Source organism: Mercenaria mercenaria, chromosome 15 (genome assembly GCF_021730395.1).
Source record: "Mercenaria mercenaria strain notata chromosome 15, MADL_Memer_1, whole genome shotgun sequence".
Lineage (NCBI taxonomy): Eukaryota > Metazoa > Mollusca > Bivalvia > Venerida > Veneridae > Mercenaria > Mercenaria mercenaria.
In genome coordinates this window covers 62,504,055-62,648,233 of record NC_069375.1, presented here as the reverse complement: position 1 = coordinate 62,648,233, position 144,179 = coordinate 62,504,055, and the positions used below count along the sequence as shown (strand labels likewise).

General features: G+C 32.0%; 2 protein-coding genes across 6 annotated transcripts in view; one reads left to right on the top strand and one right to left on the bottom strand.

Moving 5' to 3' along the window:
• Positions 1-13,223, top strand: part of LOC128549123 (uncharacterized) — a 13,913-nt gene extending 690 nt beyond the window's left edge. The window contains exons 2-3 of the mRNA XM_053525430.1: positions 1,739-2,502; positions 6,896-13,223. Coding sequence (XP_053381405.1) covers positions 1,739-2,502; positions 6,896-11,874 — 5,743 coding nt within the window. The 3' untranslated portion in view covers positions 11,875-13,223. The remainder of the gene's footprint in view (positions 1-1,738; positions 2,503-6,895) is intronic.
• A 27,013-nt stretch (positions 13,224-40,236) lies between these two features.
• LOC128549122 (CCN family member 1-like) lies at positions 40,237-128,042 on the bottom strand. 5 transcript variants are annotated; one of them, XM_053525429.1, is made up of 6 exons: positions 127,678-128,042; positions 47,390-47,594; positions 46,405-46,564; positions 45,147-45,307; positions 44,331-44,521; positions 40,237-43,178 (listed from the first exon to the last, which is right to left on the bottom strand). In XM_053525429.1, exons 1-6 carry the CDS (start codon positions 127,750-127,752, stop codon positions 42,888-42,890), a joined length of 1,083 nt encoding a protein of 360 aa, XP_053381404.1. In that variant the 5' UTR covers positions 127,753-128,042; the 3' UTR covers positions 40,237-42,887. The 5 variants fall into 5 exon arrangements, with proteins under 5 accessions (XP_053381404.1, XP_053381403.1, XP_053381400.1 ...); XM_053525428.1 differs by lacking the exon at positions 127,678-128,042 and adding an exon at positions 98,821-99,231; XM_053525425.1 differs by lacking the exon at positions 127,678-128,042 and adding an exon at positions 92,392-92,589.
• Between the last annotated feature and the right edge of the window lie 16,137 nt (positions 128,043-144,179).

Here is a 144,179-nt window from a genome sequence, read left to right as displayed (position 1 = left end):
TCTTCTCTTCCATATCAATACACTTATTATTTTTCTTACACAAACTAGGTTAATTTGAATGATTTTCCTTAAACAATGGTTTACCCAATCAGCATGACTATATCGACCCGATATAGGTATAATGTCCGAATGTCGGCAAAATGTGCCGATGTAGAGCCGTCGTCGGGCCTTTATGAGTGAGTGAGTTAGGTTTTACGGCGAATCGACACAAAATGATCATATATCGTCGAGATCGGATCGTTGAACTGCCGCAAAATATTGAAATCGGCAGATGTCCGTTTCATTTCCTGTCTTTACAAGTTTCCCTTCAGCCATGTGGTACTTTTCGGCCTACCCATCTATAATTTTAATATACAACATATTTTCGAGCAGTAAGATTTATTTCATTTTAAGCGTTAATGGTTACATACAAAGTAAGATATTTAAATGCACGTTGAAATGCCTTTGCTTACGTTAGACGTAAAAACCTACAATTATAGTTCAAAGGAAGGGTCAACAATGATGAAAAACTGACCAGGAATACGCCTAGCAACAATTACACTTATAATAAATGGACGTTAAATGTCAGAAAATTGGAAATTATAAGTAATGAAGTTTAAAGATATAATGTCCGAATGTCGGCAAAATGTGCCGATGTAGAGCCGTCGTCGGGCCTTTATGAGTGAGTGAGTTAGGTTTTACGGCGAATCGACACAAAATGATCATATATCGTCGAGATCGGATCGTTGAACTGCCGCAAAATATTGAAATCGGCAGATGTCCGTTTCATTTCCTGTCTTTACAAGTTTCCCTTCAGCCATGTGGTACTTTTCGGCCTACCCATCTATAAGTTTTAATATACAACATATTTTCGAGCAGTAAGATTTATTTCATTTTAAGCGTTAATGGTTACATACAAAGTAAGATATTAAAATGCCCGTTGAAATGCCTTTGCTTACGTTAGACGTAAAAACCTACAATCATAGTTCAAAGGAAGGGTCAACAATGATGAAAAACTGACCAGGAATACGCCTAGCAACAATTACACTTATAATAAATGGACGTTAAATGTCAGAAAATTGGAAATTATAAGTAATGAAGTTTAAAGATTAAATAGGAAGTAGACAATAATGAAGTTTAGTGTTATGAACTTGGAAGTAATCAATAAAGTCTGAAATTAATAGAGGACGCTAGAAGTCCAACTTTCAGAACTTTTATATTTGGCAAAAATGTATCATTTTGAAATTGGTAAAATATGGAATTACATGAAACTAATGTCGTAATATCATACCATGTTTACATTTACACATTACACAGTGGGGAATCACGTGATCAAAATAATCTCTAAACCAAAGTAATATTTTGAAGAACATGAATAAATAACTAACTAAATAAATAAAATTAAAAAAAAATAAAGTTACAAAATTTAAACATAGCCTAACATATGGCTAATGAAAATTGTTAAAGTATTATGTAGTTGACACTAAGGAAAATAAAAAGTCTCAGTTTCTTTAAGTGTTGCAGATAATCAGGTGATTGTAATTGATATCTATGTAGTTTAAAGTACATCTTTGTTACCATGTGATAGGCTATATTTTAACTTTACAGCAAAAGTTGCCTCATATAAAATTATCCTATATAATTTATAGATTTATTTTGGTGTTAGAGATTATTTTGATCATGTGTTTCCCCACAGTGATTTAAGTAAAGCATTATTAAGGACAGACACATTTATACCTTTCATTTAATTATGTTAAAGGTGGTGCGGCACATGTACCAGCTGGCGTATTGAATTAGACGCTTATATGACACAGGGTGCGCGACAGAATAGAATACGTTGGACTGACATGAAATCTTGGACTTGGCCAGTAGATGAAAGAAATATCGCCGAAGTATTCATTCTTCCGGGATGGAACACAAACAATATCAATTTGAAAGATCTATCGACAACTTTAGCAGTATGGAAAAGGTGCTCCGTCTTTCAAAGACACGTTGTTCAAGCTGCCGAGCCCCTGAAAAAGAATCGCAATCAACTAGTACACGAATACAATGCATCAATGAAAATAACAAATGCAAAGAAAATTGAAATATTTCAAAACATAAGAAATCTCATCACACACCCAGACATTCAACCTCTTATACCAAACCATAATGATCTTATACGTATGATTGGTGAGCTTGAGCAAGGGGATTTATTCAAATACGAAGACGATATTATGAATGCCCTGAGGAATATTGGGATGCAGAATGAAGATATTCAAGCGAGGTTGGATAGGCATGCTCTTGGACTTCAGGAAGTTCATACAAAACTGGACCATCTTGGTCGTACAATTCAACACGTGTTCTTTAGACAAAACGTTTTAACTGTTGCGTTCCTGTTTTGTCTTACTGTGGTGATATTTTCCGGACTTTCCTATCATCTGAATTCTCAAAAGTGCGAATTGCTGGAAAACCTTGATATAAGAAGAAACGAACATAAATTTGGTTTCCCGGAAATTAACTATACATTGAAGTCAACAGAAGGTATTACATATTTCATTTTTGAAGTCATGTTAATACAACATGTTTTAACTGAAAAAAATAAGGGTTCGCCGCTTGGCTGGAACAAAAACATTATTTACACAATGAAAAATAATAGGAATAGTAAAACCCGTTACCAAATCGTTGAGAATGCATTTTTTTAACATTAATTTCAAAATCATATTTATGCTATATCCATTTCAAAAAATATTTTCTGTACTTTAGATGAATAAATTGCAAAATAAATATATGCCGGTAAATAAATACCAAATCTGGTTTACAATCAGCTGAAATGTTAAACACATTTATAAAAAGGTATTCATATTAAATTTTAACAAGGAGTATTGAACAAGCCTTTTCTTTCGAAACATTTTGTTATTTAACGATTTGCAGATGACTGAAACGCCAGTATTGAAATGTTGAATGCATTGGAAGAAATCAATATCATCAATCTGACTAAAGTACATCTCCTATTACGCTACGCATAGGATCTGAGAACGACCTATTCATAGCCTCGTTCTGACGACCCTTTCGCTAGTCAATCAGAGCTTAACTTACAAAATTTAGCAAATTACCTGTAGCCTTGTCTTTTGATATTTACAATTCTTATGTCGGAATATGTCAGATAGCCGGTTAGCTCAGTCGGTAGGCCACTTGCTTAGTAATCGAGGGGTCCCGAGTTCGAGCCCTGGAATAACTGCACATTTTTCTTACTCTTTGACATTCTAACAAGTCGTCTCATTGGTTAAAATAAAAATAGCAATGCTGGAAATCCAAAATATACAGAAGACGTATGTGAATGGGTCGTTCTCAGATCTTCGTTTAGAAGATCAAGTACTTCAGTCAGATTGTCAATATCATATAAATAATAAATCTCAAAACTCAAGTGTTCAGACACAAGCGCAGTTCCACTCTACCTTAAAATTATCTGCTCATCTACTAAGTGCAATCTATTGGTTTAAATTTCATATAGCCTGTTCTCAGTTCAAGTACGACATTTGCTGACTTTAATTCATTTAACGTTGATTATAAATAATCAGATGAAATTACGAGACTTACTAACGTCTGGTTAATTATTACACAGAATCTTTCTAAAGTTAAACCGGTTTCTCCTATCGAAAAACAAAACAGAACATTTCCTAAAGAGCAAGCCTTAACTAGGCTAATACCTCAGGTTTAGAAGCGTCATTTTTTTATGCCCCCGAAGGGAGGCATATAGTTTTTGAACCGTCTGTCAGTCTGTCAGTCCGCAATTTTCGTGTCCGGTCCATATCTTTGTCATCCATGGATGGATTTTCAAATAACTTTGCATGAATGTGTACCACAGTAAGACGACGTGTCGCGCGCAAGACCCAGGTCCGTAGCTCAAAGGTCAAGGTCACACTTAGACGTTAAAGGTCATATTTCATGATAGTGCATTCGTGTCCGGTCCATATCTTTGTCATCCATGGATGGATTTTCAAATAACTTTGCATGAATGTGTACCACAGTAAGTCGACGTGTCGCGCGCAAGACTCAGGTCCGTAGCTCAAAGGTCAAGGTCACACTTAGACGTTAAAGGTCATTTTTCATGATAGTGCATTCGTGTCCGGTCCATATCTTTGTCATCCATGGATGGATTTTCAAATAACTTGGCATGAATGTGTACCAAAGTCAGACGACGTGTCGCGCGCAAGACCCAGGTCCGTAGCTCAAAGGTCAAGGTCACACTTAGACGTTAAAGGTCATATTTCATGATAGTGCATTGATGGGCGTGTCCGGTCCATATCTTTGTCATTCATGCATGGATTTTAAAATTATTGGGCATGAATGTGTACCACAGTAAGACGACGTGTCGCGCGCAAGACCCAGGTCCGTAGGTCAAAGGTCCTAAACTCTAACATCGGCCATAACTATTCATTCAAAGTGCCATCGGGGGCATGTGTCATCCTATGGAGACAGCTCTTGTTTTACTTAAAATGATAATTTAGAAACAAAAATATATGATAAAAATATATGATAAAGCGGACGATTTTAAATCTGATAGGGTCAACTTCCCCTACCTTGATGGATATACCCCTCGAGCTATATCATATGGTGTCTATAATCACAACTTATTTATCTTGCAAGAGCTTTCTCAAAGTTTTAATGATAGAAATCTTTATATTACCAAAACGTCATTACAACAGGGTTTACAGATATAATAAACTACGGAAAGCTTTCACTAAATTTTGCTACAGATACTCCAAACTTTTAAAGAAATATAACCCAAACTTTAAAACACTTTAAAACATGATCTTGAACACCCGGAATAATATGGGAATATAGTTTATAAAATCCGGAAAATGAAACATAATGTTTATTTTTATCAATTATTGTATACTGTGTAAAAAGATTTATCAAAAGAGGGAACAATGCGAATACAATGCGAAAATTGTTTAACGCAGTGCATGTTTGGTAATTGACTTCTCTGCAGTTAGTCGCTACGCTTTCCTATTTGATGGTGGAGTAAAACTTCTTGATGCTTTTCTCCTAAATGCCACAAAGAACGGATGGAGTGGAATGCTGTCTTGCAGTTTGCTAAATCGTGCCCTAAAAGGTTAGGCTCTCTATGTTTGTCTTGTGTACGTGCCCGTCTGCGCTGCTGTGGTTTACTGTATGGGGAGGCTGTTTTGGAACGTTGCGTTTTCTCTTGAATATTCATCCTTACTTTTTCACTTTTCCCCAACACCCGACTCCTATTTATCTCACTCCTTCCAGCCCCCCCCCCCCCCCCCCCCCCCCCCCCCACGCACCCACACACAACGCTTCCCTTTTTTCTTTATTTGGCATATAATTAAAATGTACTTGTTGGATTTTTGAGTAACCCGTTACAGCTTCTGTTGATCTACTTTGCGATAGATGGCACTGTGGCTGTGTTTAGGGTGTTCTGTGCTTCCGGGAATTTTCTCCTTGCATCTTTTGTGATTACAACAGAGAATGTTTTACAAGAAGTATACAACGCAACGAAATGTGGACATGTGACGTAGTTTGTGCGAACACCTCCTTTGTATTAGACACAAATTGTATCAGATTTCCGACAGACTATTGATATTCCTAACTCACTGTGCGCGACTTGTTGCAGACATTGCTTTGTAAAAGAAGTGTATTGCCTGATACAAAGGCAGATGTCATCAATGTATATAAGGACGATATATTAAACATGGATAATTCGTACTTTGCTTCTATGTTTGCTGATGCTTCGGTAAAATATTTGTTTGTGTTTTGGGTTTAACGCCGTTTTTTAACAGTATTTCAGTCATATAACGGCGGGCAGTTAACCTAACCAGTGATCCTGGATTCTGTACCAGAACAAACCTGTTCTCCACAAGTAACTGCCAACTTCCTCACATGAATTATTATCAGGTGGTGGACGAATGATTTCAGACACAATGTTTTTTAATCTCCACGGAGAACATACGCTACGCCCGGGGATCGAACTCGCGCCCTTGCCATTCGTAGATCAACGCTGTCCCTACTGAGCTAAGCGGTTAAATAAGGCTAACAATGATGATACATTACTTCATTTTAAGATTCACATATTTCTTAATTATGGTAAAATACGTACATGAAAAGTCAATTTTCCACTCCTTGATGAAGATGCCACATTATGAGGTCTTTAGTTTACAGCTGATAACATTTACCTGAGCCTGTAGTCATGTTGCCGATTTCGGTAATAATTCAAATACTAGAAAGCTTTTTCGGCAGTGTAATCGCTATCGTTAGCTTAAACTTCTGAAATCGTTTGCTACATTTAATCACCGTTAGTCAGAATTATGACGAAATTCAAAGATTATTTACTGTTCTGCGACAAAGTTTTTTTTTACAAACTGATTTTTATGGAGATGTGATTTACAAATTTCGAAAAACTAATATTCGTCCAAAGTGGTAAGCTTTTAATTAATCTATTAGTGAAACTGATCCAAATATCATTAAGTTGGCTACATTCTTATCCCAGCCGATGGTATTGCTACTTGAAAATAATTGAAAGATTTTGGTCTTGCAAGATGCTTTGACTGACAGTCACAGTGACGTCTTAATACACATTGCATAATAAGTGTTCAACCATTTTACAGTTAGCCAATATGCTTTCGCTTGGTCTTGGTTTTTTAATATAAAGATACAGTAAATTATAGCTGTAATGTGATCTAATGACACTACGAAGCATTAACGAACACGAGTTTCTAGCAAGAGGTTGCTGATTTGTTTCTGGCAAGGTTGTTTTTATCCCTTTCTCCGAAACCTCGTACTTGAGTACTGGTTGAACTTTCTGTAGCAGTCAACAACCACAGCTTCAATTACTCTAAACTTAACCAATGATGTAGAATTTTTGGTTTTCTTTTAAATGTCTTATTAAAAGTTTCCTTGTTTATTTCAGGTTGTCTCGCTGAAAACTTTAGTTCTGTCGATCACGGGAGAGTTTATCTATTTGAATATATTTCACACCATAATAATTTTACTGGAAGAACATGGCTATTTAAGATAATTGAAGACGAGCTATTATTTAAGTCAGGTGAACATCATGGTCTGATCTTAGAAGCTGGCATGGGTTATGGTAAGTCTGCTGTTATGAAACAAATTATATGTTCATCAACGAACAATACAGCCAACAGAATAAGGAGTCGCCTTATGGCTTTTCACATTTGCCGTTTTGATGTTACTGTATCAAAACAATCATATATATTTATTTTTCGTTTAATGGCAATGTTTTCTGCTCAAATGCCAGATGTAGGTATGACTGTGAGGAAATGTCTGGAGGTATTTGATAGAGGACTATGTGAAATGGATCCAAATGGATGTCTTGATCAGTGTATAATAATCCCATTGAAAAACGAGACATATTCCAAATACAAACCGGTTATAATACTTATCGATGGACTGGATGAGTGTTACAATTTATACCGTGCCAAAAATGAAATATTCTTACTTTTAAAGAACAGGATTCATCGGTTTCCTGTTTGGGTACGATTTTTGATATCAAGCCGAAGAGGATCTGAGGTAAGACAGCTTGCTAGGTACTTGAGGGTCATTACCTTAGACGACGATGATTTTAATAATATACAGGACATCCAACTGTATTTGCAAAAGTCAAATATCAATACTTCTGATATAAAGTATACAGAATTAGCGAAATCTAATTTGTCAAATTTCTTAATAGCATCTAGTTTGAATAACAATTTTAACTTCGAAAATGGGAACATCATTCCACTAGTTCTTGATCAATATTACGACGAGCAATTTAGAAGACAGTTTGAAGCCACATCAGAAATGGGATTTGAAGATGCAAAAGTTTTACTAGAAGTTATATGTTCATCGTTTCAAACCTTAACAGAAGAAAGACTGTGGAACATAATATTTACCATAACGCACATCTCAAAAAAAGTATATCAGCAAACATTAAAACGACTAGAACCTTTCATGCATCATACTGAGAGTAAACTATATTTCAAACACTTTTCGCTACAACATTGGCTGCTGAATAATACCAACGAAGATTTTCATATTGATAGAGCTAATGGGCACATAATAAATGCATTATATATTTTCAAAGATATAGATAATGCAAATTATAATATAGATGTAGTTGACCTGGCAATCCATGTGAGCTATGCTAAAGATGAAAATTTAGTTCAAAGGTTTCTAAATCTTTCAGAAACACAGAGGGATGAATTACAGGAATATAATCCTGTGTATCCGTTGATACGTTTAGCTCGCAGGGTAGATGACTTCTTAAGCACAGATATGCTTGCATCTCATTTTAAGGACATTGAACGATTAGATCATAATAACTTCCCGGCTCTCTTTATAGCGGCATATATGGGTCATTTACATACGTTTGAAGCACTTGTTAAACGAGGCGCAAATATCACTTTTCGGACTAAATCATTTCATAGCATTATTGACTTTGAAAGCGCATTTTTAGTTTCATTTGAACATAAATTCTGGGGGTATGGCATTTTAGACATTGCAGCGCAAAACGGACACGCCCATTTGGTTAATTATATAATTAAACAAAATGGAAACATGTTTCAATACCCTGTGCAAAAAATGAATGCAGCAAATCTCTTACCGATTCATTTAGCTTGTAAGAGAGGACATATAAATGTTGTTAAACTTTTACATCAAAAATATCCCTACATGCTTGACTGGCTTTGCTTGTATTATGCGTCAGAAATCGGCAATAAAGAATTTGTAGAATTCATACTTAATAAAAATTTGACTGATCGATGTAGCAGATGTGAAAGTTCCATTCACTGGATTCCAGATAAAAAGTTACGCGTGCAAGGACAAATTGTTAGTCATGAAACCGACCCATATGAATATGTTTTATTCGACGACTGGAATAAAATAGCATGTGAATCGGCACTACATGTAGCTGTTCGTAAACACAGGTTAGACGTTGTAAAAATATTAATAAAGCAGCCCAAAAATGCCGTCAACTGTTTCGATAGAGGAGGTAGAACTCCCCTTATTGTCGCTATACAATATGGATACCGAGACTTCGTAGAATATTTTGCAAGTGTCGGACTTTTAAAAGGAAACGAGACGTGTGGAGATGTTCCTCTAATAAGCAATACATTTAACCTTCACGAAAATGAAGTAGAAAAGCTTAAAATTCATTCATGTGAACCCTTCATGCCAATATATCATGTTGCTGCAAAATTTAACCGGTTGTGGCTTGATGAAGTATTTAAACTACATAACATAAAAGCGGACTGGTACTCGCGAGACAATAATGGCTGTTATCCACTTCATACAGCTGCATGTCATGACAATACTGAATTTCTTTTATTTCTAGTGGAAAAATTAGAAAAAGATATTGCCAACTATAAATGTCATAATGGGTCCACATCGTTGCATTCAGCCGTTGCCTGTGCTTCTGTATCTGCTACTGAAATAGTGTTGTTGAAATATAGTAATTATGCAACAGAGCCAAGGGATGTCAAAATGTCATATCTAAAGCATGCTCTAGGACGAAACGCTAAATGTATGTTGGCTAAGGAAATAGAAACCCTTGAGAGAGATATTGCAATAATTGTATCAATGCTGTTGCTGGTGGAATCTGATTTATATATATCAGGCAATTTAAACAGGAATGTTTTACATTTTTCTATTTCTAATGGGCATTTCGGTACAGTTAATTATCTCTATTCAAGGTATTCAGATTCTGCAATGTCTCTGCTCCATGAAACGGATGAAAATGGAAGAGATCCTCTGACATATGCAATTGACAATGCCAAAGTTATATTAGACTTTCATTTACCATCTTCAATATTTGAAAACTATAATGTATTTGATGAGCCCTTAAGTCTTATGGGACCAGAAGAATATGCTATACTCTTGACATTAAACTTTCTCAAATCGGAAATTTCTTATCAAACATTTTTGGAAAGACTTGTACAGAAACAGTTTTTACATCTAGTCATATATTTCTTGAAACTATCGAAGCAACCTTTTGAAGATACTTCAACCTTATCAGCAATTCTAAAGAATGATCGGTCTGGAATTATAACTCTTGTTTATTATATGATATCTACGAACCAGTTTAGTACCTTAGCGATGTCGGGAACGAGATTGGATATTTCAAGAATGCCATTTGCATGTTCAACATGCGCAGAAATTTTAATCAGGTGCCACACGCATGAAATAGCACTTGAATACCTAAAGATTGCACATATATTATCGACTCTGAATTTTGACATAATCAATAGCATTATTCTGAATATTTTCTTTCACAAAAGTTCAGCAAAAATATTAAGCAACTGTTACGATGAATCTGGCTACAACGTGCTCGAACGTGCAATACAAGGTGGCAGTCCTCAATTAGTTTTACATCTGCTAGATTTTGGTGTCAGCAGCGAACTCCGAAAAGACGTTTTATTGCATATGACACTCAACACATTACAATACAAGAAAAGTGGATATGATTTTATCCATGTTTCGAAGACATTAGACGATTTTCTAAGAATATCTTTTGTAAAACATGAACACGTTTTAAAAGAATTCAATCTATTCAGCCGAAAGAGTCAATATTCTAACCGAACAATGTTCAATGATATATTCCTTTTGAAATACAAGGCTTCTGACTTTGAATTAATTACATACAGCAAGAATTTTACAGACTGGTTGTTGTCTATATTGATTCGTAAATATCATTCTAATGTAAGTATAAAACAGATCTGTTGCCCTAAGACAAAACGATTTTCTTTTATCCATAGACTTCTATTTGAGGGTTTACTCAAAAGCACTAAGCTCGCTGTGAAGTACTGGGGACCGCAAATCCTTGAATGTCGAAATGCTGATGACTTCACACCACTATACCTCTACAAAATTTTCCATAAAACAGAAGCGCATTTCATTCCAAAATATAAAATTACGATTATTCATCCAAAGAAGCAACCGGAGTTATACCTCTTATTTCATTTACAGTTTCGTTTTTTCTTTTCGAAACTTAAAGTAAAGCATTTTGACTGTCTGCTGAAAAATTATCACACCTTTCCAATACATATTTACAGTCTTAGCAAAACATATACTTGTATTAGAAAGATTAATCGTATGACAAAGAGTAAAACAGTTAAAATACTTACCAACAAAATCAAATGGACTTTGTCCTTTATAACCGAGATTGACACATGGGGAAAATCTGTAATGCTGTTTATGAAAATGCATGGACTATACGTTCATAATACCCGTTTGTGTGAATTAAGATGGATACTTGACGGAATTCCATTATATGAATCGTGGAAAAATGATCAAAATAAATATACAGATCCGAATTATGCACATTTTACGCGGAATATTGGTTTGGTGAATCGAATGTGCGGCTTCTTACGAAAATCCTACAAGAAGCTCATTTTATTTTTTAAGGAAAATGTTAAAGATGGCGGTGATGAGTATCAGAATTTTGCAGAAATTCTTAGAAACTTTGATAGATATGAATGGAATGTATATAATTGCACAGAAATACATATAGAATGGACTCGTTACATTAAACCCGACGTGAAGATTTTTGTCGATATAGCTTCAAGGCACACATTAATTTCGTTAAAGCATGAGCTAATAGGGATGGCCCTAAATCAGTCAATTTTTTTACCATTTGCCACGAAACGTTTAGAATTTAGAAAGATGCTTTTAAATATACATTTAAGGATGCATCTGTTCAAACATTACAGTTATATGGAGGAATTGTATAATTCACAAATCTTTAGAGAATCATATATGTACAAAAGTCAAAATCTGATTACATTTTCGAATCATGTTTCACATATATCGCAACGTATTAAGTTTTTACAATGGCAACAAAACGCAAAAGAAATATTTGACGAGTTCCTTGAAAGAAAAGACACTAATCCTTAAAAGTGATTTAGTTTAAACAATATTTATTTATTTAAAGCAACATACACATTACATGTACAACAATTTTTTACACGTCAAAAACATGGATTGGACAACAAGCTGAAGCTTATGTAAATTCCTTTCCAAAAGTGATTTAGACTTATTGATTATAAAGAAACATCTTTTTATTTCAATGAATTACAGTCATAAAATCAAAATACGGGTTTATAATTGCCTGATAACTGTTAGAGATCATTGTACTGTTTTAAAACATTTCTTTTATATTAGCCTCGAAAACTCGGCTGTATATTACACTACCGTATTCACATTAATATTGTGTGAAGTTATGATGTACATCCGGGGTAAATTATGCGATATAAAATTGATCGCGGATTTTTTATTAAATCACACAATAATTAAATACGTGGAATAAGACGCAAAAGTGTTCAATATTCAAAACGTTTGTTTCGAATGAACAATATACCTTGTAGTTTAACCCATGGCGCTGTCCTTCGTTACAACATTACGTATGACGCACACTGAATAAAATAAATTTTAAATTTTGAAATGCCATCAAATCAAACAGATGTCCTCTTATTATAACAAAGTAACAGTATGATTGTTTTGTAGAAGGTGTGGAAAATTTAGACCTCCCAATGATTTTTTTTTCACACCAACACTACAAAAGATGAAAACGAGAAATCATAATATGTACAATTTGCCACAAATTTAAATAGATAGCTTATACATATGACTGTAACGTCTCAGGGTTATATTCACATGATTCCTATAAACAACAAAAATCTTATCATGACTTTGTACGCTTTTGAAATGATATACTATTCTTAATTTGTAACAGTTGTACATGTTTCATAATATAGTACGTCTTACTGAAAGTTTAAGATTTGAAACAGATTTGTAAAATACAATATTTTATGCTTGAGTTATTGTTAAATATTTGTTTTTGTGTATCCATGTTGGTTTTAGGTAGAAAAAACGTAAAACACTCAGAAAGAAAACTCTCGAAAAGTTAAAAGTTGTCTGACTTTTAAACAAAATATCACTTTGTGCATTTGGCTTATTTTATACGATTTCGACTAAGAATAGACTAATTGTTGCAGTCTTAGTCTTGTATAAATGTGTTATTAAATGAAATTATATTTACATAAAAAATGTTGATCAAGCATTGAACAGGTTAAATGTTATTACTCTAATGAGTTTCAATTTGATTTTGTTATAGATAAATCCTTACACACATTTGTTTGATTATAAATATGTATGAGCTGAACCATTTTGTGTTTTTGTTGTTTTATTTCATCTTTGACAGTTCATAAATGTAGACCCGTTATCTAGATTAAACCACACCGCCAAAGATAGAATTATTTACTTTGTAATCCAGTAACCTAATGTGCGTTAATGTGTCTTTCACAGCGGCGGAAACAGGATTTGGTGTTAAAGGGGGCGTAAAATATTTGTAGTGTAGAGTGGTGCATTCTGGGCGTTCTGGGGTACTTTATTTGCTATTGACAAAGGACAGGTTTTGTGACAAAACCAACCCAAATAACATGCTAATTATAGTAACATTGTATGAATTGTCAGACATATTCTTGCGCAAGTGCCTCTGATTCTTAGCCCAATTTCTGAGTTGTTTTTTTTATTGGGAGGGTTAACCTAGGACTATTTAAAATAAAAATTGAAAAAAGCTTTATAGGAGGTGACGCAAACTTTGTCAGGTTTTAAATGTGCGAGAATAGCGAGCGAGAAAATAAAAAGCATTTTTTTTTCAACAGAAACAAAAGACAAATTACCTGTGCGATAGAGAAAAAAATGCACATTTTATATTTTCCGCTCAGAACAGAAGACAAATTACGTATTCGAGCGTAGCCTGCGAGACAAAAAATACATATTTTTCACCCAGAACAAAAGATAAATTATCAATGCGAGCGTAGCGAGCGAGAAATGTCCATATTTTATATTCTTCAGTCAGAACAAAAGAAAAATTATGTGTGTGCGAGCGTAGCGAGCGAGAACAAAGTATATTTTGCACTTATTTTACCCAAAACTTAAGACAAATTACCTATGGTCTGGCGATTTTAGAGGGGTGGGCGCCGGGTGCGCCCCGCCCCCCCCCCCCCTCTGAATCCGCCTATGTTTCAGTCAGTCGGTACGAATTATCTGTACACTTAAGTTTCCAAAAACTTTGAAGTAATTTAATGAAACTCCAGTCAAATGGTTCACCTCAATGCGGTGACACATAGGCATCATGTTGCTTTCACGTTCGTTAAACGTCAAATACACCTATCAGCGTCTATTGCCGACTACAAATGTATAAAACGTCAAATAATTACATCTGTTTTAACATCTGGGCCCAGTTGTTTGAAACCTTAACATGCTATTAAACTAACCGACTGTTACATTTTGATTCAAAAATGTAGTCTTGGTGGGAAACACTAGTGCGACATTATAGTTTTACTGTAAAGACATGTTAGTGTTAATAATCATTTACTCATTCATTTTTTTTTTTGCTCTACGTTTCCTAAAAGTTAATCGACCGTTAGATTAATCGCCTGTTAAAGTTTTGAACAACTGGCCCCAATTTCACGAAAAAACTTAAGTAATTACTTAGTTAAGTCTGTTATTTTAAAACAGTGCTATTGCTTAAGTTATTGTTATTTAATATTGATATTTTATATAATAATGTATTTATAACTAAGTTATACTATGGTTAGTAGTATTTATCAGCAGCTCTTATTTCTGTTACGCAAATATGATACTTCTATTTAAGCACGATATAACAAACTTAAGTATTTGCTTAAGTATATTTCTTATTATACCCCCACAAAACGAAGTTTGGGGGGTATATAGGAGTGAGCTTGTCGGTCGGTCGGTCTGTCGGTCCGTTGGTTTTTCATGGTTTCCGAACGATAACTCATGAATGGCTTGACCAATTTAAATAATTTTTGGTACACAGGTGTAACATCAGAAAATATAGGTCATGTTCGACTTTGGGGTCAGTAGATCAAAGGTCAAGGTCACAGAGACTCGGAACAGTCAAACGGTTTCCGGATGATAACTTGAGAACGCTTGGGTCTAGAATCATATTTTTTTTGTACACAGATGTAACATGATAAAATACAGGTCAAGTTCGACTTTAAAGTTAGTAGGTCAAAGGTCAAGGTCACAATGACACGAAATAATTAAACAGTTCCCCGATGATAACTTGAGAACGCTTGGGCCTAGGATCAGTAGGTCAAAGGCCAAGGTCTCAGTCACCCTGAACGTAAAACGGTTTCCGGATGATAACTTGAGAACGCTTGGACCTAGGATCATACTTTTTTGTACACAGGTGTAACATCATAAAATAAAGGTCATGTTCGACTTTGAGGTTAGTAGGTCAAAGGTCAATGTCACAGTGACTCGGAACAGTTATACGGTTTCTGGTTGAAAACTTGATAACTCTTTGGTCTAGGATCATAAATTTTTTGAACACTGGTGTAACATGATGAAAAACAAGTCAATTTCAACTTTAAAGTTTGTAGGTCATAGGTCTAGGTCACAATGACACGAGATAATTACAGTTCCCCGATGATCACTTGAAAACGCTTGGGCCTAGGATCATGAAAATTGATAGGGAGTTTGGTTGTGACCAGCAGATGACCCTTAGGATTTTGAGGTCAGTAGGTCACAGGTCAAGGTAACAGTGACCTGGAACATTTAAAATGGTTTTCGGACAATAACTTCAGAATACTTTGGACTAGAATCACAAAACTTCATAGTGAGATTGGTCATGACCAACAGATGACCCCTATTAATTTTGAATTCCAAAGGTCAGAGTGACCCAGAACATTTAAACCTTTTCTGGACAGTAACTTGAGAACGCTTGGGCCGAGGATCATGAAACTTTATAGGGAGGTTGACCATGACCAGCAGATGACCTGTATTGACAAGGCTCTATTGTCACTCCTGTGACAACTCTAGTTTCTTTACTTCGTGTCCTGTAAAATTCAGAATTGTTGTGTTTTGACCTATGAAATAGTCATACACGGTTCTGATATAGATGAAAAAGTCATCATTGAAGACGCAAAAAGTGCAAAAACAAGCAATTAAAATAACATACTTAGCTTAGTTTTTTCGTGAAATTTGGGCCTGGGTCCCGAAATCTTGTGTACATTTGCTCATGTTTAATCTCCCACATGCTCAGTCACACGCTGTACGGTTAATTTCGTTTAAAATGGCAAGTACCGATATTCAAATTTCAAATTCTTTCACATTTTTACTCAGTTTGTTATATCAGAAATCGCACCGTACACGCTTTTTCAAAACTCTTTTGAGCCTTAATTTGTGTCATTTTAGGCCCGTTTCAATGTAATATTTATAGTCCTAGGCTTTTCTTCATGACATGAGGCCGAAACATGAACCTTAGAATTTGTTATACTTTAACTCGCATCAAATATTACTCTCGCGTTATACACCTCTTTAAATGGGTCAATAGAGTTGTTGTTCTTATAAAATAGAAGGCCTGGTTTATAGGTTGGTCGGCTACGGATATGCGATACGCATTGTATTTTGTCACTTTTTGAGCATGGATCCCCTTCAATTTGGATCCGTCCATATTTACAAACAGGTTTGTCTATTTTATGAGGGGTATTTAATATCTGCAAAAATATTAAATATGTCCCATTGCAGAAGAGGTTTTTTAAAAGACTGAATATTCAGATTTTAAATTCAAATAAAACGGGCTGGATCCGGTTATTTATAAATGCTAATTGTTAAGCTATTAAGTCTGATAAAAATGTAAATGTGGATATCCAGGAAGACTATAGCACCCAAAACAGAGCCTTACAGCCATGCATTGCAAAGTAAGCCCACAACAAAAAAGAAGATGTAACGGAAATATATAGCAGATACAGCAGACGGGTTGCTTCAAAAATGCTATATTATGTACATTTTAATCATGTACACAATCCAAAAATTGTTAATGGATAGATTTAGGGGCGGGCTGTTTGGGGGAAGTAGAAAAAAACAAGGATGAATATTCAACAGGGAAAATCATGCTCCTAAAACGCAGTTTTGATCTACCACTAATTAAGCGTAATAATGATTGTAGCATTACGCCTCTTACTTAGATTTACCTCTTTCTGAGAAACTCGCGACACAAATTCGGATGAACGAACGGACAAGAGCATCTCTAAGTGCACCCCTTAAAATTGTAAAATGTACGCGCTGCTGACGGGAAAACTAAGGAATACATGAATATTGATAACGGACATCGAAGCGGCCAGGAGACCAGGTGAATAACTGGTCCTACAAAAATGACTGTTTTGTTTTTGTAATAGAAAGTGAGATATTAACATTGCTATTTTAGACAGTGTATAATCATTTTCTCGCTCTATTGAAATGTCGATATATTTCGTTTGTAGAAAAGTTTTTCCTTCAAAGTTGGTAGAATTTATAATCGAACGAAGATAATACGTCCCTTTTCCGTTTACATACTACCCTATCATTTCTTTCATTTCAATGCTTTATTTGCAACATACACAATAAACATTGTAGTCTTTTCATTCATGAAAGGGAGACGGAACTGTAGTCTTGCCAGACAAAGACTGGCAGATTTATCTTTTCCGTGTATTAATCGCTTTTTCTCTTTGGTACATTTATTCTCCTGATGCAATTATAGAGTATTTATTAATCTGTTTGGATCATTGTCGAAGTGATATTATTTTACATAACATTTTATTTATAATATCGTTAATATATTCGAATTGTCTCTAAAGTCTGTCACGTAATTTTAACCCTCGATAAATTTTGATATTGCGTATATAAAAATATCAATATTGCCTGAATATCAGTATCGTCAGATATTTTATATTTTTAAAACTACAAATAAAGTTAACATCAGTCATTTTCCCCATGGAGTTACGTAGTAGAATGACGTGACGTCAATCCCAAGAAAACGTATTTTGCGGGATTTGCTCACAGCTGGCAACGTTTCCTTTACTTAATAATAAACACAGAAGCATAAACCAAACTTAGAAAAAATATAGAAATTATTTCATTTTTCAACTTTTGCAAAAAAAATTATTATTCTTAATGGTAATAGAAACTTTTCTAGCAATGACTGAACGATTGTGTTGTCAAATAAATGAAGGTCAAGTGCGTATCATTGTCTGAGCCACAAAAAGAGGGTAGTAGTCTCAGAAGAAGTACAGGCACACGATTTTCATTAATTTTCTAATTCGTATCGGTTACCGTTGTTTACCGCTGACTTTTGAAGTTTTAGATGTTCAAAATTTGGTTTTAAGTGTTAACTCAGTGTTTGTTCTGTATTAATCTGGTACTGACTGGTGATATCTCTAAGTTCTTTGTACACCTTTTAAGCTCAGTCTTTGAAATCGTATGAATAAAAAAGTTAGACAATCTCTAAAGAATAGCGCTGTGATTGTGACGCGCACCGTCTGATATACAATAAAGTCATCTGAAAGTATTGTGAATATTGTCAATATATTTGACTTTTAGATCACAGTATTAGAATGAATGAGGATAAAAATGGCCGTTTACCAATGAATAATGGCAGGATTCTTTGCAAGATTAATCCTGCTCCAAATTGTACTTTTATATTTTCTCTTGACTTGTTTGTATGTCAAAATAGAAAAAGTGGAAACTCCGCAGGCCGCTTAACACCACAAAAATGAAAATGTTGCAAGCTAGGTTTGATCGTGTTCATGGACGGTAGTGGAGATGCATGCTACCGTCGACACCTTCTAGCCCCGGGTTAAGCAGAACTCAGCATTTACACATGCGACAAATAGCTATAAAAAAGGTAGTCCGTGAAACGTCTCAAAGGACTGCTTGTGCGTTTTCGAAACAAAGCACGTGGAATGTACCGTTAATCTTTAAACTGAGAATTTGTTGCAATAGCGACGAGACATAAACAACAGCGAGTTGCCACAGAGAAATAATATTCAACTGCCGCACAGGAACACGAGACAAGAGTTAAAAAAATGCTTGAAATTTCCGGGAGCACTTTTATATTTAGTTCACAAATATATATATTTTTCATGTTCTTTGATCCCTTTTCACCACCTCATTTCAGATCAATTTTTAGGTTGAAAGTGAGAAGGAAAAGACTATAGCTTATAAATATAATAATAACAATAAAATATTTAGTTCACTTCTGGGAAGGTATACAGAAAAAAGGGACATTATTGACATAATTATATAAACTCTGACCCAAATTATATATCATATACTATTTTGTATCTTTTCTACCATTACTGATATGCCACTTCAATTTGTATTATGACTTATCGCTGATATAACTCCCTGAATGATATGATTTACCTCCTTAACCCATTCAAAACTTTGTTTCTTTCTTTCAGTTATATTGTCTGTTATCATTGCAAATATGTCTTTGCACTGATCACTGTGCCAGACCTGTCACTTTTTTTAATTTTTCTTGAATGTCAAATGTTCACACAGCATCTGACTTACAACAACCTTAGTCGTGTGGAAAAGGCTTTCTGTAATAAGTTTTACAGACAGATAAAAGAAATAGAGAATAAGTCCAGACAGAGAGATCACTATTTTATTATATAATCATAACAAACTATTTGCACTACTAGTATTAAAGATAAACTGGTGTATGTGTATGTGCATGTATCTATGTACTGATTGAAGTAGACCGGTACACTACGACAGATACTGATTTAATCTTGCGTGGGTGTGTTCTGCGTTGCGGTGTAAATTATTGTCTACTTTAATATTGTTTAACGCGAATTGGGAATATAGATAATTTTTCCAATGTTTGATTGCTTGTCTGCATGAAAGACTTTCTGATATAAAAGCACAGAATCTCCAGATTACGGATTATATGTTCCCACTTCGGTTTCTCGGAGTTTATTTTTTGACAAATGGAAGATTGGTAAACTTCGAAAGGTTTTCTTTACTGCGATGCTTTGCTCTTCATTATGTATCAACCTACAAATTGAAATAAAAGTTGGAATATATAAGATTCTTTCACAGGTGGTATATGCAGATGGGAATATCTGGCTCGAGTGTAATTGTTTTGCCGATAACGAACATCAATAAAGCATCTTGAACGAAATATAAAGATATAAAGGAACGCAGCGTAGCACAAAGTTAAATAATAGTGCAAATAATAGCTGTCCCCGACAATTGGACACAAAATGGTAAAAATAGGCACGATATATAAACAACAGAGGTCGTGTAAAATACATAAAACAAGCCTAAAACTGATACATGCATGTACTCGTAGCCTTTGTAGAACATAACACCATCACGACTCCAACGAGATAAGACAAAGACGTCCAGTCCCAGCGGGTTTAAGAACTGGAGTCCACCACATGTCTCGTCGGACACAAAGACGAAAACGTAGATTTCAGCTGTAAATGGACTGAGCACCAAACATGCTGTACCACTCAAAACAGTCGGGTCGTAGCTTCGTTTAGTTGATCCATGTATTATTCTACTAAAACATAGTTTGAATAAAAATATTAGTAACGCAGAATCTTACGAAACATCGTTGCATGGTTATTTCAAAACATTCATAAGCAACATCCTGATTTCTTGAAATATTTTAGCAGTTCATCACGATCGTAATTAATTAAGACATAAGTGAACTCGTAATATAAATATTGTGTAGCACTTCGTACTGTTACAGTATCTAATAATTTCAAGATTAGAAACCTCTTTTATATACTTCAAAGGTTAGGCAACATCTGATTGATAAATTTAAATATAATCAAAGCATTTCCTCACCGACGCAAAAACCTAATTTCAATTATTCTTAATTATACAACAGATTGTTACGTTCATAAACTTCTACTATTTCAAATTTTGTAGGTTTATTAGAAAATAATCTTAAAATTGTTGAAATATTTGTAATATTAAGATGAAGTCTCAAACCACTTTACAACTGAAACGAGTTGACAGCTCCATAAAGACACATGAAAGAAGCAATTGTACTCAAAGCACTTACTTTTTATTTCATTTGTGATGTTCGCCTTCGGTATTTTTTATTTTTTTACTACATATCTTTCAACATCAAACACAATGTAGTATTAAAGAAATAAATAAGGTATAGAAAAATATCTAAACTCAGTTTAATTTAAGCAACATAAACGTTACGAGGAAATCTTCCCCATCTCCTCTGGAATATTGCCATCTAAATAATCGAAGTTTATATCAAAGATGTCTCTGGTTTCATTTCTTGAATTGACCTTTCTTTTTAAATACCTACTTATCTATGTTAATGATTTTATCATTTGGAAATTTAGAAGTAATCAAAAACTGAAACGGTTTCATTAGGGACGACTTTAATAAATGGAAATCCTGGGAGAGCTTAAAATTTGGCCAAGCAAAATAGCATACTCGGCATAATTTAGTCTGTTCATGAGCATGTTCTCTACCAGCGGCTTAAGTCTATTTTACATTTTTCATTAGTTTTCAGTAAAATGTGATATGCATATGTTTCTTTACAAACTAGATATGCTGTTGGTTACTTTTTATTTAGGAGATCGAAGAAACTGCTGTGCCATGTGAGAAAAGCCGATTCACAGTCACCACCGTTATTTTATGCAAGTCAGTTGGAAAGAATCCAAGACGATGAAAAGTAATGCAATACTCAAACAGCTGTCAAATAGAAAATAGATCGTAGACTCATATGCTTTATGAGATGTGCATAGGTATAAGTTTAAATCTAGTGCTGCCGGACACTCTTTTTAAGGAAAACACATACTTTCTACTCAAGAAAAAAACTTCCTGCGTAAACATCCAACAGTGTCTATTCCGTATGTAAAAGTCAACATGTATTTATAGAACGCTCATGCAGACTATTATGCAGCAACTGATGTCACTCCACAAAAATGACGTCGCATCGTGACTGTCGCTGTATATTATTATTACAAAATATCATTTTCAAAATTGTTGATTGAATTTCATGGATATTGATATCAAATTTCTAAACTCGCCATCTAATGAAGTTTTGATTTGTACATTATGAGACAAGCCTCTTTCAACCATTTCGGTATGAGCGAAATGCAGAAAATGATATCTGGGTAAATACACATATTTTTGTATATTTTAGTTAGAGTGTCAAAATACAAATATCAATATTGTGTAAAGAATTCAAACACTTGTAAACATATGGTAACACTCTTTAAGTACTGTTCAATGAGGTATTAAATAAATAAACACTTTAAGAGTTCTTTACTACGGCCAATATAATGTTTGAAATCTCTTTATACATCGTCTCACGTCTCACGCTAAATGTATTGTTTCTGTATCTGCAAAGATGAAGCAACAATAAGCGCATTTGTTATTTCATTTATTATTTAAAAAATAATATATCTCATCCAGTGATTTGTCTTTGAATAAAATCACTGTTTGTAGTTCAGATGTGAAAAAATTAGATCACGAGGGCACAGCCCGAGTGATGTAATTATACGCATCTTAACGACAAATAATGATTTTATTCAAGAGCTAATTACTAAATGAGATATATTATTTCGATTCCAATATGTCACCAGGGATTTTTAAGTACATCCTTCAACACGTCCGTCAAATATTTGCCCGTTTTTTTTTTTGTTTTTGTTTCTTTGTTTTTTTTTTTTTTTTTTTTTTTTTTTTTTTTTTTTTTTTGTTTTTTGCTTGTTTCTTTTTTTCCAACGCGCCGCTATGACGTTTGACGATATGATGTAATAATTGTGACGTCAGAACAGTGCATTGTTGTAAAATAACACTCAACATTCAGCCTTCTTTGTTTAATAGGAAAATAAATCAAGTCGTGTTAGAATTCTGTAAAAATACGGCATATATCAAATTATAAATGCGAAGTGTCATGCATTAAAATCCGTCAGGTAGAAGTCCCTGCTTCTTGTAAAATCTGTGCTTATAATACTTATATCAATATTGTCATTAATATTTACAAGTCAATAAAACAGTTCATTGTTTTAATGGAAATTATAGCTTCTTTCGGCTAGTTAGGCGGAGGAACACAATGAAAGTCATTACCTTAGAATCTTGTTCTGGGTTTTTGTTCATGGCTCAAGTTTATTTTAAACGTGGTTGAATCTCATTTAGAGTTTGCACTGTTTGACCGATCAACATCAACAAGAGTCGAACGCAACATTCTGCATTAAAGGACACTATTTTCAGTATCGTCGCAACAATATTAATCAACATTAAATGACATTTTATGTCTACTTGTTACACAATAATTACTAATTAGTCCCTATCTGATACTATTATTTATTACTTGCCTTTATCAATTTAACCAACTGAAAGCTTATCTTTCTGTCACGTGACGATACAAGAGAAACCAAACTTGTACTGATTGATTTAGATTATACTCGCGGTCTATTTAGGTATATGATTTAATGATTTAATGATAATCACAAAACCTTATAGTCCGAAAAGGTCATTTATTTCATATCGCACTGCAATTCAAATTTGTTCATATCGAAAGGGACAACTCTTCAATAATTTTAAATAAAGAGGGCCGTTCGGGTCATTTCCCTCCTTCTTTTGACACCAGAAAGATAACAAATGCACAGAACTAAAATCAAAATGAAAACTGCAATATGCTTTTATGTCTGAACGAGCACTCAGTCTCTTTCCGTTAGAACATTTCGGATACGTATCCGATGATCATGCTTTCGCTAAAAGAATGACTAAAATTCGTTTTCAAGGGTTTTGGTACCACAAGTAAAAACATGATAAAAACACAAACTTTACAGAAGAATTTCAACTTCTTATATTTGTGCAACAGTATTTTGAAATATTTCTAAAAGTCATTTAAAAAGTTTAAATGTTTGTTTCTTTTGTCAAATTTGATTATCGTGGTATGAAATAAATACATAATCAAACAGTTTTGACTAAAATACTTAATTCAGTGGGACTCTTACACTGCCACATACAAATATGGGTAATTAATGCTGCGTACTCGTCCAATAGAATATTGTTCTCAACACTGTTAAATAACCTCACAGTACAGTCAGTACAGTAAAACTTGTATTAAACGATCACCAAAGGGAAACGCTAAACTTGTCTTGTAACACAAATGGTCTTTTAATGTAAAATATTTTGTTCTTTAACAACATATTAGTAAAAATGAACCGAAAAAGTGGTATCTTAAAACAAGAGGTCTTTACAAAGACATGTTTTTCGAGCAATCTGACACTGCCATACATTTTTTCATGAGATGGTATTTGCATACATTTTTTTCATGTGATGGTATTTGCATTCTGTCATCCGCAGTTCCTGATTACAAATTCAGAATGCGTATTAAGTAAAATACATCGATATTACATGTGAAATGTCATTGACAAACTGGCAGCAGACTTAGGAATATTGTCTGTATTGATTTTACTTCCTTAGTTTCGTTTTGCGACATAGCCAGTTTGATATCATCATGAAACGCATGTCTCCGTGCGCTGTTATTTGCTTTGCATCAACGGTTTATGGTTATAAAGTGTGACAGCGTTCGCAGAATATTGTCATCGAAATTTCACTTGAAACTTCAATGATACTTTGTCAGAAATTTCTAAGGAAGAGGTATTTATTTGAGTAAATAAAAAAATATAATTCACATTTGCCATAAATTTATAAAATCATTTTCATTCCCGAAAGCCGAATTCATGCTTTATAATACGTTTTACGGATAAATGACGTTACGCCTTTATTTCTGATTTATTAAACGTGCAGAACTACCTTAAGCTGTTTAGCATTAATCTTCTGACCTCTTTTATCGTGTTCTAATATATATGTTTTGTATATTTTGGCATATTAAATATTTTTTGGTTATACATCATGTGCCTGATGTTTGAATTGCCTGGCTACAGATATTTTCCCTTGATTTAATAATATCTTTCCCTTACGTTGAAAATGTTATTTATATCGATAAAACATTGAAAACATTTAATATTTGTCAATATTTGCCATATCTTACAATCGGATATAGATAGAAACCCTTGTTAACTTTCTTGTCGTACATTATTAAAAGATACATTTACTTAGTTGTAAAGTTGTGTTTATTTGTTAAAATTATATTAAAAGCAAATAGAGAAGGAAATTATTAAATCATCTATAGTGTATTAGATTTTCTTAAGATAGACTTTTATAGACAGATAATGTGTCAGGTAGGCGTACTATGCCCAAGAAGAGAAATTTCTGTTTTTCATGGCTTTGAATTTTATATTTTGATAGACAGCTGCCATATTTGTATTGACAATTATTTGTGCTTTGTTGCTAGCAATACGTCTGAAAACAACGTTCTTGGGCCGCTATGTAAGCAAATACTTAAGTTCATAAAAGCATTGATTGTTCAATGACAAGCATTTACCCTTTCTTAATTTATACTTAAAGGCTGACCGACAAAACACCCTTAATAATATGTTCCCGCTTGTTTTTAAACACGCTACCAAACAATTGTGAGCTGTAGCTTTGAATGAAATTACAGCGTGGGAAAAGATCGAAGGGATTTACGTACAGTATTATATATAATGTATATTTCCTGTTGTAAATAAAATCATACGAATGCCCCTGCTGTGACAAACTGTCAATATTTTTACAAAGCGAGAATATTTGACAGTTATTAAAACAGTCAATTTCATATTGCATATCTGAAGAACAGTACTCCGATACCATTATTGTACAAGCATGCACAATTTAAAATTCCTACGTAAGAAAACAATCTTTCATTATGACATAATTATCAAACCAGTAGATGTGTAAGATCCTATTGAGCTATATTTGATGTATCAGAGTCTGTTACTACACAGCTATGCTAGAATTCTAATTAAAAACGGTTTCCATTTCTGATGACTGGTAAGAATAAACCTAGGGAATATTTAATAACAATAAGCATTTAACTGAAATTAACAATATAGCAAGCCAGACAAATCAACCGTATTATGTTTTGCAAGGACTATTACAGTATTGAAGTATTTCCTTACAAACCCCAGGAAAGTATCCATCATTCAAGCATGGAATGGGTAAGTGAATTCTATTAATAAAACGTAAATACATACATTATTTTTTGTATTTCAGACAAGATGTAAATTTTGGTATGGAATGTATAGATATAGTAACAAAACGTAATCAAATTAAAACCTGAATTCCGAATGGTATTGAGCATAAATCGCGAACGAAAAGAAGAAGATTGAGCATAAATAAGATGGAATAATTTATTGGCAACAGCATTAATATCATATGTAGTAAAACCGTTTGAAACAGTTGTTATTGATGAATAAAATATAGAGTTCAAAGAAAATAATTATGTATATCGGCTTTGATGAAAAAGAACAGATGTAAATGACCCTGTTACTGTTCGAATCGGTTCTTTAATATTACTATAGTTTCTATTCATGTTGCTGCAATATACGATGTTTCTTTTTTCATTCCAAACCTGTAAATATATTACTTTTTCATGTCTATGTAATATATTTAATCTATTGATAACGAAATTTAATATACGAACTAAACCACAGACCAATTACGGCAAATCGCCTAGCAGTACAAACGAGTGCGCTGCATATACATTCCACAGAAACCCGACTAACTCAATAAGATTAGATTGCCCTAAATCTAGAGTTTTTAGCTGAAATGAATGTGTTATCCTGAATATTCCTTAATATCATCTGTCTTAATGAAGGAAAAAGTAGATCTGTTTAGTTTTAGCTAAGATTATACGCTGATTGACAGGATCAATACATTTGAAAAAGAAGCCTTTTTCTTCTGTAAAACCAAAGGAAAAATTAATGGAATGTACGGTTAAAATAGTTCAAACGTAAATATGGAGTGCATGATTTTCAGATAGATAAAAAATATAGCGACATGCACTCGTCATAAATGGATAGTAAATAAGATGTATATGTAGGTCGTTTTAATTCAAAATAAATTTCACAAATGAAACACTTGTTTGAAATTCCCTGCTCATGAATTTATCAACTTTACGTACTAGTATTACAATGTTGTTTGCAGGTAAACCATGCGCGTACGCTTTGACACCCTATAGTCATAGATTCCTTACAAAGAATACATATTAAAACTAAGCGTAATGTACGTCCGTTAGATACTAATTCATTTGGCGTTGTTAAAAACATGGTATCGAATATAAACTGCTTTCATATTACTGCGACTAAAACCACCGGTAAAATAAATCAGAGGTAATCTTTCATGCATGTTAAATCTAAGAGAAAAATATTTCAGAATTTTCTATAAAAAAGAATTGAAAGGAGAAATATGTCGCAGTAAATTTGTTATATCACACTTTTCTTTATCAATTAGGAACTGACGACACATCATAATTGGAAATTATTACTAAATTTATATGAAATTTATGAACCATACTTGTAATTATGTAGATAGACTATTTACCCCTCAATAACAAATATTTGCCTTTTATCAAATCAGTCGACATTTAGACACGTTGGAATGAATGTTTTTGAATAATGAATAGATATGCATCGCAAAGAAAACAGAGGCAAAGTTTTGAAATTTCAAGTTAAGCATTAGCAATCTCTGGAGTTTCTAACCTAGGGCATTGTATGGTTATAAAGACAGTGATGTTCTGTGTGAACTGCACAACATACTTGATATTGTTCATAGTTTCTTGCTCATGGCACAGGAAAATGTTGGCTATCAAAAAGACTTAAACACGTGAAAAGCATTATCGACGGTCTTCAGTCTTTCTATAGTTATTTTTCTTTGAAATCTATAAAAGGTCTCTAATAGGCATTGTATGCAACAAACTAGGTAGAAGCAGATGCGATTTGATCGAGACTGTGGAATATGCAACACCCACTTACGCCTGTTTGACTCAGTGATAAAAATGACCAGACGATATCTCGAGTTCAACGAAACAAAAGATAACTGTATTTATTACCAAATATGACCTATGTTGACTTTTATACACCATCTTCTGCCTTTCGCTTTTCGCGTTATGACAATAAAAACCATTATAATGATTATATGACTCATAAGAAAAAAATAAAGCTATATAATCATCATAATAATTTTTTACTTGATAACATCTCTTGATGTTCGATTTTTTATAACATTGTACTGGATACGCTCATCTGCGTGTGACAGCATGGCATTGCATTCATTTAGATTTAATCACAACGAGGCCAACAATGAGGACTGCGTTCATTTTAAACTGAAACTAATACGGTAACTGATGATGAAATACAAATGTTCCAAAATTTGACCATGATAAAAAGATGTGGCGAGGACATGGTGGAACTGTTTTCTATTTCTAACCATTATTACATTTGGAAATGTCTTTAGGTTATAATACACTAAATAGTTGTTGTTCTTTATTCTATATAAAACTGACCTATTTCCAATGACCGCAGCACACATCAGGACCCATTTTAAATTTCTGTAACTTACATTTTCTTGAAGAATATTGTCAGTGTTAACTAAAAATCAAAAGAAAAGTGGGGGTCATATTTGATGCAAGAAAAATAATTTCAGTCAAACACAAACTGCAAAATCAGCTAAAATATGAGACCCCAAATTATACTGGTGGTGTATGGTCTAAGTTTCCATGAAAATATTTGTCATGTTGTTATTTCATTATGAAAATGCTACCAACATGTCAAGCATAGATCTGTCATGCGATTCTAGCCAAAAAATTGCAAAGAAAATAAGGAAAATAGCTCTACAGAGCAAAAAACTGAGGACTATTTGTGTCCGCCATTATGCGACTACCATTTTTTTTTCGCGCCATTTTTCTATTTAGTGTCTGTATGCCTTTAGATCCATTCTATTATAGTTATAATTGAATTGTCAATACAATAAATTAGCTATTATCTCTAGCTTGATCCAGGTTATAATATCCAACTTGAGGAACAACACAAGACTCAAAAGCAGCAAATTGTGAAAATGCGAGACTGGAATTTATTTCAAGTCAAAGAGGTGCTATATTGAGTGTCTTATGATACACAACCATTTCTTGTTTGTTTTCATTCCAGGAAAAATGACTAAAGGCTTTTTCAAAGCTCGTAAAAGTACTTAAGGTAGTTCTGCACGTTTGATAAACTAGTTGTGATTGCGTAACGCCATTTATCCGGAAAATACAGAATAAAGCTTGGATTCGGTGTACGGAAATGAAAATCATTTAATGAAATAATGGCAACCTGTGAGTAAATTTGTTAAAATGGAACTGTTGCTATCTTTCTTAAGTTGAAATATGATACTTAAATATCTGACACGTTAAATAATTCAAAATGATATCTTAAAATTAGCGTTGAAAGGATTGTTCACTTTTATCATGTTCAAATAACTCCAAAATAAGCACATGAACCTATACATTTTATTTCACCCCATAATAGATCATGTGTTTATTTACCACTGTGAGACGTTTCAATAAAATCTACATTGTAGAAAAATTTCTTTTCTCGGAAAATATTATGAAACTTATGATTTTTCCATAGATTCACATTATGAAACATTGCGTGAAGTTTCTAAGTATATTCTGAAAAAAAAAAGATAATAGTTAAGGGTAGATTTCTCGGAAGCTCAGAGCACCACAAACACAGCCTCAGGGGAAACGCATGCAAAGTAGGCCTACAAGAAAAAGAAGCTGTAACGGAAAAAATATAGACGGGTTGCTGAAGTTTTGAAAAATCCGAGTTTAATCAAATTCTACATTGTAGAAAAAGTTTTGATCCGAACGTGCAGAACTAAATTAAGACAAAATATCTATTTATACCTATGTAGCCTCGTAGTCATTTCTGGATAACAGTACATATTTCTAAAACGGAAGTTATATACATGAGTTATGATGATACCAGCTTTGTAGAAATAACAAGAGTTAATTAATTTAATGCTTCATTTTGACAAGTTCTACAAAACAGCAATGTGGAAGTGATAAATGCGTATATAACGCAAGACATTAAATAAAGAGTTTTTCCAAAGAATAAGTGAAGAAATGTTACAATGATATATGTGTTTACCGGATTTAACAGTATTTAAGAAGTGTTAGCATATGCTAAAACAAATTAATTTTAAGAGTTTCCTGAATTCCATACAGTAAGTGAGTATTTTCTTGCCAATGCTGCCAAAATTTTGATAATTGTGCCTAGTTCCTTTCAAAGCATTTATAAATAACGATTTGGATGTGTACTTTAAAGGGGTATGCTACCGGATGTACAAAAAACACCTACGTGTTTATGAAGCAACTTGCAAAGGATATCAAAGTGACATCTATAATGAATCTGTAAGTGATAAATGAAAATGATGTTATATGGAAGTCTCGTTATATTCTAAACAATGCCATTGTTTGTTTGTTTGTTTTTTTCAGTAGATAACTTCAGACTACTCGTATGAGTGTTTTCTATAAACATACTGCCTATAAATACCTTTGAGTTAGTATCTGTTTTATTTTTAGCATTAAAACAAAACCGAAATTTCGAAAGACTATTTTCAAACAATTGCTTCAGGCAACATGAGACTAAAGCGCCCAGGAAATATAAACATTTCAATTGGTTAAAGTGACATTTGCTTTAGAATAGCGTGACGTGATTGTTTAAATTTAGGTCAGACAAATCAAGCAATGTGTTCTTGTGTTTAATATTAACATACATGGTCATTTCCATGTGTAAACACATAATGTTTTGTTAGCACGAAATCCAGTAATTTAAAAATAGTTATGATAAACAAATTTGTAAAAACATAAGTCTACATTCAGTTTTGTGTATCTTATCAGGTCTGGTTAGAACGAGGCTAGCAAGCACCAAGTATGAGGATGCATCGGTAAATGCACAAGAGCTGAAAATGCCCCAGCTATAAGTATTGTTATAACCCATTCATTTTTAGCCTCCATCTGCGTGATAAAAGTTCTCTATTGTTTTCAAAACACATTTGTTAATACGGCAAGTTGCTGTACGCTCAAGTATCTATGCAGAACAATCAACCGTCCCAGCATACTTACATGTTGTTTCGTATTAACAATGACGGGGTACAAGCTTATTTTTCCAGTTAGCCGGAAAAGGAATAGCAGACATTCCTCAATAATTTTGTTTTCTATCAGTCTGTCTTAAAACAACTTAAATTGTCAACTAACTTATCTAACAGGAGTTTCATATGGCCAGTTTTTTATCGATTTGATGGAATATATATATCAGGTATTTGTCTAAATGATTATAATACAATTAATATGAATCATGTATACATTGATAACTTCCATTACAGTTTTATAACGAGTATTACAATGAGGGATCTACTTTTCAGATTATATTTACAATGATATGTTAGGGTCTGTGGGATACATCGACGTATGACTTTATAAATTTGAGATGTATTAATTAAAGACAAGATATTAGACAACATTTAGTTGTATCACTTACGTTGTTAGTGCTTAAAACTTGTCAGAGAACGATATAATGTACATATTTAACAGAAACGAAACGAAAACAAAATACAAGTGGAGCAAATATTGTAATAATTCTAATTATATAAAGGTAATAATTCAACAAAATATCTACACACGAAAACAAAAGAACAACAGTAGTTAATCAATTTGTTCTAGTTTATTGACAAATTGATAGGCACCTGAAAATAATATTCAGGAAGACACATCAATGACGTTCGTCCATTTAATCCAGTACGAACGAAATTTTCAATGTTTGTTGATGTTAAAATAGAACAGAGTGACATTTTATGTGGTCATTTATAGAACTATGTCAGGTCCTGCATATTAAATGGAAGTAGTCCGGCAGCATTTTTGTTTTGCCTGGTGATTTTAATTCTAAAATACAGCCGTATTTATACTTATATAGGTACGTAATTAATAATAATTCCCGCTGTTTGTTTGATATATGAATAGATTAAACAAGTTTTGGTTACGGATCGAGCCGTCTGACAGATTTTAGTTCGAAATTTCTTTGTCTGGTATTCGAAATATTCTCTTAGTTATTTTTTTTAATTTTGAGATGATGGTTTCTCAACATGACGATTTATTTGGAACTTTAGTGTTTATTGATCGTTGCCTCAATAATGAAACAAAATTGTGTTGCAGTTTCCAGCCTTTTTATTGTTTGTTTGTTTTGGGGTTACGCCGTTTTTCATCAGTATTTCAGTCATGTAACGGCGGGCAGTTAACCTAACAGGTGTTCCTGGATTCTGTACCAGTACAAACCTGTTCTCCGCAAGTAACTGCCAAATTCTCCACATGAATTATCAGAGGTAGAGGACGAATGATTTCAGACACAATGTCTAGCATCAAATCGTCACGTAGAACATACGCCAACATGGAGCGACCCCGCGATCCGTAGACTAACGCTCTCCCAAATGAGCTAAGCAGGCGGGTTTGTTTCTAGCCTTTACAAAATAAGTTAATTTCAATTTCATCATAACTTGTATCTTAGATAGTTTAATTGATCATAGAAGTAAAGTATCAGTTTTCTATTTGACCCGATAATGATTTTTTTATTGAAAACAAATATTTAGATTCAGTATGGATCAACGTGTAACCTGATCTCGTAATGATAAGTAAACACAATCGTGTGAAAATGATGTATCAGATGCTAAAGTAAAATATATAACATGAATATTCCAGTGGAGGATATGAACGATATATCTTAAAAGAAATTCAAATACCGTGAGTGTATAGAATGGTAAGAAGCTGTATTACGTAATTATGATTAATTCTCATTACATGTGTGCAGCATTGATGAAAGGTAACAGATGCAAAATTCAGTTTTATTTCAATTAGTTAATGAGTTGTTACTTGATGACTGAAGTATTCTCAAGAGGAATTTCTATTTTGAACGTGTTCTATTTGCAAAATTAGAAGAGCTACATCATATAAATGTAACGATTAAACTTACGTTCTTTTTAATTACAAGGGTCGTAACCATATCTTAATTATATAATAAATACTAGGAATCAACGCTAAAATAATGACGCTTCAGGATTCCTTTAGGATATTTCTTTACAATAACATCGAAGTTTCAGATCTTGCTTGTTTCTATTACATCACATCACATCGATAGAAAATGTTTACATATAGATGCGCTCACTCACAGACTCGCTTACTGACTCAAATGTGCTTCAAACAGATGTATATGCCTCTCCTTTTATATCGGCTTCCCTTAAGCTTTTCGTTTGAATCACAGCCTTTAGCTTGAGAAAGGATACAATAAAGTTTCAAGACGCAAAGTGACTATAATAAGTAAAAGTTCCGCGTATACATGTTAAACATGTCTTTTGGAGGTATTTTATACTCTGGTTTTACAACTGATAATAATTCTAAGGGAATGTCATATTTAGCAGGGTTGCTTACATAATGTTTACGATTTCACTGTCTTGCTGTAAAATTCGTCTAAATTCGAGTATCCCTTATCGTTATTTTCATTTCTAAACACCAAGTAAGTGATTCATCCTGGAGATATATATTACACAAAAGTCGTAAAAGTGACACTAATCAGAGACTAAGTATTGAACTGTGAATTGAAAACACTGATACTGACATTGCAAAGATACTACACAATTTTCTCAAATAATGTAACGTCATCTAATTTTATGGGCATACCGTTTCATGGACTTGCCCAAAATAAATAATTCGTGGGGATAATAATTTGTGGATTTCCGCTTTTAACAATGATTCAAGTAAAATAACTTGGAATTTACATGTTCGCGATCGTTTAGATTTAATCTTGTGGGTTAAAACTACAAAATCTAAGAATATTATTGGTAAATAGAACAGATTTCCTAGTATTAGGAAAAAAATTATTCCGCAAGAGATGAATAGAGTTATATAGACGCAACCAGAGCAACACTGCTCTAAGTAGGCTATCCACAAATTGATTTTCCACCAATGCAAGAGATGGTTAAAGAAAATTAAAACTATCTTCAGTGCAAAATATCCCCAGTCCTATAAAATCACGTAAAATATCTTCTTATCTCCCAATCATTTATTTTGTTTTGTTCTGACTCTGTAAGAAGTAGACACGATATAATGTGTCCATTAAAGGTGCATCCAATCTTCTATTTTTCTTTATTACACGTTTTACTTGTATCAAAGTCGGGCTCTTGAAATATTATGCGTGCATGGATATTTTTTTTTTCAATATTTTCATGGATGTTTTGAATGTACATATCTCTTTTAAAGTTTACAAAGGTCTTGTGAATATGCTAGAAATATAGATCTAAATATATTTTATTCCAAGTTGCGTGATGCAAAATTGAAAAAGTACAATAATAAGATACCTTGCTATAATGATTATTTCGCAAATAGTTGAAATCTTACGTTCGATTGACGTATACAACAACGTAACATTGGTAACGTTTTCAATGCTACTTCTGCTTCGTTTTAAAATGTTAAATACAAGTATTTAATATAATATAATATAATATAATATAATATAATATAATATAATATAATATAATATAATATAATATAATATAATGATTTGATAATAATTTCGACTTTGATACAGATTGTAGATCGGTAACTGTTCCAGCTACCGTTTATATTCTTGTATACAGATAATACAAATAAATTAACTCAGATATTGAAACGATCTCAGGATTTGTGATTTTGAATATGTCATAAACATAGGAATGATAGGAATGTGTATAATACATAATGTAATATATATATTATAATAATGTGTATTATATGTGTAATATATATTATAATAATGTGTATTAAATATTTTCGGCAAATGGAAAATATTTCAGATGCCAAAGGACATACCTTTAATTCATATTGTGTAAAAAGACTGTTGTTTACTTTAGTAGACAGTATGTTCAAGAAGGATTACTGATTATAAAAAGGTTACTTTTAGTAAAACAGAAATGTAACAAAAATTATATTTAAAGAATTTTCGTTGAAAGACGTTGAACATTTCATTACATTTTACGAACAAATTTGTGAATTACATGTATTTTGCTTTCGAGTTTGCGTTCTGAGCTTCCAAACGAAAATTATCTATATTTAGAACTTATTGCTTACCTTTGTGCAACATTTCTTTGGCATTATGTCTTTATCACTATAAGTGCCAAAAATACTCCGTAAATGAAACCATTTTCGTTAAATGTTTCTTGTCTCAACAATTATGATAACATTAAACTTAAAACAACACAAGAGCGAGGACTGGTAGTTAAGTGTCGGCCGTCCAACCCGGAGGTGGCGGACTAGAGTTCCACTACTCCTTCTCATATGATATAAACACTGTTTTGTTTCTAGGAAGTCGTCTCTCTCGAGAGAGAGGGAGTGATTCAATTAAGCTTTAAGCTGGCATCACAATCGTTAAATAAGTTAAACAATGCAGAACATGTTTTTTCATTACAATATCAGAAAAGTGTTTATTTGGACAGTCGTTCTTTCCCATTGCTGTTCCTGGTCATTTGGAATCATAAACTCCATTCAATATAGCTATTTAATGGGGTTCCACCTAAGCCTGTGCTACAAGTGAGGGGGATTTTGCATACTTCTTTACATCTCAAGAGCAGATTCAATCAACCGAGTCTGATTTCTTTTACTTTGCATTCAAAGGATACTCTTGTAGATTTCATTTCGATTTCAGTCAACTAATTATTTTGTTAGTTCTACATAATTGTTGCAATCATTTTTGTTATTAAGCAGAAAGTGTATCACAGTAAAAAGAGAAGCAAAAAAAGCAAGATTAATATATTATGTATCTAACCGCCCCTTTTTATACATTTTTGTATGTTTCGAAAGCTTTGTTGTTCTCATGTCAATCTGCAGGAAATAACTTCGAAAGAAATAAACCGTGTTAAGGGAAAATGTATAAACTGTATTTATTACCAATTCCATTTGTCAACTTCTAAAACGGAAGAATAGAACGTGTTCTTTTTTTCCAGCTACATCAAGCATACTAGCTGTATGACGAAGGCAATTATTAACAAACGAGAGGTTAATAATTTCTCTGAAGTGAATGAATGATATTCACGCGTCACAAATTTCGGAAATGAGCCTTCGGCATGATGCCTTTTTATCTTCCACAAACAAGGTCGACGTCAAGGCATCGATTTCCATTATCTTGAAGGTCATAAATATGAAAGTTCCGTTATTTTCTTAGATTTAATACGTATTGCTTACTTTTCTTTGCCTAATCTCAGTTGCGAGAATATTTTTTCAAATTCTTCCGTTGCAAACAAATTATGCTTACTGGAATAACATTTTCTTGTTGTGTTTAACTTCACGCCGACACAATTATAGGTCATATGGCGACTTTCTATTTAGCGTTTCATCGATCAGAAGGACCCCAGGTGCCCCTCCGGGCATTATTTCATCACAGTCGGGCACCTGGGTTAAACCTTTGACCTTCCGTAAGCCAGCTCGCTGGCTTCCTCACATGAAGACATCTACGAGTCAGGGCTGTTATATTTCGATCTTCTCATACCGTTCAGCACGACTTTTATGTCGTTTTACTGGTACTGTTTAGTTTCTCAGCATGAAAATTTCGGCCTGGGTGGTTCCAATACTCCCGCTTTCATACCTTTGGGTATTGTATAATCACCCCTTGGATATGGTGCCTGCTTGTTAATTTTGTCTTATGGCAGTTCCTGTGATATGCAGGCTCCATAACCTCAGATCCCCTTTCTAAATTCCAGTTAACGTAGTTCTGCCCATTGTTTTCTCGTTTAAGGCAAACCCATTATTTTAACTGGGGACCATACGCCGCCTTTAATGGAATTACACGCTAGTGCAACATTGAAGGTTGCATGTACACCGCCGTATGAACACACATGTACACCGCCGTATGAACACACATGTACACTACCGTATGAACACATCTGCGGATGTCTTTATTTGTTTTTTTTGTAAATTTAGCATGACTTTGTGTAACTGTTGAGTTCTGCTCAACTCGGGGCTAGAGGGCATGCACGGTAGCATGCATTTCTACTACCACCCATGAACAGGCTCAAACCAACCGAACTTGCAATATTTTCGTTTTTGTTGTGTTGAGCGACCTGTGGAGGTTCCACTTTTTTTTATTTCTTGCACAAGAGAATTTGTTATTCCAGGGAGAGGACCCCACAGAAATTCAATATAAGGCACTAGCAGGTAAGATACATAAGTAATCCTTACCATTTGACAACGTAGAAACGTTACTTTAAATTTGAGAAAAGATAAATAAATTACTTTATTACAAAGTGTTGCATTAATCAAATGGTTGAAACTTTTTCTTTAAATACACTTAAAAAACTAATAAGCAGTACGGTCAAATTTTTCGTTTACTTTCTACAAGCCCAAAAGTATAGCATGTTCACTTTACAACCATTCAAAAGCCTCTTTGAAATAAAGTGTGCTTATCAATTTGAATTCGTCTGTCATTGAATTACATTGATATCATTCCATTAAATACATAACTGCCTTCTATGACCTTTACAGTATCGAGTTCTGCTACTGAGAAACAACGTTATCTTTAATGTTATAAAACGTATTATTAGTGGAGAACATTCTTTCTCTTATCGGTTCAAAGATGTTATCAAAACAGAAATCGATATGAAAAGATGGTATTATTTTGAATCCTTCAAAATCAATGGAATGTAAATACAACTTGAAACTTGAAAACAGTTAATTTTCTCCATCAAAAGCATTAGATGAACATTTATCTTTCCATAATCACAAGTTAGTGTTTTTAAATTCCTTGGAAAGAAATTAAATACCCCTGTCTCTATATTGCTATCTTTGATATGATATGATACTTTAAGTTATATTATGGCTGTCACTCATTCACGAGAAATGAAATAGAAATGTAGTTCACTTAACCCATAACAACCTTGATTTTATTCCACAATATGTCAAATATATTTTATTTATTGGCCATTCTAAAGTTTCAAAAAAGTGGTAGTGGCTTTCCGGAAAGGGGTAGGCTTGCACCTGGGGTCGTCCTCCACAGCGAAAAGCTCGAAGGTCGCCATATGACCTTTGTATGATTGCGTAGTTGTAAGAAATCATCGAAGGTTGTGTGGGGAGAAAGTTAGTACGCTGAATTCATTTAAGCATAGTGTAGCGCCTATGATGATAATAAAGCATCTACATGGGTTTTACATGTATTCATAAAATCTGTTAAAAGATTATTTGGAAGCAGAGAATGCAATCAAGAAAAATAAATAGCAGACTCGGTTCGATTGGGTGTGTTCATGAGAGGTAATGAAATATGCAATACCTCTCACGTCCGCTAACACCGGCTTAAGTGGAATTTTATTACAGTATAACTGAGTGTACTCCATGTACTGTTTCGTACCAAGGTGATGATATAAGCACTACTTGTTTTCTTGATATATATTTAGCCTAGACGTTTTATGGTGACGTTGTTTCGATACAGTTTCATTCTAAATTACAAAATTTTCAGTGTAGATCTTTTTTATTGTCGTCTCAAATTTTAGAGAAATTTTCTCTGATTGAGAAGTAAAAAGGAACGTTATTTCAGGTTTTATCACTTTTCATGATTATTCATATTAAACTTTTGTTTAACAAATGGCCCGGTCTTGCGACAATGATCAAGCTGCAACAAACACACGTATTAGGTTAAGCGATATGAAATAAAAGATTTTCTCTTAAAGACTTCAAATGTAGAATATATTAATTAAATGTATTAATACTAATTAAATGTACTTTGTTTTATTGGATATATGAAATAATTGTGTATGTAGAGCTCAATTCATTATTTAATGTAACGCAGTAACAGTCGGTTGTTAAGAATGTATCAGTTGTTTCAGTGAAAGTACACATTTAAGCTGTGCTTGGATGTATATGTATTATATGCGTACTATTTTATTCTTAGTGCACGATACTGTTAGTACACATATTCAAGAATTTTTTTTTATGTCTACATAAAATGAAATTAGGTATTAAGTGTCTATTGAATTATGCAATTTGGATCTAGTATAATTATATTTAATTCTGATATAATTACGGTGGTAAGTTAATCGCAATGAATTACTCTTTAGCTATTAAGTACATAATACAAAAAATAATAGGCTTTAATCGCATTGTTTGGTTACCGACATTACCTACAAACAAGGATGCCAGACTGTCACAAAATTTATTTATTTATTTATTTGGGTTTTACGGCGCACCAACTCAGTATAGGTTATATGGCGCCAAACAGGACTACAAAGTTTGACTGTCACAAAAAAAAACGCCCGTCTAAATATTCAGTTATGTAAATTCAAGGGCCATAACTCAAGAGTGCCTTGGAAGATTTGGGGGTGATCGAACTTGGCCGATTTATTATGCCCTAAAACATTGTCACCAAGTTTGGTGAAGATCGGATGAAAACTGTTCGATTTAGAGGACAGACAAGGCTAAATTCACAGTTTTTCGAGTAATTCAAGGGCCATATTCCAAGAGTGTTTGAAACGATTTGAGTGGTTATCGAATCTGGCCGAGATATTATGCCCACAAACATTGTCAGCAAGTTTGGTGAAGATCGGATGAAAACTGTTTGACTTAGAGAGCGGACAATGCTAAATTGGCAGTTTTAGAGTTATTTAAGTATCACAATCCAAGAGTGCCTGGGGCGTATAATAATAAGAAGAAGCTATTCGCGCTTTTTTTAAATGTTTTATTCTGTTTGAATTTAGTATATATATTTGTGATGGATAATCACTCATTTCAAATATAACCTTTTCTAATTCATAGACTATATTTACAAACAACTCTGACAAATCAATAATATTTACACAATCGAAATCATAATTTGTAATAAAATTATAAAATGATAATAATAATGATAATTATAATTATTATTATTGTTATTACAATTATTATTATTATCATTATATTACTATTTTTTATAATAATTATTATTATCATAACAATAATGATAATAATAATAATAGTAGTAATAAAAGATATATTTTCTGAAAACTTAAAAAATTAATTGTTGTAATTATCATTATCATTATTCATAAAACCAATAACATTTGAACTACTTATAATATGTAAGTCAAGTTTTAACACAAAATGATAACTGCAGCATAAAAAATAAAATGTATTAGTTGTCAAAATTATGGTAGTAGAAGTAACAGATATGTAAATGAAAAACTAAACAATAAATAATTGATAAGAAATCAAAAAAGATAAGTTGATGCAGTGCAAAACAAGTGGCAACAAATGTACTTTTGAAAAAGTTCCCGTCACTAGGTTATTCTTTTGTGAACTAATATATAACATCTGAGTAAATGTTTGGTCCGTCCATGAACTATAAATGTACTGACCGAACACGAAATCGGGATGGACATTCAATAAAGAGAGGTAAAGATAAAAGTAAAATGAGTACATTACTGTCCTTGTACATTGCACTTTCTGTAAATGTCCTCTGCCATTGTATGCAGTATGCATACATTTCCTAAACTTATTTTAGAGTTATGCCCTGCAAAAGGACATACAATAAAAGGAGATAACATAAAAAGGTAGATGGGCATGGTTATGGTTCTTACAAATGACATATAATCGTGTCATGATTATCATTTGTGCGAAGTCCTGTTGAAATCTATATATACATAACAAAATTCTCTATAAACAATAAATAAATGAAATTAAAAACACAAATGCAGCGCAAAACAAGACAATACTTTTGAAAACGTGCACACCCACTATACTGATTCATTTGGCAACTGATATGTAATATCTGGGTAAATGTTTGGTCAAATTTATCCATGAACGACAAAGTTACAGACCGAACCGAAATTAGAATGGACTTTCATTGAAAATGAAAAGAGATAATTCAAAATGTAATATTGGTAGAATATGATCCATGTACATTTGAATTTTTGAAATGTTCTCTATTTTTGTATACAATTTTCATATATTCCTTAAGTAGTTTTAGAGTTATGCCCTTGGAAGGGGAGTATTAGATAAAGGGACATAACACAAAAAGGAGTAATGGTTCTTGCACATGTTATTTTCATCGTTGTTTTGTTATTTTAGGTATTTGCACTAGACACATTCTCATGTCATACTTAAGTATTGTGCCAGTACTCTATGAAATCCATCTTTCGATGACAAAGTTTAAGGTATAGACTGAACACGAAATCGGAATACGCTGCAATTTCACATATCCACTACTTGCAATGGACAAAAATCAGAAAAAAAGTTACAGAAGCTTGTTCCCGTTATATTTCCAGTGAAATTCTTTGTTAAAATAAAAAAAAATACAGTAAGTTACAGTTTCTTCACAAACATAAAACGAATATGTATTTTCTTTATTCTAAGTAAAACATTAAAATAGAATACACTTTAAACTACTTGATGCTTTTTCAAACCAACACTGCCAAATCAACTTTTCTGGTGTAAAACCAGACTGTTGCTACAGATTTATTTTCAGGTCTCCCTCAAAATTTAACTACATAGTGGTTTGCTTTAGCCATTGTATTCTATGGAATTAGGTGGTACTTCTTGTATAAGTGGCGATGTACCGACCCTAAATTTCTGTTTCAGACAAATTAAAGTTTACAACAGGAAGCATAAAATAACTCTTTTTGCATGTGACTGATGCAGACCTGATCCAAGCCAAGTACATCGATTTTAGCAATATATATCATCATGATCATAAAACGATAATTGTCGAGAAATATCTAATTTAATTTTTTGTTACGTCAATTATACCGTATAGCTTCTGAACATCCCTTATGAAATAGTCCGGCATATATAGTAGATGTCATAAAGTGGAAATACATTTTAAGCGCGAAACTCATTTTCTAATCAACATTTAATTATTTATGAAAACATGGATTATTTTTCTTTAAGATCAACAGTAGTTTTTTTTTTCTATCTAATTTGATCTATCCATTGATCAATGCAATTTATTATATAATATAAGGACTACATCAGTCGCCAGCAAATCGAGTTACATTATGATTCATGTCGTTTAACTTTTTATATTTCTCGGTTTGAGTTGAGGATCAATAAATTGTTTTGAATGTTGGTCATCTTTAAAGGATTCATCATTTTCACGTATCTAATCGACTTATACTTGTGTCGGTGCGATGTTAAACAAACAAAAAATGAGCCTGATTTAGTCGACATAGTGTATGACAAATAGCTATGTAGCTAACTTTTGAGATGAATCTGTACATCTTAGACATTGGGCTGTAAAATAACAAAATAGCTGGGGTTTTTTTCTCCAGTTCCAAAAGCATTATTACCAATAAAATGTATAACAATATTGCCTTAAAATTCAGCCTTTAGTTAAAGGTTAAATCACGTACATTTCGACGTAAGTGCCGCACTGTGTTCCATTGATATTCCGTTTGTGCACGTTGTCTGTATATTTCGCCATATCTGTGTCAGTGTGTGTTGCCATGTCTGTGTTTGCGATAAGTGTTTTACCATGTCTGTGTACTCTGCAGCGTAAGTGCCACACTGTGTTTCTTTGATATTTCGTTTGTCCACGTTGTCTTTGTGTATGCCATTTCTGTCATAGTGTGTGTTGATCCTATGCGCGTTCTTAAGTGCGATGCTGTGGATAACTGGTTAACAGTTTGAGGAATCTTCGTTCTTGAAACATGGCGTTTCTTGTTTTCATTTCATTACATATAAAGAACACTGACACAATCTTCATAATTTTGAGCTGATTAATTGCAGAATACATTATTTATGTATATGTAAACAAACTGTATGTGCTTGTTAATGGTGCATTTTATGAGGAGACGTTTTCTTTTGTGTTATCGACATTTGTGTCTTTTCGTCATAAAGAAAAGGTTTATTTCAACAGTTTCTAGTGAAATTCACATTTTACAAAGCTTGTGTATTGGAGATATTTGGATATAAGGGCATCGAAAGTGTAAGCAAACTACACGTATCATATCTATTTTAGAATGTGAAAAACGTATTTTATTGCCACGACTGTGTTCCATACACACAAAATGTTAACTAATACACCTTCCTTTCATATAACAAAAACAGTGCACATCACTGTTCATTTCGTTTGTGAAAACATTTCTGAGGTTATGATAAATAAATAATTATATGGAATATTTCAACAAAGGGTGCCCTTTGTATATACATGTTGCTTTTTTTTGTTTTACTTGATCCATTTAGGAACCTTACGTCTTCGAGGTCTGTGTGGGTCTTTTTTATAACATCTCTTATCACATCGACAGCTTTTTATCCACATAACGGAAAATGTCTCTCTTCGGCCGTCATTACACTGAAATTCAAGTTGTCGCGTTTTCTCTCGTCTAGGGTAGCAACATCGGCGTCGTTTACAATTTGTACAGAATTTTAGGTTCCATGCTTTTACACTGACACAATCTTCATATTTCAGACGCTGCTTTCCGGGCATTCTTGACGTCGGCGTACATTTTAAGTTCCTCTGTAAAAAAAAACAACATTCAGTTTATTAATTTCAAAGCAATGCAGTATTTTGCAATAGAAATTGTAATTGAACTATTCTGAACTATTACCTGCCTTCATTTTATGTCGTGTTTGCTTAACAAATTTGTAGTTTTCAAAACAATGCGATTAAGACAAATGCGTAATAATATCAATTTAAAAATTTAGGCATTTGTGTATATTGCATGTAACATTTTTGAATCTTATACCAAATACTTCCGGCAACAAATAATTCTTATTCAAGTAATTCTTATTAAAACGCTGTAGGTAAACACAAATTTCTGGTGTATGTAGATCCTCAAGCCCCTGTAAATTCCAATTACTACTAAGTCTTGTGCTACTGACTTTTTAGGTCATTCCATTGAGTATTAAGGTGCATTTACTTACAAAATATGTAAGTGAACGTCCCGGAACATAAAGCCATCATTAGACAATAATAATTTCATATGACAGCTAATTAGACCAGTTATAAAATCTTTTATTACATACACGTTTCTTTTCCCCGTTAAGTTACACTGGTACCGGAAACGTCAATATTTTTCCATACACTGACGCCTGAATTTCATATCGGGTGCGTGACGTAATTCTGTGTGTGTTGTTACACTATTTTTTCTATTTAGTTCAGTATTGTTAATTTTATTCAAGCTATTGAACTAATTTATGATATTTACATTATATTTATACGTGTAGATGCGTATGTAATAAACAGGTTATTATTTTTGCATCGGAAAATATGCACTCGTTCTTCAGCGGAACAATATTGCGCTCCTAAAGTCGCGCAATATTTCCGCTGAAGAACTCGTGCATATTTCCCGATACAAAGCTAATAACCTATAAATATTTTCACGTCTGGAGGACGCTTATTAAATATAATGCAACAATCACTTGTGAAAAGTTATATTTTACACGGGGTTAGTCGTATTAACAGTAAACACTTTTTTCTAAAATATTTTCAATCTTTCGTATTTGAGACTCAAAAAGTCTATGATTAGGACATGCGTGTATTTTCTACCATTTACTACCTTGGTATTGTTGCATATGTTTAGAAGTAACTAATGTGAACGGACAAATATCAAAAGCTGCGGTAACATTCTGACTTTGTATCTTAATAAAAACATAATGGATAACCAACCTTTTTTGGAATGATTGCATTACACTGTCTAAGGTAGCATAGTCGAGTCTCCACCGTCTCCTTACATTTTGTATCCGTCACAGTCCTTTTTGACACACCCACATCACACTGTTTAGAACATGGACTCCAATTGCTTGTATTTACATTACAAGACGGTTGTGTATACTGGTAATATTTCGAATAGTCGTTCTCTGTGAAACAAAATGTAGACATGTAACAATGTTTAGAATGCCGAGTCCACAAAGTAATAGCATTGATTTCTTGATAACATAATACGGAATATGAAGGTGGACTCCGTTCAGTTGTGGAAGTTTTTCCTGTATATTATCTTAAAAGGTAGAGGAAAGAAGGGGACTATTGATTATTACAAGCATCAACATTGAACTGTTTTACAATGCAAGAAGGCTGTGTATTTGGATGGAAGATCAATTATATATCACTGTCTGAAAATATTTTGCAAGAAGATTTTTAAAACTCACTTTGACTTTTAGAAAGAGTGTACACCCTATTTTAGCTAACACTCGCCACTGTTTTATTTTCAGATATTTTTTTCCGGTTTGTATTCTGCCATAATGGCATAGGCATGCCACCATTACTCTCATTTCTAAATTAGATACAATCTCCACTTAAGTAAAATGTAAGTAAAATAAACAGGAAATGTTTTGTATATAATCTGTGATACATATACATATGTAACTTTGCATCCTATAATTGGCAGCGGGGGCAATTCACTTCAAAATAATACTGGGCAGTTGGCCGATACCACAATATATTACTCTTCCATTCTTTCTACTGTCATTGTTTGTTTACACATACCCATCATTGTATATGCCCCTACTTCCAATGGTTGTCTGTTATCATTGCTGATATGTCTTGTACTAATTCCTTTGCCTGACCTTTCACGCATCGGTTCCTCTTGAATGTCACATGTCCACTGCTTGCAGCACTGACCGCTTACGGTCAATAGCCTTGGTCGTCTGAAAATAGTTCTCATTATGTATTTTATATGAGAGAAATAGATTGAGACCAAACTGGTAAGAATATTGACATTATTTTAGACTTTATGTAAATGAAAAATAGGTACTAAAATGCATCACAAATTAAAAACTGTTACTAAACAGATGTACACAAAAATTAGCAACCTTATCAAGTACGGGGTGTTTAAATATAATATATAAAAGAAAGACTTTGAAAATTGAAAATGATACCGTATAGTCTGCTTAAATCTATAAACTCAAAGGTTTGATGATTAATGTGATATATAATAATAAAAACTGTTGAAGGAAACGTATGATTGAACACTGTAATAGTTTATAAAATTTTGTACAATTGACCAAAATCCATGTAAAAACAATAAAAACATGCATATATAACGCATGTGATATTACATTTATCCAAATTTAAGAATATTTCAAACGAAAATGTCAAAGATTCTTCGTCTTTTTCAGTATCTGCTTTTGTCGTAATAGGGTGCAGCTTTTTATAAATTTTATACCTGTTTTCTCGCTTTTCATTTTTTTAAACACTGGTTGATATTTCCTAGCACAAGACGTTTGTATATTAACTATTCTTTATTATATGATATCTGTCACGCGTGTATTGATGTATGAAATATAAGTACAACAAACATTAAATAAGTCTTGCGTGAGCTGTCTCGGTCTGTGATGTAACTTATTGTTGACAACGCGTCTTGGGACTTCAGATAAATTTTCCTGTTTCCAGTTATTGGTCTGCTAGATAAAATTTCAAGATTATCTTTCCAATTTCTAATAGCTTGTCTGCTAGATAATGTATCCGATGTGAAATAAAAAAGAAAACGTTCTCATGACCGTTGCTGATATGTATAGAATTTTGTTCCTTGTAGACACTATCCTGAAAGCATTTCAAAGTTTTACCACGCTAAGAAAGATTATTATGAACACTCAATCGCCATGCAACAAATAATAATACATTTCACCTGTGTCTTAAAAGTCTTGACCTAATATCAAAGGATTCTTCTTTTTAATTCCAACAAAATTACTACGAATACAGTACATGCATCTGCAAGATATCTAAATTTCGTTTAGTATCTTACTTGCAATGTGTCTTGGAGGGAATTCTGTGTTCATCTGGGCACAAATCGACGCAACCATAGTTTCCATTCTGGCACGTGCACAGTCTGGAACATTCTGGTTTGAACTTCTCGCCGTCTTCATATCGCATACCATCCACAATACAAGGTTTGGATACATTAGCTGAAAGAAGAAATGGAAACGTCTCGAACAACTAGTCTTCAAGAAACAAGTCAGTAAAGCTGGGGCTTCATAGTCGTATCGACAGTGAATGCAGTATAATCACAAACATGTATATAAATTGCGTAGCCGTCACAACATAAACGATTTGACGAAAAACGTTGATATTCGGAACATTCACTGCACGACTGAAATACAAAAAGTGGCAATTCTACAGGTGGCACAACACGGCAAAAATGAAAATGTTGCAAAATCGGTTTGACTGACCCGGTTCCTGGACAGTACAGGAAATACATGTTATCACGGCTGAAATGCAAAACTGACAGTGCTTGAAGATTTATTACACGTTGCAATTAATGAAATAAGTAAAATTCCCTGACTGCTAATTTTTAACTGTATCATCTCCTGTACATCTCATTTTGTCTAAATGCAACAGTTGAAACAACAATTGCAGTTAAAGGAGGCTGATTAATATCTGTTTTAAATTAGAAAACACGACAAAAATCATATTGCAGTTAAGTACTTGTTTTATATATCGTAACTTTTGCAATGCAGATATGTAACGCATTAACGGTAACTTAACTTGATGCCGTATTATATTACCGTCCTCTTTTACCTGCAATGTTTAGACGCACCAGCGGATATAAAACATGGAATGAAAGAAAGTTTATTTTCAGAGTAACTCATCATCACTTCTTATCAAATAGCCACATTATCAATTACCAATGGAGACGTAAGTATTTCTGACTTCTGTTCATGTGTGCATTCTTAATATATGCGTAGACATTTCGAAATAATTACACAAGTTCTTATCAAATGTAGGTGAACCTTTGCAAATTCCAACTCCAGGTACGTTCCCAGCAGACATATCACAGAAAAGGTCCTGTTTTACATCACAAACGTCCTTAACATTGCAGAGATCGCCATGTTGTCTCGCGCACATGTAGCAACAACCACAACCATTTTTCACTATTGACACACCGACGTCACACTTAAGTTCATGTACAGGACACTGACATGGATACTGACATATCTGTAAATAAAAAAAGATGCTGGTTCTTTAAAAAGTTTATGACATGAACAATGGTATGGATATTGCTATATCCGTAAAAAAAATGAACACAGTTTTCACTATTGACACAACGACGTCGCACTATAGTTCATGTACTTGACATTGACAAGGGTACTGACATATCTGTAAATAAAAAATTGCAGGATCTTTAATAAGTTCATGTCATGAGCACTGGCATGGATATTGCCAAATCTGTAAATAGAACATTAAAAACAAATTTGTAACATAGGATCTTTAGAAAGTTCATGTCTCATGAACACTGCCATTGTAATGACATATGTATACATTTTAAATTGCATGTAAAGCTTTTAGTTACATTCATGTCTCGAACATTTTCATGAGAACTGACATATTTATGAAAAGAAAACTGCATGTAAGTGTTTTTTTTTATGTTACACTGGTTCTTTAGGTATGAACATTGGCATGAGTGCACATCAATTTTGTATTTAGACAAGTTTTCATGTACTGGACATAAGTGTGGTTTCAGACGTAATTAGATCAATACATGTAATCATCTATTTTACAGATTTTAGACCAAGTTCTTATACTATGAATTAGAAGTGGTACTAACTTATGACGTTAGAAAATAGCAAAGTAAAATTTTATTTCTAACATTTATGAGACAATACATACACTACATAGGCACTGACATGATGACTATTATATCCGGAGTTAAAAGTACAATAACTGGTTAAAGGTAAAGCTTGTAGTTTACATCAATTGCAATGTAATTTAAGTCCACAAAACGTTTCCTGTACTTCTGGTCAGTACTCTCACCTAAATTAGAAAGAAGCTCTTAAACTAACAGAAATTCAACTCGCACCAACAGAGTCAATGGTCAAATTCCACCGCGCCACACATTTAAGGACATCAGTGTTCACCATTACAGAAACTCGACTAATCTGGTTTGTATCGTATTTGACATTTTTAGGAATAATCATAAACATTTTAAAGTTACGAAATTCACGAGATACCGCATAAATATAAGTAGTGTCTACTAAGAAGAAAAGAATTGTTGTCAAATTAAAGCTTCGATATGAAACAGATATTATGGTAATAATCATTCATTCAGCGATAAATAATGCCATTTTACTGTGCTAAAGTCAACCTCGTCATGCAAATGAATAAAACATGAAAGGTTGTTACTTTTTATGAATGTTTAAGACCATATTTTCTACAATATGTTAAATGTTAATGACAAAATGTTGATACATCTACGAGACATGTGATTATTCTGAATTGAAATTTCAATTGTATTTTCAAACGTATCTCTTTCTTGCATGCGTAGACTGTTTATATCATTCAACCAGTGAGCATTTGATGTGCTTTTGGTCTTCTTTTCCCATGACGTGCAATTTCCAAAAGGCAGACACTAATTACTGCCCGTCTGATACTAGCATGCAATACATGTCTTCGGGGGGCATCACAAGTTCGTGATTAACAATCTGCGACAGATCTCGCAGAATGATTGCATTGAAACGACAAAAACACTTGATGCATATACGGTGCGTAATATAGTTTCTTACTCGCTTTTTTTCTAAGCATTTCTTATAATTTAGCTGAATTAAGTATTTCCTTTAAAGAGACTCAATATTTGCTTGCAGTCAGTTTGTGAAGGTTTTGTATCCGTTGTGCACTAACAGTCATATGTGCTTTTCACACAATGTCAAAACGACGTTGGACCGAAAACCGTTTCCGATAATAAAAGGCCAAGCATTTCAGCTGTTGATTCTTATGGATCAAATGTTAGTAAGTTAAAGGGTTACAATGGTTTAAGAATATGGTCGAATTCTTTAATGAAAGATTTTGAAACTTTAAGATTTGAAATGTAATGAGAGAATGTCCTTGGTTACTTAAAGAATTATAACGCTTTCGGGTCAGTAGATCAGTTTACATAAAACGATTATGATCAATACCGGGGAATGCTTAGACTCACAAACATAAAATGTCATAATGATTCTCCTAGACAAGCAGATGAACCGTTGTAAGGCTTGTATGGTTTCTATACAGTATTATATGTTGCGCTAGTGACTTAAGGGATTTTTAAAAATTTAGGATATTTTTTCATTCTGTTCAAATACATTAGACCAACTAATAGACTAACAGCCAGCTTAATAATGTTATCGACATGGTGCAAGAAGAAGTCGCCTACTGAAAACGAATGAAAATCTATGTATTATGTCCGCCACAACATTAAAGTGAAACTTTCATATTTTTACCGTTATATATCATATGTTCAGTAGTGCACACGCCCTTTATTATTGAAATGCTTAGAAATTCTTAATTATTGGTTACAATGCCATTGAAACGTAAAAAATGCAAAATAGTTTTTCATCTAAAGCATTGTCAAATTAAAATGCTAATTACCATCCAATGTTAAAATGTTTTAAGGACAAGGCAATTAATATATTTTGCAAAAACACTATTTAAAACAGTTGGTACTGATAAAAACATACAATTAAAACAAAGAACAGATGTATATCGCCTTTGATACAAAATGTAAGATGTAAATGTATATGCTTTAATCTGATGTTTTCAGTGCAGATCAGTTTTGTAAAATGTTATCACATGATTAGACAAGTTTAATGTCTTTACGCAAACAGTTCCTTTTTATGTTGCAAAAGTATATGATCATTCTCCGTTCAACATTGCCAAATAAAACTATTTATGCATAACTTGAAATTAAAATAACAAAACAGATGAGTATTTCAAAGAGAAAACACTCTCAACAAAGCAAGATTGTTAAGTTTCATATAAATTGACATATACAATGTAAATTTACACAAGTTTTGCTATTATTCTTCTTGGTTGCAATCTTTTCTTCCAAAGGATCGTTTTACAGATTTATGACCATTTTTCCGTTGCATGCCTTTAATACTCATGTAAGATTTTTTCTATTTTACTACTCTGAAAATATTCTGTTTCTAGCAGCATTACTATATAACGAAAAAAAAAAGATATAATAAATCGAGATATTACTGTTTTAGAAAGCATGTATTGCGTGATAATAATGCTGATTCTACTTCATATTTAGGGCATTTACAGTCAAATCAATCCTCTAAAGATCAAAATATTGTTGTTTTTACTTCTATTTGTCAAACAAAAATCAAATTTATATAGTTATACTCTTATTATTCGCGAGCTTTGATGAATACTGTTGATAATTAAGTCTCATCTTCATAAATATATGGTAAACTGACCATATCCATTTGTATTTAAAAATGAAAAAATTAAGTTTCTATAACACGGTGAAGTTCTAGAAGCCGTCACCATTAAGATAATGCCATTCCGCGCACACATGTAATATGTTTGCGAGATCGTGGCAATACGTAATATGTCTATAAGACACTAGCTGGTTTTTGAATCCGTTTCATGCAAAATAAATGTCATCTAATTTTAGCCCATTTTTATGTAAAGAAAAGAACAGCTTTGTTGAAGACTTGTACATAGTACACCATCTTTATCGCATTTTCTTTACAAATATAATGTCCACGTGAGAATAAACATGACACAGGAATACGGTATATTTAATAATTTAAGAATGACATATTTGGTAGAAAATTGAGTAGATAATGAACAAGAAACATGATCGTCCAATAGTTACAGATGCATTTCTAATAATACCATATAAAGATCAAAGTATATGTTCGTCCTTGTTGATCTGTATAAACCAAATACCATTTATACCATCAGAATGATGTATGAGAATGAAAATATTTCTAACTTTTTACACCCAATCTGTTCGACCATATATATACTTTTACAGGAATCATACTGGTTAATTTTGTCTGTCCAAGGTGTAGCATTTCTTCTGTTCTATTCTGTTCTAAACTGCAACTTTGACAGATCAGCAAATGTTTTCCGCTATTGTATTTTGTTTTATGTTTTGATCTGTTTACCTTTAATGTAAAACGCTCTGTATCTTATTACTGTAAAGTAATGTAATATTTTAAATTCATTCTATGATACCATTTTATTTATCGAACATTATATAGATGCTTTTATTGAAAGCACCTTTGAATGTATTTTTATATGAAAGGAGTGCTATATAAATGTGGTATATAACAATAATAATAATAATAATAATAATAATAATACTTTTTCACAATTGTACAGCGGCAAAAAGACCTGTACATCCGACTCTACCACGCTTGTACCATTATAACTTTAACCAATATAGACTTTAGACCTTTATTGATAACATACTGAATTTTCGTTTTCGACGTATTTACGCCAAGCTTTCAGTTATGACAATATAAAAGATCTAAAGAGGAAAAAAGAAGAAATAACGAAGCATCATAATTGGAACTCATTACTGGATTTGATACGAAATTTATGAACCGTGTATGTCATTAATGTAGTAGATAGACATTATTTACCGCTCATTGATTGGTAATAGTCTTCACGTAAAATCGACATTGGAACAGTGGCCTTTGACAGACGGAGCGATTTTCATTAGCGGGGAATTAGAGGTAAAAATTTGTCAACCAGTCTCCATTCTCCAGATTAGTTTTAATTACGGTGAATATTGATGTAAGTCTTTTTTAAAAGCCTTTAGCCCTTTGAAGATAAAAAGAGAGTAACCCCTTAATTGTATTCAATTTAAGTGTTACGTGCACAAAAATAAAGAAATCCAAAAACATTTGGGCACGGAAAACTTTGTTACCGACAGTTTAAATGAGTCTGTATCGTGAGGTAATGGAACGTTTAACACCACGTACGCCACCTAAACTCATATAGATTGAATGGATAACATGATCCCAAAGGGTCAGAAAATACTACAAGAAATAAAAAGACTGAACTGAAAGATGACTGTAAATTAACGAAGAATGCAATGATACCTTGGGGTAATCTTTAAAAATGCATAGCCATAGAATTAGTCACAGCTCATTTTGATTGTTACGCATATTGACACAAACGATTAAATTAAAAAATACGAACTAGGATTATTAAAACAATAATTTGATCTAGGATATTGTAATTGGCTTGATTTTACCAGGCCCAGATTTGAATTTTCGGTTTGAATTTTTAACATCTCAGATCAAAGTGCCTCCGCGACTCATTTTTTATTTAAATAACCCACTAGTACTTGTAATAAAAAGGAGTACAGGTATATGCTAAATAAGGAATGTAGGTTCAACCTAGTGCAATACGTACTTTAATTGTTATATCGTAGTCATGTGTGAAATAAATCTTTAAAAATGTATATGTAATAATGGAATCAAAATTTAATAAAATTGCAAATGAGTTTTTTATTGTTTCGTTATGTAAAGTGCTACAAAACAAAAGTACAAGCTAGATAGTTCAAAAGGATATTAAAGTCGGGAAATGTTAACAATGATATGTATGTATTCAGTTTATACCTCAATTATCAGTGCTTTAGAAGTGTTACCATATGTATAAACAAGTTAAATACAAGTGTTTACTGAATTCCTTACAACAAATGAGTATTTACCTGCTAACACTGCCAAACTTTTATTAGTTTTGCTTAGGTTATTTCACTACATTTTATGAGTAATGAATAGACGAGTTCTTTACAGGATCATGCCTATACATCGGATGTACGTCACGGGACACTTTCAAAACATAAAGAAATCTGGACTACATAAATACTAACAATGGTTTGAATGAATCAATTCCAAATAAACTTCGTTTTTTTTTTTTCAATTTGCTACAAATTCTTCTCCAATTGGATGCAGAAATAAAATAAATCAGACAGCGTAACCAGCAGATATTCATTAGTTGAAGTTTTCCTGAATGACCTAGTCTATGATACTTCCTGTCTGACTGACTATGACCTGGTTTTACAGGGATTTCTTTTATAATGATCCTCTATTAACAATAACGAATATGATCATAAATTCCGTCGGTCAATGAGAAGAAAGGTATCTTATTTTATTTGTTGAAATACAACAAATATGAATAAATAGACATTGATATCTTTCTTTAAATGCCATTAAAAATGTATGACGATATAAATATATTTTGTAAAGGTTGTGAGATACTTAAGTACATCATAATAAACAATGTCGACATATTTACACTTCTAATGATTATTAAATATGTTAATTAAAGAGAACAATACAATACTGAACAATACAAATTTCTGAAATTTTCTGTCATTAATAGACTTTATTCTAGTTGATATACTTTATTTATAAATGTGAGTCTCATATGTGCACAATAAAATGAAATGATCATCGTCAAAAATAAAACGGCACACTGTGCATAATTATTCTTAAAGTAGAATTACAAAAAAACTATACACACTTTAAAAGAAACAAACCTTGTTATATAAGTATCCATATATACGAGTACCACTAAAGTAGAGATTAAATCTGATAATCACAACACAGTGTACTTTAAAAATAGAATTACAGAACAATCAGGTTGGCCAAAAATGATTTAAATCAAACAAAAGACAGTATGGTAGGGTTACTTCTAACGTTCAAAAACAGATACATTTACATCATATTAAATATATCAAAAATGGGGAATGGGTAAAATGCAGTACACCATACACAGTTTTGTCTATTTCATCGAGTTCGGAGTTGCTGTTGGAAGATTGCAAGATATAAGAATATAAATTGTTTGAAACTCGTGAAATTAATGCAGTAAATACATAACGTTTTGTTACATGATTGGCTATATTAATTTTGTATTCAATTATCAACAAAATATTTGAAAATTTTGCTTAAAATGTACATAAATGACGGATCGAGTGAGACTGACTTAAGTTATTTGATTACTATTTTAAATTATATCAAATTAATGTCAATTTTATGATATTTGAGATGATAATACAGGTCATTCAGCATTTGTTAATCAGTGTTTCGATAAAAGGGATATTTTTCGCAGTAAGATATGTTTATCTAGTTTCAACAAAAATATTAAACTATCTATTTCATCATCAGTTTGGTCCATTACAGTTTAATACTTTATTGATCATAAACGTAAATAAATGTTTGCTTTATGGCGTTATATGGATACAAATCATTGAAGTAAATATTTACCTTCGGTACGTATTAACAAGTTAATTGATTTAAGTGTTTTCACAGTGAATATCATGTATCAGATGCTAAATTTCTAATGAGAGTTTTATATAAACAACCGATCTTTTGTATTTTATCGTAAGTATTGTAGCCGTTCCTATTGGCAGCACCAAAATAGGGACCGGACTTCATTTTCATTGCATATGTATCGTCGATCCGAATATGCATGTATATAGGTATGGCAGCACGGTAATTAGGTACATCATACTTAAATTTAGAAAAAATAACTGTCACCATGATACACTCCTAATATGAAAAAGTAAAACAAAGAAGCTGATGCTTATACATTCCTTACTGATTAATTGAAGATATAAAATACTGAACTTCAGGCTCTAATTCCTTAACAAAGTGTATTATTTTTACATGTTCATTAACAAAAGTGGTTATTGAAAGGCAATATTTGCTGAAGGCACTGTTACAAAATAACAGTATTTAATTTCTTACTGATAAAATATAAAGTTTTAGTTCTAATATATAAAAGAAGAATATTAATAAGGTGAAAATGTTCTGTTGTTTTGTTTTTTTTTTTTCAAGGAGAATATCGTGATATCAAAAGAATGACAGATGTTCTTCGAAACTTTTATTCTTCCGCGGGTAGAGCGGAGGTCATCTGGACAATTTGCATGATTTCTCTAAATAAATAAATTATTTAAAGTTATGATCCTTAATATGATGTTAAAATCATTTAACAAATACTTAGTGTTATTTTTTCCTGAAAATTCAAACTTGAGAAAAGAAACTGTTACTGCAAAGCAAACGTTTGATGAATACGTCTAATCAGTAAAAATGTAGAAGTACAAATAGTTATATATGTACAATATATTTTGCCGCTTAAATTGGATTTTTTTCCATAACTGGATATTGACATTTTATGATGATTGCAGCTCTAAATTCACAATAAGTTTATTCATTTTGCCAAGTTGTATAAATATATCTGAATATTTTCTAGATAAATATTCTAGTGAACGATGAACGTGAATAGTCCGTATGTTTATGAAATGTAACGAAGATTTATTTCATAATTATGACTCATTTATATTACATGATAGAATCATTAATGAAAAGTAACCGATGTTAATTTTCTATTTGATTTCAATTTATTAATTAGTTTATACTTTATCTTTGAAGTTTCTTTAAAAATGATTTCCATTTCTAAATGTGTTCAGTTTGCATAATCAGAAGTGCTACAGAATATTAATATTATGTGGTAACATATGTCTGTATAATTATAAAGGTCATAAATGTATATTTCAAGAAAACAGGGAAACTGTTCTTGATGTTAACAGAATTATGTGTTTATGCTTTAGAATCTAAGAAACAGATATTTCAGGAACATTTTGATTGCCCGATAACTTTGTTTAATAGGAACAAACTAAAACCGTTTACTAAAATAATATTGGAACATTTTACTCGAGAATTGTGCTTCGAAATTCAAATTACCTCCCTTTTATATAGTGCCTGTACTGCAAAAACTCATGTTAAAAAGATGTTGATGACTAAACTAAATGTTTACTGAAAGATTTCAGTATTACTAAATGCTTTTGAGTTGTTGATGTTTCCATTAAGAAAATAATGCAATGGACCATTTAGCATCAGAGCATCCCATAAAGCAATTGAAACCTTTTATGTTTCGTAATAATCCGAATACTTTGAAGATTAATCTTCAAAACTATTTAAGTATGTCATCAGTCAGTTACATCCATTGGGTGCATACGAATGCAAAAACTATTTAGATCAAACTAGCTTCAAATATCAGGTTTATTTCTTGTTGGTTTTGAGGTTGACTTATTCTGTATGGACATGATGGAATAGAAATTTATAGAAATGTGAACTGCCATCATAAAGTTTATTTTTTCGATTGCATAAGAACAAATCTACAAGTATAGATCATAAATTTGTTTTAATACACTGACTTTAGTATTGTTATATTGATATTCAAAAGTGTTCTATTGTCAATTACCTCACTGTCCATTTAATACAGACATTACATATCTAAATGTCTGCAATAGATAAAAAGATAATTTAAAAGATAAAATAGAAAATGTTACATTAAAGCTTTTAAGTAATATTCTGTGATCATTGCAACAAAGATCAATTAGGAATCGCTCTCAAAATAAAACACCACAGCAGTTGTATAAAAGATTAAAATCTACACAAAATACATAGACACAGCGACACAATCGACAACAACGACAAAACAAAGAAAGGAACACGGTAGGGCACCGCCTTGGAATGGTCAACGGTAAAACCACCTCCAGTATTTTTAAACCGGCTTATTGTAAGATACAAACTTTCCTTTTAACACATATGGTGCCATACCTAAAAGTGATTTTTAAAAGTATGCACACTGAAGTCCCCGCTAGTTGAATTCTTATAAAAGTAATGGTAGCAAAATGCGGGAAACTGAGTCTGTTATTGTTTTTTCTTTTTGAGTTTTATGGTCGTTTTATTATCATTCAAGAAATAATTAGATCAATTCTTTGCAACCTATATTTACATAAACATTCATATGATGCTATACCGTAATTTTCAGCTTGGAAATATTGATTTATGATTTTAAGCACTCATTAGACTATTCTATATAATTATAGCAGTGTGGAAAATATGTGTATGATATTCTGTCATTGGAACGCTGACAAGTCACTTTCTCACAAATGAAACGTTTAATGGTAAGCGTCATTCAGTTGTACAATTGCACAATACATCCATCAACTTATATAACGAAAGCAAATAGCCTGTTCCTCATTTTAAGCTATATTAAGCATTCGACCAACCTTAGATGAAAGTAATTATCAATAAACAAGCGGCAAATAATGTCTATCAACTATCTGAATTATATTCACGCGTCATAAAGTTCGGAAATGAGTTCTCCTCACGGTGATTTTTTTCATCTTTCATTACTGGGTCGAGGCAGGGCATGTACTATTGATAAAAGTGTGTCCATATTTCCGTGGATGAAAGTCATATTTTATTTGCTGACATAACTTTCTTTCGCTAATACACAAGCGTCATCTGCAGGCTGAAAACGAGACTTGATACTTATTTGAACAAAATTATATCACGAAATTAATTTATTTAATTCTATAAAAAAAAATACGCGTATAGCATTGTTTGTCTTTATACGGTGCCAATAAATCAGTTATACAAGCCGTTGACTTTCAGATGGATAACGTACATAACAGGCAAATTATATCCCAGAACTAACACAAAGAACAAATGATCCAAATGTGAAAAGCTTAGTATCTCGCAACCGTATCAGTACTGCAGTGTATATGAGTAAGCTATTAAAATATGCACGGTCTGAAAGCTACATACAGTGGAGACAAAATCTAAAACTTAAGGAGAAGAATGGGGCACCGCTTTAAAGTACCACTGTGTAGTTGGAACCGGATCATGGTGCATAATAAACGTCAGGCGTTATGATATTAACGCAGAAAGCATTCACGTAATACAAATTATAAAGCTCATTACACTGCGTGCAACAATCTAAAACTTTCTACTAACACTTATATATATCAACAAGCATAAAATTCGATTCTTTATTGCAGCCTTAAGAGATTAAGCCCTGAAAGTGTATCTTATTACCACAACGCACATCAACTTATCGATGATATTTACCGAAGCCAGACATTCTTTTCACATAATTACTTTTATATCTTCTCATAACAAGATAATATTTCCTTTTTTTGTGGAACTACCGTTAATACACTTTTAGTTCTGAAAAAACTGTGTGCTTATCTCTTTTATATCATTTTAATATCTGATCTTTACTGATGTTAGACATTTCATTTCACTGGTTTACATTCATATCATTTCATTAAATGCCATAATTACTTTTTATGATCTATAGCGTATTGAATGACACTACTGAGAACAAACATTATCTGTAATCTCATAAAAAGGTAAAGATGTCTGTAACAAGAATAATCCATTCTCCTATCAGTTCAAAAACTATGTAGAAAAGGTAGGAAGAAGTCTTCTCATTTTCAATACAAAAGCAATGGAATATAACGAACGATTTGAAAAGCTAAAAAAGTGCATCGGATTAAAAATGATCAGCTCACTAAAAAAAGAGCGTTTTTGAGTAAATAACTCAACCTCTTGTATAATAAATAATAAATACGATACTTTTGTTTTCACTATGGCTGGCACATGATACAGCGGAAGTTGTTTTAAGTTCGTTTAATCTATAACAACACTAATTTTGTTTCTAGATATGCCCAAACATATTTCTCATGTACAGTTTTTCAAAAGTTCGAGTTACTTGGCGATTCCGACAATATCCCGGATAGTTAGCATTTGATTACAAAAATAGTGCTTTTAGTCTCTAATTCTTGGTATAAACACTATGTTTCAGTTAAAATGTTGGAAGTTATATCAGCAGAAATAGTTACCAGTTATATGTTGTTTGCGCGGCTACTAATAAAAGAAATATAATTCATATATGTACGTATATTAAACTTACAACCATTGTATCTGTTACTATGCAAGTCTTTGCCGCTTCCGGATTATGATACAAATGTGGATCACAGGACGACCGAACAAAACCATATTGACATAAATGCTTATCAACTTTTAGATATAATAATTCCGTCTGATTTTAATATTTAATACGAGTCAGCCATCCAGGTGGCTTACGGAAGTTCTACCCAGGTGCCCGCCTATGCCTGAAATAATATTTTGATACCAGAAAGTCATCCAGCTTCCTGACGGAAGGTTAGGAATTGCCTGCCATGCTTGTAATAATGCACGGAGAGGCATCCGACACAATAAGCTTATCAAGCATTTATTCAATACTTCCGTCTGCGTTTAAAAGGAGTTTGAGATTTTACAAACATTTTCTGAGCATTTATATGCCGTTTTCGACATAGGTTAAATCTTCCTTGAACGGAAGAATTTATGCTGAATTTTAACGATGTTGACAGAATCAATGTTTTGAAATACAAGTCAAATATTAAGAACAATATACAGACTTAATCTAAGCAAGCCTGCAATTACTTTGCTTTTCAATAGTTGCGTTCTTAGCTTTGAAAGTGTTGTTATATTTTCTGGTACTGTGGGATCATGGAGTCCATTTAACATATGTGTAATAGAGTTCCGTTTAAGCTGGTGCTAAGGGCGTGAGAAGTGTTGCACATTTCATTACCTCTTATGAACAGACTCAATCAAACCGAGTCTGCTATTATTCTTCTTGGTTGCATTCTTTGCTTCCAAAGGATCTTTTTACAGATTTTACTTCTTATAATTTTTACTCGAAACCGTGGCCTTTCAGGATTTTTCAGAACAAGTGTTTTTTGTCCTTGGAAAGAAGTGTGCGTATATTGATAAAGCTTTAATACTGCATTTTCAGAAACATCTCTGTGAAGCAGAAATAAAGAAACAGTGCTTTGAAAAGAGTAAAACCTCTACACTGTCTTTCGTTTATCACTGTAACTTATTTTCGATTTTAAACATCGACTAATATGATATAATTTCAAATATAATCTTTTATGTGTAAAAAATGACTCACTTAAAACGCAGCAGGTATTAAAATCAAAATGCATTAAATGTATGGATCTCCTCCAGTCTAACGTTAATTTCACTTTTAATTCTAATTTTAAATTTGATTAAGTGTCGCATAACCTACATCAAAGTACCTTTCAAATATTTATTTGAATAGGAAATGCATTTCAAATTATTTAAAACATGAAAAGCATGTTAACAAAAAGATATAAATTGTTAATCGAAAATAGAATGAAAATGTCAGGATAGATTTAATGTAATGCAAATAAAAGTAAGGTAAAAGTAAAACACGCTACTGTGTTCACCACATGGAATGCAAGTCATTTTGTCAAAAGTGCTTATATTCAAATTATCTCGTAAGTGCTCATACCTGACCCTAATATAAAGAGTATTTTCGCAAAATATTTTAAAAATATACAAGTTCAGACAAAAACATCAAAAAGGGATAGTATTTCTCCAAAGTTACTTTTTAAAATATATTTCATTATGACACAACATACTTCATTTTATAACAACCTATTGGTATGTTTACTTCATTGCATTCACACTATTTCATTTTAATATAAAAACTATTGAAAATCACATGGCTGATTCTATCGTGTAATTTAATATTTCACTTCCTGAAATACTTCCGAATACAGCGGACGTGACAATTTTTGAAGAGAAAGTTAATTTCTGATAGAAATATTAGTCTTTCTATGCAAACAGTGTGTTGTTACTAGTATGTTTTATATCTATTAAATCATATAGTAGTTAGTCAGGTATATGATATTTTATCTGGGATCCAGTGAATGTAGTATGTCATTTATATAGTTTGAAATGTTGTCTAATTAAAAAATAAACGTGAGAGTCTGTACATAATATATTTTGTAAGCGCACTGTAGCCTGTATATTAAGCAAAATAGGTAAACTTTAGAACTTTCCATTTAAATTAGTATGATCTTTTTTCATTATACAGTGAGAGAGAAGCGCTTTTTCAATTGGTGCTTTTTATCAGGGAAGTTTCAAATTATAATAGTTATGTCGTAATTAAGTCATTGTCAAAAATAAATAGTAAATCAGTTTTATATGATCAACAACAAACGTTGGAGTCTAACATAAAGATTGTTTACTGTTTTCAAACAAATTATAGATACATCTACTGAATGTTTCCACACAACAAAATTTGCCATTATCGGCCTACTTCAAATATATTTAAAATTTAATATATAGAATAAACACATAAATCTAAATGCCACAGATAAAAACTTCTCTCATAATTTATCTGAGATAAACAGCACGTTTAATTCAATGTCTGTGTAACATTGATATATTTCATTTGTAAAACGTATCCTTCATATCATTACTTCAGATACATCTTTGCCTATAAAATACTGTTAATGTTTATGATAAAGTACGCATAAATAGTACAATAGACGACACTTGCTTCATTGATTCATTGACTTATTACCCAAACCATGTTCTAAAGTGCGAATAATATAATGGTTAACATTTCAATTTCGCGCGCGCTGACAAGGTTCATTGGTATTGCTTATTTACCTGAAATATTACTGAATTGTGATTCTAAAGAAACCTCATATCATTGTAACAGTTAAGAATATTCTGACGTTACTCTGTAGGGAAACACTTTCACAGAAATATATAGGGAATCGCCATTTAATTGAACAGATACGCGCTCTATCTCTATTTCTGTAGCAAAAAGCTTGTTCTTCTTTTTCAAAAGATATTAAACATTTGATAACCCTACGATCAAGACAGTTTTCAATAAACGACCGGTAAATACTGTCTATCAACTGAAAAAAATGACAATCATGCATCATAAATCTCGAAAATAGGTTTTCTGCATGATATCATTTCATCTTTCATCTTACAAGGTCGTCGCCAGGACATGAACCTTAAGTTCATTTTCTGGATGTTGATAAAACATATAATGCTCATTATTTACGTTGATTTTAACGATATTTTATATGATAACACTATTCTTCTTTCTCACAAGTGTTTGTGTAATTCGAAGTTGAAACGGAATGTTGGTTTGTTGTTACTTGAAACCAAATTGTATGTCAAAAATAATTGTATTCTGACAACGTGTAATTTTCATCATTAAAAGTGACTAGTATTGTGTACAACCAGACATACTGTATCAGAAACAATATGAAAATCTACATTCTAAAAACACAGTCCCATCCATTTTAAGCCTTTCTGCATTTTATAAGTGGATGTGTATATTCTTAAGATACATGACAAAATCACAGAGACAAGAAATACATGAACACACTTGGAACGGTCACTTGCAAAAGATGCATGGTTGCACATTTCAATGTCTCTCATTAATCGAGCCAATAAAACCAACTGCTCCTTTGCGTTCTCCTTACACATGAATTCAACCCCAAAATAGTGAGGAAAACTTTAAGCGTTTTTATACTTAAGACACAATTTATCGACATTTAGTTCCTAAAACTAAAACATTTATAAATAAAACTTTTTAATATCTCGAGCCGTAAACACACAATATTTGCTGTTGACTAGCTTAAATGCAACTTTATTATATGTAATGAAGAAACCTACAAGAAGTTTATTCCAAATAAAATTAAACGATTCTAAGAAACAATTTTTGTAGACACAAGCTTTATGCTGCCATCCTATTTTAAGTGTTGTGATTTGTTACATAAAATTATACAAATAGGCTTAAAATACACTATGTTGAAACGAGACGACAAATGTATCATTAAATGAAAACGGGTTGTTTGAAAATTTCAACTATATGCATAATACCACAAAAGAGTGTGTATCTGGGAGGAGAGAGAGAGAGAGAGAGAGAGGAGGGGGGATGCGGGTGGGGTGGGGAAGGGTGCTGGGGTGGAAGTAAGGGTAGACAAAAGAGTGGGGAGAGGAAGAAATGCAACTTGAAGGATGAATATTTAACAGGGAAAACCACGAAGAAAGCATCTTGTATTACTAATCCATGTCATTATCAGCGATCAGATATTCATTTCATCGTATTACAGTCGTATCAACTCAACAACATGACATTATTGCTAATTTACTATCTATACAGTATTACATTAATATACTATCGAGAATCATCAGTATTGTTAATCTCATAAAATGGCTAAAAGAAACTAGATTTGCATATACACAGGAAATAATCATGTTTTCTTATAAGCTCGATCAATAAGTTATCACATTTATAGAAATGGATGATATTAGTCTACGATATTCGTTCATAACAGGAGTAATGAGCATGGTGAGCAAATGAAAGCTATAATGATTTTGCAAAAAATAAACATCTTAGGAATTACTTATAAAATCCTTTCTTTTATTAACCATATATTTGCATATTTAATTATTGATGTTCTTCTCTAATTACTGAAGACGATGTAGCGTTTGAAACAATTATATTTTATCTGTATATTCGTTAGCAGAGCGGCTCGTGAATTCAAAACACTCGTGAATCAGACTTACTTCAAATGGATAATTCTTTACTGCGCAAAAAAAGTTTGAGAAATAAAGAAACCCGAAATACAGTGACATTACTAATTAAAAAATAACTTACTTTAAAAAGAGTTTCGCTTATCACTATAAAATGGTTGTAAATTATAAACAAGCATTAATAAGATACCAACAGATCATTACATTTTATTCACGTAGATATAATCTTTTTCGTCGTTAATATCTCATACACGACGCTGCAGGTATTAACATCAAAATGCATTAATTTATGGATCTTCATCAATCTTATATAACATTTCTTTAAATTCTAATATCAAATTCAAAAGTGTCGCATAACCAACATAAAAGTAAACTTCAAATATTCATTTGAATAAGAAATACATTTCAAATAATTTAATGTGTAAAAGGAATATGTACAAAGAACAGACAAAATAAATTTACAATAGAAGGAAATGTAATTTTCAATTCGTAAAGACAAATCTAAAGTAATGCAAACAAATTGCTTTCGAAAGAAATGTTACAAATGGGTTATATATATATTAAATAAGGCTATAGCAAAATAATCCTTAGACGTTACGATGTATGTAGTGAAAGTTATTTTGATCTTCCTTTAAGCGCGTACACTGAACTGACGGTGGGACATTCAATATTTCATCTTAAAACTGATGTAATAGTGTAAAAGTTGAAAACAAGATATTAGTGTGTTTGAATTTAAACGTTAATGTTGCATACACGCCATGTTAAACATGAAATTAATCATTGAAATAGCCGTAATTGTTGTCTACAAACTTATACACGTGGGTTGACCAGACGTAATGCCACTGCGTCAGTTGCGCGTTCAGTTATCATTGTATTATTTTCATTTAAAATTAGAAGAATTAATGTTGAGATGATAAATGTTAGAGAGTTTTTTTTATTGGTTTTTTTTTTTGTAGTTGTTGTTGTTATTGTTGTTTTTTTAAACATTCCACTTTAATTTTAAATTCATGTTGTGGTTTATGATTAGAAGTATTGTAGCTGTTTAAAAGTGAAATAATAGCTACGCAACGTTCCTAAGGTAAAACACCGAAACTGCAATCTGGGTTTTTATTTGTGAACTAATTGTATAGATAGCTTAGATATCACACAAATTGTTTCGTTGACCATTTGCCAAGATAGATATGTTAATTTAAAGGGAAGTTTCTTTTATCAGGATGGCATTTTGTCAAACTGAGATGGACAATTGAAATTATATTTTCTTCGTTTACATAAAATGACATTAGTTTACATAAAAATGACTAGTTAAGTCAAATCATTATCATCAAATATAATATAATATTCTAAGCTAACGAAAGCAGGGAAATCAGAGTATCACGTTATTCAAAAAATGTAAAAGAAAACTTTATGTTAAGGCAAATTTAAATGTCACAAAATGTTTCGCATCAACGTATCCGAAATAATTAAAATAGCTTCTTTTAGTGTCAACGGCATTTCCTGGGTGGATACTTCCTGTAAAAGCCTAGTATCTACAAACAATACTTAAAAACGAATAGAAAAAGACTCCCAGTCACTGAATTTTATCCTGTAGCATTGTATTTCAGAAAGTAATGATATGACTTTACTAGTACAACAGATACATTTACACAACCCTAAACCTATGTCACCTTGCCCTCATTATCATGCTATTCTATTTTTAGGACATATGGGAACTATGACAACATACATATATGACCTTGATGATAAAATGCACAAACTCCTAACCAGCATGTACATATAAATCATTCGAAAAGATGAAAACGTGATGTATAGCATTGCCATGAATATACGAAGGGTCCTTTTGAGCATTGCAGTATCAGAATTGTAGACGAATATCATATAAAAGTTCAGTTAGAGCATTCTGCTGCAGTCTGGAATAAATTTTATCTAATCATCAGATAATCAGCATCAACATTTATGAGTTGTTTTTTTTTAATTTAAATGCCACAAAATGCGTCTTTCTTTTCATTCTGTTATCTATGCTTCTGACTAGTGCCATGTTATAAGCTTTTCTTGAAGTTCATTTCAAAGAAAGTGTAATTAATATTTCAGCTGTATTATACTACCAAGAATCAAAGTTGACTGATATCCTATAGATACCATATTCTACACATTAATTGAGGAAAAGGGCACTTGTTCTACCATTTTATCAATTGTAAAACAAAAGACCTGATTAATGTTTTAGCAAACTGTCAACTTTACCAAGTACTAACACCCAATTTCAACAAGATATTGAGTGAAATATAGTGGTCCATAACCTTCATATATTTTCATCGTAACGGTTATGGATAAAAAAAGTACTTTCGATAAATGGGTAAATGAAAAATAGGTACTGTCGATAAATATCTAAAAGCTGGCCGACTCATGAATATAAATAAAACAAACATAAAGCATTTTTATCTCCTAGAGTAAAACAGAACACTAAAATTCTGAACAACGCGAATGTATGTGTTTACGTAGCTATAAATCACAAACATGCAAACTTGAAAATTCGGTCATTACACTGTATTCGCGCATGATACCATCTTTTGTTTCAATAATGCTTCACTCACTACTCAACAAGTATTAAATTTAAAACGAAGCTGAATGAATGTGATTCTCATCCCTAAATAAATATTATCATATTTCAACACTATAAAGTGTCACATACCCAAAATATACACTTTCAGTATAAATGTACCATCTGTTTACAATGTTGAGGGAAAATTCATTAGAAACTTATCTAAATGACAAAAGCTAGTGGAAAATGGATGTAAAAATAATCAAAAGTAGACGTGTCATGATTTCCCAGTTTGAAAAGGGTATTTTTTATGTTATGTCAATAAATGTATTTCAATATATTAAATACAAAACGACAATGATTTCATTATAGATACTAAGATTATTTTTCTGTGGCTTTGAACTCAAATAACCAAACAAACGAAAAATATGACAGGAAGAAAGTAAATGTTGAAGGTATACCTACCTATAAAAAATTTAATAGTTTTATGTCAGTGACGTAGTCATCTTACTAAATATTAAGTTTTAGAATATGTAATTGTATAAAACTAGTGTATAGATAAAAAAAATAGTTTCTTATATTTCCTTATAGAAAGGCATACGCATTTTTTAAAATATTGTAATATTGTCATGTTTTATTATGATATACGTATGAAGAAACATAAATAAAATATTTCACTTGACCTGCATGTCTCTACTTCGGAAATTACAGGCAGATATGCATTCATCAAGTAAAGAAACTTGTTAATTTGAGAAACAGATTTTAGTTTTGGCAAATAAAACATGGTATTGAGTTCAGACGCGTAGTAATCTAATCACGACGACCGAATATTTTCATTCTAGCACGTTCAAATTACACCAGGAAGAGATGCTAATCTGAAATCCTTTTTAGGCGGAATAGCCAAAGGTAGGTCATTTTGCGAAACGTGTTTTAATCGACAAGACAATACACGATAAAAGTGTTACAATACTCTGTTTGCCACGTGGTAAAGACGCTTCTTTCTCAAGCAATACTAAATAATAATAACACCATGCATGGAACAAAATTACACATTAAAATTCTAAAAATTTGTTTTGCGATGACAAGACAGTTTTCAATTAATCACAGCCTAATGAACTTTTCGGTCGTTGCATTAAGAGATTCCTATTTTGATATGAAAGAAGTCATATATCACACTCGCCGAGATAATTTTATCATATCATCAAATACTTTTTTCATATCGTAATGTTTAATACAGAGGAAATCAACAAGTGTTAATGTGTATGTAAAGTCATTTTTACTGCTATTAACATAATATTTTTCGGGGACTTATAGTTACATGTTTAAACAAAACATAGACATTGATTAATTAAAACAATTAAGTGGTATACGTTTTTGCTTCGGCATGGTCAGTATACAAATAATGTGACTAGAAGTTTTTATCTAAATAAGAATTCGAACATGTTTAAAATGGCGTTCCGCTTTCTGTACAAACGTAAACTGGATTCTAAGATACATTCTCGTTTATATTAACTACAATGCGCTTAAAACGAAAATAAATTATTAGATATCAAATACCTTTTTGTATGTAACAAGTGTTACTTTTTCATTCTAACGGTACCTTTAAAAACAAATACACACAGAATTTAACAAAGGACATAATCAAATTCTTTCAGGTAAAGGTGCTTTATTTCCATTAAATATAGAACAAAATGCGTTTTAATTTAAACTGTTTACTTTCAATTATAGTAAGTCTTCATATTATCATGGTTCATAATTCGAAGTGCCAATAATAACATTTCAATATATACAATCAAGACGTAACGGCCAATAACAAAGTTTGAAATGTCATTCACTCAATTGATTTTCTAACAAAGTAGTTTTTATTTCTTTAAATGTATAAGTGTATCAATAAAACTTTTCAGACAAAAATAGATCTTACTGACTTTAGCTTTTTTAATGGTCATTACCGATTACTTTGACAAATTATTTAACAAGACATGATTAAACAACCTACAGGGTTACATTCTAATTTCTTTTTTTCGCAGTTTGTGTTAAAATATTATTTGTCAATATAAACGACCAATGTTTGGTTAAAATTTTAAAATGAACAAAGAACAAATTGCGAAAATTCGGACACATAGATACAAGAAGTAAAACCGCAATGCATATACATCATGAGTCAAATATATTGACTTTCTCTGAGTCAAAAATTAACTTCGTAGGAAGCAAAGTGTTCCATAAAAGCACATTATACATAACAGATGCGTTTTACTAAAGAAAAGCCACAATCATCTTCTAGTAGAACAATTTTCTGTCTAGACACGGCTAAATCGAACTGTGCCTAAGTCACGCAATACTACAACCTCCGCGCAGAAATATTGTTAAACAATCATCCTTGCCTTCAAGCAAATCACGTGACGATGGAACAACCATGTGATCCTAAAATGGTGGCGCGCTTGGCAACACCGGGTAAATCAAATGCTTGCCTTAATCTACAGTCAAATTGATATTTATGTCACGACCTTGAAGAACATAATGAAAGTATTGGAATACCTTTAGTTTGCAGTATGCCCCTCGTCAAATTTCTTACTGTACTCAAAATACCGTCAAATAATTTTATTGTTTACGTTTTTAGCAGGTGTGGTCACAACACCAGAAAAAGAAATAATTTTAGTATTGCTGCATTATTTTTTAGTTTTTTGCTCGTTTTACAAACAACATGTATAATATTTAACTACTGAGATAAAAACTTTGTACAAAAAAAAATAGAATAAAGAAAAATATAACTCGGCTGAAATGCAGCCCAATTTATACGTGGTGGCAGCGTCTTCTGTACCGATAAGGGGAAGTAACACGGTGTTGGAGTTTAGCAATATTATAACACAAATTGCAGAATGACAAAACAAAATAGTAAAAACTACAGAAAACACTCAGCTAAGCAATAATTTTCTGTATAAATATACTGACGTACGCATGAGGATGTGAATTTGATATCAATAACAGTAAAAGAAAACGAGACGTAAGATAAGAAATATTTAGAAAACATAAAACCATTCGCAAAAGTTGCAACAGTAATCCTCCATGTCTTATCAGTGCCTTTGGAGCGGCTTAAGACGGGTGGCTGCTCAAAACATGTTGCAATTAGATCAAAATTAAATTTGGATGGTTTACAGGGGGCCACAAACGCTGGTTAAACGGTGTGTCTATCCATCTGCCAGAATTTGCCAGTGCCAGATTATTTTTCAAATAATGATTGTGAATTTACTAAACTATTAAACAAAAAAGCAATCCTGCCTGAATCCGTTCTTACGGCATAACCGAATCAAATATTAGATTAATATTGCGTTAACTCTCAAAGGGCATAAACCCACTATCTAAGCAATTTCCTAGAAATCCTTTATCTGTTCATAAGAGGCTTGTATATTTCGTCCAGGTGCCCGCTCGTGATGAAATAATGCACGGAGGGGCACCTGGGGTCTTCCTCCACCATTACAAAGCTGGAAAGTCGCCATATGACCTATCATGTGTCGGTGCGACGTTAAATCCAACAAAAAAATGTATATTTCGTTTCTATCACATGTCGAAACATGTATGTGGACAAAACCTGTCCAGTTGATTTCACAAAGGACGATGAAACGTAATGACAATATTTTGAAAAGAGTAAAGCATCTGCATCGTGTTTTACAAGTATTTTGAATCTCTTTGTGTTTGTAACAGTGACGAGTAGCCTATAAAAGAACATGTAGGATCTCTAAAAGTCATGTCTTGTTTTACTTTTAAATTCAAAGATACGAAATGTTCATCTTTTACAACATGTTTATCTTCTGATATATATTAAAATGTACAAACTCTGGATCAAATGTATATAATTTTACTAAACATATAAATGAATTCGTATGTAGGGCTCTATTCATGTTGAATGTCTATTTTTGAATAACAGATCGGCTAGTGTTTAAGTGACAGTCGGGTTTTAGTTGTAGTATACATTTATCATGTGCTTAACTTGTTTATTGTTTAATATACTATATGTAGTAATTATTCATATTTTAAAATAATAAATTTTGGTCTAGTATACCTTGAATCAACCTTTCAATATAAAACGATGTATGTTAATACGTTTTATCTTAATGCTACTCACCCACAGTTTGGATGACATTTTTCAACATGTTCATTTCAACCAAGTTTACATGGAAGTATATATGGCACAGAAAACTGATAGTGCGTGAAAATAAATGTTAAGTACTGATTAAAAATGCAAGAAGAATGTAACTTTTCCGCTTCATTTCAAAAGTGATGCAACTGTCTACTACATTCTGCACAACATTTTTGGTTATTTATATGAATACTTTGCAAAACTCGGGTGTGAATAAGTTTGTACCGCTACTGTAGTCACTTTCGGAATACGCACGTTTTATGATTTTTTGAGAAAAAATATTTTCAATCTGAAATATATGTGCGAGTTAGTCCCTATTATAGCAATGCAAATGATATTTCCTTTCATACTGGTCACATATTGTTTTACTTCAAACATATGTAAAATCTGTTTCGATATTTCCTACATTAGACACATAGACCTTTAGAAATTTGTACGAACTGACTACGTCATGTTTGATCAAGATAGGAGATATTCTGTACCTAAAACTGATGAAATAGATAGTAATGAAAACGTTAACAAATCGAGACATCGTAGACTGTTTCCTTATTTACAGATTAACGTAAAAATAAGCTACATTTAACAGATCTTAATACACTATCAAATATTTGAATACGTGACAATGTAAATATTCTCAAAATCTATGTTATAAATCAATGCAGATCTACATTTACTGCTGTAGACGAGGTCATGTGTGCAATACTTTTATTTTATTTAATTTTATTTTTTTCAAGCAGATAGACACACGTAAATTTAAGACATCCATGAAAAGCATTAAAGTTATACGTACAATAAATAGTGCGAGCTCATAAAACTCGGTTAATTCTGTAAACTGGCAAAATAAAAGGAACGTTAACATTTTCGGATATACGGTAACACGACTTAAAAATAATCACTTTCTAACAAAGTTTTGCATATCATTTTAACCCATTTGTACACATTATACTAGCATGCACTTACATGACATACGATTATTTTTGTATTGGCACAGACATAATCTTTTATATCAATTATACATCACAAACACCGCAGCAGGCATTAAAATCAAAATTAAATTAATGGATCTTCTCATATCTTATGTTATTTCAGTTTAAAATCTAATTTGAAAATGTATGAAGTGTCGCATAACCAAAACAAAATGAAATATACCCTTTCAAAGGATCTTCAAAAGAGCTCCACTAGGAAATGCATTCAACGCGATAAAAGCAAATAAAAAATGGAAGTAAAAATCATAATAGAAAGGCTTGCCATTTTTAATAATGTAAATGGTAAATTAATGGTATGTAAATAAATGTTTTTTCATTAGATTAGACAGATTCATTTTCATTTTTAGTTTTTGAAGTTCTGAACAAATGATGAACAAATGATAACAAATTTCAAATTATCTGACAATCAATTTGGGAAGAAAGTGAATGAACGTGCATGTTCCTATATCAGAAATTAAAAATTTGAGCCATGCCATGAGAAAACCAACATAGTGGGTTTACGACCAGCATGGATCCAGACCAGCCTGCACGGTCTGGATCCATGCTGGTCGCAAACCTTCTATGTTGGTATTCTCATGGCGCGGCTCATTTATAGATTATATAAAAATGAACATACTATTCTGTTTACCACGTTGAAAGTAGCTCCTTTCGTCAAAATTGATAAAATCCAAATAAATGTGAAACGGCACATCATTATATGTCTGTAACAAAAACACTTAGTTAAATGTTTCCCAATGCTAAGGTTTTTATTATTTTGAAACATTTTAAGGTTAATGCATCGAACAGAATAACATAATTCAAAATCTACTGCAGTTTATATCTTTTATTTCATGATAACACGACAGTTTTGATTTAATCACAGCCTTGCATTCACTGATCTTATTTTAACATGTAAACAATCGTATATCACACAGTATGACTTTTATTATATTGTCCAATATGTTCGCATCTCTAAACACTGCTGAATAGAGTATAGAACAGCAGACACTAGAGTGTGTATAGAGCAGGTTATAGCTCAACGGAAAATCTTAACATAGATGGTTTGAAAACTGTATTGACACTAACTATAGGCCCTTCAAATACATAATAGTGATTTTTGTTTGATGTTATTATTTTCTCTAAATAAAGAGCGCATGGAGGTGGAACATTTAGATAGGATACATGACATTTTGATGACTTAATATTTAATCATTTATATTTGATTAAAGAACAAGATATTTAAATATACATTTTCGTGTAATTCGTCTTGAAATTCGTTAAAGTGAACTCTACCTTCGATTGCTTTCAAACTACAAACTCCCGATCTTAAGGCATACTGTTATTTAGCTGGCCAACAATAGCAATTTGCAGAATTAAATGCGCTACTGTATAAACTTTGATCTAATTCATTTTCATTAACGTTCAATATAAATGTATTATTTTTCATCAAAAGAATGCAGAGTAATGCCTCTTAATTTGATCTGCATTCGATTTTAGAGTAACTTTAAATTACTCGGTTCGCAATTCAGAAGTCCCAGTCATAAAAATTCTGTTTCATCCAATCAACTTGTAACGGCCAATAACAGAGTTTACAACTGAGAAATTGAAGTGACAATAAATGTAATGAGTTTCTAGATAAATATTTTTTTTAAATTTCTTTTAAAATTGAAATTTGCATCAATGAAACTTTCGAAATAAATATAGATTTTCATAATCATTATCAAATGATTGCCTTGTGTGCCTCTAAAAGATATGTTTAACGATTTAACTGAATAAACAAACATTAAAATAAATATACGTAAACTATCACCGCTTATATAAAGAGCTTTAAATCATGTCAAATTCATGCAATCTACTATAAAAATGTACTGACACTGAAATCCAGATAACTAAGATCCTTTTGTAGATAAACAACAAATTGAAACCATAATTAAAAATATCAACCAGATTTCTAGGTGGACACGTCCTGTAAACAGTTGATATTTAAAAAGGTAATTTCTAGACCAAGCTAACCCTAATTGGACCGAATCACGCAAACCTTTAACACCAGTTGCAAAATGGAAAACAAGAAATAAATAAAAAACACAAACACAAATTAATGTTTCAATGTAAATAATAATTAGCTCTACCGAAATATTGACGTATGTCTGAGATACATAACTAGAAAACACAACACTATATCGCAATAGCTGCAACTATATTCCTTTCTATACCATTTTCATATTGGAAACAAGCGAACACTACAGCAGAATCTCGAAATTTCAAGGGATTTAGCGTTTTACTTTGAGAAAACCGAAGATCGTCATAAACAGATATATTTTGTGCACATGTTTCGGGACAGGATTTCAAAATGTCTTTTGAAAATGCCGAAGGTTTGAGATACATGAGTTGAATATTTCGAGTTTCTATTTAATTCAATAGAATAGGAAGAACGCAATGATTATACATATAATATATTACATACATACCCTTAGTCTATAGCAACCAATTCCCATATATGATGCAGGTGATATGATTTTATCCTACTTGGTGCAAAGAAATGTTCTCCTTTTTAGATCATTTAGACAGTTGAACATAAATTACTAGAGCTGCTCTTACATCGTTTTGAGACCAGTGTGCACGTTTCATTGCTTTTAAAGATAGTCGATCGAATCAAGGTCTTCGTGAAATGGGCCCTTGACGCCTATCTTTCACTTAAACAATATTTTAAGATATATACTTCTATTGCACGATATCCCTATCCAATGTTTCTAATGTTACTAAATATTCAGATTATTTATGCCTGCCGACCTACATGATTAGATATGATGAGGTAACAGTTTATTGTTAAAGAATGTTTCGCAATATAGGTATGAAGTGTGTACCATTTTAAATCTAATGCATAGTATTTTTTTCTATATATTAACTGTTAATATTTGAAGTTTGAAATTTCCATCTATATACCTTCTAACACTACAATACATGTATCTACGTATGAAATATCTGAAAAATGATGGTAAGAAACACATTAATCACAAAACATGAAATGCCAATTCATAATGAAAACAGATAGAAGGAAAAGTTGACTAAGATAGATAAATCAACCGCACTCTGAAATATATTTTATCTATCAGATTGTGAACATCAGATAAATTAGTTTTTAAATTTCTAATGCCACAAAGGTCTCCTTGAAAGTTCTGCCTGGTATCTTTACTTAAATCACTGATGAAAGAAAAGCTCTCAATGATTATATATCTTTGAAGATCATCCCCATCAGCCTTAATGTCTCTTAACGATCAATCAAGCATTGTAGTCTACTTCCTAAGATCAATGATGTCTTAAAGGTCCAATACTAAGGAAAGTGAACATTTTAATTTCTTTTAAAAAGCACAGAAACTATTTCATTTTATTGGAAAATGAAAGTTGGTATGTAGAAATTCGAAATAAATCGCAGTATATGTACAATTATTTTTCTATGAAGTATAAAGAAAGTTAAAAAGACCTGGGGGGTCATTTTGTCGATTCATTGAATTTTCAACATAATACACATACATTTCTTTGAGTTCCAAAGACCTTCTGTAAATTTTGACCTGTCAATCTTCATTATTTAGTGTCTTGCAGAAGTCTATGCACTGGCTATGAAAAAAATTGCCAACTCACTTTCCCTTAGTAATGGACCTTTAAATCACATAGGACAGAACCTATTCTATTTAAACATAAACATTTACATATTGTGTTCAGTGAAAATTCGTTTCTCTTATCAAAATATTGATTTAGCTATTCTAAACCGTTAGTCAAACACAAATGAAGTACAGATCAAAGTAAAAATTAGTATTTGTGATAAGAATTATAAAAATTTACATTTCCTATATCAATGTATTCTGAATTATTGCAAAAAAAACATATCATTATAACTAACCATATAATTTAACACCTCATAACGGATGAAGCTGAATTACACATCAAAAAAAATTTAAATTGAACAAAATAATATTTAGCTACATGTAGCCTATGTCCAAGTATTGCCATGTACGGACCTATGTCATTCAGTTGATATTGCTCGAGTAAACGCGTGTGTAAGTGAGATGCAATTACCGAGATACTGAATTTCGCGTACAGAACTGTGTTAAATAAAAAGAAACAGATGTGCATTTTAGCCGGATCGGATCCATACTGGTCGCAATGTCCCAACAGCAGCTTATTCGCTAATCGCGTTATAAAAACTATTTTTCTCACTTTAATAATCTTTAATGACACTGGCGTTTATACCGTTGATGTATTATTAATACTAGAAAGAAGACTTTATCATTAGCAACGCCAGACGTAAGATGATCGTAAAGATATAGTCCTCAACTTTTCATAAACGTGAATTCGCTTAATATTGTTAACCATTGTACTGACCTTTTATATGTTAGATTGATAAATGTATTTAAAGTTCATAGCTTAATGCCATTGATTTCACAATTTTTATCACTTCTATCGCAATGCAAAGCATCACACCATTCGTCGATTATGATATTTCTATTCTAATTTGCGTGGTCAAAACGATCTTGTGGAATGATGTCATTTACGCTTGACTAGTTAACCCTTCTGTTGAAATGTAATTAAAATGTATTCAAGAAACTGCGCTATAAAGTGTGTTTGTTTTGAAAACAATCGACGTAGTCAAAATAACGGCCTACGTAAAATTTGACGTCATAAGTTTTATCAAACGGACGGCCATTAAACTTAAAACGAAGCCAATAGCTTCACCTCTCCAGAATGAAAAGTGTAGGTGCTGAGAGCAAAAACATCTAATTTTGAGCCAAATGTTATTATTTCATTCAATCTGAACATTGCTTTGAAAGTAAGATCCATCCATAAAACTAAAGGGAAAAAAGACAAAAGAAGAAAAGGTGTATAAAATCGTTTCATTGAAATAATACTGAATTTGAAATGAAATAAATTCTGCCTCTATAATAAAAGAAAAGTTTTAATGTTGTTGAACTGCAAGAGTTTCCATTCATTTTTTTCAATGCAAAAATTCGGAACTTTGGGCAATGATGCCAGCTTCAGTTTTTTTTTTTATTTTTATTTCTTCTAAATTAAATCGATTAATCTTAATCTGATAAAAAATGTATTCAGTTTATTTCAAGACCTGAATTGAAAAGGCAGGAATATCAAAAAAATATAAAAAAAATGCAGAATAAAGATCAACATTTACAACACAAAAAATAAGATTTAAAAAATCGATTTAAAAATGTGACCAGTAGAGACAGCGCATGTAAGAGATCATGAAACATTTCGTCGATGCATAAAGTTGCCGGAACGGGAGTAACTCTCCAGACGACGCAGGAAGTTATATAGCTGTATGTCACGCTAATCTCTAAGATGAATCGCAAAATTAAACTACAATAAGGCTAAGAAATGGGATTTGTCTCACAAAAAAAACGATTAGTGAAAGGTCTTATAAATAGTACCAAGCGATGATGTAACAAAAGAAGAACAAATAAATACATTTTTATAGAATATAAGGGTATACAGTACAGTTTGACTAAAAGAAATTATTCGATTGTAAGCAGTATTCTGAGAGAATAACAACATACTAGACGACGCAACTAATTATGCTTTGTTTTCTGAAAAGAATTGGCAGAAGCAAAACCCCATATAATATCTAATGCAGATAAGCTGAATTATTCAAATACTTTTAAATATCAGAATATGCGTAAAGTTTCAAGAGATGTTCACGGAACAAGTAGGCTCCTAAACCACCTGAATGTAACACTTCATGCTCCATTTGAAAATCAGTATGACTTTATACTGTCAAATTATCTTCATTGGAAGTGATTGTGTTGATTATAATCTTGGTAAAACATCACCCAGAAGCAATAGAGCTAATTGTAACAACGGGCCAGCAGGTTGTTAATTCTAAAAGTGACAACTTCTTCCTTTCTTTGATTAAATTACAATATTTTGAACAATCTTGGTAGAGGATAATTCTAGAAATAGTTTGTAAAATCAGTTTGTTTCTATTTCTAGTGCCTGTGGCCGCGCCATATAATCGCCAATATTTGTTACTAATCAGATAAATTAAACTGTTACTCAAAGAACACCTGTGTGAAAATATTAAAAAAGAATGACATGACGGTTTTCTAATTTCTCACTATACACAAATAGTGACCTCAGTGACCGAGATGAAATGCTATTTCCCATACTGCCAATACTCAAGTACAGAGAAATGAAATAGCCAACAATGTTCTCCCCACTCATTCAAGTAGTAGAGCTGCTTTTGAGAAAACGCATGTCTCCCACAACTGTCTAATCATCTAAATAGGAAGTCAGTCCTTTTATACTGTTTACTCACTACAAATATACCTTTGAAGAGTAAAAAGACTTATTTTGGGTAATTAATTCAAGGGCCATAATTCTGAAGTGTCTCGGGCGAATTGGCTAGTTGTCGAACTTGGTCGAGGACTTAAAGTCAAACAAATTTTGTTTAGGTTTGGTGAAGATCGGAAGAGAAATGTCCGACTTAGGGCGCGGACAAAAGTAATAAGGTCAATTTTCAGTAATTCAAGGACCATAATTCCAAAGTACCTGAACCGAGGACTTATGGTAAAACACATTCTGTTCAAGTTTGGTGAAGACTGGATGAGAAATGTCGACTAAGAGTGCAAACAAGAGTAAAATTGCCAATTTATGGTAATTCAATGGTTATAATTTCGATGTGCCTGGGCCGATTTGGCTAGTTATCAAACACACATAGACCGACAGACACAAAGACAGGAGTAAATCAATATGTCTCCCACACCACTGTGTAGTGGGAGACATAATAATTTACCTGTTTTGCCAAAGGTGATTCAGTCGCGTCCATCGCTCCTTGCTTCTCCTATTGCAGCGGCTACTAATATACACGGTTTGAAACTTATTCTTATCAATATTAAATTATAATGATTAGTTCTTATTATAATGTAAAACTCAATTATTTTAACTCTTTTAATTAGTTTGTTGAGAGCCTGTACCTAAAAGAATTATCTCATTGTTCTTGAGGCGTTCTCTCAATCTGCTTTTTCTTGTCACATCGCCTTGTATCTGTACTTCATTCTGTCGAAAGTGTTTAAAATATTGAAATGGTCCTACGTTAATTCTTTGTCTGAATAGATTTAACCTTTAGCCTGGTGGTGGCAAGTGATTTTGCTTTTGCTACCAGTACAGACCAAGATCAGCCTACACATCCGTGCAGGCTGATCATTGTCTGCACTGTTCGGTATTCAGTCAGTAAATCTTTAGAAAATAACCCTTTGTATAGTAAATGGTATTGCCCATATTGAATGATGGACCAGTGTATTTTAGAAATCTAGCAAGGTAGGGTTAATGACATTTAGATAACTATTACAAATGATTTCACTCTAGTCACTCATCCTTTTATGTATGGTTTCCGTTGTAAAATTTATCATTTTCCTTTTTAACGATATGTCTGTTGCCAAACATAGATTTTGCATCATATTCAAAGGAAAGAAAATGGTGGTTACGAATAGATGACTAATGTGGATAAGTACCACTTAATCGCTTTCTAAGTACACAGAATCAATCAAATTTAATCAATTTTTTTGTTATCAAATCATTATCCTTTGACTTTGAATGCAACAAAGTAGCCATGAAGATATTTTCCAATCAATATTTGCTCAGTACTCTACCTCGTAATAATTTATTTATAGTAAAGGTAATATCATACAGTATTTGACATGTTTGAAGCATCTTTAATTTTACAGAATGTCACATGTCTTTGCAATTTCACTTTAAGTCATGTAGTGTTGAAAATTCATTTGATTGGCATTGACACTCTACTCTAGAATCACGTAACCACAGAAATATTGCCACGATGATAATACATGATGCAAAAAATCTACAGAACTCTCAATAGGGGTCGTGTACTCAATAAGTACTATCAGCATGTGAAATTTGAAGGTCCTGGGTGCAGTGGTTCGCGAGTAAAGTGCCTTCATGCAAAAAGTTAACATTGGCCCCTGTGACCTTGACCTTTGACCTGGTGACCCCAAAGTCAGTAGGGGTCATGTACTCAATAAGTACTATCAGCATTGAAGTTTGAACGTCCTGGGTGCAGTGGTTCGCGAGTAAAGTGCCTTCAAGCAAAAAGTTAACATTGGCCCATGTGACCTTGACCTTTGACCTTGTGACCCCAAGGTCAGTAGGGGTCGGGTACTCAATAAGTACTATCAGCATGTGAACATTGAAGGTCCTGGTTGTAGTGATTCGCGAGTAAAGTGCCTTCATGCAAAATGTTAACGTTGTGACGAACGAACTAACGAACTAACGGACGAACGGACGGACAGTTGAAAACTAATATGCCTCCCTTCGGGGGCATAAAAATAGAATGAAAGTTTCACACCGTGATTGTTACTTTCAAGCATTAAATATGCTGCAACAAATATTTCTTACTTACTAGTATTCATAAACATGAACCCATATAATAAAACAGTTATTGACTCTTGAGCCATTGGATATGATGTGATATCCACCGGAAGATAACATATCATAGCCAATGGCTCAAGAGTCAATAATAGTATATTATCAGGTTTGTCGTCGCGGGAGTGAAATAAAGCCATGACATAAATTTGATAATACACGAGTGTAATAAAGCTTTGTAGACGTCGACGTCGTTTAAAGTATTGGAGAGTGACGTTGGTCAAATTGACTTTTTTTTATAGTAAAAGAAAGTAGAGTTTTTTATGTTCTGGCAGAAAAAAAAGCTAAAATGTGATAAAAGAAACTTGATAAAATGCTCGGCAGAGCTTCGCATTTCGTTATTTAATTCAACTCGTTTAATAAATTCAATATGAAATATCCTCTATTTCAATCTAAATTGATTGCATCCTTTTTACTGGTGATGCATTAATACCATGTCCAATTTGATTTTATTATTTGCAATATAACGTTATAAAATTATCATCAAGTGGACCGAACAATATACCACTTAAATGACCAAGCTCGAGTAACATCCAATTTTACACACACAAAAAATGAATTCAAGTAGAACGGCAAAGCCATTTCACTCACAGCGCTTGGATCATGTTTGATTGAAGGTTTAGGAGTACATCTTCAAATACAGAAATATATATATTGATGTACGAACGAAATCTTAGGCAACAATCTACCTGGCCAATACATGTTCTGCCGTACAGTCCCGTACGGTGGATACTTAAAATATTTTCAAAACGCTGCCGCTCTTTATACGTTCAGCCTAGTTATGCGACTTTTCAGCACTGGGACATTATTGCAAATACATCGAAACCAAGTAATGTAACATTTCTATGAAAGTGTGACCCCCCTTCAAGCAGCTCTTTTCCGGAATTAAATGTTATATGTTAGTAAACTGACAGTTGTGTAGCTATATACATGTTTAATATGCTGTCCAATTTTCATGCTAAAAAACTTTTCTTTCTATGATTTCATATTGTTTGATTTTTGTCTCAAAATGTTAGGCTATGTCTCAACACAATATAAATGTATTTCATCAATAAGCATAAATTAAAACATATTCGCTCCATTTATTTTTAATAATATTATACGCTTAATGTTAAAGTAATGAAAATTAATTTTTTAAAACCTCTTTCCGTGTAACACCGAATTATATCAAAAGGATCATTATTTTAAAAACTTTATTTTTCATTATTGTTTAGCAGTTTGTTATCGGGACGACGGATGTTTCTAGGTTATTGACAAAATTAAAACAATTTATACGTATTCCCACTGAATCAATTGCCTTCGATATTAATCACTTAGCACCTTGTATAATAGAACAATTTTGTCACCCATTAGGAAGATAAAAATAAATGTCAAAAGTTATGGTTTTTCTACTGTTACATCTGCCAGAATGTACTAAAACAGATCAGTAAAATTTTAGACACAAATTAGAAAATAAAAAAGTTAACCTGACAGACTGAACCTATTAAAATATAATTGATGGCGATGTAGGGAAACGACTATAACATATTTTTTGGGAAACTACTTAAATTTTAAGATATTAATTAATTACTGATCTTTTAGAAATTTAAACAGAAAATAAAGTAGAATTAAAAGTACATACCACTCCGTTTTCCACATGGAAAGCAATAGCCTTTGTCACAAGTGTTAACAACAGAAATAATGCAGAACGACACATCTCTGGCAATATCAATAGCGAATTTATAACATTATAGAATTATCCTACTAACTGCTTTTTACGAAAAGTACGGTTTAATCGATGTTAAATGTTCAGTAAACTAAAACACTGATTTCACAAGCTATTTCTTAATCACATTTATGAAATATTTTATCATAAAAGTCAAGTTCATTTAATCTTGTATTCATCACATGTGTGTCCTTTATATATCAAACTCTCTAAAGAGAATATTAAATAGCAGTTAATATTATAAAATCCAATATTTACCATCTCAAAATACTGAGGAAAATACCGTTTTATAAAACGGCCTTTACGATAAATATCTTGGGCATGGTCCCTGCCATTTGAGTATCTCTCTATCAATGAGGCATTTAAATCCAATTTGCACAATTTTGTTAACCGTATCGGCAAGGGTATTTTTAGTATTTCAATTTCAATAGATGAAATGCTGTCAAATTTGATAATTAGGTGTTTGTTGAATGGATCTTATTTTATATAGCAAGTTCACATGGGGCGAAATTGCAAAAGCGTCAAAATTATATCAATATTATTTACATTTCTAATAATTAGTTTCGTATACTAGCTATAGATCAAAAGGATAGAAGAATTGAACAATTTAAAAATGAAGAGTTTGAATTAATCTATGTATCACTAGTAGAATTATGCTATTTGACAAGTTTATAAACATATTATAACTGAAGATACAGACATAAGAAAATGAGCAGCCAAAATGTAAAATTATACAAGATATCAACACAATTTGTATCTTATCGAATATATTAAAATGATATATACAGTGCAGTCAAGTCTTAACGCTTCGAAGTTCTCTTTTATATTTAACGTAACACCGACACAGTTATAGCAAACATGGAAACTTTCAACTTTGCAATTAATTTAATTATTTATTTTATTTGCATATATATCATCAACAAATTTGGTTTATGTTGATAAATATTTTAGTTAAATTCATGAATAAGATCATGTATAACTAAAAACTGACTATTGAATTTGAAAGGCACGAATAGATAAAACAATGCCTTTGCAGAATAATGGTAACAGAAACAAACTGAAAGAAATATAATTAGATAAACTGATCAAAGTAGCCTGATAAATAGAGCATCCTAAGGTAAAAAGGAAGATAATCATTTAAGCACCATGTAGATTCGCGTGCTAAAAGTTGCTGCAATGACAATTTCCTGGAGGCCGTTTCCTGAGAAAAGAAAATGTGTATAAAGATTTTTCCTTGATAAAGATATACACATTGAAATCACACTATTATGTGACAGGAATTGTAGAGTTAATCTAACTATCTAACTATCACAAGGCAACGGTTATCCCCTCCCACAGAAACGAAAAAAGAATAGTTCCATGGAAGGTATAAGGTTTAATACTATCATGCGAAACTATGTGGCATTCTAAAAGTAGAACAATTTCACATGTTTGCACAGAAATACCTAAGCAGAGAGAAGCGCAGTATAAATAGACATATACATATGGGATACTTATAATATACATGTAATAATATCATAAAGAATGTCAAGTACCCCAAATTGTGTTCAAGACGTTTTCGTCATTATGACATAGCTCCTTAACCACCTGATGTAGTAAGGTGGAGTATTCAAATATGTTTGTGAGAGTAATGAATATGATTATTATATTCTTTGGAATGCATAAGTACAATTAGTCTCTAGGACATATGTGGTCTAACGTCAGGCTTCATATCTGAGTTCTATGTTTTTGATTCATATTTTATTATCATACATTGCATCTCTAAAGTATAATTTTTAGGAAGCCATACCTTTTTGATTTCAAATGAAAAGAAATTGAATAAAGTCCGGAATAAATTTATGCATGAGTCGTCAAATCCGATAATAACAATGGCTTTCCATTCAAAAAGCGCTAGGCTATGTTAGTCGGGTATGTCTTTGTACAAGTATATCACGAAAATAGGTGCTATATTAATGCGGTGTTCTTTAGAATATAGCAAAAATGTTGTGATGTTTGTGTTGTGTAGAAAGAATTTAATCAGTCAACGAAACTGGTAAAATCACCCGTCATCTGTAATAACCGCATTTCCTCTCATGCGCATGCGTAGTGATTAAAATGATAAAACCAGCTTGTTAATATTCAACGCAGTTAGTGACAATTACAACGTTAAGCTTTAATAGTTACACGCAATCGGATTATTACCATAGGTTTTAAATGCCAAGAAGCCTTCTTTAAAAAGTTACTTATCATTCTGTTATCTACCGTTTAAAAGATCATCAGCAGAGAAGCTTTGAAGTTTATACTTTTCTGCTTATAAAGAAGACGTAATTTCTTCCCGCGTTTCAATCAAGTTGTCTAAAGTCCTACAAAATACAGACAACCGGTATTTCATTCTGTCAAACTAAATTAACACATTTGTTGGGATATCCAAAAATGGAACACATTTTCCTGAACTGCTCATTAAATAAAAAATACTCTGATCTGGTAAAACTGGGACGAATCAAGAACGATTGCAACACATTGCAACACATTTAAACACAAAACACTACTTTGAACAAAAGGAAGGCACGGTGATGCAAACTGTTTTTCCCGCAAATGTTAATGAATACGTAAGGTAAAATTTCTAGAAGAATTTGGAACATTTTGCGTAAAAGCTTAACAAGTGATGCCAAAGTGAACAGTAGTTCAAAATGACATGTTACTATCTATAAAAGATTTTGCAATCGTATACAATGGAGATATGTTAAAAGTAAAAAGAATTGCATAAATCAACACATTTATAATTGAATAATTCCCGGAATTCAATTCTCGAGGGACATACGTAATGATGAAGCAGTCTCTGAACTGATTCTCAGACGACAATTTAGTAAATATTTTACGTTTTCAGCTTCAATAAAATACATCAATTACTCATTTGTTGTTCTTCATTAACTCTGTTAGGCAGCGACAACACGACCACATATGCTATCAAAATTGATAAAGTTATTGGTCTTCATTTATACTGCTAAGAAGCGAAACTCAGATTAAACTTACCATACGATACAAAAGTACCGGAATTATTTCGGTGCTTTGTCATTCGTTTACACAGATAAAAAGCGAAATCTAGATAAAACTTACCTTACGATGCAAAAATTCAGTAATTATGTGACTGATGTTGTTTTGTTTAGATTTGCAACGAGATCCTACTCGATTATTCGTATGACACAAATTACAGTTTCTTTGTTAAGTAACGAAACCCAAGTATCCTTTTCATACGAAACAATAATACATAGATAGTTTTAGTTGTTTGCCTTCATTTATCTTTACAAGACTGTGAAAGAATTTCAAGCTGGAAAATATCTCAGACTTTCCAAATGATACAAAAGAACAGAAGTTACATAAGCGGCTTGATCCCGATAAAACTTTCCTCAAGGTACAAAAATACAGACATTCTTTAAGTGACTGGTCTTTGTTTACCTTGATAAAAAAGCCATTCTTCTAAAACTTTCCGTATGATACAAAAATGCAGTTTTCTTAACGATAACCTAATAATTCTTTCCATACGATTTGATAATGTATAAATAGTTTATGGCGACGGAGCTGCTTTCAGACTTCATGCAGAAACGAGGGGTTGATTTTAAAGATGTTGGCAGGTTGGTTACATATTTATTCCTAAATTGATGAAATACCCGTGGACACCTGAAATTTTCAGTAGTGTGTAGATAGGAATATGGTACTATGAATGTAAAATAAAACACAGGTCTTTATGTAAGTACAACCACTGCATATAAAAATAGTTTTACTTTTAACTTCTTTTCTTCAAAACATCAATGCAAAATATATTATTGAAATGTACAAAAAAGTAATTTTTCAATTTCTTCACAACTGTTATTATATAAGTGTTAACCTAGAATAAATAGCAGTTATTTTACACATACACGCAACGATTTGACTTTTCAATTTCGTGCATATCTTATTCTTTAAGAAAATACGTATTCTGAAGTTACGACGATAAAACAAATAAAAGAACGCAGTGCGGCACTTCCTTGGATAGGTCTGCCGCAAACAACCACTAAAGAGTTTAATATTTGAAGCATAAATTTTTAATATTCGTCCATATTGCAACTGAGAAACTATGCATTTTAAGTGTATTATACGTGAAACTACATATTTGACTCACTTAGCAAGATACATCTCACTTAATTAAATAATAGAAAAGGCTTCAGTGTTGTTGTTCAAGGATAACTTACTAAATTGGCTTAATCTTGATCAGTAGCAATCTCAAGACTTAAAGTTTTATAAGATTGTACTCTATGATTGTAATAATTTATGCAATCAAGACTTAAAGTTTAATAAGATTGTACTCTCCGACTGTAATAATTTATGCAATCAAGACTTAAAGTTTAATAAGATTGTACTATCCGATTGTAATAATTCATGCAATCAAAACTTAAAGTTTAATACGATTGTACTATCTGATTGTAATAATTTATGCAATCAAGACTTGAAGTTTTATAAGATTGTACTATCTGATTGTAATAATTAATGCAATCAAGATTTAAAGTTTAATAAGACTGTACTACATCTGATTGTAATAATGTATGCAAACATAAACATAAAATTATATCAATAAATAAATACCCAATATGTAAAAGGCCGCAAAAGTACTGAACCATTTTCAAGAGGGTAGATGTGAAAGAAAAATGTATTGAATGTACCATAAAATGAGTTATATAAGCGATATATGATTTACTAGAAACTGCATGAATGAAAACATACAATATGACATACCACTGTGTTTGTCACACGGAAAGTAGCTCCATTTGTCACTAATGTTAATATCAGAACAATAATATAAAGACCCATCCTTGGCACTATTAACAATTGTAGAACATTAAATCCACATTTTATTCTACAACAAATGTTTCTGTCAGTAGTACCTAAAAACAGTGCATATAAAACGACGATTCATTTTCAAACCAACATTGAAATTAAATTTAAACGCTTATTCCGAAACACTGTAGCTCTTAGAAACATAGTTTAACATTTTTGCTTTCTCACATGCAAATTTTGTTTATTCTGTTTACCTCCCTCAGAAAATGGATATTAAAACAAAATACTATCCTAAAACATCATATTATCCAATATTTATCATTCTCAAAATACTGCAGAAGATGCTATATAACACAGCAGCCGCTGCAATATCAATAGCAAGTTCTTTTCCAATACAAAAACTCTTAACTATGAAAGAGCCATTTAAATCTTGTAAACCGTATTGACGTTGATACTTTTAATATTTCAAATTCAATTTATGAAATATTGTCAATTTAAGTAATTATAAATAGAATTCGTTTGACGTTCAATTATCACTCCGTTTGAATTACTTATTTATATTTACATTGGCATATATGCGTAAAATCTTAAGAATAACGAAGAGATACACTTAAGGTGGAATAATTAAATTAAAATGTTTATTATCAATTGATTGATGTATTTTGTGCTATACTGGCTTAAGTAACGAAAAAAGGATATTTTCACATGGCTTAACATGCGTAAGATAAATATTGATTGTTACATTCTTAAGGTAACCAAAAAACCTAGAAACTATTAACAATAACAAAGGTTATTTTGAAAGGCAACATTCAAATCCCTTGAAAATGTTAAATAGCCGTAAAATCCAAACCCAATATGCTAGAAATGTCAAATGTCCGAATCTTGTCCTGGTCAAATTAAAATCGAGTCAGTATTAATTCCAAATTTCACACAGAAATCAAAATGAAAGCAGTATATCCAAATAATGTAAATCCTCTTTTTAAAGATTTTCTTAAAATCCAAAATGTTAAATGCAAATCCACTAATTTTTCCAAATGGTAATATTCTGTTACTAAGAAATCAAGAAATGTTTTCAATAAGATCTTGCTTTTGTTTCCCTTTGTCCTCAGACAGCTTCCTATCTGAAGTGTCATGGAAGAATCTAACACTTTCATGTATCACAAAGAATAAAAAAAAATAATTTGTTGGATTTAACGTCGAACCGACACAATTATAGGTCATATGGCGACTTTCTAGCTTTAATGGTGGAGGAAGACCCCAGGTTCCCTATCGTGCATTATTTCATCACGAGCGAGCACCTGGGTAGAACCACCGGCCTTCCGTAAGCCAGCTGGATGGCTTCTTCACATGATTATTCAACGCCCCGAGTGAGGCTCGATCAAAAATAAAATGATTCAGGAAAAACTTGAAAAACCCAGACTTCAAAATAATGTTAAAACCCTGTTTATCAGCATTTGTGATAGAACCTTCTGGAAAATAACTTATTGCCATATATATATTCAGTTTAGTATGAGTCTTTCGGTTGAGACATAAAGATGCCCATAAAAATGACAGTGTTTGAATTTCTGGAAAAGAAAAACATCTTTTTATTGTCTGTGTGAAGTTAGCAGAATAGCAGAATAGCAGAATAACTCCAGCAGAATAGCAGAATAACTCCAGCAGAATGGCAGAATAGCAGCATAACTCCAGCAGAATGGCAGAATAGCAGAATAACTCCAGCAGAATGGCAAAATAGCAGAATAACTCTAGCAGAATAACTCCAGCAGAATGGCAGAATAGCAGAATAACTCCAGCAGAATGGCAGAATAGCAGAATAGAATAATAAATGCAGCAGAATGGCAGAATAGAAGAATAACTCTAGCAGAATAGCAGAATAACTCCAGCAGAATGGCAGAATAGCAGAATAACTCCAGCAGAATGGCAGAAGAGCAGAATAGCACAATAACTGCAGCAGAATGGCAGAATAGCACAATAACTCCAGCAGAATAGCAGACTAGCACAATAACTACAGCAGAATGGCAGAATAACTCCAGCAGAATGACAGAATAGCAGAATAGCAGAATAACTCCAGCAGAATAGCAGAATAACTCAACAGAATGTGGAAAGTACCCCATATTGCGTTCAATAGCTTCTTTGTTATACGAATAAACTCCTAAACCACCTGAAGTATTGCTGTGTAACTTAGCAGTTTGTGCGAATTTTATGTACATATTCTTTTTGAGAAACACTTGATAAGTGCTTCAACAGGGATATCCGAGTTCTACCTTTAAGTGTTTTATCTGAAACAGTTAAGTTGTTGATTGTTTTTTGTTTTTTTTTTTGTTTTTTTTTTTTTTTGTAAATGATTTCTACCGTTTCCTTCTCTTTGAAATGTTTATATGATTTTTTATGAAAATAAACAAATTTGCAGACCTCTATAATCTTAATCAAACTAACTGGTACAAAATAAGTAATCGGGGTAAATTCTAAACTAACTGCATTTTGTAAATATTCAAAATATGTTGTGCTTCATAATAAACTATCCATCAAATATGCAAAGTGTTCGGTTGCGTATCGCGAAACCAATCAAAACAGTTGGCGTTAGAGTTTTGATATCAAAATCTCGTTTTGTACCAGTTGCAGTAAAATGATAAAAAAGAAGTAATTAAGTAAAAACATGTATCAAAAATAAAAAAAATAATGAAGAAACAATTATGTTTTTCATTTTGCAATTTCATTTTAGATTAATCAAAAGAACAGTACTTGAAGATTGATTGGTAGGATTCACGATAATAATAACTTATCGCATAGTGCGGCAGTTTTCCTTTGATCTTTGCAGTATGTTAAACATGGTAACACACATTAATACTACAAAATCTGTGCTGATATTTTACAAAACTGTTACGATATATATCAACACAGAAATCTCTATAGAGTTTCATTTAGAAAAAAGTGTTGCGATATATATCAGCACAGTAAAACTGTTCCGATATATATCGGAACACTTTTTCTCTATTGAGGTCCTATCAAGGGAGTATAATTTTTTCCTTTCAAAGAAAAGATGATTTTAGCTCCAATTTACAGTTCACAGAGAAAGAATTGTCACAAACACCTACATTTATAAAGTAAAAGAATAAATAAACTAGAATATTAATTTTCAAAAACTTGATAGTTATTGCCAAATTCAGAAATACATGAAATATATGAAATTCTGAGATTTCTCAAATGTTTCTTTTTCTTTGATTTTTTTACAAACAAAACCACAAGTTTTACAATATGTCTGGCCGATGAAATGCAAAGATTTAAAAACCAATGCAGAAATTTGTTGGGTACTTTTATCTGGGGAACACATTTTCTAAAACAGAAGTTTTAGTGTTTCAGTTAGCGAGGCGCAGAAAGGGATTCAAAATAGTAAAAATAATAATAAACAAATTTAAACGAAAATAATATATAAATTTTAGTGATAAACTATGCGATAAAACAGTTATCATATGTAATGCTCGTTTGTTACCAGGATATATCAGAGCTAGGGGTACATCTCGTTATTTTTCTCTTCACATATCTGTCTCGGCCTACCGGCCTCGACGATATGTGCAGAGAAAAATACCCTTGATGTACCCCTAGCTCTGATATATCCTGGTAACACACTCTCACACATACTATAACTATTACTTAAAGAATAGTATTCAGTACTTGAGAATATTTGACGAACCAGGGGCCGTATGCATAAAGCATCTTAAGTATAAGTATAAGAAATTGAATATTTACTTAAGTATTACTTAGGTAAGAAATTTAATTTACTTAAGTATATTTGTTATACATAAAACAACTTAATAAGTAATTCTTGGTTTTTATTGTGGACAAACATATTAAAAAAACAACAAAAACATTAATTTCAGACAGATACAACATGCACAATTATGTTTAAAGTGCTTTTATCTGAAAAACAACACTTTAATCGTACTCACAACGCTATTATGTTTTCTGACTTAAGTCATTTCTTACGTATCTTAAGTTTTTTTTACTTAGACTTAAGCTGAAATCACCACAAACTTAACTAAAATCTTCAACTTAAGTCGAAACTTATACATAAGATGCTTTATGAATACGGCCCAGGTCTTTAGATAAAGATTTCATTGCCTCGTAGTTAAATTCAAACACAAAAGACAAAAACAAAGAAAATAGTAATCAGACAAATTCCTTGCCGTTCAGCCGATGTATACTCGAAATGTTTGTTCAAAGCACGTGAAGATGTCTTTATATTTCAGAAAGTTATTTCGTTTCTAAAAATGTCTGTTAGAAATAATCTACAATAATGTGCAAACACTTTTTATATGACATCTGCTGCCTAGGTTTGTGATTTACTTCTTTAATGAAATAGCAGACAGGAAACTAGTAATAGTGTAAATGAACATTATGGCGTTATTTACTGATACGTAAGCTGCTGAATATCTAAACGTCAGGTGTAAAGTTTAGAAATCATCTACGCAAATGCGAAAAATAGAAATAGAATCATTGAAACGGTTTCAAAGTAGTGATATGTCAGTAAACTGTTCTTACGGTATTGAATCAGCAGAGACTTTCAAGTACGACACAAAGAGAAATTATTTATACAGAAACATTTATATAGCATAAATGATTTTATAGCGCCGTTCCTTCAGAAATGCCAATTCGTAAAGAGAACAGAAAGAAAGAAAAGACTAAGATAAATAAATCAACCGCACTCTGAAAAATTTTTTATCTATCATATTGTAAACATCAGATAAATTAGCTTTTAAATTTCTAATGCCACAAAGGTCTCCTTGAAAGTTCTGCCTATAATTCTGGTACCTATATTTTAATCAGTGATCGAAAGAAAAGCTAAATAATTATATATCTTTGAAGTTCATCCGCATCAGCCCTTAATGTCTTTAAAGGATAATTCAAGCATTATAGTCTACTTCCCAAGTTCAATGTTGTCTTAAATCTTAAAGGAGAGAACCTACTCTATTTAAATAATTATATATCTTTGAAGATCATCCGCATCAGCCCTTAATGTCTTTAAACAATCAATCAAGAATTGTAGTCTACTTCCCAAATTCAATGTTGTCTTAAATCGTAAAAGAAAGAACCTACTCTATTTAAATAATTACATATCTTTGAAGATCATCCCCATCAACCCGCAGTGTCGTTCAACGATCAATCAAGCATTGTAGTATACTTCCTAAGGTCAATGTTGTCTTAAATCTTATAGTAGAGAACCTACTAGTATTCTATGTAAACATAAATTTTCACATATTTTATGCGGTGTAAATCAATGTATTCTTAACTATTGCAAGCAAGACATATTATTACAACCAACCATATAATTTAACACTCCATAACGGATGAAGCTGAATTATTGAATTAAACATCAAACAAACTTTTACATTGAACAAAATAATATTTAGCTACATGTAGCCTATGTCCAAGTATTGCCATGTAGGGACCTACTAGTATGTCATTCAGTTGATATTGCCTTGGTAAACGCGTGTGTGAAATGAGATGCAATTACCGAGCTTATCAGCAGCTTATTCGCTTATCGCGTTATAAGAACTACTTTTCTCACTTTAATATATAATGACACCAGCTTTTATACCGTTGATGTATTATTAATACTAGAACGAAGATTTTATCATCAGCAACGCCAGACGTAACATGATCGTAAAGACACAGTCCTCTACTTTTCATAAACGTGAATTCGCTTAATATTGTTAACCATTGTACTGACCGTTTATATGTTAGATTGATAAATGTATTTGAAGGTCATAGCTTAATGCCATTGATTTCAAAATATTTATCGCTTCTATCGCAATGCAAAGCATCACACCATTCGTCGATTATGATAACTTTTATCAAACGGACGGCAATAAAACTGAAAACGAAACCAATAAGTTCCTCTCTCTAGGATGAAAATTGTAGATGCTGAGAATAAAAGCATTTAATTTGAAGCCAAATGATATTTCATTCAATCAATCTGAACATGGCTTGGAAAGTAAGATCCATCCATAAAACTAAAACGGAAAAAGACAAAAGAAGAAAAGGTGTATAAAGTTATGTCACTGAAAGTTTGCCTGTACAAGAAAAGAAGTATTTCACCAATAAATAGTAGTAGCAATAATAGTAATCATATTAATAACATCAACATGTTAACTGAATAACAATAATAATAATGATATTAATAATGATAATAATACCTACCACCCTATTCCTCACATGGAATGGTATAACTTTTGTCAGAAGTGATAACAGCAGAACTAATATATATGTACGAATCCCTGACAAAGTAACGCCAATCATGTTACCAACCTTTGTTACTGTCAGTTTTACGAAAAATACTTATTAAACGATAATAATAACGTTTTTTTTTCACTGTACACTTCTTAATAAAATACACAGAAATTTGTTTTATGCTGAAGAGACTACAAAATCTACAATACGTTTATTAACTTCCGTATTCATCAAAGACAAGCGGCCGATATCTTAGTTTTGTTTAAAACAATCACAAACTTTGAAACATATAAAGTGAAATTTCAAACAACATTTATCTTAAATCAAATGTTTTATCATCTTAACATATCGCAGAAAATACTAAATAAGACAGCAGCCGTTATACTCTATATCGAGAGGAAGTTGTCTTCGAACAGAAATAAATCTCGATCTAAAATCTCTCTATAAATGAGCCATTTAAATCCAACTTGTAAACCGTATCGGCGGTGTTACATTTATTATTTCAGCATTAATAGATGAAACGTTGTCAAATTTGATAATTAAGTGTTTGTTAAATATAAGTCATCCTAATTATCAGGCTGCATGAAGATGAATTGTTAGATCGTTAAAAATATATTAATTTATTTACATTTCAACTGATATTTTGTTTGGCTTACCTGCAATACGTTGAAAGAAAACAAGATTCAAGATGAAAAAGGTTGAATAAGGCTATTTATTACCAGTGAATGGTGTAATATTTCTGATATATAAGAGTAGTATCACTAAAATAAAATTTCACATCTGTATAATCCCAAAATACATTAGGATTAACCGTAGAAAGTTCGCAAGTTTTCATAGAACGAAGTTATGATCTCACAAACAGCAGTCATTTGACTGTCGTTCTGGCAGTGAAGGCGAACAGTGTCAGATTGACGATTGTAGTGACAGTTTTAGTCATGTACAGTAACTGTAAATAATAACCAGTTTTTATGTTAACAACACAGTTATATTCTTGTTTTTTCTTGTTACGTAGGATACAATCAGGCGCAACATTTTTCTACAAATGGCGGAATTGCTTCTAGGTTACATTTTACAAAGAATTTTCGCCTATTTGTCTAAAAGTCGATTTGTCACTAAAACAAGTTGTTGTCCTTTATCAATTTATAGGGACAGGAAATATCAAGATATCAAAGATTTATTTGAATTTAAAGAAGTAGTTCTAACTGACACTGATTGTTTAAGAATAGAATAATAAATATAAAACTTACAAGAATTTACGTTTTAATGTTGTTGAACTGCAAGGGTTTGCATTCATTTTTCAGTGCTTAAATTCGGATCTTTTTTTTTTTTTTTTTGTTTTTTTTTAATTAAATCGATTTATTTAATCTGATAAAAAAGGTATTCGGTTTATTTCAAGACCTGAATTTAAAAGGCAGGAATATCAAAACAATCTGCAAAATAAAGATCAACATACATTTACAACACAAATAAAATAAGATTTAAAAATCGATTTAAAACATGTGATCAATAGAGACAGCGCATGTGAAAGATTATGAAAGCATTTCATCGATGCATAGAGTTGCCGCAACGGGAGTAACTCTCCAGACGAAGCAGGAAGTTATATAGCTGTATGTCACTCTAATCTCTAAGATGAATCACAAAATTAAACTACAATAAGGCTGAGAAATGGGATTTGTCTCACAAAAGAACGATTAGTGAAATGTCTTATAAATGGTACCAAGCGACGATGTAACAACAAGAAGAACAAATAAATACATCTTTTATACAATATAAGGGTATACAATGCAATTTGACTAAAAAAAAATTATTCGATTGTAAGCAGTATTCTGACAGAATAACAACATACTGGACGACGCAACTAATCATGTTTTGTTTCCTTAAAAAATTTGGCAGAAGTAAAACCCCGTATACTTTCTAAAGGAGCATCAGATAAGCTGAAATATTCATATTCTTTTAAATATCAGAATATGCGTAATGTTTCAAGAGATGTTCAATGAAGAAGTACGCTCATAAACCACCTGAATGTAATCACTTCGTGCTCCATTTGACAAATAGTATGACTTTATATACTGTCAAATTACCTTCATTGGAAGTGATTGTGTTGATTTATCTTTACCAAGTACAATCTTGGTAAAACGTCACCCAGAAGCAATAGAGCTAATTGTAACAACGGACCGACAGGTTGTTAATTCTAAAAGTGACCATTTCTTCCTTCCTTTCATTAAATTAGAATATTTTGAACAATCTTGGTAGAGGATAATTCTAAAATAGTTTGTGAAATCATTTTGTTTCTATTTCTAGTGACTGTGGCCGCGCCATATAATCACCAATATTTGTTACTAATCAGATAAATTAAACTGTTAGTACAGGGTTACTCAAAGAACACCTGTGTGAAAATATTTCAAAAAGAATGACATGGCGGTTTTCTAATTTCTCACTATACGCAACTGGTGACTTAGTGACCGAATAGTTAAGGTCGCTTTGAAATGCTATTTTCTATACAAATTACAATTTTACAGAGAAATATAATAACCAGCAAAATTTCCATCACTCATTCAAATAGAAAAGAGCACCTGTTTTCCCAAAAGTGATTACAGCAAAAATGTCAGATGATGACGAATTGCTGACTTTATCACCAGCAATATATGCCATTAAATATGAGTTTGGTACCTGTCAGCTTTGTTCTTAGAAAGTACAAAATGTACGAATAAATTTTTTCAAACTGTTACAGTAAAGAAAATAATAATATTTTTGTCAACAACACACTTCACTTTTACACGGGTAATTATTTTTATATACTGAAGAACACTTTCAAAAAATGTGACAGATTTGTCTGTTTTGTTCAGCGCACTCGAACTCCCTTTAAGATATGTATCTAGAGGAAATTCTGTTCCGTTCCAACAGAGAAACCACTAATCTGAAACACTTGAATTTACTATTTAAGTGCCATTTAAGTATTATAAATGGCACCATTGGTGGTTTTTATTGTATTTGAAATTCATTTTTTGAAATACTGTCAAGTTTGTAAATAAGGTGTTTGTTCAAATGATTTTATTATATTTAGAAAGGTAGTAAAGTATATAGGGAACAGTATTTGTATTGTATTTGTATACGCACATTTTAAAGTATTCGTTGGCAAACAACAGCCTTAAAGAACGGATGAATTAAAATGAAAAGGTTAAATATAATTAAACATAATTACCTTGTAGAAAAACAGGTATTTTTTGACAAACCTAAAAATATATATTGACTTAATTTAAGAACGTCGGATATTCAAATATGTACAAATACTCTGTAGCGTTTGTTAATACTAACCGAAGCTTAAACATTTTTATATTGTATGCAAGCGTCAGGTTAAACGTAGATCTACTGATTTTACTGTTGTTCAGAAAATGCACAGCGGAACCCCCCAAATTAATGATGGGTAATCCACCTTGCAACTAAACTTCGGACAAAACTTCCCTTGACAGCAAATTAAAATTATTCATTCATGCTCGGCAGAACAGAGAGGACGTGCACAAAACAAAACCTTGCCTTTGTTTTTCAGTTTTTATCTTGTAATATTTTGGATTTTAAAGACCCATTTGTGTAATGGTGGGACGTATTCATTTTTAAATTTATATGCAAGGCAGACTCAGAACTAGTTGGTGGTAAATTTTGAATTTTAATTAAAAGAAAGAGTTTAGATCAGAAGGTAGGATAAATAGAACATTAGCCTCGACTTTTATATGTTCTCCCACTCACCTAATAAATTAAATTTAAATCTAATATGACTAACAATGCTTTAATCATCACAACGATGTTATGTTGACGTCACGTCAACGTGATATTTAGAGCCATGTACGCATCAAGAAATAGCGCTTTCAAATTTCATGAAATATTTAACTTAATAACATGTTTTAAACGCAATGTCACATTGCACAAATGTGTTGACTAATTTACACACATATTAAGTTAGTTATTCACTTTGCTGAATAGTTCACAATTATTTTCGCTCGAACTGAACTCTGCCGCAAGACATATTACCATTTCCGGTCCTGGCGTGTATAAAAAAGACCTAGTATTGGCGCCATGCTTCGCGAAGAAACAGTTCCATCATATTTGATATAAATTTTACAATAAAGAACATATTAGAATCGTAATAATTTTATAAGACAGTAAACTAATATTCTCTATGTAGACGTCAACGTCGTTTAAAGTATAGGAGACGTTGGTCAAATTGAATTATTTAAAATAGTTATAAAATGTAGTTTTTTATGTTTTTTGCAGGAAAGGATAACATGTGATAAAAGAATATTACATGTGTGGCTTTCCACATTGAATATATTGAACTCGTTGAATGAATTTGATAAAATGCTCGGCAGAGCTTCAAATTTTATTATCTTATTCAACTCGTTTATTAAATTCAATGAAAAGGCACTTATTTAATATCCTATATTTCAATCTAAATTGATTTCATCGTTTATACTGATGATGAACTGATATGATGTCCCATTTCATTTTGTTTTTCGAAATATAACTTTAAAAAATTATCATCAAGTGACATTGCTTGATAACATTTAAATGATCAAGCGAGAGTAATTTTAAATCCACAGTGTACGCAAAAAATAGAATACAAGTATATCGGCAAAGCTATTTCATTCACAGCGCTTGATATGGGTCATGTTTTTTTAAGGTTTAGAAGGCAGAAATATATAATGTACGAGCAATATCTTTGGCAATAATTTACATGGCCTAAAAATGTTCTGCCGTAAAATCATGTACGGTGGGTACTTCAAATATTCTCAACCTAGTTATGTGAAATTTCAGCACTGGGACTGCAAATGAATCGAAACTAGGATATCTAACAGTTCTATGAAAATGGTGAGAACTGCCCGCAAGTTCGGTCCCTTTATGCAGACATTTTACGGACTTCAATGTATATGTCAGTAAACTGACAGTTGTTGTGTAGAGTTATATACATGTTTTATATGCTGTTCAAGTTGCATGCTTAACAACCTTTTCTTTCTAAGATTTGATGTTTTTAATTTTTTTTTCTCCAAATGTAAGGCTGAGTCTGTTTAACACAATTTAATGTATTTCATCAATAATCATAAATTAAAACATATTCGCTCCGTTTATATTTGATATATTGGATCCCTAATAGTAATGCTTAAAAATGGCATTTGCTTGGTATATTCGTAAAGTTGACAATGTTTCGCACTGTGTTGCAACTTTTGAACAACTTTTACGTTTTTTTTTTTGTGAATTTTTGTATGATTTATGGTATTTCCTTAAGCTCAAGTAGAGAAAAATTTAAGTGTGATGGCCACTATCTAAAACGTGTGCAGAGAATTCATTACAGCATTAATTTTGATAAAAGAAACATTAAACTATTGTTAAACAACTATAAAACACAAAATAAAACTGTAATTTTTTTTCTAGGGTACCTGAAGCAAACAGATTTAATGAGACAGAATTCTAACTCCAACCTTGAAAAATTAAGGTCGAATCTTGCGAGTCTGTTTTGATTATTGCCCACTTCATTCAAAAATAACCTTGGGGCAGAAGTAAAACCTACCTGTATTTCTTCCATAATATTTAATCTAAAGAATGAAGGCAAAATAGAGAACTTTTACCGCATGTAACTCAGTATTTTTAAAGATGTCTTACTCTACCCATCCTGATTCAGAGGTAAATTCACTCTGAACAGCAAGAAATCTCATATAAAATAAAAATATTCCACTTTTGTACAATACATCCATAATAAGTCTTGAAAGAAGTAAAAACTTACCAGAAAAAAGGAAAATATGGGAAAAAAGTTGGTCCCAGTAACCTACGCTCCTCTGAAAATTGTAGTCAAAGTAGGTTTATGGTAGGAATTGAATACTCTTCAAAAAGGAGGTACACTATTACGGGCCCAATACATTAAATTTAAAACCTCTTTCCGTGGAAGACTGAATGATAAAAAAAAAATTATCATTATTTTTCATTGTTGTTTAGCATTTTGTTATAGAGGCGACGGATGTTTATACTAGGTTGATTACAAAATTAACACAATTTATAAATACTCCCACCGAATCGTACGATTGCCTCCAATGTTAATCACTTAGCAACTTGTATCAAATCAAAAAACCATTTTGTCATTCATTAGGAAGATAAAAATAAATGCCAAAAGTTATTTTTCTACTGTTACATTTGACTACAGAAACAGATCAGTAAAATATTAGATACAACTGTGAAAATAAAAAAAGTCAACACGACAGACTGAAAAGATTAAAAGATAATTCATGGTGATGACAACGTAGGGAAACGAACATAACATATTCTTTTGGAGACTCCTTTAATTTTAAAATATTAATTAATTACTGAATGGTTAGAAAATTAAACAGAAAATAAAATAGAAGTAAAAGTACATACCACTCTGTTTTCCACGTGGAAAGCAATAGCTTTTGTCACAAGTGTAAACAACAGGAATAATGTATAATGACACATCTCTGGCAATATTAACAGCGAATTTATAACATTATAGAATTTTCCTCCTAACTGCTTTTTACGAAAAGTACGAATTAAACGATGTTAAATGTTCACTAGAGTAAACTAAAACACTAATTTCACAAACTATTTCTTAATCACATTCATGAAATATTTTATCATGAAAAACCAAGTTCATTTAATCTTGTATTCATCACACACATGTGTCCTTTATTTATCCAACTCTATAAAGAGAATTTATGATAAAATCCAATATTTATCATCTCAAAATACTGAGGAAAATACCGTTTTATAAAACGGCTTTTACGATAAATATCGTGGGCATGGTCCTTTCCATTTGAGTATCTCTCTATCAATGAGATATTTAAATCCAATTTGCACAATCTTGTTAACCGTATCGGCAAGGGTATTTTTAGTATTTCAATTTCAATAGATTAAATGTTGTTAAATGTGATAATTAGGTGTTTGTTGAATGGACCTTATTCTATATGGCAAGTTCTTATGAGGCTAAATTGTAAAAGCGTTAAAATTACATCAATATTATTTACATTTCTAATCATTCTTTTCGCATACTAGCTATAGATCAAAAGGATAGAAGAACTGAACACTTTAAAAACGAAGAGGTTGAATTAATCTTTTTATCTCCAGTAGAAGTATGCAGTAACTATTTGACAAATTTATAAACATATTATAACTGTTGAGACAGACATAATAAAATGAGCAGCCAAAATGTACAATTATACAAGATATCAACACATTCTATCGCTTATTAAATAGACATGATGACTAGCGTATATACATGTCTTCTTTTAAAAGAATTCTTCTTACGGTGGTGTCAGGGGTCGTGTCCGTGCGCCTTCGCCGTAATGATAAGACATAATACCAATTGGCAATAGACATCACACAGGCAGAACAAAATCAAACAGTTAAATATTTATCGATATAGTTATAACGGTTGATTCATCAGTATTAATGCATTTTGGTTACAAATACTAAAATCATTGCTAATTAATTTTGGTAAAAACTACTACAATCAGTAGCTAGACATTCGGTTAAAAATCCTACAATCAGTACTTAGTCTAATGCATTTTGATTAAATTACTACAATTAGTACTAATACATTTCGGTTAAAAATACTAGTCAGTACGAATACATTTTGGTTAAAATATTTCAATTAGTACTGATGTATTTTAGTTAAAAAACTACAATCGGTGCTAATACATTTCGGTTAAAAATACTACAGTCAGCGCGAATACATTTTGGTTAAAATACGACAATCAGTACAAATGAATATCGGTTACAATACTACAATCAGTACTTATGAACTTCGATTTAAATGATACATACAGTGCAGTCAAGTCTTAACGCTTCGAAATTCTCTTTTATATTGAACGTCACACCGACACAGATATAGCTAATATGGCAATTTTCAACTTTGCAATTAATTTGATTATTTATTTTAATTGCATATATATCATCAACAAATCTGGTTTATGTTGATAAATATTTTAGTTAAATTCATCAATAAGATTATGTGTAACTAAAATTGAATTTGAAAGACGCGAATAGGCAAAACAATGCCTTTGCAGAATAATGGTAACAGAAACAAACTGAAAGAAATATAATTAGATAAACTAATTAAAGTAGCCTGATACATAGAGCATCCTCAGGAAAAAAATTCACTTAAGCACCATGTGATTCGCCTGGTAAAAGTTGCTGCAATGACAATTTCCTGAAGGCCGTTTCCTGAGAAAAGATAATGTGCATAAAATATTTTTCTTCATTAAAATGGCATTTATATACTATGAAATCACGCTATTATGTGACAGGAATTGTAGCGTTAATCTAACTATCTAACTATCACAAGGCAACTGTTATCCACTCCCCCAGAAAAAAAGAATAGTTCCTTGAAAGGTAGAAGGTTTAACACTATCATGCGAAACTATGTGGCATTCTAAAAGTAGAACAATTTCACATGTTTATACAGAAGCAAAACTACGGAGCACACTTTCACATGTTTACACAGAAATACCTTAAGCAGAGAGAAGCGCAGTATAAATAGATTTATACAAAGGTTACTTATAATATAATAATAAAGAATGTCAAGTATTCCAAATTGTATTCAAGACGTTTTCGTCATTATGACGTGGCTCCTTAACCACCTGAAGTAGTAAGGTGGATTATTATAATATGTTTGTGAGAATAATGAATATGATTATTGCATTCTTTGGAATGCATAAGTAAAATTTATCAATAGGACATATGTGATCTACGTTAGGCATTATGTCTGCGTTCTACGCATTTGATTCATATTTTATTCTCATACATTGCATCTATGAAGTATATTTTGCTAAGAAGCCACACCTTTTAATTTCAAATGAAATGAAATTAAATAACGCCCGATGAGTCGTCCAATCCGGTAATAACAATTATGAAATAGTGTTCAATTCAAAAAGCGCTGGCTATGTTAGTCGGGCATGCCTTTGTACAAGTATATCAAGAAAATGGGCGTGATATTAATGCGATGTTATTTAGAATATAGCAAAAATGTTGTGATTGCTGTGTTGTATAGAAAGAATTTTAGTCAGTGAACGAAATTGTTAAAATCAACCGTCATCTGCAATAACCGCATTTGCTCTCTTGCGTATACGTAATATTTAAAAATGATAAAACCAGCTTGTTAATATTCAACGTAGTTAGCGACAATAACGACGTAAAGCTAAAATAGTTGATTATCACCTATCGGTTTAAAATGCCCAGACGCCTTCTTCATAAATTACTTATCATTCTCTTATCTACCGTTTAAAAGATGATCAGCAGTGACTCTTTGAAGTTTATATTTTTCTGCTCATAAAGAAGACGTAATTTCTTCCCGTAATTTATTTTATATGTTGGCCTTCATTTACTTTTACAAGTGGTAGAATTACGAGCTACAATATATCTCAGACCTAAAAAATGAACGTTTTTAACCTTTAGACTGCTGGCGGCAATTAATTCTGCCTTTGCGACCAGTGCAGACCGAGATCAGCCGGCACATCATGGTCTGCACTGTTCGCTATTCAGTCAGTAAATTTTAAGTGAACACCCCTTTGAAAAATAAGTCGTACTGTCCAAATTGAATGATGGACCAGTTCAGTTTAGACATTAACAGGGTAAAGGTTAAGTTGTTTGTCTTCATTTAGTCTGTGAAGCCGTCAAACCCTAATAAAGTTGTCCTCAAGGTACAAAAGTATAAACATTATTTTACTGACTGGTCTTTGTTCACTTTGAAAAGCAAAGACATTCTTCTCACATTTTCCGTATGATACAAAAATGCAGTTACTTTTTAGTATCGATAACTTAATAATTGAAATTGATTTGACTTTGAATTTCTTTTCTCTAAAAGGTAACTGCAAAATATACTATTGAAATATTCAAAATGAAGTAATTTTTCAGTTTCTTTACAACTGTTATCGAATAGCGTTAACCTAGAGTAAATACCAAGTGATTTACACTGTGTAAATTACATACACATCGATCTGATTTTTCAACTTCGTTCATACCCGAGTTTTAATGAAATATGTATTCGGTAGTTTCATGTGTTTTGATATTCAAATCATCAAATGCATCGGTGTTTTATTAATATCAAGTTGGAAACTGGATCATTTCTTGGTCCTTATTGCAAGCAATTTCACTTCTGTAGCCGTTAACGTTTAAAGTATTAAGGGAATTTAATCTTTTATTTGTGGAGTATATCTTATCTTTTCATATGAACTACTTTGTAAACCATATGACTGAAAAATTGTTGTGAAAGAGGTTAAACCCGAACACACACACACTTTGTAAACCTGCTAAACAAGCTATATACTGTGTTTCAGCTTACAGTATGCAAAATGAAAATAAAAAAGTGAACTTTTTTCACTTTTTCCTTTTAATTAGTACTTGTAGGATACTGATAAATGTTTTGTAAAGGAATTATACATATTACTTAAAACTTTAGTTGACTTTGGATGTTCACAAGGAGTTCTACATATATGTACTCCACCTTTTTCTAATTACATAGTCTGCGTCTCCTGTTAATTGCCTTTATTTACTTTGAAAAGCACGGAAACCTGACTAATAGAATTGCAAGCTGGATTATACCTGATGAAGTTTCATTCATTTCTTTCGAAAAAGACACTTTTCACACCTGACATAATAATTGATTGAGAATACATATGTTTTGACATGAATTTAGCTAATTATGATAAACGTCATAAATGAAGTAGGCAGCCTCCTTCACATGGGTATTAATTGATTTGATCGAGATTAAAATTACATAAAATCATAGACAAAGTAAATCAGTTCGACAACGACGATGAAAATAAAAGATAACACAGTGTGGCACTTCCTTGGATAGGTCTGCCGCGAACACACCACTAACGAATTTAACATTTGAAGCATATTTTTTAAACTATGCATTTTAAGTTTATTTCTCGTGAAACTACATATTCTTGAATCACTTAGCAAGACACATCTTACTTGATTAAATAATATAAAAGGTTTTAGTGTTGTTCAAAGATATCTTACTATACTGTGCTACTCTCAAATCTTGCTCTTGTTCAGTACCGCAGTCTCAAGACTTAAAAGTTTAGTAAGACTGTACTTCATCTGATTGTAATAACTTATTCAATCAGAAACATAAAATTAAATACATATATACCCTCTATGTACAACGCTAAAAATGTAATGAACTTTTTTCAAGAGGGTAGATGTGAAAAATGATGATTGTATAAAATGTACCATAAAATGAGTTATCCAAGCGATATATGATTTACTTGAAATATATTGCATAAAGCAAAACATACAATATAACATACCACTGTGTTTGTTACACGGAAAGTAGCTCCATTTGTCACTAATGTGAATATCAGAACAATAATATAAAGATCCATTCTTGGCTCTATTAACAATTACAGAACATTAAATCCACGTTGTATTCTACAACAAACGTTTCTATCAATATTACCTATAAACAGTACATGTAAAACGACGATTTATTTTCACTCTAACATTGAAATCAAATTTAAACGCTTATTCCGAAACACAATTACAGTAACTCTTTAAAGCAAACATATGAAAAATTTTGCTTTCTAAGACGAAATGACATTATGAATTAACAGTCACATGAAAGTCTTGTTTATTTTGTTTACCTTCCTCAGAAAATGGATATTAAAACAAAAAAAAAACTATCAAACATCGTATACTATCCAATATTTATCATTCTCAAAATACTGCAGAAAATGCTATATAACACAGCAGCCGGTGCGATATATATATCATTAGCAAGTTCTTTTCTAATAGAACATCTCAATCTAAAATCTCACTATGGAAGAGTCATTTAACTTGTGAACCATATTGACGTTGATACCTTTAATATTTCAATTTCTATTTATAAAATATTGTCATTTTAAGTAATTAAATGGAATTTGTTTGACGTTCAATTATTTAACCGTTTAAATTATTTATTTATACTTATATTGACATACATGCGTAAAATCTAAAGAGTAACGAAGAGATACACTTAAGGTGGAATAATTAAATAAAAATGTTTATTAAAAAATAGATTGATGTATTTTCACAAGGCTTACATGCTTAAGATAACAATTGCTTGTTACTTATAATTCTAAAGGTTACAAGAAAACTGAAGCAATAAACAATAACAAATTTAAGGTTATTTTGAAAAGCAACATTCAAATACCTTGAAAATGTTAACTAGTCGTAAATCCGAACCTAAAATGCTAGAAATGTCCGAATCTTGTCCTGGTCAAATTAAAAAGTCGAGTCAGTATTAATTCCAAATTTCACCCAGAAATTAAACTGAAATCAGTATATCCAAAGAATATAAATCCTCTTTTTAAGATTTTCTTAAAATCCAATATGTTAAATGTAAATCCATTATTTTTTCCTATAGGTGATATTCTGTTATTGAGAATGTTTTTCAATAAGATCTTGCTTATGTCCCCTTTTGTCCTCAGACAGCTTCCTTTATGACGCATCATGGAAGATTCCAGAACTTTTATATATTACCAAGAATAAAAAAAGAAGATTAAGGAAAGCCTAGAAAAAACATGTAAAATCCCTATTTATCAGCATTTGTGATGGAACCTTCTGGAAAGTAACTTATTGCTATATAAGATGTCTCAAAGATAGGACATGGTTTAAAATAAACTGACTTTTAAGCCAACAGAAACCAAAGTTACTTTAAAACTGAATGTAAAAAAGAACATAATTATTCAGTTTAGTATGTGTCTTTTGGTAGAGACATAAAGATGACCATAAAGATGACAGTGTTTAAATTTCTGGAGATGAAAAACATCTTTTTATTTACAAATAACACAGATTGTATTAACGCTTTGCCTGCAAGTGACACAATCTATATTTTCATGTTAGAAAATATATTTGCCATGAGGCGTAATACCTTTGAGAAGATTAATGGGTATCAACTCCAGTCAGTTATAATCTATCAGTTAGCAACGTCAATATAAGAAACGTCAAGAAAGACTTTAATCAAAATATTCTAAATTTTTTCTCGAAAAAGCATATTGTAAGTCAATTTTATTAGTCCTTCGGTCAGGCTCCACGCAGCTTTTTATTACTATAAAATTGTAAAACAACTGAAGAACTTCAGTATCAGATAGGTTTTCATGTTGACATTTACTTCAGCTGTCATGGAAAATTATTCTGCGAAAACCTAACCATTACTAGAGAGAGAAAAAATGTAAAATGCTGCACGTCACGCAATACTGTGACATGAAATGTTTGATAAAAATACAGTAACACGAAGCAACGGGTAATACTTCAGCCAATAACAGTTTGTATTGTAAAAACTGACAGTTGCCATAGTTTGGAAAAATGTACACATGGCTTTGTAAGGGGCCCCCCCTCCCCCCCACTGTATGTATCATTCTAGATTGCTCCCAATAGAATCCTCGTGGAAGAAGTACCGATACGTTGCGATACAAACTCTTTACGATTATGGTGTTGTTTAAACGCAGGGTTTGAAGAAAACGTTGAAAATATTTTTTTAACAAACGTATTGCTTGGAAATAACCAGAAGAAAATCTTTGAAACAAGTTAAAACTTGCGATATGTCAGCAGACGATTGATACGTCATTGGGCCCATTCGTTATTGAATCCATTTCCTATTGAATCCATTTGCTATCGAATTATTTCGCAATTGAATCCATACGCTATTGAATCCATGCACTATTGAATATTTACATGTACGCTGTTGAATTCATTCGCTATTGAATCAGCAGAATGTGCAAAGTACTCCGCATTGCGTTAAATAGCTTCTTTGTTATAAAAATAAACTCCTAAACCACCTGAAGTATTGCAGTGTAACTCAGCATTTTGTGCGAATTTTATACATATTTTCTTTTTTAGAAACACTTGATAACTACTTATTCAAGAGTTTCATCTGAAACAGTTAAATTGTTCATTGTTTTTAAATGATTTCTACCGCTTCCTCATCATTGAAATCGTTAATATATGAATTTTTTATAAAACTATACAAATTTGCAGACCTCAATAAACTAAAATAAACTAACCGATACAAAAATAAGTAATTGGAGTAACTTTTAAACTCATTGCATTTTCTTGATATTCGAAAAATGCAAATATTCTTCATAAAAAAATATCCATCAAATATTACGGTTTCGTAAAGTGACGTTAAAACTGTCGCGAAACCTATTAAAATGGTTGGCGTCAGTTTTGTTATCAGAATAAAAGTTGTTTCGCGACGTTTGTAGTAAAATGCTAATAAAAAAGAAATAACTAAGTATCTATATGTACAAAAACATAAAAAACAAAATGATAAGACCATCTTTTATATTTTGCGATTTTATCTTTATTTAATCAAAAGAAAGGGGCCTGAAGAAGGACTGGTAGGATTTACGATACGGTTTGCTTATAACAATAACCCACAAAATAGTATTCAGAATGTAAGACACAAAAGTTTTTTTAGATAAAGATTTCATTGCCACATAGTTCAGGTTAAACAAGACCTCTTTATAATTACATGTATATATAACAATATATAACATGACGATTGTTTAATTTTATAGAAAGAAGTGTTTCGTGTTTATGTTTAATATAATTCCCTAGATCAAGTACATAGCTATCTTTTCAAATATAATAGAAACTGGAAACGACATCTGTATAATTTGAACAAATAAAAGATGTGGTCAACCCAAATACGTGCGAAATGAAACAAGTCCAATAAATCTAAAATTTAACGAGTGTCACATGGAAAAGGAAACGTCATCTGTATAGTTTGAACAAAAGGTTGTTTTTGTGTGTTGTTCTGGTCAACCCAAATACGTGCGGAATGAAACAAGTCCAATAACTTTAAAAGTGTCGCATGGAAAAGGAAACAATTCAATGCTTTTGTAAACGTTTAACACGTTTTATCTTCTCTATACTAAGGGAAACATACAGGTACGAATATATGTCAGAAACACTGCCAACAATACCCGACTCTGGGGTCACATAGATTCTCAACGTTTCGTTCTTCAAAAACAGAGGCAGTAAAAGACATTGAATAATTAAAAGCATGATCGAAAAACAAATTAAAAGTAATACAAAAACCCGTGTCCTTTCATTTTAAGTCGACATTAACTTGAAGTGTTTGTCCATAGCACGTGGAGATGTCTTTATATTTCAGAAAATAATTACGTTTGTCAAAAGGTATGTTAGAAATACTCTACAAGAATGTGCAAACACTTTTTAAATTACATCTGTATGACGTCTGATACGTAGGCTGCTTAATATCTGAACGTCAGATGCAAACTTAAAAAAAAAATACGCAAATGCGAAAAATAGAATAGAATCCTTGAAACGCTTTCTAAGTAGTGATATGTTTGTAAACTATTCTTACTCTACTGAATCAGCAGAGACTTTCAAGTACTTCACATTGCGTTCAAGAGCTTTTCTGTAAAATGGAAAGAACACGAGGAGAAAGTATCGCAAACATTAATATCGCATAAATAATTTTATAGCGCCTTCCTTCTGTACTGGGTTTTAAACGCGGAAAATGCAATTAATTTTGTTAGGTTTTTAGTTCATGCTAATTACTTTTTGTTAAAAATAAAAATGGAATGGTGTCAATGATTTAGAAATAATTTTATCCTGAGCGGTCAAATTTCCTGAATTATGATTTTATGTTAGGATTTACCTTGAAAATTGAAAAGCTTAAACCTCACATCTTCATTTAATTTACCAGACCCACATTTCAAGCCCATGTGCAGGTAACGGGATATACAGACAAAATGAAAAATCATTCACATTATTGTTTGTTCCAATGAGTTTTGTATTGTACTGACTTGCGTAGTTCAATTGGATACCTTAGTTTTTACATTGACAAGGTAAGTACGCAAGTTTCCTTTGATTACTAACCTGACTTTCGTATGTCAGATTAGAAACACACCTGGAACATCCTATAAAATGTTATATTTCAGAATTTAATTTAAAATAATTCAAATTTCACTTGGTTGAACACACAGAACCGATGAAAGACAGGAGATTTTTAAAAAATGTATCCGTTCAGAAAGCAACACCATCTTTTCCTGTGCCTGTAGACCTACATTTATGATAAGATATGATGACTTAACAAACGTTTAGCAATATAGGTATAAAGTGTGTACTATTTTAAGTCTAATGCATAGTACTTTTTTCAATATGTTTTATATTTTAAGTATGAATTATCTGAAAAAAAGATGGTAAGATATACATTAATCAGAGAACACAAAATTCGAATTCCTATTAAAGAGAACAGATAGAACGAAAAGTTGATAAAGACAAATAAATCAACCGCACTCTGAAATATATTCTATCTATCCGATTGTGAACATCAGATAAATTAGTTTTTAAATTTCTAACGCCACAAAGGTCTCCTTGAAAGTTCGGCCTATAATTCTGGTATCTATATTTTAATCACCCATCGAAAGAAAGGCGAAGTGATTATATATTTTTGCAGTGTATCTCCATCAGCTCGTAATGTCTTTCAACGATCAATCAAGCATTGAATTCTATTTCCCAATGTTAATGTTGTCTTAAATCTTATAGTAGAGAACCTATTCTATTTAAACATAAACATTTAAATATTTTGTTCAGTGCAAATTCGTTTCTCTTGTCATAATATTGATTTAGTTATTCTGAACAGTTAGTTAAACAAAACTGAAGAAAATATCAAAGTCAAATTGAGTATCTGTAATAAGAATTTATAGCAATTTACATTTTGTATATCAATTCGTATATCAATGTATATTAACTATTGCAAGCAAATCATATTGTAATAACAACCCATATAACTAATATATATAACTTAACACTCCATAACGGATGAAGCTGAATTCAACATCAAACAAAGTTTTAAATAGAACAAAATAATATTTAGTTACATGTAACCTATTATTAACCATGTATTGCCATGTTGGGACATATGTCATTCATTGCCTTGGTAAATGCGTGCAATTACCGAGATACTGACTTTTGCGAACAGAATTCTGTTAAATAAAAAAGGATGTTCATGCTGATCTGTATCGGACCAATACTGGTCGCTGAACCTTAACAGCAGCTCATTCGCTAATCGCGTTATAAAACTTATTTTTCTCACTTAAATCTTTAATGACACCAACGTTTTACCGTTGATGTATTGTTACTAATAGAATTAAGATTTGATCATCTTTGATATACTTCATCAACGCCAGACGTAACATGATCGTAAAGACAGTATCCTCTCCATTAACGTAAATACCATTAAAAATAAATCACTGTTTATATGTTAGATTGCTTAATATTTCTAAAGGTCATAACTTAATGCCATTGATATCACAAATTTATCGCTTCTGTCGCAATGCAAATCATTCCACCATTCGTCGATTATGATATACAATTATTCCATTTCAACGTTTATGATGTATGAAATTTGTAATCCAAACGATGGTGTGGACTAGTGTAACTAATGCTTGGTTTATATTTCTGATGATATGTACCTGAATTGTATATAAGAAACTGTGCTATTAAGTTTGTTTGTTTTGGAAACAAACGACGAAGTCAAAATAACGGCCTATTTAAAATTTGACGTATAAACTTTTATCGAACGGACGGCAATAAAAATAAAAACGAAGCCAATAAGATCCTTCCTTCAAGATAAAAGTTTTAGTTGCTGAGGGCAAAAGTATTTAATTTGGAACCAAATGTTATTTTATTTAATCTGAACGTGGCTTTGAAAGTAAGATACATCCATAAAACTAAGGGAAAAAAAGACAAAAGAAGAAGAGTTATAAAAATCATACTGACTTTGAAATTAAATAAATTCCAAATTGTCGAGAATTACAAGATTTCCTTTACAAGAAAAAGAAATATTTTACTTGTAAGATAGTAGAAGCGGTAGTAGTTATTATGTTAACAACATCAACATGTTAACTGAATAATAATAATAATAATAATACCTACCACACTATTCTTCACATGAAAAGGTATAACTTTTGTCAGAAGTGATAACAGCAGAACTAATATATAATTACGCATCTCTGACAAAGTAACGTGACGGTCGAACATGTAAGTATATCAGTTAATGTCAGTTTTACGGAAAGAAAATATTAAACGATAATAAGTATGTTAATATAACGTTTTGTTTTCACTGTACACTTCTTGATAAAATACACAAACAATTGTTTTATGCTAAAGTGACTACAAAATCTACAATACGTTCATTAAGTTCCGTGTCGGCCCATGTCTGAGTTTTGTTTAAAACAATCATATACAGTGAAATATCAAACACCATTTATCTTTAATCAAATGTTTTATCATCTCAACGTATCGCAGAAAATTACTAAATAATACAGCAGCCGTTACACTCTAAATCAAGAGGAAGATCTCTTCCAACAGAAATAATTATCAACCTAAAATCTCTCTATAAATGAGCAATTTAAATCCAATTTGCGCAATCTTGTAAAACGTATCGGCGGTCTACATTTAGTATTTCAATTTCAAAAGATGAAATGTTTTCAAATTTGATAATTAGTGTTTGTTGAATAGAATTTATCCTATTTATCAGGTTGCATGAAGATGAATTGTTAGATCGTTAAAAATATATTAATTTATTTACATTTCAACTGATATTTTGGTTTACCAGCAATACGTTGAAAGAAAACAAGATTCAAGATGAAAAAGGTTGAATAAGGCTATTTATTCCCACTGAATGGTTTAATATGTCTGATATTTACAAAAGTAGTATCACTAAAGTAAAATTTCACATCTGTATAATCCCAAAAGACATGAGGATTAACCGTAGACAGTTCGCAAGTGTTCATAAAATAAAGTTATGATCTCAAAAACAGCAAAGTCATATGAAGGCAAACAGACTGACTATTATAGTTACATTTTTATGTACTGTATATAATAATCAGCTTTTATTTTATCAACACAGTTTTAAAAAATGTGATCAACAGAAACAGCGCATGTGAAAATTATGTAAGTATTTCATCCATGCATGAAGTTGCCACAAAGGGAGTAATTCTCCAGACTAAGAAGGAAGTTATATAGCTGTATGACACGCCAATCTCTAAGATGAATTGCATAAATAAAATACAGTAAATCTAAGAAATGGGATTTGTCTCACAAAATAACGATTGGTGAAATGTCTTATAAATGGTACAAAGCGACGATGTAACAACAAGAACAACAAATAGATACATCTTTTATAAAATATATAAGTATATACAGTGGAAAAGAAATTATTCATTTGTATGCTGTATTCTAACAGAACAACAACATATTGGATAAAACAACTAATGATGTTTCGTTTCCTGAAGCAATACTCGTTGCATTTCTAAAGGAGCAGCAGATAATCTGAATTATTCATATACTTTTAAATATCAAAATATGCGTAAAGTTTCAAGAGCTGTTCACGGAACAGGTACGCTCCTAAACCACCTGAATGTAACACTTCGAGCTCAATTTGACAATCAGTATGACTTTATACTGTCAAATTCCCTTCGTTGGAAGTGCTTGTGTTTATTAATCTTTACCAAGTACATTCTTGGTAAAACGTCACCCAGAAGTCGCTAGTTAGGAGCTAATTGTAACAACGGGCCTGCAGGTTTTAAATTCTATATCTATATATTAAAAAGTGACAAATCCTCCTTTCTTTGATTAAATCAAAATAATTTGAACAATCTTCGTGGAGGATAATTCAAGAAATCGTGTGTGAAATCAATTTTGTGTCTTTCTCTAGCGGCTGTGACTGGGCCCTGTAATCGCCAATATTTGTTACTAATCATATATGTTAAACTGTTAGTACATTGTTACTCAATGAACACTTGAATGTGTGAAAAAATCTAAAAAGAATGACCTGTCGGTTTTCTAATTTCTCACTATACACAAATGGTGACCTCAGTGACCGAACTGAAATGCTATTTCCCATACTGCCAATACTCAATTACAGAGAAATAAAATAGCCAACAAAGTTCCCACCACTCATTCATTTTGAGAAAAGCGTATGTCTCCCACAACTGTCTAATCATCTAAATAGGAAGTCAGTCTTTATATAGAGTTTACTCACTACAAATATACATTTGAAGAGTAAAAAGACTAATTTTGGGAAATTCAAGGGCCATAATTCTGAAGTGTCTCAAGATATTTGGTTAGTTATCAAACTTGGCAGAGGACTTATGGTCAAACACATTTTGTTCAAGTTTGGTGAAGATTGGAAGAGAAATATCCAACTAAGAGCCCGGACAAGATTAAAAAGGTCAATTTTCGGTAATTCAAGGGCCATAATTCAAAATTATTTCGACTCATTTGGCTAGTTATCAAACTTGGCCGAGCACTTATGGTCAAACAAATTTTGTTCAAGTTTGGTGAAGATCGGATGAGAAATGTCGACTTAGAGCGCAAACAAGAGTAAAAAGACCGATTTTTGGTGATTCAAGGGCTATAATTTCGAAGTGCCTGAGCCGATTTGGCTAGTTATCAAACTTGGCCGAGGACTTGTGATCAAACATATTTTGTTCAAGTTTGGTGAAAATCGGTGAGAAATGTCCGACTAAGAGTGCGGACAAGATTTGTGACAGACAGGCAGACAGACAGAGAGAGACACACACACACACAAACAGACCGACAGACACAAAGACAGGAGTAAATCAATATGTCTCCCACACCACTGCGTGGTGGGAGACATAATGAATACCTGTTTTGCCAAAAGTGATTACAGCAGAAATGTTACACTAGGACGCATTGCTGATTCTGTAGACATCAATGTGTAAATATTTAATCCGAGTGTGGACCTTAACAAACTCGTGCTGTCAGTTTTGTTGATAGAAAGTACGAATTTAACTTTTAGAATAGTAAAGAGATAAGTGTGTTAACAACACACTTACACGTGAACATAATTTTTATACTTAAAAACAATACCATTACAGTCATGTGACAGATTTGTCTGTTTTGTTTACCGCACTCGAAGTCCCTCTAAAATATATATCTATAGGAAATTCTGTTCCAACAGAGATACCATTAATCTAAAAGACTCTAATTTATATTTAAGTGCAATTCTGTCTTGTAGAAATGGCAGTCGTTGGTGGTTCTTCATGATTTTGAAATTCAATTTATGAAATTCTGCCAAAGGCATTTGTAAATAAAGTGTTTGCTTAAATAATTTTATTCCATTTAGAAAGGTAGTAACTTATAAAGGAAACAGTATTTGTATTGTATTTATATACGCACATTTCTAAAGTATTCGTTCTTTGGCAAACAACAGCTTTTAATAACATATGAATTAAACAGAAAAACTTAAATATAATTATCCCGTAGAAAAAAGGTAATTTTTGACAAATCTAAAAATATGTATTGACTTAATTTAAACACGTCGGATATTCCAATCTATACAAATAGTGTGTAGCGTTTGTTAATACAAACCGAAGCTAACACATTTTTATAATGTATGAAAGCGTCAAGCTAAAGGTAGATACATCTACTGATTTTACTGGTGTTATATTTAGAAACATTTTTTGCATTGATAAGATCTACCCTCCACTCAAATGTAACCTCAACAGTCTAATCAAAAAAGTTAAAATAATTGAGTTTTACATTATAATAAGAAATAATCATTATAACTTAATATTGATAAGAATAAGTTTCAAACCGTGTATATTAGTAGCCGCTGTAAGGAGAAGCAAGGAGCGATGCACGCCACTGAACCTTTATGACCAGATCTAAGCATTAAATCTATCTCTTTTGTTCTTGAAGCGTTCGCTCAAGCTGCCTTTTCTTGTCTCATCGCTTTCTATCTGTACATCATTCTGTCGAAAGTGTTTAAAATATTGACATTGTCCTACGTTAATTCTTTGTCGGAATAGATTTAACCTTTAGCCTGCTGGTGGCAAGTGATTTTGCTTTTGCGACCAGTGCAGACCAAGATCAGCCTACACATCCGTGCAGGCTGATCATGGTCTGCACTGTTCCCTATTCAGTCAGTAAATTTTCAGTGAACAACCCTTCGAATAATAAATGTTACTGCCCAAATTAAATGATCGACCATTCTGTTTTAGAAATTTAGCAAGGTAAGGGTTAATGACATTTAGATAACTCTTACAAATAACTTCACTCTAGTCACTCATCCTTTTTGTAGAGATAGTACCTAAGTTTTTCAAATCATAGGTTTGAAGTTAAAAAGCTTTGAAATGAAGAGAAATGTCCATATATTTCTCAAAAACAGAAATATAGACAATATTTAATACCAGAAGTCGATTGTTATGAGCATATTATATTTTCATGATAACGAACATTTTGTGTTCAAGAAATGTAACTCTTCTTGAACATGGAGATATTAAATCAAAGGACATATATAAGTTCTATATTTTCTAATTGGGTGCATTTGATTTAACATTGCAACTTGATCTGGGTTGCATAAATACTGATCCATGATACGTGTGCTAAAAATTAGAACATTGGAACAGCTATTACAGCAAACTATGCATTTGCAGAATCAAAATAGTTAGCATCTAATTGGACGAACCCAGGACTCTCAACCCTAAGGCAGACCCCTTTACCACTTCCCTATAACTACATATAAATAGCTAATTCATGTTTATTGCTGACTACAATGCGTAACTGAACAATAATCGGTGAACTCCGGATTAATCGGCGTATTCGCTTTGTTACTAACGCAATTTTGAGTAAAGAAAAATATATCTAATTGCTGCCAACGTCATAATTGGTCAAATAATCCCAAATTTCTCTGAGTGTTGTTCAGAGTTGACATTACTAACTGCAGTACCAGTGAAATATTACTTTATACTGAATCTTTTATATTTGCCTTTTTCAGCAGCCGAACGGCAAAGACGATGAGATTTGTCCAAAATAAGTAATTATTTACCGTTTTAGAGGAGATTTCAATTGATGGGAAATTACGATACAAACTAAATACCTTTCTGCAACACATGAATCAATTATACATTCACTAGTACAATCATAATTAAGATGAGATCTGACTGTCCATATCCATTCATTTCAAGTTTCAATGACAGAGTCCGTTGTTTACATTTTTATACGAACCGAGGCACATTGGTAAAATCACTTTAGTTTGAAAAATCAAGTATGCGAAGAGTATGGTACGGTCTCTAACTTTTTGTAGATTTCTGATGTAATATTCATCATTTTCCTTTTTAACCATATGTCTATTGCCAAACTTAGTTTTTGCATCATATCAAGAGGAATGTAAATGGTGGTTACGAATAGATGACTAATGTGGAGAAGTACCACTTAATCGCTTTCTCAGTACACATAATCAAATCAAATTTAATCAAAACATTTGTTATAAAATAATTATTCTTTGACTTTGAATGCAACAAAACAGCCATGGTGATCTTTTCCAATCAAAACTTGCTCAGCACTCTACCTTGTAATAATTTATTTATAGTAAAGGTAATATTATACAGTGTTTTATATGTTTAAAGCATCTTTGATTTTACAATTTGTCACATGTCTTCGCAATTTCACTTTAAGTCATGTAGTGTTGAAAATTCATTTGATTGGCATTGAAACTCTACTCTAGAATCACGTAACCACAGAAATATTGTCACGATAATAATACATGGTGCAAAAATCTACAGAACTCTTATTGAATATTTCTCCCTGTTCCACTCTCCAAGGACATTAGTAATTATATAAGAAAATCTGCTATCAAGTTCTCAATTGTTTTCACACGAAACTTTCATGAAATATTTCCAAGAAAGTCCAGAAAATATAAAATGGTAAGACTGAAATATACTGCTCAATGAAATTGTCAAAATGAATACTTTTTACTTTGAGTTAAAGAATTAAGCAAAGTTAGTATCCCCAATGCAATTATATTTTACGTCGGTCCATTCTTACCAAAATACAACAAAGACAGTGATTCATTATATTGTATTACTATAGGTAATGATATTTTATTCTATTTTTTCCAGTAAACTATTGTATAAATAACAGTTGAAATGAAATGATACATTGTATCGCTGCCGTATTTAAACATGACAGACTGAAAATATTAAAACATTAATATGATGGTGATGACAATGTAGGGAAACGACCATAACATAATGGAACATCCTTTTTTTTTGGAGAACCCTGAAAGTTTAAAATATTAATTAATTACTTACTATGTAGACATTTAAACAGAAATTACAATAGAATTTAATGTACCTACCACTCTGTTCTCCACATGGAAAGCAATAGCCTTTGTCACAAGTGTTAACAACAGAAATAATGCAGAACGACACATCTCTGGCAATATCAATAGCGAATTTATAACATTATAGAATTATCCTACTAACTCCTTTATACGAAAACTCCTTTATACGAAAAGTACGGTTTAATCGATGTTAAATGTTCAGTAAACTAAAACACTGATTTCACAAGCTATTTCTTAATCACATATATGAAATATCAAACTTTCTAAAAAGAATATCAAATATCATTTATTATAAAATCCAGTATATATCCATTCAAAATACTGATGAAATACCGTTTTATAAAACGGCCTTTACGATAGATATCTTGGGTATGGTCCCTGCCATTTGAGTATCTCTTTATCAATGAGGCATTTAAATCCAGTTTGCACAATCTTGTTAACCGTATCAGTAAGGGTATTTTTAGTATTTCAATTTCAATAGATGAAATGTTGTAAAATTTGATAATTAGGTGTCTGTTGAATGGATCTTATTTTATATAGGAAGTTGTTATGAGGCTATATTGTAAAAGCGTCAAAATTATATCAATATTATTTACATTTGTAATAATTATTTTCGTATACTAGCTAAAGATCAAAAATATAGAAGAATTGAACAATTTAAAAGTGAAAAATTTGAATTAATCTATTTATCACTAGTAGAATTATGCAGTAACTATTTGACAAGTTTAGAAACATAGTATAACTGAAGATACAGACATAAGAAAATGAGCAGCCAAAATGTACAATTATACAAGACATCAATACAATCTGTACCTTATCGAATATCGATTAAAATGATATATACAGTGCAGTCAAGTCTCAACGCTTCCAAGTTCTCTTTTATATTTAACGTCACAGCGACACAGTTATAGGTAATATGGAGACTTTCAACTTTGCAATTAATTTGATTATTTATTTTAATTGGATATATATCATCAACAAATCTGGTTTATTTTGATAAATATCTTAGTTAAAGGACAAGGTTCACGATTATATGAAATCGGCCTACAATATTACAAAATTATGAATTAAATAATATTTTACTTATAGCGTGTTTTTTGTCTTTATACATGTCTAAACTTTATCAAAATACAATGTATAGTAATTTCGATAACTTCTCAGATAGAGAAACAAGAGCTTGAAAACCCCTGAAAAGGCTAAAAATTGGTTTTTTTCATGCATTTCGTCCTGTCTATCTGGAATTTAGTATAGAGCACAGCCCTCGACCACGAAGATAATTTGAACTTTAGTTGGAATTCAGTATTGCTACTTGTATGCAAAATATTTTTGTGGTCGACGGCTGTGCTCATACTAAAAATAAATAAATTACGGAGTCCTTAGTAGGCCTATTTTTCCTTACTGGATTAATATATAGTACAACCATAGAATTAAAAAAGCGAAAGTATTGATTACAAATCGTTTTTCTGTTTTTGAACTGTTTTATGATTCTCTTCCATAAATAAACGAATGCGAAGTGCAGCGCTGTTACGCTTTTATCGTATTTTTTATATTTGGGTTCGAAACTTTCGTACTCAGCGTCCATAGAAACGTACAAGATCGTATCATCCAACTCGAAGGAAAATCAGAGTTACTGTTATTGTACAAGGAAAAAGGTAAGTTCATTTCTTATATAATATGTTTTTTCAGTTTGGATACATAACTTTTCTGCAAAATACGCACAAAAATTGACTAGTTTTCATGGTGAGTTTCAGAACATTTGATTTTATAATTTTATAAATTAAATGCATTTTTACAATTATTTATATGTGTGTTAAATGATTAAAATGCATCTTTAGACCTCTATAGCAGCATATTGTCTATAGGGATAAATAATGTGACCAACCCTAATTTTGTGACGCCATCTTGGTTGTTCATGTCAAGTTACCTTAAAGATAAATTGCCAGTATCGTAGTTCTACATGCCGTAACATGGCCTAAATTACGAAATATTATGTGGATGAATGTGAAGAAACGTATAAATACGTTTGCCGATATTTAACATTTTAACAATAGGTTCTCTGTTTCTATTCACAAATGAAAACAAACAAAAAACGAAGAGATCAGTGTAATATATTTCAATCAACCTAAACCGTCGCTTAAGTATTTATATAAGTTTGCACCGTTAATATCTAACAACTCAATGGCACAGTGGTTGAGCGCCCGCTTTGCATTTTGGCGGTTGGGGTTCGAATCCCACCTGCGTCATATACATTTTTTGAATTGCTTTTTCTTACATTTTTAAGTCTAATTTCATGCTGTTTAAGTAATTTCTTGATTTATTTTAAATATTTTTTTCAATTACAATATGTTTGTATTTTTCAGTATGAAGTTCCACAACTGTGTTGTGTGCAACACACGTACGAAACCAAAAAACAGAAGACCGGTGAACAAATCCATAAAGAAGTATCTGTTGAAAAAGTTTTTCATTAACGCTGATGAGAGGTCAATTATATGTAATAAATGCAGACATAACTATTATATAGCTGAGACGCAGCGTAGTTCAACATACAGTTCAACAGAAGCAAGTGATCCGGACTTTCATCCGCCAGCCTCTAAAAGGAATTCTTCATATCTCAGCCCTCCGTCTGTTTCACTGAAAATACCGTGCACTACAAAGACTCATGCTAAATGTTTCTTGTGTAAGAGACCGGGACCTAAACTCATCGTTGTACCATCCGAGACAAGAGTGACGGTATTTATAAAATTCAATATACTGATACCATCCGGATCACGCTGCTGTCCTGTACATATATATAATGAGCAGATTTCAGAGGAGTCCCTTATAAACGTTCTAACCACAGACACAGTCTTTATGAGCAGAACAAATATCTTAGAGTTGATCGGTGCTATAAGAAAGGAATGCATCAGAACAAATGAAAGGCTTAATTTTGACAACTTGAGAGAAGCAGATTATAAAGAACTGACTGGACTTAAGCAGACAGACTTTGAAGACCTCTTCCTTAGTATAGAAGAGCATATTCGGAGCTCACCCGTACGTAGCCCGAGAACTACAGTTGGACTGTTCCTGTTGAAATTAAAGTCTGGCATATCAAACAAACTTCTTTCAACAATTTTAGGTATAACGCCGTCAAGTGTCCGAAGAGCAATTTCAAGTGTAAGACGTGCATTAATGCAGCATTTTGTTCCGGCGAACTTGGGTCTTGCACATATATCTAGGCAAGAAATTATTGACAAACACACAAGACCTCTTGCTCAGTCACTGTTTGGTACAGATGAGTCGGGTGACAGTCAGCCAAAGATGATACTTGTTTTAGATGGAACGTATGTTTACATACAAAAAAGTACAAACTTTCAATTTCAAAGACGGTCATTTAGCATGCACAAGGGCAGACCCTTAGTAAAACCAATGGTAGTTGTAACAACCAGTGGGTACTTTGTCACCATAATCGGACCCTACCTGGCAGATGGAAGAAACAGTGACGCACGTATATTAACTCACATGATGCAGACAAATGTCGAAGAAATAAAAAGCTTTGTAGCTGAAAATGACGTTTTTATTGTTGACAGAGGTTTTCGGGATTCCTTAGCTATGCTGGAAGATATGGGAATACATGCCGAAATGCCTGCATTCATGCAAAAAGGACAGAAACAAATGACAACAGAAGATGCTAACACTAGCAGACTAGTCACGAAGGTAAATTGATAATATATGTGTTATTTTCTATAAAAAAGGAGACCAAAACCTAAAGTAATAGAATTAAATGCAAAATATCAGGCGCGAGAACGAATGTATATAGTGCTTTGATAATACGGTGCCGTAAAATGACTATTGCTAAATTCTAATGCATTTTATTTATATGCACGTAGACTGCTGTATTTATTGTCCCTGACACCTGACAATCTTTTCTAATATTTTCGGGCGTTTTCGTTATTGTACGCGATATTTGTGTCCTGAAAATATCTACATTTATTTAATAAAAAATAACGATTTTAGTTAACTAATGGAACAGTAGCGCAGTGGTAAGCTCAGCGGCTTGTAAGCACGTTACCATGGGTTTGAATTCTGATCAAACCATTTTTTTGTAATTCCGTGTATTTGTAATTGTATTGATATTACGTTATTTTATGATACATTTTATTTTTTATCGTTAACAACAGTTCCTTGAATTGTCTGCTAAATGAATGAATACTTGCCCGGTCCTGAAGATTTTAAACATTTTTAGAACGGTTAACTGACATGTACGTAGAAGAATGTTGATGGATAGTAGAGTATTTCGTTGATAAATCATGATAAGTGTGACAATTTTTCCGTCTGTTAATACAGATAAAATTGAGAAAAAAAACACACACCAAAAAAACAGTTTGGTACGACGGAGGACTCTAACACACAACCCTGAGATTTGTGCCAAACGCTTTGTCCGCACAGTTTTATCTGCACGTGATACATGATTGTATATAACTGGCTTTTCAATAGTTAAAGACCTGCTCCAGTCCTACCTTTTAACCTTAAATTGTCACTGAAAAAGCATGAAAATCCTGACTATGAACAGTGACGCCTGTCAAAATAGAGTCTATTTTATATAAAATTCTATATAAAATACCTGTGGTTTTGCGTGCCAAAGTGTGGCACGAGGCCGTTAACTGTTAGCTATTGTAATCATGGTTGCATACACTTAACAGAATTTGAATAGCGGCGGAGCAGGGCTTTAAATCGTTGTTTAGGTTCGGACACCGAAAATTAATTTACGGAAACATGCGAAATATTTACGAGTACCAGGTCAATATTTCGGTATTCTACCCCCGCCTGATAATTTAAACGACAGCATGTTAATATTATTGTTCTCATGCATCGGTGAACTCAGAAAGGTTGTAAATGATAGAAGTTAAGTTCATACTGTAATGCTATACAAAAAAATCTTTTAACGAAGAAAAATCATAATTATCAAACAAGTTATCGTTTTAGTTGTCGTGCAGTATTTATACTGTTTTTTATCTTTGAAGCGTACCGTTAATTGTTTTAATCACGAACACGGTTAGGGCTGTCCGTAGATAGCGGGCTAGGTAAAAACTGAGAGACAGTCAAATGAGTCATCAATTAACTTTTTTTAAATGCGATAAACCTGTTACAGATATTGGACTTCCGAACGGTTAATTATTAACCGTGTAATGTTTAAAAAAATATGGTTTACTGCTTAGACCGCATACATTAGTTTTGATGTTTAACAGAAGAACAGTGGTTGCTTAATACGGGTTTCTGGAGTTTTGGGCCTAATGGTTAATGTGTCGGCCACTCGACCTGAAAGTCGTTGTTCGAACCCTATTGTACTGACGGTAATGCCTTCTCATATAACACAAGTACTGGTTTTCCATAATGCGGACAGTGATTTAGTACCAGCATAAACTAATACATGTTTGCAACATGTGTGATTGCTAACTTTGGTTTGGTCGTATGAATTATTATGTCAATAAGAAAATACTAAGATATTGGCCGCTTAATGCATGTATGTCCACTTACACTGTAAAAAGATAAATCAATCTCAACGTTTTCTCCTATCTTAAGTATTACTTTACGTCCATTCTTTTTTATCTCTTTAGGTCAGATGGGTAGTAGAATCTGCTAACGCCAGGATCAAGCGTTGGAAGGACTTAGATCATGTTTTACCAACAACGCAGGTTCCATTCATCGGGGATTTCGTAAGAATAGTATGCGCGATATCCAACAAATACTTTCCTCCATGAGCGCGACGAAAAACAACGACGACGACACCGCACTTGGAAGGAAAATGTTAGATTTGTCAAAGTGTAATAACGACCTTAAAACTTACATTGAAAATCACTGTTTAGAACGAAAATCAGCCTGTTGGAAGTCCGCTGAATTAGATGTTGAATTTCCGCGCTTAGACGAAATTCAATTGAGAGAATTAACATGTGGTACTTACCAACTTAAAATGTCAGCTGGTTATATGCAAGAGCATATTGACGGAAACTCAGACATTTATGTACATAGAGAAGACAATACTCTTTTAAGGGTCAAAATTCAAAGCAGACACGTGTCATCTAAGGTTTACACACTTTGGATTCGTCATAACGCGACTGAAGTTGTTTCATGGTATTGCAAGTGTCGCACTGGTAGTCGAGTTGTCGGGGTGTGTGCTCACGTGGTTGCCATTTTATGGTTTCTTGGCTATGCAAGACACACAGGGAAAGAAACGTATGGCACGCGCAACTGGGGTGATTATGTTTTAGACCCAGGAAACATACCCCAAACTGTTGACAGTTCGGATACAGAGAGTGAGTGAAAATGTAGCAGCTGAATCGTTACATTAACATAGTTTTTAAAGCAATATTCTGTAGTTGGCCACTGAAAAAGTATCTTGAAGAGTATTTTTACATTTGATAGTAAAACATATTTTGTAAAAACATGTTTAGAGCTATTCTGATGTTATAAATCTATAGTTATTATGCCGATTTGCTGAATTCATAATATCATAATAATTTATCAATTATTCATGATTATACTTCATAAAAACCCGAGTTTGATATTTGAAAAGAAGAAAAAAAAATCAGTAGATTAATATCTGATGTTATTTATTATTTATTTTGCAGTTCTTCAAGCGAATAAAATGTTACAAGTCAAAAATATATTAATTTCTAATAACATACTGAAATACGATAGTTATAAGTTTAATATTGTTTTGCATAATTTGACATTTGTATCCATCTGTCTACAGATAAGAATTGAAAGATGTGCACAGCCACAATTAAAATGACTTTGTATTTAAGGAAATAGGTCATATGGTCATAGATGATACGAATGTAATATATAAATTACTATGACGGTGTAATTATTTTTAATATATAGTGAAAATACGATCATTATATTTTCATATTTGTGCGAGATTAAAATTTCTGCACCACAGTTCTTTTTTACTTCTTAGTTTTGTGTACTGCTCTCCACGACCGTTTCTTGAGTTACAAACTCGCTTAAGCGAGGGATTGTGATGGTCATAGTCTAATTTCCCCCTCTCCCCCACCCCCATGCGGGGTAAAGAGTATCGCGCTTTAAGGCTACACTTGGTTTCTGTCTAAAACATGCAAACTATTGCTGACTAAAATATGTTGACATAAAATCCAATTAAGAAATCAAAAACAAAACACACACACAAAACGATGGTTATTACCTTACCAAATGTAAGTTATTGTTTATCTGTTACTAAATTATGCTCGAGTCATTTAGTGAAGAAACACGTGTATCTAATGGTCGATAAATACACTAGTCGGCACCTCTTTTGATATAAACATCAAAGTAATATCAAAGGTAGCAGTCGGAAAGTTGATTCAAATGCATCGTACATGTACAATGTGTATAACCGCGGGAATATCAAAATGTAAGTTAAACTGGTTGATCAAACTTTGAAATAGTATTTGGCGAAATAAAATATGAAGATGGATGTTGAATTTTTTTCACGTATGTTTCTACATTCGTTTAGTGAAATAATGAATGCAAAGAAGTATTAAAACCATATACAAGATTACTTTTAGAAGCAAAACAATGCAAATACATGTCTCTGTCGGCATTATAGACAAAGGTGAATATAATTTACATTTTGTTCTCAGTATAATTTGATGAAACGCATCCTATCTTAACCTTATTTAAATGAAATATTATCATATCGCATACTTGTATTTATATGGTTACACATCATTCATGACGGAGCGAAAATAAAATCAACGCGATTTACGTTGTGGCAACGTCACGACGTCGCAAGAAAACCGGGTTTTTTTTGTTATTACATAGTCGTGCAAAATGTACTATTTTTACTTAATTGTCATTTTAAAACAATAAAAAACTTTATTTTCGGTCTAGGGAGATACCGGATTGTCAACTCAAAAAAAATTAGAAAAAAATAATGATGGGCCGTTTTTCACTAAAAACGAACTTTGTCCTTTATAAATAAGATTAAAATTGAATATTGAATTTGAAAGGCACGAATAGGTAAAACAATGCCTTTGCAGAATAATGGTAACAAAAACAAACTGAAAGAAATATAATTAGATAAACTGATTAAAGTAGCCTGATAAATGGAGCATCCTAAGGTAAACGAAAGATAATCACTTAAGCACCATGTATATTCGCGTGCTAAAAGTTGTGGCCAGGACAATTTCCTGGAGGCCGTTTCCTGAGAAAAGATAATGTGTATAAAGATATTTCCTTGATAAAGATAGCTATTATACGCTTTGAAATCACGATATTATGTGACAGGAATTGTAGTGTTAATCTAACTATCTAACTATCACAAGGCAACGGTTATCCCCTTCCACAGAAAAGAATAGTTCCATGAAAGGTATAATGTTGAACACTATCATGCGAAACTAAGCGCAAAATAAATAGACTTATACATAGGTTACTTATAATATAATAATATCATAAAGAATGTCAAGTACCCCAAATTGTATTCAAAACGTTTTCGTCATTATGACGTAGCTCCTTAACCACCTGAAGTAGCAAGGTGAGGTATTAAAATATTTTTGTGGGAATAATGAATATGATTATTGCATTCTTTGGAATGCATAAGTAAAATTTGTCAATAGGACATAATGTGATCTAACGTTAGGCATTATGTCTGACCTCTACGGATTTGATTCATATTTTATTCTCATACTTTGCATCTATGAAGTATATTTGTCAAGAAGACACACCTTTTGATTTCAAATGAAAAGAAATTGAATAAAGTCCGGTGAGTCGTCCAATCCGGTAATAATAATTATGATATTGTGCTCAATTTAAAAAGCGCTGGCTATGTTAGTCGGGCATGCCTTTGTTCAAGTATGTCAAGAAAATGGGTGTTATATTAATGCGGTGTTCTTTAGAATATAGCAAAACTGTTGTGATTGCTGTGTTGTATGGAAAGAATTCTAATCAGTCAACGAAATTGGTAAAATCTACCGTCATCTGCAATAACCGCATTTGCTCTCATTCGCATACGCAGTATTTAAAAATGATAAAACCAGCTTGTTAATATTCAACGTAGTAAGCGACAATTACGACGTTAAGGTAAAATAGCTGCCCGCAATCAGATTATCACCCATCGGTTTTAAATGCCCAGACGCTCTCTTTATTTTACTTATCATTCTGTTATCTACCGTTTAAGAGATGATCAGCAGTGAAGCTTTGAAGTTTATATTTTACTGCTCATAAAGAAGACGTAATTTCTTCCCGCGTTTCAATCAAGTATTGTATTCTACTACGACGATCGATGTTGTTCTAAATCCTACGAAATACAGACAACCGGTATTACATTCTTTCAAACAAGATTAACACATTTGTTGGAAGATCCAAAAATGGATCACATTTTCCTGAACTGCTCATTAAATTAAAATACTCTGAACTGGTGAAAACTAGGACAAATCAAGAACGATTACGACACATTTAAACACAAAACATTACTTTGGCCAAAAGGAAGGCACGTTGATGCAAACTGTTTTTGATGCAAATGTGGATGAATACGTAAGGTTAAATTTCTAGAAGAACTTGGGACATTTTAGTGTGAAACCTTAATATGTGATGCCAAAGGGAACGGTAGTTCAAAATGACAAGTAACTACCAATGAAAGATTTTGCAATCGTATAAAATGGAGATATGTTCAAAGGGATAAGAATTGCATAAAGCAACATATTTATAATTGAATAATCCTGGAATTAAATTCTCGAGAGACAAACGTAATGATGAAGCAGTCTCTGAACTGATTCTCAAAAGAAAATTCAGTAAATATTTTACGTTTTCAACTTCAATATAATAAATCAATTAACTGATCATGGTCTGCACAGTTTACTATTCAGTCAACAGCCTTTGAAAAAAAAGTGGTACTGTCCAAATTGAATGATGGGCCAGTTCATTTTAGAAATTTACCAGGGTAAAGGTTAAATGGCATGTCTTCATTTAACCTGTGTAAATTACAAATACATCGATTTGACTTTTACACTGTGTAAATTACAAATACATCGATTTGACCTTTAAACTTTTTAAATTACAAATATATCGATTTGACTTTTCAACCTCGTTCACACCTGATGTTTAACAAAATAAATGTATGTATTCTGAAGTTTGTTTCATGTGTTTCGATATTCAAATGCATTGGGTTTTTTTAATATTATCAGGTTGGAAATTGTAAATTGGATCATTTCTAGCCCTTATTGCAAGCAACCTAACTTCTGTAGTTGATATATATAGCGTTTAATGTATTACGGGAATTTACTATATTTGTGGAGTATGGCCTTTCTTTACCACCATAATTTTTTTTATGAAGTACTTTGTAAACAAGCTGAATACTGTGTTTCATCTGACAGCATGCAACATGAATTAAAACTTACACAAACATAATAGACAAATCAATTAGACAACGACTATAAAAAATAAGATAACACAGTGCTGCACTTCCTTGGATAGGTCTGCCGCAAACACATCACTAAAGAGCTTAACAATTGAAACATAGATTTTAAATATTTGACCAGATACATCTCACTTCTTATTAATTAAATAATATGAAAGGCTTCGGTATTATTCAAGGATAACTTACTAAACTGGACTATTCTCAAATCAAACTTCTGATCAGTAGCAATCTCAAGACTTAAAGTTTAATAAGATTGTATTACATCTGATTGTAATAATTTATGCAAACAGAAACATAAAATTAAATTGAGCCGCGCCATGAGAAAACCAACATAGTGGGTTTGCGACCAGCATGGATCCAGACCAGCCTGCGCATCCGCGCAGTCTGGTCAGGATCCATGCTGTTTGCTAACAGTTTCTTTAATTGCAATAGACTTTGAAAGCGAACAGCATGGATCCTGACCAGACTGCGCGGATGCGCAGGCTGGTCTGGATCCATGCTGGTCGCAAACCCACTATGTTGGTTTTCTCATGGCGCGGCCCAATTGATAAATATATAACCAATATGAACAAGACCGCAAAAGTAATGAACTACGTAGATGTGAAAAATGTATTAAATATACCATAAAATGAGTTATCTATGCGATATACTAAACTTACTAGAAATTGCATAAATGAAAACATACAATATAACATACCACTGTGTTTGTCACTCGGAAAGTAGCTCCATTTGTCACTGATGTTAATATCAGAACAATAATATAAAGACCCATCCTTGGCTCTATTAACAACTGTAGAACATTAAATCCACGTTTTATTTTACAACAAAAGTTTTGTTAGTATTACCTACAAGCAGTGCATATAAAACGACTATCAATTTTCAAACAAACATTGAAACCAAATTTAAATGCTTATTCCAAAACACTGTAGCTCTTAAAAACAAACGTCTTTGCTTTCTAAGACGAAACGACATTATCAGTTAATAGTCACATGAAAGTTTTGTTTATTCTGTTTACCTTCCTCAGAAAATGATATCAAAACAAAATACCATCAAACATCATATTATCCAATATTTATCAGCAGTCAATGCTATATAACACAGCAGCCGCTGAGTTCTTTTCCAATAGAATATCTCAGTCTAAAATCTCACTATGAAAGAGTTATTTAAAAGTTGTTAACTGTATACTGACGGTGATACTTTTAATATTTAAAATTTCATTTATAAAATTCTGTCAATTGAAGAAATTAAATAGAATTTGTTTGATGTTCAATAATCGAACCGTTTAGATTATTTTTTTTATATTTACATTGGCATACATACGTAAAGTCTAAAGAATAACGTGGAGATAAAGGTGGAACAATTATTAAATAAAGATCTTTATTACCAATAGATTGATGTATGTTTGTGATAGTCTGGCTTCAGCAACAAAACAGATAGTTTTACGGCTTAAGATAACAATTATTGTTTGTAACTTAAAATCCTAAAGGTAATACAATAAAAAAATAACAGCCGGCAACTACTGACAATGACAAAGTTTATTTTGAAAAGCAACACATCAAATATCTTGAACATGTATCCGTAAAATCCAAACCTATCAATTCGAAATTGTACACAGAATCCAAAGCCAAAAGACATAAACCCTCTTTTTAAAGTTTGTTTTCAAATCCAAAACGTTAATGTACACCAATAATATTTTCATACTGGTAATATTCTATAATTAAGAAATACAGGAGATTTGCTAATATTCCCTTTCTGTCCTCAGACAGCTTCCTATTTGAAGCATCATGGAAGATTCCAGTACTTTCTTGTATCACCAAGCATAAAAAGGAGATTCAGGAAAACCTAGAAAAACCCAGACTTCAAAAAAAGGTTAAAAACCTTGTTTATCAGCATTTGAGACCGAACCTTTTGGAAAACCATTGAAAAAACTCATATAAGATGTCTCAAAGCTAGGCATAATTTACGGTAAACAATAAGTCATCAAACTGAATATTAAAAAAGGTAAAGCATGATGGGAAATAATATGGACATAACACTTGTAACTGCCTTTTAAGACACGAACGTTACTTTAAAACTGAATCATAAAAAAGAACATATTCAGTTTAGTGTGTGTTTTTCGGTAGAGACATAAAGATGACATTGTTTGAATTTCGGGAAATAAATTCAAAACATTTTTTTACAAATAACACAGATTGTATGAACGTTTTGCCTGGGAGTGAAAGAATCTAGATTTATTTATTTAATTTAGAAGATATATTTGCAATAAGATGTAATTCTTTTTATGTTATCAATCGGTTCCACCTTCCAGTCAGTTATACTCTTATCATTTATTAAATATTAAAAACATCAAGAAAGTCGTTATTTAAAATATTCTAAAATTTCTTAAATCAGTCAATTGTACACTTGTAAGTCAATCTTAGAAGACCTTCGCTCAGGCTTTACACTGATGAGTGCACTTAGTCTTATGGTACTGATTTCCATTACTAGTAAACTTTAATTCAAGTAAAGGACTTCAACATCAGACAGGTTTGCATATTGACATTTACTTCAGTTGTCATGGGAAGATTATTCTGCGAAAACCTAACCATTTCTAGAGAGAGATAAAATGTAAAATGCTGCACGTCACGCAATGTAGTGACAAGAAATGTAGGACAAAAGTACAGTTACACGTAGCAACGGGTAATGTTTCAGCCTATATCAGTTTGTATTGTAAAAATTCATAGCTGACATAGTTTTGAGACTTCCTGTGTGTGGAAAAAAAGGTAGACATGGCTTTGTAAGAGCTGCTCTGAACAGTGTCTTTGTATGTATCGTTTTTATTGCTTCCAACAGAACCGTCGTGGAAAAAGTACAAAAATGTTGTAATACAAAGTTTAACGATACTGATATTGTTTAAATGGATATTTTGAAGAAAAGTTTGAAGATATGTTTTCAGCAAACACATTTCTTGCCAATAAACAGAAGAACGTCTTTGAAATATTTTAAAAATTGCGATTGTCAGCAGACTATTAATACGCTATTGAGTTCATTCATTACTGAATTCATTCGCTATTGAATCCATACGCTATTGAATCCACTCGCTATTGAATATATACGCTGTTGAATTCTTTCTTTATTGAAATCAACAGAATGTATTGCGCTCAACTGCTTCTTTGTTATATGAATAAACTCATAAACCACCTGAAGCACTGCAATGTAACTAAGCATTTTGTGCGAATTTATATATATATATATATCTTCTGTCTGAGAAACACTTGATAACTGCTTCAACAGGAATATCCGAGTTCTAACTTCAAGTGTTTCATCTGAAACTGTTAAGTTTTTTATTGTTCTTTTTTTAAGATTTCTATCGTTTTCTTCTCTTTGAAATCTTTATATGAATATTTTTAAAAATATGCAAATTTGCAGACCTCAATAAACTTAATCAAACTGACCGATAAAACAATAAGAAATCGGGGCACATTCTAAACTATTTGCATTTTGTAAATATTTGAAAAATGCAAATATTCTTCATAACAAAATATCCATCAAATATGCAAAATGTTCGGTTGCGTAAAATGATGTTAAAATTGAGAAACCAGTCAAAAATAGTTGGTATTAACTTTTTTGATATCAAAATAAAATCTTGTTTCGCGACATTTGTAGCAAAAATGATAAAAAAGACTGAAGTAATTAAGTAAAAATATGTATCACAAATCAAAAAAGAAGAAACGATCATCTCTTTTTTATTTTGCAATTTTATTTTAAATTAATCGAAAGACATGGACTTGAAGAATGATAGGTAGGATGAACGATACTTTTTTGCTTATAATAATAATATATAATAACTCAAAGAATAGTATTCAGTACTAGAGAACATTTTGACAAAAATGGTTTCTAGATAAATATTTTATTGCCTCATGGTTAAGATTAAATATGTCCATTCTTCTAATGTACAATGTCATATAACATTATATAACATGTTTAATTCTATAAAATGAACTGTTTCATATTATGTTTTATATTAATTCCCTAGATCATGTACATAGTTGAAATGAAAAAAGAATTAGGAAACGTCATCTGTATAGTTTGAACAAAAAGTTGTTTTCGTCTGTTATGTGGTCAACCCAAATACGTGCGGAATGAAACAAGTCCGATAAATCTAGAATTTAAAAAGTGTCACATAGAAAAGGAAACAATTCAATGCTTTTGTAAACCTATCACGTTTTATCTTCTCTATTCTAAGGAAAACATATAGGTACGAATATATGACAGAAACGCTACCTACAATACCCGCCTCGGGGGTCACATAGATTCCTAAGGTTTTGTTCTTCAAAAACAAATTTAGTAAAAGTCATTAAATAAATAGCATGGTCGAAAAACAAATTAAACGAAAAAAAGTAACACAAAGACCTGTGTCCTTTCCTTTTTAGTCGATGATAACTTGTTTGTCAAAAGCACGTGGAGATATCTTTATATTTCAGAAAATAATTACGTTTGTCAAAACCTCTGTTACAAATACTCTACAAGAATGTGCAAACACTGTTTACATGACATCTGCATGTCGGCTGATACGTAAGCTGCCTAATATCTGAATGTAAGATGCAAATTAATAAAAAACCATTAACGCAAATGCGAAAAATAGAATAAAATCCTTGAAACACTTTCAAAGTAGTGACATGTCTGTAAACTATCCTTATTGTACTGAATCGGGAGAAACTTTCAAGTACTGTGCATTGCGTTCAAGAGCGTTTCTGTAACATGGAAAGAACACGAAGAGAAAGTATTTATACGCAAACATTTATATCGCATAAATAATTTTATAGCGCCAATCCTTCTGTATCAGTGTTATAAAGCGGGAAAATCCAATTACTTTTTGAAATGAAACTAGGTTTTTAGTCCATGCTAATTACTTCTTATTGAAAGAGAATGGAGTGATGTCAATTATTTAGAAATAATATTATACTGAGTGGTACAATTTCATAAAATATGATTTTATGTTAGGATTTTACTTGTGAATCAAACCGTCATCTGCATCACCAGAATTGCATGTGCAGGGTAAGGGATATACAGTCAAAATAGTGGATGCAAAATAAAAATCCTTCACATATTGTCAATTTGATGTTACTCGTATTGTATTGACTTGCTTAGTTCAGTTGGATCCCTTAGTTCTTACAATGACAAAGTACGCAAGTTTCCTTTGATTATTAACCTGACTTTCATATGTCAGGTTAGAAAAACATATGGACTTACTATAAAATATTATATTTGGGAATAAGATAATTTAGTTTTGCGTGCTATGTTGGCAAATTAAACAGACTTTTTGTTCAGCTGCGCCGTTTTCGGCCTGAGTGATTAATTACGACGCACCTGAACAAAAAATTGTTTTATTTGCCAATAAATCACGCAAATCTAAAATCTATTTTCATTCTCACACGTTCGAATTACACCAGGAATGGATACCAGTCTGGAATCCTTTTAAGGCGTCACGGAAGGAGTAAATCGGAAAAGGCAAACGTAGGTTCATTATTTTGCGAAACACGTTTAAATCGACAAGACAATACACGGTAAAATCCTTTTTTGTTTATATATTATAAAAGAAAATCTAAAATGTGTTCGAATAAGTCAAATTTCACTTGATTGCACAAACATGACTGATAAAACGGATGACATTTAAAAAAACCTGTAAACGTTTAAATTGCAATAATTGAAACTGATTTCATTCTTAAATTTAGATGTATGTTTGAGAATTTGTTCTTTGTTAAGCAAGAAGGTAAAATAAATAAGAATGTTTATATGTTTGGAAAGCCTTTGTTTTACTTTATAACTTAACTCTGATGTTTAGAGAATTTGATAGCTTACTTATTCCAATGAAATCATTTTAAACAAATTGACCAGGATTCAATTTTTGAATATCTTCTGTCACTGTTTTCTTGCATGACATTCTGAAATGAAAAGGAGATGCTACTTTAAAGTATAGCTTAATCCTTTACAGTCACGTAGTCGGAACTAATTATCGCATAATTAGATTTAGCCATCTTTTTATGTTTTTTTCAATACATTAAATGTCTCTTTTCTCCCTCTTATGATTCTGTTATCAACAAGTATGTTTTAATTAGTAATCAATACTAAAGCGTCAAAGCGCAACATTGTCAGCTCATAAAGAACACGAATTTCTTCTCACGACCGAATCAAACCTTTGTATTTGTGTTTAAAGATGGTTAATTATATTTGGCCAACCAAGATATCGTTATTTTAGCATATTTTATTATAAATTTAATAAACACACTAAAGAACGTTATGAATATAATTTCTACTGTATCAGAGTTGTAAAAGATTTGCATTGACAAGAACATATTTTGCTCAAATTTATAAAAAATGCAAGTTTATAAAATTACTATTACCTCGCTTCGTCTATCTTGGTTGCGCAACAAAGGTAGATTTAAAATAAATTAATTCCGAAGCTACACGTTGTTTCAAAACTTGCCTTTTGTTTCATATAGTTGAAATTTTCCAATATATATCAAATGCAAATGTAAAACTAGAAATTATATTCAAATTAAAAGAAATAATCCACTTTTTAAACACTTGTATTAAAGGGAGATAATTACACAATTTCAAAAAAAGTAATAAATCATACATTTCCAATAGGAAGCTAACTGTATGCAATGGGTCTTTTTGTTCCTTATATAAATCTGTAACAGAATAAATGAAAACTGAAAAATGTCAGAAAATGTTGCTCAAATGTGACTGACCATCTCTAATCTATAAAATATAGTACTCTTTAGTCTGTCATTTGATTCTATCTAAAAAGGAAAAATTGTAATTTTGAAAACACTAATTTTCAGAAAGCTGATTTTTGTTCCAAGCAGCACACTGAACTAAAAATTAACAAGAGGAAAAACTACGGTTCATCATGAAGAAAAATCAAAGCTTGACATGTGTTGTGCATTGGAGTATATTGAAATTTACAAAAGATTGACAATCTCTACTCAGACCAGAACATTACGTATTGTCCAGTAGACCTTTTGAAAACATTGGTTAAAAGCTTTAGGATATAGTGTGACTGTTCACAAAGACCCGTACAATTAAGTAAACATCCGTATTCACTGATTTTTTCCATTATATTGCGTATTGCTTAAAAGAGCAATCATTTATGGAATAATTTCCTCTGTTTCGCTATCGAGTGACATGCGTTTCTATGCTGATTCTCATACTTTTAAACACATAATGTTTCACGTTTCATTTCCAAGAAAATACAGGAATTATTCAAGACGTTGTTTTTATTATTATTATTATTGCAATATTACAGGAATAAAACAAATGGTTGGTCTTCACTTTCATAAGCAACGAAAACCCAGTCATGTTTTAAACGCTGAAATTAAACAGGAACAATCACAGAGGTTGGTCTTCATATACTTTATTATGCACAGAAACATCATTTTCGTATAATGCTAAAACTGAAACGTTGTATGCATAACAGTTGTAATAACCTGTTAAATAAAATGAAATATCAACAATTAGGTTGTATTACATCAAAAGGTATTAATAAAATGTGCCTGGTAATTTGATTGTTGCAACACGTATGTGCACAATCCTATTATGGCGGCCAAAAAGAAAGCTGCTTGTTTATGAACACATACTGTGTTTCAGTCACAATTTTTCGGACTTCTGCAGACATTATTATACAAAATACCCTGTATTTTCAATATAATGTAAATTATTTTGAACAAAAATAATTTTATTTATTTTCGAGAATTCACGTTATTGGTTGCTAAGCAAAATATTATCGATGAATAACTGGTTCCGTAGCTCTTCTTTATCTTCTGGGTACCGGCGTACTTTAAACCGGTCTCAAGCTTATACGCATGAACAGGTAATTTACTATAAATACCGCTAAACCCGTGCGCTTCGTTCACTTTGTATTGCTACACGGTTGAATCAAGAGAAAACTTACCCGCCCGCCACACCCCTGTACTAGAAATCGTTTTTGTCACATTGACAATGAGATTAGACATATTCCAGTTTTTGTAAGAATATATGTTCAAAATACAATGTATTAACCTTGTTACTTTAATAACTTAGACAAGTTGACTGTTTCTCTGTAGTATTTATGCTTACAGGCAACTTCTCAGAATAGTTGACAAAAGGCCTTATAGAAGAATGCACAGTCGTATACACAGGAACATTATGCCAGTACCTATCGCTGCGAGAAGGGATATCCGGCGATTCCAGGACAATTATATGAAGAAAGTGTGTAGTAACCAATAAACTCTTTTGAGATCATTTTAGCATGTGAATTAATGTTCCTGGATATTCTTGTTATAGTTACATGTAATTGTGCGTTCATTTGAAATGTGATGAGTACTATTAAAGATGAAATAGACAATCACCGAACTGTTCCTGGAAGTTCTTGTTTAAATTACATGTGATTTGTGCATTCATTTAAAATGTGATAAGTACTATCAAATGTGACATAGACAATCACTGAACTTTTGAGAAAATAGATCAATGTGACTGTATATCTTCTCACCGAGAAATATTTGAAGGTCATTTATGTAGACATATTTGCGAACAATATTCTTTTCTTTGTATCTCATAATTAACGGCGCTCTATTTTCATATAGGAAAATTCTATAAACTGGAAGGTGATCAGGCGTGTCTGCTTACATTAGTTTACAATAAACTGATAAGTATAATTTGGAAATAAATATTGTTTCATAAAAATACATCTATTGTCTGGCGAGAACTTACAAAGCACTGTATTTTCGGCGTGTGTTACTCTTATGTGGTTACTCTTATGTTGTTATGTGGCTAGGGTTGAATAGGTTTTGCCCATAGTACCTGGGGAAATCTAGTTTTGTATTGCGTATTGCTTTGTATTGCGTTATCAACCCTCTAGCATGCAACTTACCGCTTTCCTTCACGCATGGTCTTGGTATGTTGACTTTATTCCATACTTGGCGGTACTGTAACTACATACCTTGTTACTTGAGGTGCGGAATTGCCACATTATGTTTAAGTTAGTCAGTATTGCTACCTCGTTATGTCCGACAGTGCAGAGTTACGTTATGTTGAAATTAGCCAGTGTTGCTACCACGTTATGAGAGTGTAAATTATGTGACAGTGCAGCTTTTCATTGTAATAGTTTGCAAATTTTAGCAAGACGCGCCTGGTCTCCTTCCGGTTACTTTATTCACATACTTGGCGAGATACCTCGTCAAGTACATCTTTGTTTTTGAGCGGCCAAAAACTACCCAACCTTGTTAATTCATTTAGTAAATATTTCATTTGTTTGATTTGTAACATATTGAAATATTAACATTACAATATAAAATCCTATCGTGTAGTAATTAGAAGGTACAAAGCATGGTTTAGTTGTAATCTTTTCGAGTATTAAAATAATAAAACAAAATTAGAAATGACAACAACTGGTAGTTGATATACCAAGAGTTTCATACCTAGAGCTTTGATTATTTCATTATCTGTGTTTTATGCCAACAATCAAACGATTGTGTCTTCTCTTACAAATAATATGAATCTATGCTTATATATAATTTAAACTCATCTAATCAAAATAACTACAAACTTATAAAAGTACAGATTACAAGTATAATTTCTAAATCATTTTATGATTTTAAAATAACTTTTGAAAAGGTATATTCACAATAGCATTAATCTACATTCACGTTAATCCTAATTAAACTATCGTTAATATTGACGATTTATTGATATTATATTCACGTAAAACATCAGCCTACATATTATAGGAACACCAGAAGTAATGCGATCTTCGAAGAAATGGACTTCAAATATACACATAAATATATATCACCTCGATAACTTCAATTCATACTATACAGCTGCATATTTAAGCATATTTTCTTTTGCAACGTAAAATGGTGTCACAAGATATTTACTTTACCGTCTACATTGATTGCACAGCTACTTTGATGATACATATTTTGATGTAAAAACGGAATGGAACTGTAAGGGCTGTGCTAGAAGTTTCAACACAAACTGAAATTTGAATACTTACAGGAGTAAAATTGGAAGAAAACAATAATCAGCTTAAAAATAAGTATACCTGATTGTTGGCATGTGTTAAAATCACAAGGTAACTCTAGCTTGGTTTATTTTGCGAAAGTAGATGCACAACTTTAAGGACGCATCTAAAAACTCTTTGGAGGCATATTGTTCTTAGAATGTAAAAAAAATCACGCCTTAGGGACCGTTACAAGATACTAAGTGTTATCTCCTTGCTCTGACATAAAGCTAAAATAATATCCATCATAAAATGGTTGCTTTATTACTTAAAGAAAAAGAACGTATATTATCAATATCATAGTAATAGTTAGCTAGCTGCCTGTATCTGGTTACATTCATTTCTATCAAAACAAGCAATTACTCTCATTGATAACATATATTATGATGAATAAATTGTTACTTACATTAAGTTAATGACGAAATGTGCAATATAACGCGATAAATAGAAACAAGTTCAAAGAACATTCATGTTACAAGTACGCGGCCTCCTCTATGAATGTGGAAATTTACATATAGAAACATAGGCAAAGTAAAATAATTCGACAGCTAAGACAATGCTAACACTCCGAAAGGTACACGATCTTGGAAGGATCTGACGCAAAAGCAACGTTGAAATTAAATAGTTGAAATATAAATTGTATATATTTTGACAGTATTTTGACTAAGATAACTAGTTCTGAAAGATTTATTTCACTCGCAAACTGAGACAAGGCTAACGATATATCAATATACAACGTATGTATTACTTCTACTTCAGTAAAAAGTATAACAAGCTTAAGTGTAGTAAGTAGTGATTCTTTCAGGCTTCAGAACTTTCAAATAATAAGTATTGCTTTTTTTCCAATTCTACATTATACACTCCTTAAATGCTTCAATACACTATATATTATGAAACGTGCATGTAAAATAAATGTTTGTTTGTTATTAAATTACAGTTACAGTGATAACTGAGGCCAGTATAGATATATTAAACTTATCAAAATGAATAATTGTTTAGAAACATTATAAAAGATAATAGGTACGGGTAGACTTCTCGGAAGCACAGAACACAACAAACACGCCTCAGAGCCACGCATTTGCAAAGTAGGCCCACAACAAAAAGAAGCTAAAACGGAAAAAAAGCATAGACGGGATGCTTCGAAAATCCAGCAAGTACATTTTCATTTCATGCAAAACATAGAAAAAGGGGAATGAAGGGGTATTGGGTAAAAAGGGAGGTGGAGGTGAAGGGGAAAGTGAAAGAAGGATGAATATTCAAAAAGGAATGCTACATCCCCTAATCTCAGTTACCCTTTAACGTAAACTACAGCAACGCAGACACTCATTTACAGAAGACACACACACACACACACACACACAAACACAAACACAAACACAAACACATAACTAAAACTCACATAGATAAACAGACATGTAAGATATAACAATTTTATAAACATGATAAAGACTGTTACACATTAAAAACTAAAGGAAATTATTTAATGGAATTATTCGAGCGGTATTTATCAGAGTGTGTCTAAATAGAAATTAAAGCATTTAATTATACCTACCACGGTGTTTGTCACGCGGAAAACAGCTCCTTTTGTCACAAGTGGTAACAAAACAATTAAAATATAACGACACATCATAGGCTGGTTCACCAGTAGTTACATAATAATTAATCCAAGAATTAGTTCAACAACTGACGTTTCTTTGGGTAGCACTCTTTACAAAAAAGGCCAACAGAGATTACGACCCTTACTATGCCCACCACTTACATCAAATTATGATTGTTAATTCGAAAAATGTACACAAAATATATTTTACAAAGAAATAACAATATCTGTATTTTTGATCACAACAAATCATGTTTTCTTCATTCAGAACAAATTGCATGTATATCTACAAAACAAAATACCAAACAGAACTTATCACTTCATCCGATATTCTATGATCTCATAAATTTTCTTCATTGTACTTTAAAACACAGCAGTTCTTCCGACATCTACCGACAGGAAGTTCTCCTCAATCTTAAATCGATCTGTAAAAGAGCCATTTTAACTCTTATTTTACAAAATGTACGTTGATACTCTCAATATTCCAACTGCAATGCATTAAATGTTGTCATTTTTTTATAATTAGGTGTTAATTGAATTGACTTTTACTCCATTTAGCAAACTGCTTGACGTTCAATTGTTAAACCGTTAAAATTAAATCTTTATATTTGCATTGGTATAAAAGCGGATAACCTAAAGGATGAAAGAAGAAATAAATTAAAGACGAAAATGTTAAATAATGATATATTGGTAATATTTTGTGATATTTATAAATACGTAGCTACGAAAACGGGCATTATAACTGCCCCTAAAACCAACAAAAAAAGTAATTTTACAAGCGAAAACATGTAACAAAATGTTTCGTATACAGAGAGTATGACGACAGTGACTGAAGTTCAAAATATGGACAAAAGTTGTTTAATTTATTTTTAACAAAATACATCTAAACCAATAACACAAAATATAAAATTAAAATTGCACGGTCTGTTTATTTAGTGTGTGGTGTAATACGTAGGTTGTTATTTATGAATACCGGTCTCTTACAAATTTAGATCTCTTAGTCAGAAAAATATTATCAAAGTCAAAAGAAATAAAATCAAATATCAAATTGTTTCCAGCAAAGAAAACTTTTCTGTGCAACAACAGACAGGTTGCTATGCTATAATTTGTTGCAGCACCCTATGAGAATTATTCCGTATAAACATAATACGTTCTACACAGACACAAAATATAAATTGCAACATGTCACGCAGTTTATGACATGAAATGAAAAACAAACCCACAGTCACACTCATCAAGTCAGAATATAAACACACAATTCTCACTAGAAATTTTCAGAGTGAGTATCAAAATAAGATCATATGGAACATATGAATGGATTCCATCGCCCACAAGGACTAGTAAATATATCAACACTTGATCAAAATAAAGTATTTATAGCCTGTGTTTCGACTAATATATGTTCATGCAATAAAATCTGTAAAAGATTCTTCGCAAGCAAAGAATGCAAGCAGACTCGGTTTGATTGATTCTGTTCATGAGAGGTAATGAAATGTGCAACATCTCCAGGCCCACGAGCGAGCATTGGCTTAACTCTATTATGCATCAAGGAAATGGACTCCATGATCCCAAAGGACCAGATAATATAACAACACGAGTAGACTTTTTATGATCGCCACACGGCACTTAAAGATTGCTGTTGTGATTGTTAATAAAATATGTAAAATGATCCTTTGCAAGCAAAGTATGCAACCAAGAAGAGTAAGAGCAGATTCGGTTTTATGGAGTCTGTTCATGGGAGGTCATGAAAAAACAACCACGAGTTTATTTGTAGGAAATTATCTTTAGTCTATTTCATACGCTTTTCGATTCTGTGAAAATATGTCAAGTACCTCCAACTGTGTTCAAGAGCTTTAAACTCCTAAACCATCTGAAGTGGTACTTTGATGGAACATGCTGTCTGAGTTATATATCTTCTTCTTCTTGCTAAAAGGTATGTAACTACGTCAAGATATCCGGGTTCCATTTACAATCTATTCATCCAAGTCTAAGTTGAAAGCTCATATAGCATACATTTACTTGTTTATTTCCTGTGGTCCACCCTAAAGTTTGCTTAACGAAATGAAATCAATACCCATCATGCTTGAATACAATCTTTTGCTTGATAAGAAAACGTTTAAAATCAACAAAGCGAAGCACCTTCTACAAAAATCATAAGCTAACTTTTTGCCAGTAATTCAGTCTACTTTTGGTCAAAGCTATATTGCAAATACCCTACTACACTTTGCAAACGCTGTTGACATTGGATATATAAATGTGGTTCACAACGGACAGAAAATAAAAAGATACAAGAAACTTTTTAACTTTGGATATGTTATACTTAGTACCATAACAACATGAACTATTTACCGACAAAGTAGTTCCGTAGAAAAAAATCATAACATGATTCAAAGTTTACTAATTTTATGCATTCGTAATGTCCTGGATCTTAACTGATTTAACTCTTTAAAATATACAAATTACCTACGTGCTTATAAAGATGAAATGGACAATACATCTATGAACAATTTTCGAAATATCATGATTACTTATATCGTACACCAAACTCTGCGAAATTTTTTGAATCTTAAAAAATATGCAGACCGCACAAGATGTACTTTTACCTTCCCGAAGAACATTTCTATTCAGAAAACAAAAGAAATACAATGTTTAACACCTACTAAATAAATATTCATTAATAGCATCTTGAGCCTAATTGTCATATGTGTTGTCCTTCATTAGGTCTGTGACTGTAATGGGAATGCAAACGTCGATTCTATAAATCCGCAGACGGTTAAATAATAAAATTGATAAAAAGTTAGACCATTAAGGATTTTGACACTGAAGCAAGTGCGCCAATAAAATGTTAAGGGCAAATGAAGTTTACACTTAATGTAAAATAAGTATTTGTGTTAAATGGAATTTATTAAATTTGACTTATCTTCCCTCCTTTCCCATTGCATTTGCGCTCCTTTTTGCATCCCCTCCCCCTTTACTTTGAGTTAGTTTTCGTCGCTCCCCTTTATTTTGGCTGCCGGAATCCTAAGGAGGCGGTACATGATTGTTTTTTTCCCTACTTATAAGAGTGTGTTTGTGTGCTTGTGAGTCTAAAGCGGTGCCCTACTGTGTTCTTTTATCTTGCTTGTCTGTTTTTCTATGTTAGTTAGTTGGTTGGGTGTGGTTGTGTGTTTATCTTTGGTACATGAACGTCTGCGCTATAATTGTGGTTTACGTTGTAGTGTAATTGTGATTAAGGAACGTAGCATTCCGTTTGTATACTCATTCTTGTTCTACTTTCCTCTTCGATTTCCCACACCCCAACCCCCTTTTTTGCCCTTTACCACTTCCATCCCCTCTATCTATGTTTGGCATAAACTTACATGTACTTTTTAGATTTTTGAAGCAACCCGTCTGTAATATTTTCCATTACAGCTTCTTTTTGTTGTGAGCCTACTTGGCAAATGCGTGGCTCTGAGGCTGTGTTTTTGGTGCCCTATGCTTCCGAAAAATCTACCCTTACCTATTATTCTTTATATTTCAAGTAAATGAAAGGACTTATTTAAGAATATGGACACAGGGATTGTCTAACTGCTGGATACATGAAAATATTTTAGGATCGGCTGCTAGAAAAACTTATAATGTAAAAACCGTCTAATACAAAAATATTCACGAGCTCTCCTTCAGGTTAAATTGCAACATCGCTGAGTAGTCATAAAACAATATCTGACATTAAGGCTCTAATGATTCTGCTTGAGGTGATATCAAATCTGAGAGTCTTTAATGAAACCAGGATTTAAAGATAAATGAATTGGCCTGAAAAAAATTAATTTCCGACGTATTTCTCTGTAAAAGTATTATGCAATTTTCAGTCTCGCATTTTGTGTATTTTCGTTTTAATTAGTAGAATTGTAAAGATATACTGAGTTATTTTTACGTCTTTTTAAACATCTAGAAACTATACAAATTATATCAAATGAGGCATTGCGACTGTGTGTAGTTATCTAGCAAAATAATTACACATATTTTTAGTAAAGCTGTACAAAATCTAAATTGGCAGGTGTATATAAGATAAACTTACTTTCCATTGCATTTAAGCAAAAGTTGTATGTAATTTCTACAACGGATGAAAATCAACAGAACTATAAAATTCACAAAACAATAAATATCAAAGGATACTGAAAGACCCTCCTGTAAACGATTACATCACAGTGAAAATAGATTTATTTTGAGCATAAATATCAAAGGATACTGAAAGACCCTCCTGTAAACGATTACATCACAGTGAAAATAGATTTATTTTGAAAATAAATATCAAAGGATACTGAAAGACCCTCCTGTGAACGATTACATCACAGTGAAAATAGATTTATTTTGAGCATAAATATCAAAGGATACTGAAAGACCCTCCTGTAAACGATTACATCACAGTGAAAATAGATTTGAGCCACGCCATGAGAAAACCAACATAGTGCGTTTGCATCCGCGCAGTCTGGCCAGGATCTATGCTGTTCGCTTTCAAAGCCTATTGCAATTAGAGAAACTGTTAGCGAACAGCATGGATCCTAACCAGACTGCGTGGATGCGCAGGCTGGTCTGGATCCATGCTGGTCGCAAACCCACTATGTTGGTTTTCTCATGGCACGGCTCATTTATTTTGAGCATAAAAATAAATCTGAAAAAAGGTGTAATCATTCATTGGCGAAACGATAGCAAATACGTTAAACAGCTTGTATGATATCTCTACACTTTCATAAAATCCACACGTTAAAGGAGATTAGAGCTTCCATTACAGACCCAATCGTTCTTCTATCGACCAAAATTAATCAGTGTCATCTGAGAGAAGATTGAAATAGCACAGATTGCAATAATGGATGCATTGTACGTTGCTGAAATTCTAAAATTTCATACACAGATTAAGTTGTCGCTCGGTTTATTGACCATTACTGAAATTTAAATACAGCCACAGAAAATTCAAATAAAAATAGGAATGTGCTTTTTGATCAATATCGTGCTGCATAAAGGGGCGTCATTTAAGACATGTCCGTTTTACACGGCAAAGTTCTATACCAACCGAACGATTGTTTTCAAATTTGTATGTCCTTTAATGACACATTGTAGTTTACAGGACGGGTAGCTTGTAGAGATATCATTAAAACAAACAATGGGTATGAATAGATACACCAATAACCCATTTAGTTTAATTTTTTCTTTATATGAATCTGTGTACAGGGAAAGTATTCAAGTTTCTATTTAATTTATTGTTATGTACTTAAAAGGAAGAGGAAGATACATTTTATCGTGTTTTCCATGCGAAAAACTTGATTCCAAACTACGAACACTCTAGTATCAACTCACCTAACTAGCAAGATTGAGTCATTCTCATGATTATATTCAGCATAGAAATATCTTAAAATGATATTATCAGCTTCATGATGTGGGTTTCTTTACTCATGTCAATAACCTTGATATTAAAAACATACATGTATTAAAAGTACCATCCACACACTTTTTGGAACCGTTTGAAGATAGACAAATTGTAGTCCCGACGGCAAATCTTACTTTTTTCAAATAATCATTCTGTATTACTCTTCCTCTACTT

What these genes read in the sequence shown, in the direction of transcription:
- LOC128549122 (XM_053525425.1), bottom strand. Translation starts at nt 92,490, where the DNA reads ATGATTGGCGTTACTTTGTCAGGGATTCGTACATATATATTAGTTCTG. An exon ending in AGGGGCATATACAATGATGG is followed by an intron (nt 44,522 to 45,146) that starts GTATGTGTAAAC and finishes TTTGTTTCACAG; the next exon opens with AGAACGACTATTCGAAATAT. An exon ending in ATGCAATCATTCCAAAAAAG is followed by an intron (nt 43,179 to 44,330) that starts GTTGGTTATCCA and finishes TTTTTTTTACAG; the next exon opens with AGGAACTTAAAATGTACGCC.